The sequence below is a fragment of the Anomaloglossus baeobatrachus genome, chromosome 1, assembly GCF_048569485.1.
Source record: "Anomaloglossus baeobatrachus isolate aAnoBae1 chromosome 1, aAnoBae1.hap1, whole genome shotgun sequence".
NCBI lineage: Eukaryota > Metazoa > Chordata > Amphibia > Anura > Aromobatidae > Anomaloglossus > Anomaloglossus baeobatrachus.
Genome location: NC_134353.1, coordinates 310918285 through 311062463, shown reverse-complemented (window position 1 = coordinate 311062463; position 144179 = coordinate 310918285). Strand labels below are relative to the sequence as shown.

General features: G+C 47.1%; 1 protein-coding gene across 2 annotated transcripts; it reads right to left on the bottom strand.

Moving 5' to 3' along the window:
* Positions 1-45614: 45614 nt before the first annotated feature.
* Positions 45615-114178, bottom strand: COX18 (cytochrome c oxidase assembly factor COX18). Of its 2 annotated transcripts, none has more exons than XM_075337159.1 (7): positions 114028-114178; positions 78008-78482; positions 77060-77160; positions 67943-68109; positions 49684-49805; positions 47659-47766; positions 45615-45841 (listed from the first exon to the last, which is right to left on the bottom strand). In XM_075337159.1, the coding sequence occupies exons 1-7, from the start codon at positions 114033-114035 to the stop codon at positions 45668-45670; spliced, it is 1155 nt and encodes a 384-aa protein (XP_075193274.1). In that variant the 5' UTR covers positions 114036-114178; the 3' UTR covers positions 45615-45667. The 2 variants fall into 2 exon arrangements, with proteins under 2 accessions (XP_075193274.1, XP_075193283.1); XM_075337168.1 differs by having other exon boundaries at positions 114070-114178.
* Positions 114179-144179: the final 30001 nt, after the last annotated feature.

The following is a 144179-nucleotide window of genomic DNA, read 5'->3' as shown; positions in this document are numbered from 1 at the left end:
TATTCCCACTAACACTAGGGCAGTGAATATCACATCCATTGGACAGAGCAGGTACACTATTCCCTTTCAACACTCACTGATGTATGGGATCTATGACAACCAACAAGGACAACAGCACAGAAGTAAAGCGCAGGAGAGCAGACACACGGAGAGGCAGAGAAACACAGAGAAACAAACAAACAAGGCACAGAAAACATCAGCTGGCAAGGCTCTCTCAGAGTTCAGTGGAAACCCGCCAATAACCCAGTTTCTACTCACAGTGTACCATTTTGCGCGTTGAGGAGAGGGGAGATCAGATGTGGGGAGCATAAAGAGAAGAATAAGGTTCAACTCTTACCTGGCCAGGTGTTTCTGGTCCCCACGTCTGGTCCACTCCTCCTCTGAATGGCAAGATAGTCCACTGCGTCCTGGGATTAGAAACACGGGTCCCTGTTCGGGCGCCAGATAATGTTAGGTTGACCTAACGGTCACAGCTGTTGCCAGCGATGTCCGAATGCAGAGAAGGTACCGGTGACCCCCCCTCTGCTACTCCGTCTCAATGAAAACAAGCGAACGCCGTTATACACATAAGACTGGAGATGTGCGGCTCCGAATAGAAAGTGTATTGGTATTGTTTACATTACAAAGTTATACAAAGTTGATTAGGGCGTAACTATGCAACATACATATTCATTAAAGGCGTGAATTACATATTCCCAGCAAGAGAAATTAATATAATGACTTATACTCCAATAACAAGATGTTTTTCAGTCGTCTCTAAGTCAAAACATTCTGCGTCCTTGAAGTTGGTCTCACAGTTTATTACGCAAATAAGTCTGGTTTGGTCTTGCCAGGGAGAATGAATTTCTATTATTTTTCTAAGTCAGTGGAAAAGGTTAACTCTTTCCTCACATCAGCCTGTGGCACTGCTGAGGTGTTATGGAAACCCAGGTTGTTTTGATAGCAGCTCTCAGCTTGTCTGCATTGTTGGGTCTGGTGATTCTCATCTTCCTCTTGACAATACCCCATAAATTCTCTATGGGGTTTAGGTCAAGCAAGTTTGCTGGCCAATCAAGCACAGTGGTTATTAAACCAGATATTGGTACTTTTGGCAGTGTGGACAGGTGCCCAGTCCTGATGGACAACGATATTTCCATCTCCAAAAAGCTTGTTGGCAGAGAGAAGAATGCAGAGCCCTAAAATTTCCTGGTAGACGGCTGCACTCACTTTGGTCTTGATAAAACACCGTGGACATACACCAGCAGATGACATGGCTCCCCAAACCATCAAAATGAAAAATTTACTTTCATCTGAAAACAACACCTTGGACCACTGAGCAACAGTCTAGTTCTTTTTTTCACTGGCCCAGGTAAGACGTTTCTGGCATTGTCTATTGCTCATGAGTGGCTTGACACAAGGAATGTGACACTTGTAGCCCATATCCTGGATATATCTGTGTGGGGTGGCTCTTGAAGCACTGACTTCAGCAGCAGTCCACTTCTTGTGAATGTCCCCCAAATTTTTTAATGGTCTTTTCTTAACAATCCTTTCAAAGTTGCGGTTAGCCCGGTTGCTTGTGCACTTTTTTCTACCATACTTTTATCTTCCACTCAACTCTCCATTAATATGCTTGGATACAGCACTCTGTGAACAACAGCTTCTTTAGCAATGACCTTTTGTGGCTTAAACTCTTTGTGGAGTGTGTCAATGGCTGCCTTCTGGACATCTGTCAAGTCAGCAGTCCTTTTCATGATTGTGTAGCCTACTGAAACAGACTACGGGACCATTTTAAACACTTAGAAAGCCTTTGCAGGTGTTTTGTGGTAATTATTCTAATTTTCTGAGATAATGACTTTTGGGTTTTCATTGGCTGAAAGCCATAATCATCAACATTAACAGAAATAAACACTTGGAATAGATCACTCTGTTTGTAATGACTCTATATAATATATGTGTTTCACTTTTTGTAGTAAATAACTGAAATAAATTAACTTTTTGATGATATTCTAATTTTTTGAGAAGCACTTGTACATGTTCATTCCTTTGTTTTCTTATACTCATTTTTAGATCCTTTATGTGTTTTAGGAAAAAACAAAGCTAAACAGAGAAAAAAGGTAATTTGGACATAACTTCGCACAAAAATCCCAAAATAGTCAGGAAAATTGTAGTCACTTTTACCAAAATTGTGGGTAAACAACTTTGTTTCAAGCATGTTATGTTTTTTCAAACTCAAATGTGGCAAGTAACAGATAGGGGCAATATGAAAACCACACCTGAAAATAAAAAGGGGAGATGTTGACTCAATGTTTGCATTGTGTGACTATGTGTTCCATACTATGCATGGAAGACAGAAAAAAGATAAGAGAATTGTCTGAGGACCTGAAAACCAAAATGTTGAAAAATATCAACAATCTCAAGGTTACAAGTCCATTTTAAGGATCTTGATGTTCCTTTGTCCACAGTATACAACATAATCAAGAGGTTTAAAACTATGGCAAAATAGCAAATCTTCCTGGACGTGGACAGGAGAGAAACATTGATGAAAGGATGGTGGATAAGCAGCCCCAATCAAGTTCCAACGAAATTCCAGCTGTCCTGCAGGCTTAGGGTACATTAGTGTCAGTGCAAACTATCCGTCAATATTTGAATTAAATAAAAATGCTGTGGCAGGAGATCCAGGTGGGCCCCACTATTGACACAAAGACATAAAAAAGCTGGATAGCAGTTTACCAAAGTGTACATGGTTGAGCGCAAATCCTTCTGGGAAAGCATCTTGTAGACATATGAGAAAAAGATAGAGCTTTTTTGGTAAAAGACATCATTCTACTTCTATATGGAAAATGGAATGACACTTTCAAAGAAAAATATGGTGGAGTTTAAAAGATGTTTTGCAGATGTTTTGTTGCCTCCGGCAGTGTGTGCCTTGACTGTATGCGAGGTATCATGAATTCTGAAGATTACCAAAGGATTTTGGTTGCAATGGTTTACACAATGTCAGAAAGCTGGGTTTCCATCCTAGGTCATGGGTCTTGCAGGAGGACAATGACTCCAAACATACTTCAAGATGCACCCAGAAAAAGATGGAAACAAAGTTCTGGAGAGTTCTGAAATGGCCAACAAAGAGTCCGAATCTAAATCCCATTGACCATCTGTGGGGAGATCTTAAAATCTGTGCTCCAAAAGTCAAATTGTGCACCTTCTGGCACAGCTCTGACGTGTGGCCAAACAGTAGTTTCTGATAACATACAGGTGATGATCATATTGAGGAGAAAATGTGCAATAAATTATGGGGTCTAGTTTTACCTTTTTAACTTTTGTGTAAATAACAAATTTGCATCTAATTACAAAATTACATTTTTATCAGTGAAATGTTAAATTTCCATGTCCATTCATTATAAAATTCTGTCAGGCACCTGTGTGTACAAAATACTCACTACACTTCTAGATGAATACCCTAACTAGTGAAACTTCCAATACGTGGTCAGTTTTGGGGGGTTTCTGTTGTTTGGAACCCCAGGAGCTCAGCTAATGGAGCCCACAATCTATTCAAATGTAATCTGCTTTCTAAAAGCCAAGTAGTGCTTTTTCCCCATCAGATCCATGCCGTGTGCTCAAATAGTAGTGTACAACCACATGGGGGTGTGACACCCTGGGCAAGCCAGGGGTCACAGGTCATAACACCACCACACCCTACACCCCGGATAGGTACACCAAAGCTACACCAAAAATCCTTGTTGCCTTCCTCCAGGGGCTGATGTCCACACCAGGGGGTGGGCCAGGCGGTTGGCTCCGCCCACCAAGGAGTTCACAGCCCTGGAGGCGGGAAAACCAGGCAGATGAGTTAAGCTAGGGAAGTGAAGGAGTGAAGAGATCAGTTTAGTGAGAGTTGGAAGTGAAGTGGTAAAGGAGCAAGAGAGAGGAGTAAAAGTGGAAGAGAAAGTGACACTTGAGGAAGCCTGAAGTTGGTCCGGGTGTGTGCCCCGGAATGGGACAGCAAGGTCAGCAGACGGCGGTGACCGTCTGCAGGAGAGGCTGCTCGGAGGTTGCCGAAAGGACCGTGGACGGGTGGTGGCCCTGCGGTACCGGAACGGTATACAAAGAGAAGCCAGCACCATTTGCAGGGGCCTTTCGGATCCTGGCAAGGCTAGGAGTCGCCGTGAATTTGCCAAATCCGTCAGTGAAGGGGACCTCTGGGTCTCCCAACAACCAAGTCCCGATTGAAGGCAACAGTCCAACCGTTAGAGAGAGACACCGCCACCGCCAAGGCACCAGTTTCTCAGGGCCAGCGCCTGCGGGCAAAGAGGGGCTCCTCCGGCCCATATCCAAGCCGGGGAGCGGGTTACCGGTGGGAACCCATCGCTACCAACATAGACTTAGGTGCAGGAAAAGGGACCGTCACCGTCAACTACCGGGGAAAAGCAACAGCAGCCGTCTGTGGGAACCGTCTTTCCAGCCGTGTGTTTTACCGAGAACTGTGTCCCCGTCTCAGGCTGAGTGAGTACCACAGTGCCGTGAGGCACAGCGCTGCCCCCGCGTCCCTGCACCCCACCAGGCCCCGCACCTGGCCTGCCATCCCTCATCCCCCGCCCCATCACTGGGCCCCGGGACAACCAACCCCTACCCACGGAGGGGAGAACTAACAACTCTGCTGCTCCCTGTCACCGCTCCCGGGATCCCCATACAGAGCAGCGGTGGTGTCCACACAATCACCACAACCGTGGGTGGCGTCACGGACAATAAACAATCCCAAAAACCAATCCCCTGTCACTCACGGGCGAGGAGCGCCGCTCGAGTCCCCGTGATCCGGCCCATCGCTTGAGCCACCGAGCAGTAGCAGGCCGCAGCAGCAGCGGCAGCCGGACTTGAGCAGTGGGAGAGCGCAGCGTCCCCTCCTCCGCCCGCGACGACTTGGCGTCACGAACAGGATCTTACCGCTCTGCCGTTGGGTAGAGGTGCGCCTTGTTACCGCCGGAGGTGTCCGGCCAGAAAATTTCAGAAGCCGCCATCTTTGGCGCGAAGAGTTCCCACTCGAGCGTCTCCTCGAGTAGTGGAGGCGCAAAGGCCAAAATCCCGCCCCGATAGAGGAGGGGCCGGAAAGAGGCTAAGGGGGACGAAATGGCGACTGGTCGCATGTAGCCGCGGCTATAAAAGCAGAGACGCCAGGACACTGCAGCGATACTGGGTTCCTGGAAGGCTCGATTGTGAAGATGCACAGTCCGACCGCCAACGAGGACGCTCCCGCACCCGGCACGGCGATGTGGCTGAGAGACCGGACTGCCCCGTTGAATAACCATCTGCAAGCCCATATGCAGCTCCTCCTAGAGGAGTGGGAGACCGACATGGCGGACGTAGTGGCTGCTATGCGGAGACGCGAGGTGAAAGAGGATTTGGAGGAGCGGGTAAGAGACCCACGCCCCTGTATTCCCGAGGGATCGGCCGCTGAGGCTGAGGAGCCCGACCTGCATCCGCTTACCCTGCCTCTCTCCCCGCTACCCGTGTTAGCTGCTGCCGCTTCACCATTAGGCCCGCTACCTGCCCAACCGGTAGCGATACCCTGCCAATCCGCCCCAGTGGACCAACCGGCTGCAGACGCCCAAGACGTCCCTGAATTACTCCCGGGGGAACCGCTAGGACTGCGGCCCCTTAACAAAAATGTGCCAGAAGTCCCGGCAGTGATTGTGCCAGGCCCCGAGCCCGGGACCGTAGCGTGGATGAAGGCCCGGGTGATTGCGTTCCACCAACGCCAACAGGATCAGATCTTCCGGATGATGGAGCAGTGGACCAACGAGGTGGAGATGCTGATTGCAACTGCCCCGATGTACGGGAGGGGAACGGATGTAACAGAGTCGACTGGTGACCCATGTCCCTATGTCCTACCAGGACCGGCCGCTGCGGCTGAGGGGCCCAGCCTAGTTTCGACCTATGCATCATCCTTGCCGTTACTTATGGGGCGCCTCAGTGTAGACTCGCCTGACCTGCTGCCCCGTGCTACTGCGGAAGGATCTGATGTGCTGGATACTGGAGGCCAGGAGGCTGCGGCAGCTGGTGGCAACCCGCCTGACGCAGGAATAATTGATGATGACTCCAGCCGCGGGCCCACTGCTGAGTTTGAGGGGGCAAGTGAGCGTCCCCGCTATGAAGGAGACCCAGTGGTTTTCTACACCCCGCGCACCGGTGGAAATGGATACCGGGCACCCCTGTCACAGCAGGCATGTCAGTGCATGTTTGATATGCTGGTGGTGGAGGATGGATCCGCCTCAACTGAAGAATCAGAGTGATGGCAGCGGAGCACCGCTGCACCGTCCCCGTTGGGACCACCAATGTGTGTTAAAAGTTTTGAAAGTTCTGAGAAAATGATAAGTGATCCACCGATGAGCAAGTAACCTGATTGTCTGCAACCGTGATTGGAACCGGCCGTTGCCGGCACCGTTGTCCCCGTGGGGACCGTTTGAAAAGTTTTGCATAGGAACTCCTATGAACAGGCCCGAGAACTTGCATGGCAACCACAAACGTTAGTGGCTTGTAAATAAAATATGTTTGTTGCAGCTAACCGTTACCGCCTCCGGAGAGGCAGGTTGGAGGGAGGGCCCGCAGTGGAGCAGGCTGGGGCCCAGCCACCACCGGAACCGGTGGCTACCCTCTGGAGGGGAAGGACAGATCCCGCTCGGGTAACTGGTTCAGGACTGGGGTCAAGGGGTGCTGCCTGTTTCTTAGAGGCAGCATCAGGGCTAGGTTACTTGGGTGGGAGAGAGCGGCAGCAGCAACCGTTAAAATGTTACCGTAACGTTTAAGAAAAGTGCCTCCCGCTGTGGGATGAAGTTATTATACTTGTCTTGTGTTTTTTTTATCTTTTCAGAAAAATAAAACCGGTGTTGGACGGGCAGCCCGCGGACGGTCTACATTTTGCTAAGGGGGAATGTGACGCCCTGGGCAAGCCAGGGGTCACAGGTCATAACACCACCACACCCTACACCCCGGATAGGTACACCAAAGCTACACCAAAAATCCTTGTTGCCTTCCTCCAGGGGCTGATGTCCACACCAGGGGGTGGGCCAGGCGGTTGGCTCCGCCCACCGAGGAGTTCACAGCCCTGGAGGCGGGAAAACCAGGCAGATGAGTTAAGCTAGGGAAGTGAAGGAGTGAAGAGATCAGTTTAGTGAGAGTTGGAAGTGAAGTGGTAAAGGAGCAAGAGAGAGGAGTAAAAGTGGAAGAGAAAGTGACACTTGAGGAAGCCTGAAGTTGGTCCGGGTGTGTGCCCCGGACTGAGACAGCAAGGTCAGCAGACGGTGGTGACCGTCTGCAGGAGAGGCTGCTCGGAGGTTGCCGAAAGGACCGTGGACGGGTGGTGGCCCGGCGGTACCGGAACGGTATACAAAGAGAAGCCAGAACCATTTGCAGGGGCCTTTCGGATCCTGGCAAGGCTAGGAGTCGCCGTGAATTTGCCAAATCCGTCAGTGAAGGGGACCTCTGGGTCTCCCAACAACCAAGTCCCAATTGAAGGCAACAGTCCAACCGTTAGAGAGAGACACCGCCACCACCAAGGCTCCAGTTTCTCAGGGCCAGCGCCTGCGGGCAAAGAGGGGCTCCTCCGGCCCATATCCAAGCCGGGGAGCGGGTTACCGGTGGGAACCCATCGCTACCAACATAGACTTAGGTGCAGGAAAAGGGACCGTCACCGTCAACTACCGGGGAAAAGCAACAGCAGCCGTCCGTGGGAACCGTCTTTCCAGCCGTGTGTTTTACCAAGAACTGCTTCCTCGTCTCAGGCTGAGTGAGTACCACAGTGCCGTGAGGCACAGCGCTGCCCCTGCGTCCCTGCACCCCACCAGGCCCCGCACCTGGCCTGCCATCCCTCATCCCCCGCCCCATCACTGGGCCCCGGGACAACCAACCCCTACCCACGGAGGGGAGAACTAACAACTCTGCTGCTCCCTGTCACCGCTCCCGGGATCCCCATACAGAGCAGCGTTGGTGTCCACACAATCACCACAACCGTGGGTGGCGTCACGGACAATAAACAATCCCAAAAACCAATCCCCTTTCACTCACGGGCGAGGAGCGCCGCTCGATTCCCCGGGATCCGGCCCATTGCTTGAGCCACCGAGCAGCAGCAGGCCGCAGCAGCAGCGGCAGCCGGACCCGAGCAGTGGGAGAGCGCAGCGTCCCCTCCTCCACCCGCGACAGGGGGTTCTGCCAAGTTTAGTAAAAATAGTAGTTTAAAAATTCTCAATATACCATAAAATGAATTTATTGAGAGGTTTAGTTTCCAAAAGTGGGTCATTTGTAGGGGGTTCTGCTGTTTTGGAATGTCAGGAGCAAATGTGACATGGCATTCACAATCTATTCTAGACAAATTAACATACCAAAAATCAAATAATGCTCATTTCTTCCAGAGCTCTGCCATGTGCCCAAACAGCAGTTTTTGACCACATATGGGTTATCATCGCGTTTGGGAGAAACTTCCTACTAATTTTTTGGGGTCCATTTTCCCATAATATCATAGTTACATAGTTACTTAGGTTGAAAAAAGACCTAGGTCCATCTAGTTCAACCTTCCTCCACCAGTTCTACATTTAGTCGCTAAGTCATTTATAACCAACAATGTTTTGTGTACTGAGGAAATCATCCAGCCCTTTTTTAAAAGCTGTTATAGTATCTGCCATTACTACCTCTTGTGGTAGGGCATTCCACAGTCTGACTGCTCTAACTGTAAAGAACCCTTTCCTATTTAGCTGTTGGAATCGCTTTTCTTCCACTCGCAGTGAGTGCCCCCTGGTCCTTAGTACTGTCTTTGGAAGAAATAAGTCATGTGCCAGTCCTTTATATTGACCACACATGTATTTATACATATAAATGAGATCTCCTCTGAGACATCTTTTTTCTAAGCTAAACATATCTAACTTTTTCAACCTGTCATCATATGGGAGGCCTTCCATTCCTTGTAATAGTCTAGTTGCCCGCCTTTGAACTGACTCTAACTTCTGAATGTCCTTTTTAAAATGTGGAGCCCAAAACTGGATCCCGTATTCCAGATGTGGCCTTATATCCATTGTCAAAATTACAAATTTTGGGCTAAAATCAAATTTTAGCAGGAAAAAAAACTAAATATTTATTTTTACATCAACATTTTAAAAATCATTTATGGATTCAACATGCTCAACACACCACTAGATTAATGCCCTGATGGGTATAGTTTCCAACATGGGGTCACTTGTGGGGCTTTCTGCTGCTTTGTACCTCAGTGGCTCTGCAAATGAGACATGGTGTCTACAATCTATTCCAGCAAAATTTTCATTTCAAATATTAAATGTCGCTTCTTCCTTTCTGAGCCCTGTCGCATATCCAAACAGAATGTTTGACTACATGTGAGGTATTGCCACACTCATAAGAAAGTGGGTAACAAATTGTAGGGTCCACTTTTTCATGTTACCTCTTGCAAAAAAGTTAGGGGCTTATGCACCATTTTTTGTGAAAAAAATCTGCTGACATCATTTTATCAAACTCTCTGTAGTATCTGTGGGTTCAACATGTTCACTATACCCCTGCATAAAATCCTTGAGGGGGTGTGGGTTCCAAAATGGGGTTATTTGTGGGGGAGGGGGGGTGTTCTACTACTTAGGCATTTTATGAGCCCTGCAAATGCGACATGGTGCCTATTTCAACCAAATTTATGTTCCAAAATAAAAACAGTGATCCTTCCCAACCGAGCTCTACAGTTTACCCAGGTGTCTAACCATATGTGGGGTATCAGCAGGTCAAAATTAGCTCTGTCACTAAGGGTTAAAGGGAGCATGTCATTACTGTTCAAACAATTATTCAGTGCATCTGTAACATGTCCGTGCAGCTTCCCACCTCCTTGATTTCCATCTGTCTCCTCCATTTTCTCCTCCATCTCCTCCATAAAGAAGAGGATTGCTGAGACAGATGTAAAACAAGTAGAAAGAAGGTGCACTGCACTTTTTGGCCATACCAGATGTTCACTGAGCGCCTGTGCTTGGTTTGAACAGTCACTTTATGCCAAAAAAACTCCCTTTAAAATGTTGGTATATATAAACTGTAAATATCTATAATAGTCCTGTAATAATAAAACTAAAAATATATTATAACACATTATCAGAGAATTGAAGCAGTTCCCATAATTTCTATTCTTTGTACAAAGCCAGTTGTTGCCAGTCGTCAAAGTGATTTCCAAATTTCGCAGGTGTTCTTGCTCTGTTTCCTGTTATCTGTGTTCTCGGTAACATAAACTGGACAGATGCCATGAACTTAGAAATTTCAATGGCCTACACAAACCCAAAACATGAATGTTTGATTCCTCTTATATTTGAACTTAATTTATTAGATTAACTAATAAAATACAGATTGTCAAAATAGTGCAGTACACTAAGCATAGAAAACAAAGCAATAATAGTCTGAAACATAGTAAATGTAAAAGTAAAACTCAATTGTTGTAGTCTAACTGAAACCTTGCTTTGTATTCTAAATATCAAGTATAGTTCACTTATACATGTCAGAAATGTCTGCTGGATAAAAAGCAATATGGCCCTTTGCTAAGTGAGAACCAATAGGGATGCAAAAGAAGCAGTTACACCTGATTTCTAAATACCAATGTTCTGCCTCTATTTAAGGCCTCTTTCACACGTCCGTGAAAATCCCGCACGTGTTTCACGGACGTGTCAAAGGTGCGTATTGCCCTCGGTGAGCCGTGTGTATGGCACTCATGTGTCCTCCGTGTGTTATCCGTGATAATACACGGAGAATGGGAACTTTCTACTCACCTGTCCCTGGCGTCGCTGTCCGTGGTGCTATCTTCGGCCTCTGATCCTGCCGACTCCCTGCTGCTGCTGCTTCCGGCTGCAGTGAAGTGAATATGCAATGAGCATAATGAGCGGCGGTCTGAAGCAAGTGACAGTAGCGGCAGAGACAGCAGGGCTGGAGAAGGTGAGTAAGGTTTTTTTTTTTCTCGTAGACACATGCGTTTTCTCCGGTGCGTGTCACATGGAACACATCCGTGTGGTTCGTTTGTGTTATGTGTGACCCATTTGGGTTCCGTGTGACACCCGTAATGCCTGAGAAAACGGACATGTCTACGTGTGGAGCACACGGGCACACGTATGCTCCACACGTACACAAGGTCCATGGCAGAATACGCACGTGAATGCAGACCCATTGATTTTAATGGGTCTACATGTGCCCGTGTCTCCGGTACGTGAGAAAACTGACTAAACACGTACCGGAGGCACGGACGTGTGAAAGAGGCCTAAAGGGAATCTCTCATCATGAAAATTTAGCCCAATCTGCAAGTATCATTTTATAGAGCAGAGGAATCTGAGTAGATTGATATATAGTTTTGTGAGAATAGACTCAGTATAACCTGTGATTTAGTCATTTAACACTAGAATTACTGGACTCGTGACACCTATATAGAAATACATGGTGAAAAGTAGTCAAAATGACTACCTCAGTAGTTCTAGTGTTAAACGTTTGCTCTTTCTGGGATCAGAGAGGTCCTATCAGCGATTGACAGCTTTCATTGTATAAGTGTGCATACAATAGCTGTCAGTTAAGTTTTCTTGAACTGTCTACTGTGTAATTCTGTATTCCATCCACCATCCCTAAGCAGAAATCCATATCTGTTTAAGGGCGCCACTACTCAAAGCGTATGACTCGGATAAGTGCAATGTGAGAATCTTGCATTGCACTTGGACCAATGTTAAGGCCGCTTTATACGCTATGATTTATCTGACGATCTCATTAGCGATGTGACATGCCCAGATCGTAGTAACGATTTGCCGAGATCGCTCATAGGTCATTTATTAGCGGTCACACGTACACATCTCACAAACGACGCAACATCGATCAGCAATTTATTGTTTGACCAAGGCGATCGTGTGGATGTTGTTCGTCGTTGACAGGGAGTCAAACGTACCAATATGTCTGCTGCGTTCCAAACAATGAACAATATTTTGAAAGTGAACGACGTGTCAACGATCAACGATTTTCAACCCTATTTGCGATCGTTCGGAGGAATCGCTCGTAGGTGTCACACGCAACGACGTCGCTAACAATGCCGAATGTGCGTCACAGAATTCGTAACCCCGACGACATATCGTCAGATAAATCGTAGCGTCTAAAGGCCGCTTTATTCAGTGAGGGAGAGCAGATGGTCAGCTTTTTTCTCATCCAGATTCTGGATGAGTGAAAAGTCACAGCATGCTGCGATTGTCAGCATGAGACGTGTCACTTGCACCCATACAAGTCTATGGGTGCAAGTGAACCATCGGACTGTACTCGGATGCTATCAAGTGCAGTGTGATAACCACATCAGCTGACAATGGAGGAGATGGGGAGATTAATTACTGTCACTCATCCGAAGCTCTCGCCCTCTACTTCACAGCTGTGATCCGATCGGGGGATCAGATCACAGTTGAATGACACTCTGCTCATGCTGGTGTAGCACCTCAGGGGGTCGGGGGAAAATGCTCATCACCGGGCCGGTGAGGGTGGCCCTGCCTGGTTTCGTGACCCTGAGGTGTACACGGAGGGAGAGGGGGAATAAGGATGATGGTGGAGGTTGATTTTTTTACGCCACCTGCGGTATGCGGCCAGGGAATTAGCCGCCGCTGCTGTCGCTGTCCTCTGGGGCGGATGGTAGTAGCAGCTGAGGAGTTTCTGCTCCCCACAGGTGGATCGAGCCCCGGGAACGATGATGAGGGGTGTAGTGGTGGAGGGCGCCGAGGTGCACGGTGGTGGCGCCGGGAATGATAGGTGGACACAGTCTCTGCGTGTTCCAGGTGTTTTACTCACAGTTATGCCGCTTGCCCGGGAAGTACCGGTCACCAGTTGTGATGGGCCCCCTCGAACCCGGATCCTTTAGAGGTCAGAGCCAGTGCAATTGTCGATGGGCCCATACCCCTTGTGCTTGGTGTTGGATCCCTGTGGACTGAAGCTCTTGGAGACCCCTGGTTCTTGAAAAGTCTGTTCTCCCTGCCCGTATGCAGGTGCCGTGAGTCCGCTGTGGGGCCTGCCTTGGAACACGACTCTGGATCCTATTTGGCACTGTGCTCCGGGAACTGCAGGGGCCGGAGGGACGTGCAATCCCCCAAGTCTGCAGATTTTGGTGGACAACTTGGAGTATAATCCACCCTGGGATTCTGCACCCTGTTCAGCGCTGATCCCAAGGGAGCAATAAAGCTCTCCCCTCGGCGACCGTATTGACTCCTGCGTCCCACCATAGCTACTGGTAAAACCTGACTGCAATCTTCCTCTTCTACTGGAGAACTCTCTAACTGTTTTAGATTTGTGTTGACTCCTAACTTCCCCAGGGCCTTTATAACTTGGGGCCTCGCACTCCTCCAGTGCGGGTTATACTCTTCACTTGGAGAGGTTGCTTGCTCAGGAGTGCATGTGCCTTCAGACTACTATTGCTGTATATTCTGAAGATTCCCTCTCAAGATAAGTTGTTGTTTTTCCTTTTTTCCCTTTGTGTTGGTTATTTTTGTGTTTGTTTTTCCCTCTGTGGATTGGTGGGTGGTGGGATTTAGTCCTAGGGTCTGGCTAGGAGACAGGGGCACATTAGCAGGCCACCCCTCCTAACCCTTATAGGTACCTGTGGTGTGAGGGCTAGCACAGTACCCCCCAGTGTCAGTGTCAGAGCAGGAGCATCTGCTTTCCCCCCTTTTTGTTTTTCAGCCTCCCTTACTCCCAGGAGTCCACTTTCAGGGTGTCTCTCCCCATACCCAGCGGCGTATGTTGTGTTTTAACACCTTCATGACTGGATTAACACCTTCATGATTGGAGGAATATATACAGTACGTCCTACAAAGGGAGCACTTCCAGACCTTGGATGTATATATACAGTTGAAACCAGAAGTTTACATACATTATCCAAAAAGACACATCTGCATGTTTTTCTCACTATCTGACATGAAATCAGAATAAACCTTTCCCATTTTAGGTCAATTAGGAACCAAAATTATTTATATTTGCCAAGTGCCAGAATAATGAGAGAGAATGATTTAAGGCATTTTAACTACTTTTTGCAAAGTCAAATGTTTACATACGCCAAGAATACTATGCCTGTAAACACTATGGGACAGCCCAAATGATGATGTCATGTCTTTGGAAGCTTTCTATAGATTTATTGGCAACATCTAAGTTAATTAGAGACACACCTGTTGATGTATTTTAATGCACACCTGAAACACACTGCTTCTTTGTGTAGCATTATGGGAAAGTCAAAATAAATCAGTCAAGATTTCAGGAAGAAAATTGTGGACTTGCACAATTCTGGTTCATCCTTGGATGCAATTTCCAGATACCTGAAGATGTCTCGTTCATCTGTACAAACAATTATTCGAAAGTACAATGATACAAAGATGGGAATGTCCAGCCATTATACCGCTCAGGAAGGAGATGGGTTATGTGTACCAGACATGAACTTGCTTTTGTCAGACATGTGCATAACAACCCAAGAACAAAAGCGAAAGACCTTGTGAAGATTCTGGCAGAAGATGGTAAGATTGTGTCATTAGCCACTATGAAACGAATACTGTATTAACACAGGCTGACAGGCAACACCAGGAAGAAGCCATTACACCAAAAGAAACATAAAAAAGCCAGATTAATGTTTGCAAATGTGCTGTGACAAGGCAACCGGTTATATTGTGAGTGACAGGTATGTACCACGGAAGTGGTGTGATCCTGGGAGTTATTTCTGGTACTTGTAGTGCCACAGACATTTTCTATAGTTTTAAATGGCCCAGGATTACGGATGGCTAAGAGATGAGTGGGACTGGCCATCCTCATACCGCTGCCTATGGGTGTGTCTGACACAGGTCTTAATTAGCTTGTTTGGCACATGGAGTGAGAGTGTGTGGAGCAGTGTATGAACACTGCATGAGGAACAGCTTCTGAGGGAAGAGAGGCTGTTTACCTCAGAGAGGTCTGAAACCTCTGGAAGGAACCCGTCTGAAGGAGCAAAGGGCTGGCTTCACACGTGAGTGAGTGGATGCTGAGAGAGCTCCACTCAGATCAAGGGTATCTGAACTGAACGGCAGTACCGTGAGTTTAACGGACTTGAAATCCGTCTGTATTTGTGAATTTGTTTGGAGAAGCGGTTTATGGTGTTTTTTAATAAACCGTTTGGATTTTTAAGACTGTGTTCCTGTGTTATCTTGGAAACGCAGCCAAGTGTGTGTCCCCCATCATGTGATCAGGCAATCGCTTACAATTGGTGCTAGATAGCGGGCAGCAGTCCAGGACACCAGGGGGAGTAACGATGACTCCAGTAAAGACATTGACTCTAATAAAGCGACAAACGAGTACAGTGAGGTACAGATGAGCGAGAAGGGTAAAACCTACTCCCGACACAGAAGACGTAATAAGCGCCAAGAGGTAGCACAAGGTATACCGTCTGAGGGGGCAGAAAAGGCTGGGTTCCTTGTTGAGGAAGGCTCATTGCTAGTGACAACCGCTAGTGTAGAGTCAGACAGCGAGGTCCTGAAAAAGAAAGAGGAATCAGAGACTGAACTGACACACTGTGACGACAAAGATTAGCAAGGTGAAATCACAGAAAAGGAGCCAACTCAGGAAGTAGTAGTGGTGTACCCTACATTTCCAAGCATGAAGCTGATGGTCTGTCAAGTGAGAGTGTTATAGGAAATGAACTCCTGGTGAGTGTTAGTTGAGGAAAAATCCACAACGGTCATGGTGAGCAGACTGGTGAACTACATAGTGCTGAAGGGTGTGACACCCTGGCAGGAAAAGAAAAGGCTGAAGGTGACACTACAGAGACTCAAGAGGAAGTCGAAGGTAATGCAGTGAAGACTCAAGAGACAGCTGGTGCTGCAGAAGTGACAAAGGCCTCTGCGGAGGTGCAGTCTGGACCAGAGGTCTCCTCTGGAGCTGATATGATAGAAAAGGCCTGGCTCAACTGAAGGGGAAGAGATTGAGGTGCTCGGAAAATATAAGTCCAGTAAATGCAAGAATCCGGCACACAAATAAAGTTGATTCCAGAGATGATATTTCGTTTCAAAATATTTTTTTAATTATTATTCTTTTCTTGTGGGGATATCAAAGAAAGAAATGCAAAAATAAGTCCAACGTATCGACCAAAACCATCGGTCTTTTTCAAGGACTGTGAGATATATAACGATATAAAAGAACAGAAAATTACATGAAGTAAATACAATAAGCATTATTCAGTCACAATGAGAACTGTTTTCATACAAAAAACAAAAGTAAATCACTCAATAGTGAGAGGAAAAACTGGGATTACAATAAGTTTTTCCCACAAGAAGTCACAATAATTATGAAAATGAACACATTATTTCATTTCAGAAAATACTTGTACATCATAGCTGTAGTAAGGAAAAAAAAGAATGATAATACGGAGTTTACTGGGTATCAAAAAAACGAACCTCTATGACTTGATACCGAAGCTGTGCTATAGAATGATGATATGTGATAAAATGGTATGGAATGGGGAGTAGAGTCTGCTTACAGCGAATGGTGGATTTGTGCTTACTAATGCGGTCTCGGATATGTTGGGTGGTCTCTCCAACATATCCGAGACCGCAGGGACACTTAATCAGGTATATGACAAAACTTGAGTCGCACGTAAAAAAGTCCTGCATAGGGAAAGTCTTTCCAGAGAGAGGATGGGTGAAAGAATCGCCACGTGTCAGGTTATTGCATTGCAGGCATCGGAGACATGGGAAGTTACCCTTTTTGGATGTTGCAAGAAAAGTTTGTCGTGGGAGGATCTTCCCTGGACCCACATCGGCCCGTACTAGGCTGTCCCTTAACTTTTTTGGCCTTTTGTTACAAAACAAGGGGGGTTTGGAGAATTCTTGAATAGAAGGGTAGGCCATTTCTAGTAGGGGCCAATGTTTAAGGATAGTACTTCTAATGAGAGGTGAGAAAGGGTGATAGGTGTTCACACAGGTAACCCTTGGGGTAACATCCTGACTCTTTTCTGGGTCATGGGCCATACAGTTATTGGCTATATCGATTGGGTATCCTCTGGCAATGAATTTTTAACCCATATTGTGTTGTCTTTTCTTGCGTTGTTTTGGATCTGACACAATTCTATGTACTCGTGTGTGCTGTGAAATTGGTAGTGACCTTTTAGTATGTGGAGGATGACAACTTGAGTAATGTAGGAGGTTGTTTTTGTCTATGGGCTTGACGTATAAGTCTGTGCTGATATGGCCATCAGGGGACACAATTACCATTGTATCTAGAAAGTTAATATTCTCTTTATTGTGATGCATTGTGAAAGTCAATCCAGGTCTGATAGTACTGAGATCATGAAAAAATTGATTAAAAGAGTCCAGATCCCCTCCCCAAAGAATAAAAACATCGTCTATATATCTTTTCCATGTGATAATGTTTTTAACCCATAACGGATGGCAAAAGACGTGTGTCTCTTCAAAATGGGCCATGTATGCATTAGCATAAAGTGGTGCTAAGTTGGACCCCATAGCTGTGCCCCGTTTTTGAAGAAAAAACTGATCTTGAAACAGAAAAAAATTATTTTCTAATACTAACTGTAGTAGATCAATACATAGGGATTTCTGTGTTGGAGAGTATGAGCTATATTTGTCCAGAAGCCAATTTGTCGCTAGGAGCCCATCATGGTGTTCTATACTAGTATATAGACTATTCAGATCAATCGTTGCCAGAAGTGTACCAGGTGGAATTGTACCCAATTCATGTAGATGGGTCAAGAAATCAGATGTGTCTTTAATGACAGCTGGAATCTGTGGAATAAGGGGAGTAAAAATCTTTTCCACAGTGATGGCTAGGGGTGATAGGATCAAATCGGTCGATGCGACAATTGGACGGCCAGGAGGTGTGTTTAGGCTTTTGTGAATTTTCGGTAGTATATAAAATACCGGAATGATGGGGTGGGATTTGACCAAGAACTCTGCTAACTTACTATCAATTGTTTGTTGTTTTAGATGAAAATCGACTTTTTCTCTGATTAATGTCCCAATACGAGATGAGGGATCTCTTGGGATGGGTTGGTAAGTGGATGTGTCTCCCAGTTGTCTGTGGATCTCAGACATGTAGTATGTTTTGTCCATTACTATGACCGCCCCACCTATATCCGCTGGTTTAATAACAATGTTGGGGTTGTTTTTCATATTTTGTAAGGCCCTATTCTCCTCTATAGTCATATTATGTTTAACCTTGAGATCACCCTGTTCGATGGATTTCAATGTGTTAAGTACCTCACCGGAAACAAGGGAAATATATGTCTCGATGGGATGATAGAATTTGGGTGGGTTGAAAGAACTTGGAACTCTTAAACTAAGGTCTTGTAGGGAAAAAGAGACACCCTGTGTGGTAGATGTTTGGGAGGATGAGATGTTCTCTTTGTTTAGGAAGTGTGCCTTGAGTCTCAAGATCCTAAAAAAGCGTTGTAGCTCCTGATCTAATAGAAATCTATCAAACCTGGGTGTCGGACAAAACGATAAACCTTTCTGTAACACATTAATTTCTAGTGGTGACAGATTACATGATGATATATTATATACCAGACTCATCGTACCAATACTACCAACACCAACACCAATACCAACTGTCGCATATAATGTATGCGGCAATCCTGGGCGGCTGCTGGCTGATATTGTTAGGCTGGGGGGCTCCCCATAAGGCTAGTTTCACACTTGCGTTCAGCGCCTTCCGTCACTATGGAGAATAGCGCAGTCCGTTAATGGACCGTGCTATTCTCCATAGAGTTGTATGGACGACGCACTGTAACGCAAGTGTCTGCGTTGCATCCGCTGGACGACGCAGCGGCGTTATTTTGACGCTGCGTCTAGCGGATTGAACGCAGCATGTAACGTTTTTTGGAGCGTTAAAATAGCGCACCATGACGGATTCCATTGGAATCCACCACGGTGTCTAATGATTGTCTATGGTGGCGGTTTCCGCCGCTATGCGCTAAGCGGCGGAATCCGCTGACGGATTTCGTCACGTTCTACTGCACATGCTCAGCATGTCCAGCAGAACGATCGAAATCGTTTAAAATCACTCCTGGTCTCTGTCCCCCCTCTCCCCTCCTCTCTCATACTCACCGATCACCGGCGCGGCGCTGCACGGCGTCCCCACTGCTGCGGCGGCTTTTCCTCTTTTGAAAAAGCCGGCCGCCCATTATTCAATCTCGTATTCCCTGCTTTCCCCGCCCACCGGCGCCTATGATTGGTTGCAGCCAGACCCGCCCCCACGCTGACTGACAGCTGTCTCACTGCAACCAATCACAGCCGCCGGTGGGCGGGTCTATACTGTGCAGTGAAATAAATAAATAATTAAAAAAAACGGCGTGCGGTCCCCCCCAATTTTAATACCAGCCAGCCAGATAAAGCCATACGGCTGAAGGCTGGTATTCTCAGGCTGGGGAGCCCCACATTATGGGGAGCCCCCCAGCCTAACAATATCAGCCAGCAGCCGCCCAGAATAGTCGCATCCATTAGATGCGACAGTTCTGGGACTGTACCCGGCTCTTCCCGATTTGCCCTGGTGCGTTGGCAAATCGGGGTAATAAGGAGTTATTGGCAGCCCATAGCTGCCAATAAGTCCTAGATTAACCATGTCAGGCGTCTCCACGAGATACCCTCCATGATTAATCTGTAAGTTAAAGAAAATAAACACACACACCCGAAAAAATCCTTTATTTGAAATAAAAGACAAAAAAACCACCCTCTTTTACCACTTTATTAAAATCCCCAAATACCCCTCCAGGTCCGACGTAATCCAGAGGTCCCGCAACACATCCAGCTCTGCTACATGAAGCTGACAGGAGCGGCAGTAGAACGCCGCTCCTGTGAGCTCCACGCAGCAGCTGAAGTGAATGGCGCTGTCAGTGGGGACGTCACTGAGATAATGCCGGTGTGTGTGTGCGGTGATGATGGGTGCGGTAGTGTCGGGATGTGTGCAGGAATGATGAGGGCTGTAGTGTCGGGCTGTGTGCGGGGGGCTGTGTGCGGTGATGTCGGGCTGTGTGCGGGGGTGTCGGGCTGTGTGCGGGGGTGTCGGGCTGTGTGCGGGGGTGTCGGGCTGTGTGCGGGGATGTCGGGCTGTGTGCGGGGATGTGTTCGGGGGTGTCGGGCTGTGTGCGGTGATGTCGGGCTGTGTGCGGGGATGTCGGGCTGTGTGCGGGGATGTGTGCGGGGGTGTCGGGCTGTGTGCGGGGCTGTGTGCGGTGATGTCGGGCTGTGTGCGGTGATGTCGGGCTGTGTGCGGGGGTGTCGGGCTGTGTGCGGGGGTGTCGGGCTGTGTGCGGGGATGTCGGGCTGTGTGCGGGGATGATGGGTGCTCTCTCTCTCGGCCCAAAGAAAACTTAACGCAATGCGTTATTTCACTGGAATCCGTGGCCTTTATTATCACACTTTTTTCAAGGCATCCGTCACATGCGTTACACAACGCAATGTGACGGATGCCGTTCAACACAAGTGGGAAACTAGCCTAACGTGGGGCTCCCCATCCTGAGAATACCAGCCTTCAGCCGTATGGCTTTATCTGGCTGGTATTAAAATTGGGGGGGACCGCACGCCGTTTTTTTAAATTATTTATTTATTTATTTTACTGCACAGTATAGACACGCCCACTGGCTGCTGTGATTGGGTGCAGTGAGACAGCTGTCACTCAGCGTGGGGGGCGTGTCTGACTGCAACCAATCACAGGCGTCTGTGGGTGGGGAAAGCAGGGAATATAAGACTGATTAATGAGCGGCTGGCATATTCAAAGTAATTGTTGCCGCGTATTCTCTGCACAGCTGTTCCTCGCCGCGCTGGTGATCGGGGAGCGGTATGAGCCGGAGGAAGAAAAAAACCGAGCGCCAATGTAAGTATGACTGAGAACAGCAGAAAAAAGGTAAGTATACTGAATTTAATTTAAAAAAAAAAAATAAAATAAGATCGCTAGTGTAAAAACGCACATGCACGAAACGTGCTGAACACAGAGATACTCGTGTGCGGTCCGTGTAGGCATGGACGCATAGACTAAAGCGGGTCCGTGCCTGCGTGCTGCCGGCCAAAAGCGGACATGTCGTCCGGGTAGAAAAGCGCACACACGTACTTACCACACGGACACACGTTCCGTGTGATTTTACGTGTGTGTGCCATCTACCATTGAATAACATGGGTCTCCGTGTGTACGTGTCTCCGGTACGTGCAAATACGTACCGCACACGTACAAATTAAACGGATGTGTGTTGCGGGTCTGAAGGAGCAGAGGGTTGGCTTCACACGTGAGTGAGTGGATGCTGAGAGAGCTCCACTCAGATCAAGGGTATCTGAACTGAGCTGGAGTAACGTGAGTTTAACGGACTTGAAATCCGTCTGTATTTGTGATTTTGTTTGGAGCAGCGGTTTATGGTTTTTTTTTAATAAACCGTTTGGATTTTTAAGACTGTGTTCCTGTGTTACCTCGGAAACACAGCTAAGTGAGTGTCCCCCATCACGTGAGCAGGCAATCGCTTACAGTGCACAGGAACCAAGACCTTAATTTTTGGAGACATGTCCTGTGGTCTGACAAAACTAAAATGGAATAGTTTGGCCATAATGATCATTGTTACATTTGGAGGAAAAAGGGAGAAGCTTTGAAGCATAACAACACCGTTCCAACTGTGAAACATGGGGCTGGCAGCAGTATGCTGTGGGGTTGTTTTGCTGCAGGAGGGACTGGTGCGCTTTACAAAATAGATGGCATCATGAGGAAAGATGATTATGTGGCAATACTCAAGCAACATCTCAAGACATCAGCCAGGAACTTAAAGCTTGGGCGGAAATGCGTCTTTCAATTGGACAATGACACAAAGCATACTGCCAAACTAGTTACAAATTGTCTTACGGATAACAAAGTCAATGTTTTGGAGTGGTCATCACAAAACCCTGAACTTAATCCTATTGAATATTTATGGGCAAAGCTGAAAAGGCAGGTGCAAGCAAGGTAATCTACAAACATGGCTCAGTTACACCATTTCTGTCAGGAGGAATGGGCAAAAATTCCTACCAACTATTGTGAGAAGCTTGTGGATGGATATTGAAAACATTTGACCCAAGTCATACAGTGTAAGGGCAATGGTACCAAATACTAATGAAATGTATGTAAACTTTTGACTTTGTAGAAAGTAATAAACATGCCTTAAAACATTCTCACTCTCTCTCATTATTCTGGCATTTGGCAAATCTAAATAATTTTGGTTCCTAATTGACCTAAAACGGGAAAGGTTTATTCTGATTTTATATCAGATAGTGAGAAAAACATGCAGATATGTCTTTTTAGAAAGTATATGTAAACTTCTGGTTTCAACTATATATTTAGAAGCTATGTGGTGGCTCACACTGTATATAGAGGGGCCTTGTGGGGGCTCATACTGGATTTAGAGAGGCAATGAAAATTCCAGCTCACCATGCAGCACATACGGTATGTGGACGGATCCCCGGACAGTGCTCGTGGCAAAAAAGTTGGCATAAACGTCCAGAGAAAGTAGGAAGATTGTCTGGCAACGTTGCTTCCAAGGTAAAAAAAAAAATCCAATTTATTTTTGATAAATATAAGAACAAAGCATGACAAGGAAAAAATGATAAAATCTAGGGATGATCGAATACCCTATTATTTGCTTTGCCGAATATCTGGCGAATACCTTGCCGCTATTCGAGTATTCGCGAATATTCGACCCCAATGTAAGTCTATGGGAAACCAGAATAATTTCACGTCGGACCTAACGGTGACCTGTGGTGACTGAGCAAAAGGCTGAAATGGATGGGAAAAGACTGAAACAGTATGGGCACAGCCTGTAGAAGGTACCTCACTGCATTTCTGGTGTCTTTGAATAACGAGGTCAGAGCAGCATGCGGCGTTTATGTAGTCACCAGAACAGCTCTCAAACCAAAGTAAAAGAGGGGAAATTGAGAAGAAACAGTTTATAGTGCCTATTCACTGTACTAAAATGTCATATCAAGCCCCGACCTAAAAAAAAAACCACTTTAGCATATGTTCACACGTTTCGTTTTTTACATTTTTCCTTCTTTTTCGATTAGAAAGGGCTGTAACTTATACATTATATTGGTGTCTGTCTCGCACTTCCTTTTTTGGGACATATTTGACAGCACTTTAAAAGGTCAGCTACAATGTGCCCGTTGGGATGTTGACCTTGCCCTCCTCCTCCACCAGCACCCCTGTCTCCAGTGGCCCTCTACTCAAATGTAGAAAGGGCCACTGGCTGTCCTCAAATCTCAGACTTCTTAGGGCTCTCAGGTGGGCCCTGTAACATACATTGGGGGACGATGTCAGTCATTTGTAGTTTTCTATGTCCCCTATATGTTAAGTGGGAAAGTTGGAATATGTACTCCATAACACTTTACAGTGCTATTTCCAATGTGGCCATTTGGGTGTTGGCTTTGCCTTGCCTTGCCTTGCCCTTGTCCTTGTCCTTGTCCTTGTCCTCCTCCTCCTCCACCAACACCACCAGCTCCAGTGGCCCTGTATTCAAATGTAGAAAGGGCCACTGGCTGTCCTCAACTCTCAGACTTCTTAGGGCTCTCAGGTGGGCCCTGTAACATACATTGGGGAGGGATGGCAGTCATTTGTAGTTTTCTGCGTCCCCTATATTATTTGTGTGAAAGTTGGAATACGTACTCCATAACACTTTACAGTGCTATTGCCAATGTGGCCATTTGGGTGTTGGCCTTGCCCTCCTCCTCCTCCTCCACCCCCTCCACCAACACTACCGACTAAGTGGCCCTCTATTCAAATTCTATGCAAATGATTCAGTAATATATGTTTTATGGACAAATGAACGCCACGCTTGGACATCGAAGCTGATGTCGTTGATGATAATTGCATCTGACCAAAAGCAGGTTGGGAGCAGGAGGCATCATTGCTTGCTTCCTAAACCGCAGTTTGTGATGCATGCAGCACCGTGGACGTGGCAGTTGTTTCACTGTGAAACTCAGGCTTTATTCCACTAGCTAACACCGAGGATTTAAAAAAATTCAGTTTCCCCAGGGAGGAATGGTTCAAACACCATGTAGCACAGCATCAGAAGGTACTCCCAATAGTTTTTTTTTGTTTTTTTTTTTTAATATTGGTAGGATAAGCAACAGGGCATAACATGCCAAGGAGTTTAATAAACGCACACACTATAAAGAAAAAGACATGGATCGCACATCCCAAAAAATACAATGATCTAAAGCCGTTAGGCAAAAAATTAAATAGAATGTGGGTCTAAAGGGTGCTTTACACGCTGCAACATCGCTAATGATATATCGTCGGGGTCACGTCGTTAGTGACACACAACCGGCGCCGTTAGCGACATCGCAGCGTGTGACACCAAGGAGCGACGATCAACGAGCGCAAAAACTTAAAAAATCGTTGATCGTTGACACGTCGCTCCTTTTCATAATATCGTTGGTGGTGCATGCCGCTGGCTGTTCGTCGTTCCTGCGGCATCACACATCGCTATGTGTGACACCGCAGGAACGACGAACATCTCCTTACCTGCGTCCACCGGCAATGAGGAAGGAAGGAGGTAGGCGGCATGTTCCGGCCGCTCATCTCTGCCCCTCCTCTGCTATTGGACGGCTGCCGTGTGACGTCGCTGTGACGCCGCACGAACCTCGCCCTTAGAAAGGAGGCGGATCGCCGGCCAGAGTGACGTTGCAGGGAAGGTAAGTCCGTGTGACGGGTGTAAGCAATGTTGTGTGCCACTGGCAGCGATTTGCCCATGACGCACAACCGACGGGGACGGGTACCCTTGCTAGCAATATCGGTACTGATATCGCAGCGTGTAAAGTACCCTTTTGTTACTATTCTGATCAGACTGTATTAAGCCAACTGACCCGTCACGGCGAACTTCTTGAGTGGGTCCCTATTCTAAGCCTTATAGTGTGGCACTGTGCACTAACCACCGCTGCAGTGACAAAGCGCCAGCAGGGCAGGTGACCTGGTGCCTCACAGCACCCATGCTGCAAGGCGAAGCCCCCATGGTTCCAGGCCCCACCGCCCCACTGACACGAAACCACCACAACAGCAGCCACCACACAGTACCAGCACACAGTGAGAGGAGCTGTGCACTCACCTCTCACTGGCTCCCAAATGTGAACTGGGAGCAAAAAAAGACTGACCCCTCTTGCAGTCTCCTGCTCATTAAAATCACCTGTGCCAAATGGGGGAATGCAGATCCAAGCAAAAAGCAGAGGGTGATAGAATGTTGTATAACACACTATAAAGAAAAAGACATGGATCGCACATCCCAAAAAATACAATGATCTAAAGCCGTTAAGCAAAAAATTAAAAACTGACATGAAACCACCACAACAGTGGCCACCACACAGTACCAGCACAGTGGTCGCTGTTGTGGTGGTACATAGGCCCTCACCATCTTACTTAAGTGTTCCCTCCTTGTCATAGTTCCCCAAACCGGTATCTGGTTCGTAGTTGACAGTTTGTGGAAAATGGACCAGTTTTGGCACATTAGTCCCCCGCCTGTGTTGCTCCTACTATGCGTAGCCCTCTCTTGTAATCCTGTTGCGTGAGATGACACGCTACCTCTGACGCCAGCATGATCTGAGGGTAATCGTTTCATCAACTGCTCCACTACAGCCCTCTTGAATGTTTCCGTAGTACAATCCTTATTTGCCCCCACTAGTAGTGAAGCAAATTTGTCTTTGTAGCGTGGGTCAAGGAAGGTACATACAGTCATATGAAAAAGTTTGGGCACCCCTATTAATGTTAACCTTTTGTCTTTAGAACAATTTGGGTTTTTGCAACAGCTATTTCAGTTTCATATATCTAATAACTGATGGACTCAGTAATATTTCTGGATTGAAATGAGGTTTATTGTACTAACAGAAAATGTGCAATCCGCATTTAAACAAAATTTGACCGGTGCAAAAGTATGGGCACCTCAACATAAAAGTGACATTAATATTTTGTAGGTCCTCCTTTTGCAAAAATAACAGCCTCTAGTCACTTCCTGTAGCTTTTAATGAGTTCCTGGATGAAGGTATTTTTGACCATTCCTGTTTACAAAACAATTCCAGTTCAGTTAAGTTTGATGGTCGCCGAGCATGGACATCACGCTTCCAATCATCCCACAGATTTTCAATGATATTCAGGTCTGGGGACTGGGATGGCCATTCCAGAACATTGTAATTGTTCCTCTGCATGAATGCCTGAGTAGATTTGGAACGATGTTTTGGATCATTCTCTTGCTGAAATATCCATCCCCTGCGTAACTTCAACTTCGTCACTGATTCTCGCACATTATTGTCAAGAATCTGCTTATACTAAGTTGAATCCATGCGACCCTCAGCTTTAACAAGATTCCCGGTGCCGGCATTGGCCACACAGCCCCAAAGCATGATGGAACCTCCACCAAATTTTACTGTGGGTAGCAAGTGCTTTTCTTGGAATGCCGTATTTTTTGCCTCCAAACATAACGCCTTTTTGTATGACCAAACAACTCAATCTTTGTTTTATCAGTCCACAGGACCTTCTTCCAAAATGTAACTGGCTTGTCCAAATGTGCTTTTGCATACCTCAGGCGTCTCTGTTTGTGGCGTGCTTGCAGAAACGGCTTCTTTCACATCACTCTCCCATACAGTTTCTCCTTGTGCAAAGTGCGCTGTATTGTTGACCGATGCACATTGACACCATCTGCAGCAAGATGATGCTGAAGGTCTTTGGAGGTGGTCTGTGGATTGTCCTTGACTGTTCTCACCATTCTTCTTCTCTGCCTTTCTGATATTTTTCTTGGCCTGCCACTTCTGGGCTTAACAAGAACTGTACCTGTGTTCTTCCATTTCCTTACTATGTTCCTCACAGTGGAAACTGACAGTTTAAATCTCTGAGACAACTTTTTGTATCCTTCCCCTGAACAACTATGTTGAATAATATTTGTTTTCAGATCACTTGAGAGTTGTTTTGAGGAGCCCATGATGCCACTCTTCATAGGAGATTCAAATAGGAGAACAACTTGCAAGTGGCCACCTTAAAAACCTTTTCTCATAATTGGATACACCTGCCTATGAAGTTCAAAGCTCAATGAGGTTACAAAACCAATTTAGTGCTTTAGTAAGTCAGTAAAAAGTAGTTAGGAGTGTTCAAATCAAGAAATTGATAAGGGTGCCCATACTTTTGCACCGGTCAAATTTTGTTTAAATACGGATTGCACATTTTCTGTTAGTACAATAGACCTCATTTCAATCCAGAAATATATTACTGAGTCCATCAGTTATTAGATATATGAAACTGAAATAGCTGTTGCGAAAACCCAAATTGTTATAAAGAAAAAAGGTTAAGATTAATAGGGGTGCCCAAACTTTTTCATATGACTGTAACCAGTATTTGTTGTCTGCCAAAATGTGGACTAGCCGACAGTGATGAGAAAGGCAGTGTGACATGAACTGTGACATGTGTCCCAGACTCCGAACTGGAAACCTTTGTGTGTCACTGCTAAGAATACATTCTGTCTCCCTAAACCTCCTCTTCTCCTCAGTCTCTCTCCTCCTCCTCCTCAGGCCATCCATGCTGGACAGCCCCTAAGCTTGGGTTGTCAATCCCTTGGTTACCAACTTCAAAGCATTCCTCTTCTTCATCATCCTCCTCATCCTCATGATGCTAACCAAAGGTGGCCTAAGCCTGTTGGCGGAGGTTGTGCGGATAACTAGCAACCATTGTGAAGTCTGGATCCACAGACAACTCGGGTGCATTAACACTTTGGTCAGTCAGACCATCCAGAGAGTGTTTCAATAAACAAATCCGTGGAATAGTAATGCTGATAAGAGCATCATCACTGCTCACAATGTTGGTACAGTAATCAAAATTCTCTAGGACCTGAAAAATGTCTGCAATCCACACCCACTCTGCAGTACTTATGTCTGGCAGCTGCGTAAGACGGGCATGTTCCAGCTGGAATTGGGATACTGCCCTTGCTGCTCATGGATCCTGGCCAACATATGATAGGTTGAATTCCATCTCGTAGGGAGGTCTCATATTAGTCTGTGACAAGGCAAGTGTAAACGCTGCTGCAGCACTGCCAGGCCAGCAAAAGAGGGAGATGACTTGCGGAAATGGGCGCTAATACGTCCTACCTTGGTAAGTAGGTCTGGTATCCCAGGGTATTTCTTCAGAGAGTGCTGAACTGCTAAATTTACAACGTGGGCCATACAAGGAACATGTACAAGCTTTCCAAGCTTTAAAGCCGCCACCAGATTACGACCATTATCGCACACTACCATCCCTGGACAGAGGTTCAACGGCGCAAGTCACTCATCTGTCTGCTCAGTTATTGCTTTCAAAAGTTCAGGTGCCGTGTGCGATTTCTCACCGATACAGATGAGTTTCAGTAGAGTGTTGCCGGTTAGCCGAGGCAGTGCTGATGATGTCGACGGTTGCACACTGGCGGATGTTGAGGATGATGCACCGGAGCCAGATGAAGAGCAGGAGCAGGGAGTTGTTGTTGTGTAGGAGGCTACTGAAACTGTGATTGAAGTGGGACCCGCTATTCTGGGTGTGGGAATTATATGGGATGTTGCCGGCTCAGACTCTGTACCAGCCGCCACCAGATTCACCCAGTGTGACATTAGTGAGATGTAGCATCCCTATCCACTTCCGCTTGTCCACGTGTCGGTGGTTAAGTGGACCTTCCCTGTTATGGCATTGGTGAGAGCCCATTTGATGTTTACCGACTTGTGATTGTGGAGCGCGGGGACGGTACAACATGAAAAATAGTGGTGGCTAGGCACAAAGTACCGATGTTCTAACACCGCCAGTAGGTTGCGGAAAGCCTCTGTTCCCACAAGCCAATACGCAACATCTCAAGGTCTATCAATCATGCAATGTGTGCAGTTATGGTTTCTGCCCTCAGGTGCATAACGGGGTATTTTCACTTGTTTTTGAAGGTCTGTGGTATGGACAACTGAACTGAACGCTGGGACACCGAAGCGGATGTGGTTGTTGATGATTGAGTTTGGCCAACATCAGGTTGGGAGAAGGAGGCATCAGCGCCACCTTCTTGCACACCAGTTTGGGAAGCAGGCAGCCCAGGGGAAGTGGCAGAGTTTTTAGTCTGGAAATCGTGTTTTTCACCTAAAGCTGTCAACCACCTAGTGGTGTGCTTGGCTAATATATGGTTTCTCATGCTGGAGGTGCCCAAGCTGGAAGTATTTCTGCCTCTGCTAAGCTTGGTCTGACAGATTTGACAAATGGCAACCGTTTGGTCCGAAGGACTCTTGGAAAAAAACTCCCACACAATCGCCCCACGGACCCTTGGACTCTGAGATGGCACAGGTGGTGCACGGACCCTTGGACTCTGAGATGGCACAGGTGGTGCACGGACCCTTGGACTCTGAGATGGCACAGGTAGTGCACGGACCCTTGGACTCTGAGATGCCACAGGTTGTGATGTCATGTGCACAGTTGATAGGGTTTCGACCACTGTCAGAGGTCAATCTCTTACAGCCTTTTTGCGGACTATGGGCACATGCTCTTCTGCACTGCTGCTCTTGCAATCCATGCCACCCGTCCATGTTGGATCAGTCACCTCATCTTTGACCAGGTCGTCTTCAAATTCCTGAAGGTCAACATCTTTAGTAATGGAGGTTTCAGGCTGACCTGAGGGTAACTGTGTCTCATCATCCTCTAAAACCTCCACCTGATTGCCCAGAATGTCTCGGCCAACAACATGGCTTTCTTCTGGCCTTGGGTGCTCAAAGATCTGTGCATCACTGCACACCACGGCCTCACCTGCGTTGGTGGTGTTGCGTGGTGAGAGGCAAGAAAGGTCAAAGAGTCCTGTAAACAGTTCCTCAGAGTAACCTGCTTTGGGGTCATATATTTCCTTAGAATACTGATGTTGTGAGGAAGGAGGACCTGACTGAGGATTCGATGGGCCAGCCTCTGGGCTGCTCAATAATCCTACAAAAGACCTCCATAATTCCAAATTTCAGTATTAAACATATTAAACTATATCAGTTGTTATATCATACCTGCACCTCCTGACGAAGCGGTAGCGAAATGCGTCGAGGTGCAGGGTGGTGTGTATGAGTGCGGGGTCTGCAGTGGCTCTTGGGTAGGTTATGCAACCTGTACCGGTCCTGGATGCCTGGCTTTCTTTTTATGCATGATGAACACTGGCTACCTGAGGGTTTGCCAGTGAGTATTGCTGCATGTCAGTGCGGTATTTTGAGTCAAAGAGTGGTCATACTGACTGTGTGGTTAGGTGCATATATGCATACCATTTTTAATGGGCTATTTATATTGATGCACCTTATTAACAATTGATTTTTCTGTGACCTACATACCCATATTCTGATGTGTTTAATCATGAAGATTTATAATGATTATCATGTATGTACTCATGTTTTTCTCAGACTCTAAATTTTAAACACACTCCCTGCAAGATTGCGGTTTTTATCTATGCACGGTTCTGTACCTTACCCTGTCCTTGTTGCATTCTCGCAATATTTTGTGAAAATTTGTATGAAATAATAAATAATTTTCTAAACAACTGATATAGTTTAATATATTGTAGGATTATGCTGTTGTTTTTTGGTGACTCTTCATAGAATAGTTGGTAATATGGACCAAATTATTCATATGCTTTTGTGCTCTGGGCTGCTCAAGTCTGTCTGTGTGGACCCTTGGGATTTGCTACTCGACAAGTAACTGGAGGTATTTTCTGCTAGCCAACTCATTACCTGTTCGCACTGTTCAGGGCACAAGAGTGAGTTCTTACGTGGACAAGAAAATTGGGATAGGAAGGCAGAGGTAGATAAAGCAGGAACCTTTTTCTTTGGCTCGGTCACACTGCTTGGGCAACCACCACTGTCACTACCACCTCGTCCACATCCCTTTCCGCCTTTTTTTCCGGTTTGATTATTTGAAGGTGAATACTGTAACGTGACCTTTTGTGCAATCAGTGGAACAACACTGATGCCGGGTTGTTAAACGTCTGTTAATAGTTCCCCACGATAGCTGTTTCTGTAATTCTAAAAACCGCAAGGTACCTTTATTGGACAAAGTACCACTTGGAGGAGTCGACAAAGATGTTGTGAATGTCTTTTAGCCCTAAAAGAAAACAGGGTTTGACAACACTTTTATTTTAGTATTGGTTTTTGGCCCTCTGACTGTATTTTAGTAAGAGCAGGACACTATGTAGGTTCTGTAAGATAGTAAGACACCACCACCAGGATGCTAGTTTGGTACTATGAAGGTATTTTGCTTCAGGCAGAAGTAGAGCCACTGACACAGAGTATTAATTAAAATTTGGTAACACTGACACTGTGTTTTAGTAAGAGCAAGCCACTAAGTTCTGTAAGATATGAAGCCCCTAAATGTATGCTAGGTTGCTGGTAGGAAGGTACTGGCCTTGAGGCAGAAGTAGTGCCACTGAAACAGAGTATTAATAAAAATTTGGTAACACTGAGACTGTGTTTTAATAAGAGCAAGCCACTATCTAAGTTCTGTAAGATATGAAGCCCCCAAATATATGCTAGGTTGCTGATAGGAAGGCACTTTGTGTTAGTTGCAGCAGGCCTCTATGTAAGTTCTGTAAGATATGAAACCATCACCAGGATGCTATATATTATGGTATTTGGCTTCAGGCAGAACTACAGACTGTGACAGCAATTTGATTTATTTTTTTAAAATTTACACTATTTTTTTTCGCAGTAGAGTACTAAGGAGTTTATGTACGCTATGAAGCAAACACAAGGCCGCAACTGAGCTGGTACCGTATTTCCCCGATAGTAAGACACCCCCGATAGTAAGACGTAGTGTGGGTTTTAGGGGGGTCGGCTAATGTAAGACGTACCCCGAAAGTAAGACATAGTAAACTGTACGTTGGAAAAATAAAAGCCATAGTACCGGTACCTTTTGCTGCATTAACAGCGGGATGTGGCCGGTTAGAGCGGGATGCGGACGGTTAGAGCGGTATGCGGACGGATCTGGAGCGGAATGACCGGAGGGATGTGGAGGCCGTGGGAGACGCAGTAATGTTGTCCGTGGTCCATCAGGACAACGGACAACATACAAAAACACGCAGCCTCAGTTCCCTCATGTGCAGCCGCTGGTGGCCCCTATGATTGGCCCAGCGGCTCCTGCATGAGGAAGAAGAAGCCACACCTCTACCCAGCACCGCAGAGGAATTGATCCGATCGCCATTACGGTACCAAGTAAGCAATTCACAAAATGCACCATGTAAAGTTTCCTTAACTTGCAGTACACTTACGGTGCAATCGCCGTAAGTCCCCATACGGTACATTGCATGGAGACTTGCTGCGATTGCTGTGGGATACTGTATGGGGCTGTTACCCTAATTTTATAGTTAAAACAAAAATCGACATTTTTTTTCCAATATACAGTCAGGGCCAGAAATATTTGGACAGTGATACAAGTTTTGATATTTTAGCTGTTTATAAAAACATGTTCAGAAATACAATTATATATATAATATGGGCTGAAAGTGCACACTCCCAGCTGCAATATGAGAGTTTTCACATCCAAATCGGAGAAAGGGTTTAGGAATCATAGCTCTGTAATGCATAGCCTCCTCTTTTTCAAGGGACCAAAAGTAATTGGACAAGGGACTCTAAGGGCTGCAATTAACTCTGAAGGCGTCTCCCTCGTTAACCTGTAATCAATGAAGTAGTTAAAAGGTCTGGGGTTGATTACAGGTGTGTGGTTTTGCATTTGGAAGCTGTTGCTGTGACCAGACAACATGCGGTCTAAGGAACTCTCAATTGAGGTGAAGCAGAACATCCTGAGGCTGAAAAAAAAGAAAAAATCCATCAGAGAGATAGCAGACATGCTTGGAGTAGCAAAATCAACAGTCGGGTACATTCTGAGAAAAAAGGAATTGACTGGTGAGCTTGGGAACTCAAAAAGGCCTGGGCGTCCACGGATGACAACAGTGGTGGATGATCGCCGCATACTTTCTTTGGTGAAGAAGAACCCGTTCACAACATCAACTGAAGTCCAGAACACTCTCAGTGAAGTAGGTGTATCTGTCTCTAAGTCAACAGTAAAGAGAAGACTCCATGAAAGTAAATACAAAGGGTTCACATCTAGATGCAAACCATTCATCAATTCCAAAAATAGACAGGCCAGAGTTAAATTTGCTGAAAAACACCTCATGAAGCCAGCTCAGTTCTGGAAAAGTATTCTATGGACAGATGAGACAAAGATCAACCTGTACCAGAATGATGGGAAGAAAAAAGTTTGGAGAAGAAAGGGAACGGCACATGATCCAAGGCACACCACATCCTCTGTAAAACATGGTGGAGGCAACGTGATGGCATGGGCATGCATGGCTTTCAATGGCACTGGGTCACTTGTGTTTATTGATGACATAACAGCAGACAAGAGTAGCCGGATGAATTCTGAAGTGTACTGGGATATACTTTCAGCCCAGATTCAGCCAAATGCCGCAAAGTTGATCGGACGGCGCTTCATAGTACAGATGGACAATGACCCCAAGCATACAGCCAAAGCTACCCAGGAGTTCATGAGTGCTAAAAAGTGGAACATTCTGCAATGGCCAAGTGAATCACCAGATCTTAACCCAATTGAGCATGCATTTCACTTGCTCAAATCCAGACTTAAGACGGAAAGACCCACAAACAAGCAAGACCTGAAGGCTGCGGCTGTAAAGGCCTGGCAAAGCATTAAGAAGGAGGAAACCCAGCGTTTGGTGATGTCCATGGGTTCCAGACTTAAGGCAGTGATTGCCTCCAAAGGATTCGCAACAAAATATTGAAAATAAAAATATTTTGTTTGGGTTTGGTTTATTTGTCCAATTACTTTTGACCTCCTAAAATGTGGAGTGTTTGTAAAGAAATGTGTACAATTCCTACAATTTCTATCATATATTTTTGTTCCAACCTTCAAATTGAACGTTACAATCTGCACTTGAATTCTGTTGTAGAGGTTTCATTTCAAATCCAATGTGGTGGCATGCAAAGCCCAACTCGCGAAAATTGTGTCACTGTCCAAATATTTCTGGACCTAACTGTAAGACATACCCCGAAAGTAAGACATAGTAGGACTTTTGGGGGTAAAAATAATGTATGACACTGTCTTTCTTTCGGGGAAACAAGGTATGAATTGAGATGGTGGCTGACAGCCACTACACTACACTTGAACCCGTTGTTTTGACAATTTTGTTACCTTTTTTGGCAAGTTGTAATACCTATACCTTGTAGAACAGACACAAGGGATGTAGTAGTGCTGAGATTGTTGATTATTAGTAACAGATGTCAGGACAGCTTTAAATGTCTCCCTGCCTGTGAATAAGCTCTACCTATATCACACACTGCAGTAACAGACCGTATGCAGCACTAATAAGAGGATTTTTTTTTTGGGGTGGTTTAAAATAGGAACGGCTCTCACCTAACTAAACAATGCACTAACACTGACTCTATAGCTATTTCTAAGATTTACACAGCTACTAGCAGCTAATGCACACTATCTTCAGCCAGTAAAAGGACTATTTTGGATTTTGCAGCAGGAATGCTATATCAAACAAAGCACTGCACTGTCCCTATACCTGGTTCTACGATTTACACAGCTGCTAGCAGCTAATGCAAAATATCTTCAGCCCTTAGAAGGGCTAGTATTAGTTGGCTGGAGAAACGCTCTCCTGCACACAGTACAGTGTATCTACACCACCAGCTAAAGAATGAATAAAATGCCAGTGCACAAAATGGCGGCAGCCTTATATAGCCCCTATGATGCTGTGCGGCAAAGCCAATCACAGTAACACCACAACAAAGATGGCTGCAGCGTTAAGCGGGCTTTACACGAGACGACTGATCGTGCGATGCATCGTCGGGGTCACGGTTTTCGTGATGCACATCCGACATCGTACACGACGTCGTCTCGTGTAACAGCTCCTAGCGACACAGTATCTCTCACAAATCGTGAGTCATGTACTTGTCGCTAGGTTTCATAAAGTTGTTTAATTAAAATGGCGGCGGTTGTTCATTGTTTCCGTGGCATCACACGTTGCTCCGTGTGACACCACGGGAACGATTAACAGCAGCTTTACCTGCCTCCCACGGCACCCGACGGCTTAATGGAAGGAAGGAGGTGGGCGGGATGTTTACATCCCGCTAATCTCCGCCCCTCCGCTTCTATTGGCCGGCTGCCGTGTGACGTCGCTGTGACGCCGAACGTCCCTCCCACTCCTGGAAGTGGACGTTCGTCGCCCACAGCGAGGTCGTCCGGAAGGTAAGTATGAGTTAAATGAGTTTGTGCGCCACGGGCAACTAATTGCCCGCGACGCAAAAACGACGAAGGCGGGTACGATCGATCTTGCTATCGCACAATCGGTCGTCTCGTGTAAAGCAGGCTTTACTGTGAGGGCAAGCAACATCAGATATGTTCATTGGCTGGAAAAAGGCGCCAGGAAAGCAGAAATGAAAATGAAAGTATCAAAGCGAATACCATATTAGCCGTCAGATAGCGAATGCCTCGAATGCCCCATTATTCGCCAGATACAGAATAGTGGCGAGTACATTCGCTCATCCCTATTAAAATCCACTAGGGATATACAAAAGGCGCGTTGAGCCCGAACAAGAAGTCTTAATCATTATGCATTCCCTATACGAGTGCACACATTAAATACAACTGACATGGAAATGACGTATAGGCAAGCTCCCTCATAACTATCAAATTCACCTGATCAGAAAATACAAAGAATATTACATAAATGTAAATATGAAAAACAGACACATTCAGAAAATCAAGAAAACAGATCAGTAAATATAATACATATTCAACTTGATGTTCAAATCCCCCAGAGATCTAGATTCCAATTCAAAAATCCACTTTGTATTTGAGGGAACGTAATCTATCTCCACCTCATTTGGGAGCCTTTGATTTTTCCAATGCGATGACCTTTAACATGCTGACATCACCTGATTGGATCTGTAGACAATGTTGAGCGGCTCCTGAAAGGCTACAGGTGGTCTTATTCTGAACGTCATAGATGTTCTCCGAAATTCTCCTAGTTAAGGGCCTAGAAGTACATCCTATATAATAATGTAAATTACAACCAGAACAGTAAATCATATAAATAATGTACAGTGTATGTCGAACTGCAATTAAAAAACAAATTAATTCTGAGTTCTGAAAGTTATCGCTGATGAAAATGTTTTAGTATTAGTCATTCAGTGACAAAGACCAAATGTTTTTTGGGCACATTTATGACAACCTACAGTTGAGAGCCAAGTCACAGCTGACTCAATCACTTTTTTACTAGAACCTTTATTGTTATGATCACTTGGGGATATAACATTACATAACCAATGGTAGTGGCTCTTTTTGATATAAACTGAACTTCATTTTTAGAAAGCATGTCCCTGAGTATAGGATCAGCGTGCAACACAGGAAAATATTTTTTTTACTATACTCACAATATGATAATATTAGTTACTAAAACGTGTAGTGAAATTTAAATTAGATTTTTTAAGGGTGTTTGACCTAGAGGTACCCCTTGATTGTTTTAAATATTGTTTTCTAGTTTTACGGGCAGCATTAGCTTTTGCCCTAGACAAAGTAGCTTCAGAGTAACCTCAGTTACGAAAATGCCTGCCAATTATTGTGCACTCTTTACCAAACAGATGCTCACTGGTGCAGCAGCATTTAGCCCTTACATATTCGCCAACAGGCAAATTATGGATAACGTGGCCAGGTTGACAACTAGATACATAAAGAGACACATTTCCTGCAGATAGGCTATATGGGGAACATGCTGCATATAGAGGGGCTGTGTGTGGGGCTCATGCTGTATGTAGGGGCAGTTTGGTGGCTTATATTGTATATAAGGGGCTGTGTGTGGGCTCATCCTGTATATAGGAGGGCTGTGTGTAGGCTTATCTTGTCTGTAGGGAGCTATGTGAATGCTCATGCTGTATATAGGGGGGACCTGAGTGAGAGGGCTCAGGGCTCATCCTGTAAGTAGGGAGCTATGTGAGGGCTCATCTTGTATATAAGGGGGTTGTGTGTGGGCTCATCTAGTATGCAAGGAGCTATGTGGATTGTATGCTGTATATAGGGGCTATGTGAGGGCTCATCCTGTATATAGGGGGGCTGTGTGTGGGCTCATCCTGTATGTAGGGAGCTATGTGAAGGCTCATACTGTATATAGGGGTGTGTGTGTGTGTGTGTGTGTGTACTCATCCTGTATGTAGGGAACTATGTGAGGAGACTCATGCTGTATATATGGGGGCTGTGTGAGAGTTCATACTGTGTATAGGAGTATGTCAGCATATTTAATTCTGCTCAATATTATGTGATACAATTAGCATATGAATAATTACAGTATGTATATTAATATTGAGCAGAATTAATTCCAGCCTATTAGTTCGGCCCTCCATATCAGTCATGGTCTCTCATCTGGCCCCTTGAGAAAATGAATTGCCCGCGCCTGGTCTAGATAATACATGCACTTGTTGGGCAACTGGATGAACTTGGCAGTGAAAAAAATGAGTCTAGTCTGTAAATTTTCAAGAACATATACAAAGCTGCCTTACATGATGTTGCTGAGACTTTTAATGGAAGGTAGTTTATAGTTCTAAAATTCTGGATTAACCACACTTAAATACTTGGAGAATTAAATGTCATGACCTCTGAACTGTCCTATCAGTAAGCAGTCACCAGACAAGCTATTTGGATCCAATATACACCTCTAAAGTACCTAATTCCAGGCCAACCAGACGACATGGTTTTTAATTCTTGTGCATTGTATTAGTAGACGTTAATGGCTGGAAATGCAGTGGATCTGATATTAGTACTGGATTACCTTTTAACACTTGTCAAAGTTTCATGAGGTCCTGTCTTTGAAAGGCAAAATCAACAGAGATTCTAATCTTTTAAAGATCAGCAATTTGAATACTCGTATTCACATCAAAGACGTCAAACAACAATGTGGAAATGTAACACTCATTACAAAGAAGCAGTGATTAGGGTTTAAGGTAGATGAAAGTCTTTGGTTAGAAAATAGGGATTTTCATTTTACTGAAACTTGACCCGATTGCTGGCAGTTACAACAAAGAGATTGAACTGTATCTCCGATATTTAGCTGAAAGAGACTCACTTTCTGTAACACACTGCAAGGTCTGATGCTCTTAATTAGCTGCGTTGCAAGTTATGGAGACTTAGCGGAAGGTATTACATTTTTCTTAGACCTTTTCTAAGTATTTTACAAGGAAGTAATTATGAAAACGATTGAACTTTATCCACGGTGTAGAAATTTGGAATTATGTTGGAGCTGTTAATTTAGAGCTGTGCAGTTATATTACCTTTAATCAGCATATATATATATACACAGTATATGTAGCTGAAATATAGATGTTGCTTATGCTTGGTATAAAAGTAACTAAACAGACATATTGACAGGGAGTTTAGATTGTGAAATGGAAACAGTGATGATGAAGTCTCTAGAGCGCTGCGGTATATGATGGCGCTATATAAGCAAGTAAAATAAATATCTAAGCTTAGCATACCTATTTCACTACCACTATTAGTAACTGTAGATTTACACCACATGTGGTCGCTCAGTTAGTGGGACCATTTTGTATGGTCCAAAAGTGTGCAGTTATACAGTATATAACAAAAGTGAGTACACCTATGAGTGAGGCACAATATAAAGTAGTCAGTGTACAGCTTGTAGAATGGTGTAAATTTGGTGTGTCCTCTAAACAACTCAACACAGCCATTAATGTCTAAACCATTGAGAACAAAAATGAGTACTCCCCTAGTGAAAATTGACAAATTCTGCCCAAAGTGTCAATATTTTGTTTGTCTACCATTATTTTGAAGCCCTGCCTTAACTCTCTTGGGCATGGAGTTCACTGTAGCGTCACAAGTTGCCACTGGAATCCTCTTTCAATCCTCCATTACATCATGGAGCAGGTGGATGTTAGAGACCTTGCGCTCATCCAGCTTCCGCTTGAGGATGCCCACAGATGCACGATAGACTTTAGGTGTAACACTTTTACATTCAGTTTCTTTAACAAGGAAGTGGTCGTCTTGGAGGTGTTTGGGATAGTTATCATGTTGGTATACTGCCTTGAGGCCCAGTTTCCAAAATGATGGGATCATGCTCTTCTTCAGAATATCACAGTAAATGTTGGCATTCATGGTTCCCTCAATGAACTGTAGCTCCCCATAACCGGCAGAATTCATGCAGCCCCAAGCCATGACACTCATACTGCTATGCTTGGCTGTAGGCAAGTCACACTTGTCTATATACTCCTCACCTGGTTGCCGCCACACATGCTTGACTCCACCTGAACCAAATAAGTTTTTTTTGGTCTCATTAGATGACAGAACATGATTCCAGTAATCCATGTCCTTAGTCTTGCTTGTGCATCATCTTTAGAATAAGCTTTCTTCTGGAACAACAGCCATGTAGACCAATTTGATAGTGTGAGCACTGCCAGGCTGACTTCCCACCCCTTCATCCTCTGCAGCAATGCTGGCAGCACTCATAAATCAATTTTGAAAAGAAAATCTCTGGAACCTCTGAATATGATGCAGAGCACGTGCGCTCAACTTCTTTGGTTGATCATAGCAAGGCATGTTGAGAGGGGAATCTGTCTTGTTAATCCACTGTATGCTCTTGGCCACGATGCTGCAACTCAATTTCAGGGTGTTGACAATCTTCTTATAGCCTAGGACATTTTTATGTAGTGAAACTTTTTTTTCAAATCCTAAGGGAATTCTTTGCCATGAGGTGCTATATTGAGCTTCCAGTGACCAGTACGAGATTTCATGTGAGTGATGAAACCAAATTTAGCACAAGTGGTCTCCTTTCATACTTGAGATCTTGTAACACTAATAAGTCACAGGACACTATTTTCATTTAGGGGTGTGTCAATTTATTTAGAGGGCACCCCAAATATACACTTATACAAGCTGTATACTGAGTACTTTACATTGTATCAAAGTGTCATATCTTCATTGTTGTCACATAGAAAGATAAAATATTGACAAAAATGTGAGGGGTCTACTCACTTTATTTATATACTGTATGTTTACACAGTTGCAGAAGCCTGCCAATGAATAACATTAATAAAAACCATATACAGTTTAGTATATGAAGATATATTTTGCAAACATCAAACTTTATCCATAGAATAACTGACAAGGGGACAAGACAGAAAACGGTCGATAGAAGCCCACAGTTTTATTTCACAATTATGATGCTAATTTACAATCCTAGCCAAATGAGAGGTATGGTAGCCTGAATACATTCTAAAGGTGGCTTTACACACTGCAACATCGCAAACGACATCGCTGTAACGTCACCGGTTTTGTGACGTAATAGCGACCTCCCCAGCGACATTGCAGTGTGTGAAACACATCAGCGACCTGGCCCCTGCTGTGAAGTTGCTGATCGCTACAAATCGTTCAGGACCATTCTTTGGTCCTTTGTTTCCCGCTGTGCAGCAAAGTCTCAGTGTGTAAAGGGGACTTAAAACACTGGAAATGAGTGATGTGTCACAATATCTGTCAATCACTATTCTCTGTCAGTCGGTCTCTCCCTCTCGGTCTCTATTCTCTCTCTGTCGGTCCGTCACTATCTCTGTCCCTCTCTCACAGTCTGTCGGTCATTTTCCCCTCCTCTCTCATACTCACCGATCCCCGGCGCGGCGCTGCACGGCATTCACACTGCTGCGGCGGCTTTTCCTCTTTTGAAAAAGCCAGCCGCTCATTAAACAATTTCGTATTGCCTACTTTCCCCGCCCACAGGCGCCTATGATTGGTTGCAGTGAGACACGCCCCCACGCTGAGTGACAGGTGTCTCACTGCACCCAATCACAGCAGCCGGTGGGCGGGTCTATACTGTGCAGTGAAATAATTAAATAATTTTAAAAAACGGTGTGCGGTCCCCCCCAATTTTAATACCAGCCAGATACAGCCATACGGCTGAAGGCTGGTATTCTCAGGATGGGGAGCTCCACGTTATGGGGAGCCCCCCAGCCTAACAATATCAGTCAGCAGCCGCCCAGAATTGCCGCATACATTATATGCGACAGTACCCGGCTCTTCCCGATTTGCCCTGGTGCGTTGGCAAATCGGGGTAATAAGGAGTTATTGGCAGCCCATAGCTGACAAGTCCTAGATTAATCATGTCAGGCGTCTCCCCGAGAAACCTTCCATGATTAATCTGTAAATTACAGTAAATAAACACACACACCCGAAAAAATCCTTTATTAGAAATTAAAAACACAAACACATTCCCTCATCACCAATTTAATAAGCCCCAAAAAGCCCTCCTTGTCCGGCGTAATCCACGGACCTCCAGCGTCGCTTCCAGCTCAGCTGCATGAAGGTGACAGGAGCAGCAGAAGACACCGCCGCTCCTGTCACCTCCACGCAGCTAATGAAGACAGCCGCGCGATCGGCTGAGCTGTCACTGAGGTTACCCGCTGTCACTGGATCCAGCGGTGGATGCAGCGGTGGCCGCGGGTAACCTCAGTGACAGCTCAGCTGATCGCGCTACTCACCGCCGCTCCGGTCAGCTCCACGCAGCAACTGAGGTGAGTAGCGCAATCAGCTGAGCTGTCACTGAGGTTACCCGCGGCCACCGCTGCATCCACCGCTGGATCCAGGTAACCTCAGTGACAGCTCAGCTGATCGCGCTATTGCCTTCATTAGCTGCGTGGAGATGGCAGGAGCGGCGGTGTCTTCTGCTGCTCCTGTCACCTCCATGCAGCAGAGCTGGATGCGACGCTGGAGGTCCGTGGATTACGCCGGACAAGGAGGGCTTTTTGGGGCTGATTAAATTGGTGATGAGGGAATGTGTTTGTGTTTTTTATTTCTAATAAATGATTTTTTCAGTTGTGTGTGTTTATTTACTGTAATTTACAGATTAATCATGGAAGGTATCTCGGGGAGACGCCTGCCATGATTAATCTAGGACTTATTGGCAGCTATGGGCTGCCAATAACTCCTTATTACCCCGATTTGCCAACGCACCAGGGCAAATCGGGAAGAGCCGGGTACAGTCCCAGAACTGTCGCATATAATGTATGCAGCAATTCTGGGCGGCTGCTGACTGATATTGTTAGGCTGGTGGGCTCCCTATAACATGGGGCTCCCCATCCTGAGAATACCAGCCTTCAGCCGTATGGCTTTATCTGGCTAGTATTAAAATTGGGGGGACCGCACGCCGTTTTTTTTTATTATTTAATTATTTATTTCACTGCACAGTATAGACCCGCCCACCGGCTGCTGTGATTGGGTGCAGTGAGACACCTGTCACTCAGCGTGGGGGCGTGTCTCACTGCAACCAATCATAGGCGCCTGTGGGCGGGGAAAGTAGGGAATACGAAATTGTTTAATGAGCGGCCGGCTTTTTCAAAATAGTAAAAGCCACCGCAGCAGTGTGAATGCCGTGCAGCGCCGCACCGGGGATTGGGGATCGGTGAGTATGAGAGAGGAGGGGAAAATGACCGACAGACTGTGAGAGAGGGACAGAGATAGTGACGGACCGACAGAGAGAGAATAGAGACCGAGAGGGAGAGACCGACTGACAGAGAATAGTGATTGACAGATATTGTGACACATCACTCGTTTCCAGTGTTTGACTAGCTAGGTCGTTCTGCAGGTCCGGATCGCTGTTGCGTCGTTGGCCAGGTTTGCCTGTTTGACAGCTCACCAGAGACTCACCAGAGACTTTGTAGCGATCCCGGCCAGGTTGGGATCGCTGGTGGGATCGCTGAAAGTCTCAGTGTGTAAAGGGGCCTTAAGTCTGTAAAGGACTAATTCTAGGCTAGTTCTTATTCCATATGAATTGTTGACCACTGAAGAGAGCTTGCTGAAGAAATGTCTAAGAATTTGGATCGGCATGAATTTCAATAGCTAAAGTATCCAAGGAAGGATAGTAATCTTGATTGTAGAACACCATTCTCTGGGGAAACTAAAATTACCAATACATTGCTTTCCTTTATTCCCCTTGTACTACAGCAATCTGACTGATGAAACTCTGGTGTTTATGAAAGGAACATTATTTTGTGGAATCCACTACAACTAAATCTTCTGTTGTTCTCTTGGAGTGCCGGATTCCTTTGTCTTTACATTATCCATGGAGTGGTATCAACACACAGTGACGTATATCCATGTACCGTCCAAATTTTTTCTTGCACCCATTGACTTGCATTGGCGAGTCTCAGTCGCTTTTGTGACCATATGCAGCACGCTGCGATTTTTCTCTCAGGCTGAACACAGTTGAATAACTGAGGGCAAGACTATTTTTTTTTCACATTCTACTCAGCGTACATATATGCAGATGTGAGCGAACCCTAAAACAAATTGATGTTTGATATTCTGCAGACACAGCATCAGCTGTCAGCAGGTCCTGTGGCTGCAGGAATGCTTAAGTTAAAGTGTAGCAACCACACAGCTCCATACAGTGTGTAGTGACCGTTCACACTAAAGTGAATGGAAACTGAGCAGCTGTACTTGCGAACAACCAATCCGAGGAGATTTTAAAAAAAAAAAAAAAAAATAGTACTGTCCCTGCGCTTATACACTATAAAGCTAAGATGCCTAGTACATTTATATTATCTTAAGAACAGTTTTAATTCAGTTATACAGTAGCTGCTCCTCACCTCTCCCATTTGGGATGTTACGTCACACATCATTGTGCAGCAATTCAAGAACACCAGGTGTGACGTCCCAGGAGCTTCATGCTGTATCAGTCTCCTGATGCTTCCACAGTCTAAAAAGATCGGGTATAGCCATGCCTCCTGCTCTCTGTATAGAACATATCTGGAGACTGATACAGCATGTAGCTTCTGGGATGTCATGCCCCCTCTTCTTAGACTGCGAAAGCATCCACAGTCTGATACAGCACGGATTTTCTGGGACGTCACACCCCCTTGTTCTTGAACTATGAAAGAAGCTACAATAAGACTAATACTCACAGCTTGGAGCTGCACAATGATGTGCTATGTAAAGTTCCATACGGGAGGGGTGAGAGGTGAAAAGTAGCTACTGTATAACTGAATTAAAAGTGTTCTAAAGATAATAGAATTGTACTAGGCATCTCAGCTTTAGGCCCCTTTCACACGTCAGTGATTCTGGTACGTTTGTGCTTTTTTTTAAACGTACCAGAATCACTGACATACGCAGACTCATTCTAATGAATGGGTCTGCTCACACGACAGTGATTTGTCACTGCACGTGTCTCCGTGCAGCGTACCCGCGTGTGCGTGATTGCTGCACGGAGACATGTCCATTTTTTTCTGGCATCACTGATGTTCCACGGACCACGCAGTGGTGTGGTCCGTGAAACACGTGCCAGAAAAAAACGTGCTTTTAAAATAATAAACATTTTAACTCACCCGGCGTCCAGCGATGTCCTCTGCAGCCCGTTCTCCCTACTCCTTCTGTGCCGGCTGATTACGGTCGTGCATATTCATTAAGCGCGACACAGCCGACCCGGAAGCAGCTCCTGCAGGGGTCACCGCCGGCCGGATGCTGCGTCACGGGAGGATTCAGCACCACGGACAGCGGGAGCGGGCACAGGTGAGTGAATCTCTAAGTGCAATCACGGGCCACGGAGAACAGAGCCCGGATTGCACTTAGACAACCCACGTGTGCCGTGATTTTCGGCACACGCAGGGACATGTGCGTGTTTTACACGCCAGTGGAAAACGTCTGTGTTTTTCACTGACGTGTGAAACGGGCCTTATAGTGTACTAGCTGTAGTACCTGGCAATGCCCGGAATAGTAACGGTCTCTCTCCCACGCTCTCAGCCTCTGTCAGTCTACATCTCTTTCCCTGTCTGTCTCTTTCCCTGTCTGCCTCTCTCTCTGTCTGGCTTTTTCCCTGTCTGTCTCTCTGTCTGTATGTCTCTTTCTCTCTATCCGTCTCTCCACCAACATAATATTACTAGAGCTATTACTATTAGAGCTCCCATTAATGATCTGTAGCTCTGAGCTCCATTGACTTTAATGTAAGCAGGTTTTTTGGTGAATAACTAAAGCGTGGGGTTAAATTTTCCCCTCAAAACATAGTCTACAACGATCACAGAGTGAAATAAGGTTGCTGTGCAAAATTTTGTGACTGTAAATGCGATAGTCGGATTCGTTTAGCGAACACACACAACTTTATATATTAGATGAGTGCAGGGACAGTACAATATATATATATATATATTTTTTTTTGTTAACACCCTGGAGTACTCATTTAATGATGTATCCTAATTAAAGGTTATCAATATCATAGTCTTGGACGACCTCTTTAGGCCATGTACACACTGAGTGTTTGTGAGTTTTTTACCTCAGTATGCGTAAGGCAAATCCAGGAGTGGGGGAAAAATGCAGAAGTGATGCCCGTGTTCCTATTATACTTTTCCTCTTGTTTTGGCTTACAAATACTGAAGTAAAATACTCACCAAATACTAAACGTGTGCACGTGGTCTAAATAGGATTGAGTGATGTGCAGCATTGTTATTTAACTATTCATCCTTTAATTGATCATTATATGACACTATAAATTCTAAAATAAAATGTTACAAATGCAGATTGGATGTGGAGTATTATGCATCATCAATTAATAAAATAACATAGCAATAAAATAAAAGATGAAACTTACACAATTTTTAAAAGGAATATATTTTAATGAACTGCTGTAGATGACATTACATAAACGTTACTTCCTTTGGATGTATTTTGCTACAAATGCGGCCAGAAGATCTTTATAAGGAGTGTCAGAATCTGACTTTGTCTGTGGAATCCGTAGGAGACGGCGAACGGCCGGAGAACGCAGGAGTAGATTGTGGACCAGACCCACAGAACTGGATGAAACCCAATAGAGTGCCATACTCTACAAAAGAAAAGAAAAAATACAATAAAATGCTAGAAAGATTCCAATGTGCCATATACAATAGACTTATAGAAGTCTTTCAAGACTTAAGCGGGCTTTACACGCTACGATATTGCTAGCGACATCGTACGCAAAAGCACCAGCCCCCATCGTGCATGCGATTTCGTGTGATCGCTGCCGCAGCGAACAGTATCGCTACGGCAGCGTCACACGCACTTACCTGGTCTTCGTCGTTGCTGTGACTGCCAAACAATCCCTCCCTCAAGGTGGAGGGACGTTCAGCATCACTAAGCGGCCGGCAAATCAAAGCGGAGGGGCGGAGATGAGCGGGACGTAACATCCCGCCCACCTCCTTCCTTCCGCATTGCGGCCGGCGGCTGTAAGGAGACGTTCCTCGCTCCTGCGGTGTCACACACAGCAATGTGTGATGCCGCAGGAGCGACGAAGAACATCGATAATCAACCATTACCGATTTTTGGTTTTGGAACGACCTCTCCATGGTGAACGATTTTCACCATTTTTGAGGTCGCTTAAGGTCGCTGGTGTCACACGCTGCGATATTGTTAATGAAGCCGGATGTGCGTCACTAACAACGTGACCCCGACGATAAAACATTAACGATATCGTAGCATGTAAAGGCCCCTTTACGTTTTCATCTTCTAGATGGTCAAATGATCTATTCTTCTTAGAAGAGATCTTTCAGCCACGAATTCTTTCTTTGGTAAAACTTCAGAAAAAGATCATTAATCTTTTGCTACGTGGCACTGAACATGTATCGACAGCCTGAATGACTACTGCACAGTAATTCACAACTTTGTAAAAAAAATATTTTGTGTTGCCATTTTCTGTGACCTGTAACTTTATTTTTCTGACTATGGAGATGTAGAAGGCTTGTTTTTTTTGCTGTCAAGCTGATGTTTTTATAGATACCTTTTTGGAATACATACAATATTGTAGTCAACGTGCAGAGAACAAAAATTGTAATTGGGCACTTTCCTGTTTTCTACTTTTATGCGTTTCATGTACAGTTTAAATGATTTTGCAGTCCGAAAATTTATGTACACATCTTCATTTTTATTTTTGTATACTTTTGTGAAATGGAGGGCTGGGGGGGGTAATTTACACTTTGATTTTTTTTTTCTAGAATATTGTTTTACATTTTTTTCACTTTTACTTTATTTTTCAGTGCCCTTATGAGATTTGAGCTGAAGATTGATTGCTTATATTATATACTACATTGCATTGAGGTATAGAGTAAATATGACATTCTCCACAGATTGGAGTTCATAGGAAGACCACAATGGCAAAGACAGAGGCCTTTCATAGGCCCATGACTGATGGTAACCCATAGGCACGTGGTGGTTGCATCACGGGATGGGAGGGAAGGCGTGAGACCATCTGTGCAATGGCAAGCCATACATTTAAATAATGCTATTGGTGATTAACAGTGGCATTCTAATGGGTAAACAGCAGCAATCGGAGCTACAAGCAAACGCCAGCAGTATAGACACAGCTATCACCTGCCAGGTATGGTGAGGGCTCAGTCTTCTTCATATGATCACAAAGGCTTTAACATATAGTGATTTGATCAATAGGTCATTTTCTACTGACACACTTTCTTTAATAGAAGAAATATAATAAAAACACATCTTAACATAATGGGCGTTCACTATATCTATTCACATTAGAAGGGTATAAAAAGTCAAATAGAAAAAAAAACACTTAAATGATGTGATGATGTCACATTGCTTCACAAACAGTCTTCCATTAAGATGTTAATAAATATAAACACATGGGCATGAAAGTGCATTACTTACAGAGGGAACACTGGCAGCGATAGGAATCATTAGAATGGAAATTCCCCGAACAACGTTGGTTAAGTATTTCTGAAATCTAGACATCTCCACTGTCCGCAAGGCAAACATCTGTTTAGAAGTGAGAAAATGGAGCATTTAGAAATGTCACAGGGACTTATTTTGAAACTATTATCATGCATTATAAATTGGCATCATCTGTATAGCTTTTAATGGCTATGAGCCTGGAGCTAGAAATATGGCCGCGTACCACAGAAAATCAATGCAAAAAGGTATACATTAAATAGAAAATGTCCAATGGAAACTCACAAGCCTCTGTCATCTATTTCGAAGACTTAGGCCAAGTTCATACAAACTTTTAGACTTTTCATGGCAGGAAGCTAAGGCCTAGGGAATGAGAAATGCTCCCTAAGTATAAAGTCCCTCTATGTACAGATTGTAGTATAGGGAACAATACAGACCCCTCACACAGCAGCAGCTCTCAAGATGCTAGCATGAATTAGAAGAACGTGAAGGGATTGTCCACTACACAATCACAGGGTTTTCTTCAGATTTATATAAAAACATTTATACTCACCTCCAGGGCCTATGCCGTTCCAGCAGTAACAGCACTTTCTTTCCTGGGACTCGTGACATTGTTTCGTAACCCTACCTCTGCGCCCAGTCAACATAGGGTCCACTCACCCCACCTTTGGACGAATCGAATATTTGGTACATCAGAAGGTGGGGCGCGTGGACCCAGTGTTATTTGAGCGCAGAGCTTGGGTGACATAACAATGTCACAAGTCCCAGGAGCGCAAGTGCCGAGAGCACTGGAACGGCACCGGAGGTGAGTATAAGTGTTTATATTTTAGCGCAGGCAAACACTCTGACAAAGAGTTGTAAAGGTATAGGACAACCCCTTTAAGCTGAAGCTCTCATCTACAATCAGTGTTTCCATAGTTTGTTCCTGTAATTGCAGCTCAGCTTCACTGCTTGGACTGAGAATGAGGTGCAGTACCAAAAACCACCGACAGACAAAAGTGGTGCAATTTCTGGGAAAAAGAAAAGTTGTTTTTTTTTTTTCCCTTTTGAATTTTTAATCACGTAAAAAAGTACAGACGACATACAATACTTTAGGCAGGTGTGGCAAAAATGCTGTAAGTAAGAATGCTTTAAAAAAGTTCATTTTAAACAATTAACCAAATGCAAAGTGAATGAACTGAAGGGAAATGTAAATGTTATCAATATTTGGTGGGATCCCCTTTGCCTTCAAAACAGTATCAAAGTGTCAATTCCTCTTGGTACACTTGCATGAAGCTTTTGAAGGAACTTGGCAGAAATGTTGTCAAACATCTTGGAAAACTATGTTGGCCTGAACAAATCATTCTTTCTCCTCATGTAATCCCAGACAGGCTCAATGATGCTGAAATCAGGGGTCTATGGGGACAATATCATCCCTTCCAGGTGTCAATACTCTTTTTTACTCTGAAGGAAGCCATATCATAATAAAATTGGCTGTACGTTTGAAGTCGTTGTCCTTTTGCACTTAGAGCCAATCAAACGATTCCTAGAAGGTATTATATGATGAATAAGTATCTGCCTGTATTTCTAAGTATCTATAGCATCACTGAAGTGTCTGAGATAACATGAAGATTTGTCCAAGACTACTGTAGTTTGTTCTCAAAGATGTTAAGAGCAACCTTTCTGCCGAGTTCCTTCGAAAACTGTGTGCAAGCCTACCTAAAAGAACTGATGCTTTGAGGCTGTTTTGAAGCCAAAAGGTGGTCACAAACATTTTTTTTTTATTTAGGCTTCTCTTTTGTTCGTTCACTTTGCATTTTTTTAATTGATCATTGAAATTTCCATATTTGAAACCATGTTTTCTACATTTGCCCAAAAACATTACTGTACTGTATACGAGTATTACTAATATATTGTATTTCTATGGTTACAAAATCTTCTACAAAAAGTAAAATAGTGTGCAAAAAGTAGCCATTTCTCCAAAATGAGAAACTATAGGAAAAAGGTGTGTTTTGTCTTGTATACCTCTACTAGGAGCAAGTTGATGGAGCCCAGAAGTACTGGAAGGATCCAAGTGGAATCTGGCATTGTGAGGTCTGGGAACCACAGCGCTCCTCCATTCTGTAGCTGCGAGTGAACCAACTCATCTGGAAAGAACAAGGGAGGATTCGATGAAATCAGCCATGAGCAAAATGAACATGGAGTACAAGGAGAGTTTTGGTAAGATTAAGTCATGTGTGACTGTCAATATAGACACCGTTGAAAAAGGTAGTTCCAAATTGAGCCAGAATCTTATTGGAAACAGAGATTGGAGAACCCCCAATCTCAACATAGTTGTGGATTTCATTAGGAGAAAGTTAAGACATTTAAGCCGTATTTTGTTCATTAGGAGTCACAGCCACAAGAGGGAGAACTACACTAAGATAGGAAGAGTGTATAATCGTGCAGAAACGCAGGGAAGCCATAAGAGAAAGTAAAACGCCACCTAGTGGCTGCAATGCCAATTACAGTACAATAAACTGCAAAGTACTGAATAATCTTGATGTCTAACATGTTAACTTGTCTGCATACAAGTGCAGGAGAATAGGTAAGAACTATTATTTTGGTTATTACAAGTGTCCTCCACCACCGCACCCAACTTATACACTATTTGTGCATCTGATATTGTAAACTTATCACATCATATACCATGCTATGTAAAGAGAACAGAGAAATGACTACTTTAGACTTAATTTTAGCGTGGATTTACAATATGTAAGTGTAATAGGTGTATTCAAAAGAGTAAAAATATCAAACGTTTTTACTATTTTTGCAGGCTTTTTTAACCCAATAACTAAAAATTGATTAAAGAATAAAAGTATACTGGTCAAAATAAGAATTTAGCAAAATGAGACCAAATTCATCAATCACTTAACTCCTATGTTTACAGGGCTAGGGTCACATGTGTTTTTTCATGCAGTGACTTTTAAAAATTCACAACAAAAATATCTCAGCTTTGCATGGAAATCTTCGGACTGCACTTGGATGACATGATGACCCAGAGGATGCAGAAGATGGAGAAACTTTGATTTTCTCATGAGAAAATAAGATTAATAATCTTTATTTGTATAGCGCCTACATATTCCGCAGAGCTTTACAATTCAGGAGGCTCATATACAAGCAAGTAACGGTTATAGAAAATACAATAATTAGAGGGAAAAAAGACAATCTACAATGAGATGGGGGGGGGGGAGGTACAAGTGCTTATTTCCAATGACAATCCAGCCATCACAAAGAAATGGGGGATAGATAATGGCTTCCTGGACCAGTTGGCCAGGACCTTGAGATGCATTTGTGTGCCATGGAATTTGACACGGGGTTATATTCTGAGAAGTTGTGGAGGGACTATGTGAATTTAGTTCGGCTAGGGAGTGTGATAGGCCGCCCTAAAAAGATGCGTTTTTAGGGTGCGTCTGAAGCTGAGTAAGTTGTGATGCATCCTAACTTCTTGGGGTAGAGCGTTCCAGAAGATTGGAGGATAACACTAAGCTGATGCTCTGATCAAAATCTGAATAGAGTGTCATTAGCATGATCAGTCTGATTCTCTTACATGACAATCTATGGTTGTGTGACAGCAGCCTCATGCAGATACTGAGAATTAGGGCAGTGGCAGAGAGCGTACTTTTGGTCCAAGTGCATTCAGACGAAACAGTGGATTTTGCTTGGACTAATGTTAGTCTGTGGGGCCAAGCAGATATGAGAGATGTCGGAGAGTTTCTGTCCCAAAAAAAAAAAAAAATCACTACATGTCCAAGTTTGATCCAATATCCAGATCACACCCAGACATGCAAATCAGTGAGTGTATGGAAATCATCAGACTGCACTGGGATGACATCTGAACGCAGTCTAATATCAGCACACTGCCACAAAAGAAGATGGTGAAATTTTATTATCGGTCTTCTCCTCCCAGTATATTTCAACGCACTCATCCAAAAGAATCAGAGCACGCTCATTTGCATAATAATCCCGATCCTCCGAGAAGAGAAAATCTATAGTCATCTGCCCCTACCCTTACATCAAGTATAGAAGACAGGAGACGCGATACCATATTGTGCAGTGTATGGAAACAGAATGAGGCTGGAGTCACATGAGCGTATGAAAAAACAGTCTCACTCTCATCCAGGAGAGTAGGACGATTTTTTCTCACTTGTCATCCATGTGCCTCCATATGCAATCTATTTTTTTTCTCAGAAAGTATTATACATTTAGAATCATTTACAGTGTTCTATGATACAAATTGTAATGTATTCATATAAACAACCATCACTAGGATGGTCCGTGTGACATCTGTTTTTTTCATCACACCCAATGACTTGTATTGGCGAGTCTTGCACAATTTCGGCATCCACTCGCAGCATGTTGTAACGTTTTTCTCATCCAGAATCTGGATGAGAAAAAAAACATGACCCATCTGCTCCAACTCATTGACTAACATTGGTCGAGATTTTCTCGCATTGCACTCGTCCGATTAATACGTTCATGTGACCGAGGCCTAATACAGACTTAGAATTACATCCATTATACAAGACAGGAAAAGTGGTACTGTGCAGTGTATATATACAAAATAATATAGGTAGTGAGAATTACACGCCGTATACAAGAAAAGTGATACTGTGCAGTGTGTATACAGTTGAAACCAGAAGTTTACATACACTACCTAAAAAGATACATAGGCATGTGTTTCTCACTATCTGATAGGAAATCAGAATAAACCTTTCCCGTTTTAGGTCAATTAGGAACAAAAATTATTTATATTTGCCAAATGCCAGAATAATGAGAGAGAATGTTTTAAGGAATTTTTATTACTTTCTGCAAAGCCAAAAGTTTACATACATTTCATTAGTATTTGGTACCATTGCCCTTAAACTGTATGACTTGGGTCAAATGTTTTGGATATCCTTCCACAAGCTTCTCACAATAGTTGGTAGGAATTTGGGCCCATTCCACCTGACAGAACTGGTGTAACTGAGCCATGTTTGTAGGTCACCTTGCTCGCACCTGCCTTCTCAGCTTTGCCCATAAATTTAAAAGTATTGAGATCAGGGCTTTATGATGGTCACTCCAAAACATTGACTTTGTTATTCTTAAGCCACTTTGTAACCAGTTTGTCAGTATGCTTCGGGTCATTGTCCATTTGGAAGACCCATTTCCGACCAATCTTTAAGTTCCTGGCTGATGTCTTGAGATGTTGCTTCAGTATTGCCACAATCTTCTTTCCTCATGATGCCATCTATTTTGTGAAGTGCACCAGTCCCTCCTGCAGCAAAACAACCTCACAACATGATGCTGCCAGTCACCACCGTGTTTCACAGTTGGGATGGTGTGGTTAGGCTTCAAAGCGTCTCCCTTTCTCCTCCAAACGAAATGATGGTCACTATGGCCAAACAGTTCAGTTTTAGTTTCGGCAGACCACAGGACATGTCTCCAAAAATTAAGGTTCGAATACTCCACCCCAACATGACCAGCGCTGATGACGCCATCAGAGTTACTATCCCACTTCTATGCCTGCTTGGAAAAACACTTCAGGCAATGATGGTTAAAGTGGTGGTACAGAATGAAGAGGAGGAGGAACAGGGACCATTGACACCATTTTCAGGCCAGTCGTCCATACATGGCTGAAAGCTTGGGTTCTTGTACTAACAGCAAATATTTCAAAAGACTGACCTGCACATCCTACAAGTGTGTATAGGTGCCAGCTGAAAAAAACCTAGCAAATACAAAATGGATACAGCCGCACACTAAATGCCATCAATGTATAAGGGAACTCTGGTACTGCATTACTGCTATATGAAAAAATGAGATTTTTAGTTTATGAATTGGCCAATGCATGTAAGCCCGGAAATATTGAGATTTACCTTGCCGTTTGGTTTCCAGGCTTACATGCATTGGCCAATTCATAAACTAAAAATCTCATTTTTTCATATAGCAGTAATGCAGTACCAGAGTTCCCTTATACATTGATGGCATTTAGTGTGCGGCTGTATCCATTTTGTATTTGCTAGGTTTTTTTCAGCTGGCACCTATACACACTTGTAGGATGTGCAGGTCAGTCTTTTGAATTATTTGCAGTGAGTTTTTTTTCTGACTGAGCACTCCACCCTATAAACCAGGCTGTGTTCACAATCCTTATACCAGGAGTCCTAGCTGCCCAGACATGGAGGTTAGTCCAGGTAGTGGAATTTCAAGTTAGATTTTTAGTCTAGCTGCCCAGACATGGATGTTTTTAACCTAGATAGTGGCATTTTAGTTAGGGACCCGGAATATTGAGATTTACCTTGCCGTTTGGTTTCCGGGCTTACATGCATTGGCCAATTCATAAACTAAAAATCTCATTTTTTCATATAGCAGTAATGCAGTACCAGAGTTCCCTTATACATTGATGGCATTTAGTGTGCGGCTGTATCCATTTTGTACTTGTACTAACCGCAGTCAGGGACACAACTGTCCAGCCAGGGGACAGTTTTGGAGGATGAGGAAGCGTGTTCACAGCAGTTGGCACTCAAAGCAACTCATGGGCATCTCTGGAGCACAGCTGGGGTTAATAGAGAAGACACAGACCATACACGTCCCACCAAAGATAGCTTGTTTTTGTCTCTGGGTAGCTTAGCACACATAAGCAAATACATGTGCGGAGCCTGTGCAACAACGAGTTGCCCGGATTCCTACCAGTGCTGATTACTGGGCGGCCACCCTGTTGGATCCCCGCCACAAGGACAACGTAGAAACTTATTTCTGTCAATGGAGCGGGAGTGTAAAATGCAGGAATAAAAGTGCACACTGGTAGATGCACTACGGAGGGCGTTTCCAACTGACAGAGGAGACTCAGTGGAAGAACAAGGCAGAGGAGGATGACGAAGTACTGGGGCACTGGCATCACCTCGGAAGGGAGAGATAGCCTGGGCAAAATGTAGAAAATCTTCCTCAGCATGTCACAACATCCATCACTACCATCTGATATGGTCCATATTAGCAAGAGGCAGCGTTTCAATAACATGGTGGAAAAGTATATGTTCATGTACTGAATGATTGGCCTGCTGCATTTAACTTCTGGGTCTCCAAATTGGACACACAGCCTGAGCTTGCCCTTCACACTTTGGAGGTGCTGGCCTGCCCTGTGGCAAGTGTACTGTTGAAACATGTGGGTAGCACGGCGGGGGTGTCATCACAGGAAGGTGCATCCTCCTACCCACAGTCAACGTGGGCTAGCTCACATTCGTGATATGAACCAGGCGTGGATCCCACAGGACTTATCTGTATCTTTGGCTATCTAAAAAACTATACAAGCTGCACTGAACTATTGTTATAATGTATTTACCATTTCCTATGTTTTGGGGCCTTTCCAAATTAAAAAAAAAAAAAATCACCACCACAGCATTGGCTACTTTCCCTGCCTACACTGTCACATTCACCTCCTCTACTAGGACCTCCGCCTCCTGGTTCAAGATTATTAATTCTTATTTTAATTTTTATTCTCTGTTATTTTAAGTCATTTCTCTATGCACATTTTTTTGCAGGGCAATGATTCTACTCCTAGTAAGGGGTTGAAAAAGGAAGCAAAATGAGGGTAAAAAGCAGGACAATTGCCTGTAAGTGTGTCGCCCTGGGCAAGCCAGGGGACACAGATCACACACCACCACACCCCACACTCCAGGTAGGCACATCACAGCTAACCAAAAATCCTTGTTGCCTTCCTCCAGGAGTTTGATGATGCACACCAGGGGGTGGGCCAGGCGGTTGGCTCCGCCCACCGAGGAGCTCACAACTCTGGAGGCAGGAAGAAACCAGGCAGATGAGCTCAGGAGATAGCTCAGGGAGGAGCAGGAGTGAGGAGCTAAGTAGAGGAGTTAAGAAAGTGAAAGTGAAAGTAGTAAAGGAGGAAAGCAAGTGAAGTGACAGAAGAGAAGGACAGCCTGAAGGGTCCAGCTTTGTGGAGGGCCAGAACAGCAAGGTCAGCAACGGCGGTGACTGTCTGGAGGGGGACCGTTTGGAAGTTCCTGGAAGGACCCCGTTGGCTGTGTGCCCGGTGGTCTGGAGCAGTGTTCCGAAGGACAGTCAGCACCAGGGCAGGGGCCTCTCGGACCCCGGCAAGGCTAGGAGTCGCCAGATTTGCCAAATCCGTCAGTGAAGGGGACGCAGATCCCCCAACACCAAAGACCCGATAGAAGGCAACAGCCCAACCTGAAGCAGAGAGACACCGCCACCGCACCAGTTTCTCAGGGCCAGCGCCTGCGGGCAAAGTGTAGAGCTCCTCCGGCCCAGATTGTAGTCGGGGAGCGGGTAACCGGAGGGAATCCACCGCTACCACAAGTCAAACAAAGGTGCAAGGAAGAGGGACATCACCGTCACCTACCGGGAGTGCAGGTGCAGCCGTCTGTGGGACCGTCCTACCAGCCGTTTGGTTTACCGTACAAACTGTGTCCGTGTGTCAGGCTGAGTGAGTACCACAGTGCCGCAAGGCACAGCGCTGCCCCCGCGTCCCTGCGCCCATCAGGCCCCGCACCCACTTCTCCATCACCGGGCCCCGGGATCACCACCCCTACCCACGGAGGGGCAACACAACACCTGGCTGCTCCGCATCACCATCCCCGGGAGCCCCGTACAGAGCAGCAGTGGTGAAATCACCACAACCGTGGGTGGCGTCACGAACTATAACAATCCCCACACCCAACCACAAAACCCCCCTTTCACTCACGGGCGAGGAGTGTCGCTCGAGAAACCCCGGGATCCGGCCCACCGCTCGAGCCACCACTGAGCAGCTGCCGGATCCGAGCAGAAGGGGTGAGCGTGGTGTGCCGACACCCTCCTCCCCGCCCGCGACAACTTGGCGTCACGAACAGGATCTTACCGCTCTGCCGTCTGGTAGAGGTGCGCCTTGTTACCGCCGGAGGTATCCGGCAGAAAAATTTCAGAAGCCGCCATCTTTGGCGCGAAAAGTTCCCGCTCGAGCGTCTTCTCGAGCAGTAGAGGCGCGAAGGCCAAAACCCCGCCCCGAGAGAGGAGGGGCCGGAAAGAGCTAAGGGGGACGGAAACAAGATGTCTGCGTCCGACGGAGCCGCTGGAGGAGCGGTGGTCGCAGCCGCAGCGGCACCCGCGGATGGGAATGGGCCTGCCCAGGTCCCGGCCGTACCGGCGGGAGGTGCTGCGGCCCCCACGCTTGCTCAGGTCATGCCGTTTTCCTTGCCCTATGCGCCTGGAGCTGCCTGGCTACCGCGGTATGACGGGAAACCGGATGCCCTACAGGCCTTCCGGAAAAAGCTTAACCCGTTGCTAGAGCTGTACCCCCTGACTGATAAGCAACGGGCAGCGATAGTGCTAGGCCAGTTAACCGGTGCGGCGGAGCAGGAAGCGGAGACCTGGGCCGAGGGGGACCGGCTCTCTGTAGCCACCATCTTCGAGAAACTACAGACTGCCTTCGAGACCCGGACTGAAGCTGAGCTGAGGATGCAGTTCTACCAGTGCCGACAACGAGCTGGGGATAGCATTCGGGACTATGCTCTACGTCTGCAGACCGCCCTCCGCACGCTGAAGCGGGTGAATCCTATTAATGAGGCGGATAGCAACAAGATGTTAGTGGAGCAATTTGCGCAGGGGATGAGATCCCCTGAGGATCGCAAACAACTCCGGCTGTGGGCCCTGGAACACCCTGATGTGGACTTTGCTGTGTTAAAGGAGCGGGCTATCAAGGCACTACAGCCCCCAGCGGCTGAAGTTCTGGAACCCGTCCCGTGGCCCGTCGAGACAGCTCCCGTTGTGGCGGCCTCAGCCAAACCAACCTCCTTAATACCTGCAGCCCCGAGCAGCACAGTGGAAGAACTGGCAGCCCAGGTCCGTCGCATGGACGGAGACCTTGCCAAGATCCTTGCTGCGCTACAACCTCTGACCAGATCTCAGCCTCCAGCGCAGATACAGCTTGCTGACAGTCCCGAAGATGTTCCCTGGATGCAGCGGAGAAGCGCTAACAACCCACGGAGCAGACCCCCAATCTGCTACAAGTGCCGTAAGCCGGGCCATTATTACCGACAGTGCCCGTTAAACGAGCAACCCCTGGGGCCCCGGGCCAATCCTCAGGAGTAGAACACCGTGGCCCCCCGGACTGGCGAGACCGATATGTCGGGGCCCGCCCTATCATCCCCGTGGCTGTGGACGGCATACCAGTGATGGCTCTCTTGGACACTGGATCACAGGTAACGACCATACCGTACACGTTGTATCAGCAGTAATGGGCCACAGACGAGCTGGCGCCTCCAGACAATAGTATAAATTTGATTGCCGCTAATGGACTTCCATTGACCCAGGTGGGGTATAAACAAGTGGCTATGACAGTGGGACAGGCTGAACTACAACACCAGGGTATGATTGTGATCATGAATGAACCCAGTGATCATAACCCGAAAATAGTGCTGGGAACCAATGTGATGGAACACTGCATGGCTGATGTGTTGACCCTATTGCAACAGCTGGCCGCCACAGCGGCGGGGAGCCGGCAGAGGGCTGTGCAGCGTGAGATCCGTGCCCTGATGTACCGCCAGCATGTAAGCTCAACAGGAGGGGAGATTGGTGGAGTGAGAGTGATGGATGTTGCTCCATTGACTGTGCCCCCTAGGAGTGAGATGATGATCTGGTGTAGGGCAGCAGTAGGGCCTCAGGGGCGTGACTACCCTGCGATGTTGGAGCCCATGCCTTCCGAGCACTGGCCCACTGTAATGGCCGCTCGAGGGGTGGTGGATGTGAAGAAAGGGAGAGTGCCTGTGAGAGTGTTGAACTGTGGGGAGGAAGAAGTCAGGCTTCCCCGGTATGCCACCATTGCCAAGCTGCTTACCCTGGACCCTCACACTATCCATGAAGCCAGTCCATCCACACTCCCACCTACCACCAACACTCCCCCACCCCAAGGGGACACAAAGGAGTGGCACCAACAGCTACATGTAGGCACTGATGATACCCCTACACATCACAGGGCAGGGGTACACAGGGTGGTGCAGGAGTACGAACAGGTTTTCAGTAAGCACCCCCTAGACTTTGGGCGGATCAAGGGGGTCCAACACCATATTCCCACAGGTGAACATCCCCCTATCAAAGAGAGGTATAGACCTATTCCCCCTGCACATTACCAGTGTGCCAAAGATATGTTGAGGAATATGAAGGAGGCTGGGGTTATTCGGGACAGCTGTAGTCCCTGGGCCGCTCCGTTGGTACTGGTTAAGAAGAAGGATGGTACCATGCGGATGTGTGTGGACTACCGGAAGATCAACCAGATAACCCATAAAGATGCCTATCCATTACCTCGTATTGAAGAGTCTTTGGCCGCACTGAGAACTGCAAACTACTTCTCGACCCTTGACCTCACCAGCGGATACTGGCAAGTGGCCGTGGCCCCAGAGGACCGGGAGAAGACCGCCTTCACCACCCCGATGGGGCTCTGCGAATTCAATAGCATGCCGTTTGGGCTGTGCAATGCCCCCGGGACCTTCCAACGGTTGATGGAGTGCTGTCTGGGACATTTAAACTTCGAGACCGTCCTGCTGTATTTGGATGATGTGATTGTTTATTCCCAGACGTATGAAGCCCATCTGGAGCACCTGGCCGAGGTGTTCGCGTCCCTTGCCAAGTACGGGATGAAGTTGAAACCCTCAAAATTCCACCTGCTGAAACCCAGGGTGCAGTATCTAGGGCATGTGGTGAGTGCGGATGGTGTCGCCCCCGACCCTGAGAAGATCACTGCCATCCAGAGCTGGCCGAGACCAACTACCGTGAGGGAAGTAAGGCAGTTTTTGGGTCTGGTGGGGTACTATCGGCGCTTTATAAAGGGGTACACGAAGATGGCTGCCCCCATGCAAGATCTCCTCGTGGGACAGACCAAAGGGGGTAGACCCATTGGGGCCCCACTGTCGTGGGAGGACAAGCATGAGGAGTCCTTTTGCCAGTTGAAAGCGGCCTTGACCGGAGAAGAGGTCCTGGCGTACCCTGATTATGGGCGCCCGTTCATCCTCCACACGGATGCCAGTAACGTGGGGCTAGGAGCGGTCCTATCCCAGGTCCAGGATGGGAAGGAGAAGGTGATTGCCTACGCCAGCCGAAAACTCCGGCCGACCGAAAGGAACCCTGAGAACTATAGCTCCTTCAAGCTTGAGCTATTGGCGTGGGCTATCACGGAGCGGTTCCGCCACTACTTGGCGGCAGCCAAATTCACCGCGTTTACGGACAACAATCCGCTGACTCACCTGAACACGGCCAAGTTGGGCGCGCTGGAGCAGCGGTGGGTAGCCCGGCTAGCCAACTATGATTTCACCATAAAGTATCGAGCTGGTCGTGTCAACATAAATGCTGATGCACTCTCCCGGATGCCCCATTTGTCAGAAGAGGGGGGCGAGGATGACGACCTCGAGGAGATCGAGTTGCCTGCGTTTCACCAGCTGCCTACTGAGAGGGTACAAGTATGCCAGCAAAGGGTGGATCTGGACCCGCGGCCCAGTCAAGAGTGGCAGGAAGCTCAGGACCAAGCGCCGGCTGTCCGCCTGGTCAAGACTCTGGTGGAACAAGGCGCTATGGGAATAGACCCTGCCGCTCCAGCCGAAGCCCAACGCCTGTGGAAAGAACGGAAACGGCTTTACCTACACCAAGGGAGGCTGTGCCGTGAGCTGATCAACCCGAAGACCCATGAGAAAATATGCCAGGTAATTGTTCCTCAAGCTGATGTCGCTACTGTCCTGCAGGCATACCATGATGGTGCTGGCCACTTCGGGTGGAAGAAGCTGGAGATGCTGTTGAGGGAGCGGTTCTATTGGAGTGGGATGCGTGAATCGGTGGAAGCCTGGTGCCGAGAGTGTGGTCCTTGTACGCTGAGAAGAAAGGACGAAACTAGCCAGAAGGCACCGTTGCATCCCATAGTCACCCATCAGCCGCTGGAGCTGGTCGCCCTAGACCATGTCAAGCTCGCCCCTAGCCGAAGTGGGTACACCTACGCATTGACCATGGTAGACCACTACTCAAGATTTATGGTGGTAGTCCCCGTTAAGGACCTGACTGGTCGAACCGCTGCTCGAGCATTCCAGGCTTATTTTTGCCGACCCCATGGGTACCCCGAGAAGGTGCTGACTGACCAAGGCCCGGCTTTTGAAGCAGAAGTATTTCATGAATTCTGCCAGTTGTACGGCTGCAAGAAGATCCGGACCACTCCATACCACGCCCAAACCAACGGCATGTGCGAGAAAATGAACCACTTGGTCCTGGGGCTCCTCAAGACGCTACCGCTGGAAGAACGGAACATGTGGCCGGAAAAGTTGCCCGACTTGGTCGACATGTACAACAATATCCCGTCCAGCTCGACGAAGTGCACCCCCGCGTATCTGATGAGGGCTCGGCCTGGCCGCCTGCCGGTGGATCTGGAGATGGGGTTGGAGGCCCCAGAAGCGCTCCCTTCAACGGTAGAGTGGGAAAGCCGGAGGAGGGCACAGTACCGGCAAATCCAAGAGTATGTGGAGAAAAACCTCAGTCGAAGTCGAGAACAACAAGAGCACCGGTTCAATCAGAAGGCGCCCGCAGGTACTTTCCAGCCAGGAGATGTGGTGCTGAAACGGAAGAGAAAAGCCCACAAGCTGGATGATCAGTGGGAACAAGTCCCTTACGTCATACAACCCACAGAATGGGGAGATGGGAAGACCTACCAGATCAGTCGTGACCAAGGGGGCACCCTGGCCACAGTTTCCCGGGACCATCTAAAAAAATGCCCACCAGCATTGAAGGCAGAGGCTGAAGTACCGGTTCCTCCACCCGTGGAGAAGGCAGCAGAGGTAATCCACACTGTAATGGGTGACTTCCCAGCAAACTGGCCTACACAGAACGGCGCGGTGATACTTCCAGTGATACTGTTCCCACAACCCGTGGAAGAAGAAGTAGTGGAAGCGGTTAACCGTGAGCCAGAACCAGTACCAGTGCCCAGGGATGAACCTGTACCCAGCTCCCCTACACCTCCACCTGCTCCACACTATAGCAGGAAGGAGGAACCGATTGTTCCCTCTACCCCACTGTCTAGCCACACTGACACCGGGCCCCGAAGGTCCACCCGTTCCAACCTAGGTAGACCCCCACTTAGGTACAGGGAGACCGTTCTATGAGTAAAAGGGGGTCCGCAAATGTAAAAGAGTGTTGTTGTTTGTTTGAAAGTTTGCAAAAGAATGATAAGTAAAATGAAAATTACCGAGTTTTTCACCTGATTTGCAAGTGATTGAACCGGCCGGAGCCGGCACCGTTGTCCCCGTGGGGACCGTTTAAAATGCATGGGAACTATCCATGGACAAGCCCGTGAACTTGCAGGGCACCACAAACGTTAGTGGCTTGTAAATATGTTGGATACCGTTGCCGTTTCCGCACTGCCGCCTTCGGAGAGGCAGGTTGGAGGGAGGGCCCTCAGCAGAGCAGGCTGGGGCCCAGCCACCAAAGGAACCGGTGGCCACCCTCTGGAGGGGAAGGACAGATCCCGCTCGGGTAACTTGTGCTGGACTGTGGGTCAAGGGGTGCTGCCTGGGCTTTAGGGGCAGCATCAGGGCCAGGTTGCTTGGGTGGGAAAGAGCGGAAACCGTGACCGTATACCGTTGCAAGGTTTAAGTAAATGTGCCTCCCGTCTTGGGAAGAGTTATGATTCAAATGTATTCATGTTTTCCTAACCCTGTTACCCCTTTTTACAGAAAAATAAAACCGGTGTAGGACGGCAGCCCGCGGACGGTCTGCATTTTGCTAAGGGGGAATGTGTCGCCCTGGGCAAGCCAGGGGACACAGATCACACACCACCACACCCCACACTCCAGGTAGGCACATCACGGCTAACCAAAAATCCTTGTTGCCTTCCTCCAGGAGTTTGATGATGCACACCAGGGGGTGGGCCAGGCGGTTGGCTCCGCCCACCGAGGAGCTCACAACTCTGGAGGCAGGAAGGAACCAGGCAGATGAGCTCAGGAGATAGCTCAGGGAGGAGCAGGAGTGAGGAGCTAAGTAGAGGAGTTAAGAAAGTGAAAGTGAAAGTAGTAAAGGAGGAAAGCAAGTGAAGTGACAGAAGAGAAGGACAGCCTGAAGGGTCCAGCTTTGTGGAGGGCCAGAACAGCAAGGTCAGCAACGGCGGTGACTGTCTGGAGGGGGACCGTTTGGAAGTTCCTGGAAGGACCCCGTTGGCTGTGTGCCCGGTGGTCTGGAGCAGTGTTCCGAAGGACAGTCAGCACCAGGGCAGGGGCCTCTCGGACCCCGGCAAGGCTAGGAGTCGCCAGATTTGCCAAATCCGTCAGTGAAGGAGACGCAGATCCCCCAACACCAAAGACCCGATAGAAGGCAACAGCCCAACCTGAAGCAGAGATACACCGCCACCGCCACGGCACCAGTTTCTCAGGGCCAGCGCCTGCGGGCAAAGTGTAGAGCTCCTCCGGCCCAGATTGTAGTCGGGGAGCGGGTAACCGGAGGGAATCCACCGCTACCACAAGTCAAACAAAGGTGCAAGGAAGAGGGACATCACCGTCACCTACCGGGAGTGCAGGTGCAGCCGTCTGTGGGACCGTCCTACCAGCCGTTTGGTTTACCGTACAAACTGTGTCCGTGTGTCAGGCTGAGTGAGTACCACAGTGCCGCAAGGCACAGCGCTGCCCCCGTGTCCCTGCGCCCATCAGGCCCCGCACCCACTTCTCCATCACCGGGCCCCGGGATCACCACCCCTACCCACGGAGGGGCAACACAACACCTGGCTGCTCCGCATCACCATCCCCGGGAGCCCCGTACAGAGCAGCAGTGGTGAAATCACCACAACCGTGGGTGGCGTCACGAACTATAACAATCCCCACACCCAACCACAAAACCCCCTTTCACTCACGGGCGAGGAGTGTCGCTCGAGAAACCCCGGGATCCGGCCCACCGCTCGAGCCACCACTGAGCAGCTGCCGGATCCGAGCAGAAGGGGTGAGCGTGGTGTGCCGACACCCTCCTCCCCGCCCGCGACATAAGCAGAGAAAAAAAAATGACATGGGGTCACCCCCCCTATTTTTGATAACCAGCGCATGTAAAGCTGACAGCTGGGGGCTGGTATTATCAGACTGGGAAGGCCCATGGTTATTTGGCCCTTCCCAGCCTAAAAATAATAGTCTGCAGCTACCCCAAAAGTGGCGCACCCATTAGTGGCGCCTTACCCGGCTCTTCCCTATCGCCATGGTGCAGTGGCAATCAGGGTAATACTTTTGGGTTTAATGTGGACTGTGAATTGACAACTGACATCAAACCCAGGGGTTAGTAATGGATAGGTGTCTAATAGAGACACCCATTACTAACCTGGTAAGTGCACAGTTAAAACACCCACAAGAAAAAAAAAATAGTTTATTTAAATAAAGACTTCCCCACACTTCCAACTTCCCAATTTTTTAAAAAGAAATCCTCGAAATTCCGACGTAATGCAATGGATTGCAAAAGTGGCTTTGTTGAACAAACCCTTTGCACAATTTTACATAGCAACAGATGCCAGCACAATTTTCTAGAAAAACAATCAGTATTTGCATTTCTGATATCCATAAGGTTTCCTGGAAACTGGTTAGCTGAGTAATTATTTTCTTTTCTTTGCCCCGTTATATATGTAACATATCTCAAATCTGTAGCAAAAGTACAGTCTACAATGAGAACAAAGAACCAACCCATTCTTCTAATTCTTATAAAATGACACCGCCTTAAAATATGTGATAACACAGACAAACAGTCATGTAGGCTTTGTACTTTAAGGATAATTGTACATGGCGTCTTTTTATGGCAGTTAAAAACGTCTGTTTATCAAGCAAAGGATGAGTCATTGATTTTTAACATATTTTAGCATTCTTCGGTCGTTTACGTTTGTTTTTTTTCTACCGGCATCTTTTTCAATATCTTCTTATCGTCATTTTCGAGAAGTCTTTTTCTTTTTAAATCCATTAAACAATTAAAGGGGTTGTCCATTACGTGAACAACCCCTTCTCAGTCGACATATTTGCCCCTATTAAAATTAAAAAGCTTATACTCACCTCCTAAGCCAGCCTCATTCCAGCGGTGCCGACATTTGCATTCCTGGGACTCTAGGGAGGTTGGTACATCACGGTAGCCTCGAGCCCAATCACTGCCAGCTTCTCTATCCCCACCATCAGTTTGGATGTATAAGTAATCAACAAGAAGTGAGAGCTGCGGCTGTCCGCTCACTTGTTGCTGGAATGGCGTGGGCAGGAGGTGAGTATAGGCCGTTTCATTTTAACAGGTGCAAAAATGTTAAATGAGAAGGGGTTCTCCAAGTAGTGGACAATCCACTTAAAGAAAACACTAGCATTTTGTTAAGCAAAATTGATGACAAAATGCTAAAAAAAAAAAACACAAAAAACTTCAGTGTGTCTTTCTAGACTTCCTATTAACTGCGTTTGTAAAGTATTAGGTGTCTTTTTAGCGAGAAACACTAAAAGCATCCATGTTACCTTTTTTAAACACTTGGTGCCTTTGAAAGCATAGGGGCGTGGCAGCTATAAGTCCCCTTACTTTCTGGCAGCCAGACTGGCTTGCAAAGTCTCCTTAAGGAGAATAGTGTTCCCCGTGGTCCCCACATAGCTTTCTCATGAGCCAGATCAGACACCCCATACTTTGCACTGACGAGGGGCAAGCACCCCGAAACACCGTGTCTGCAAATTGGGATTCTGATCTGGCATATATCCTAAGTCATATTGCAAAGGATTGTTAAAAATCCACTTGTGACTTTTAGGATCGCTACTTCCAATAGGTGGCGCTGCGCTAGAGTTTGTCTCCTATACTGGAGAGACAATTTGAAAGCATCAAGCAGTTAAAAACGTTCCTAAGCTTGAGCATATGAACATCAAGTTGTTTTCCATACAAATGGTTAGGATTATTTTTTTGACTGCATTGTTGCCTCTTTTTCCGCCATTTTTTAGCAGCACGCACAAAACAAACAGCGAAAAAAAAAATACGCAGTGTGAACACACTCTAAGGCCCCTGTCATGTGTCCGTTTAAAAAAAAAAGTCTGCACGTGTGGCACATTCCATGTGGCCATCTGTGTATCAAGCCCTCGTATCAGTAATGGAGAGGTGTCTATCAGACACCTCCATTACTAATCAAGTAAGCAAACAGAAAAAAAAACACACAAAAAAATAAAATACTTTCCAAACCTTCCTTTTGTTTACTATCTTACAAAAAAAAACACCTAACAATCCATGTAGCTCCAACATTGTCCTAGGAACCCATCGTAGTCCAAAAAAGGGTCTCTGAAAAACCCCACAAACATACAGAGAAACAAAAGAAGACGCTTACCTTCATTCACCACTTTATTCAAAGGAAAAAAATTCTCAGCTGGTCCAAAGTAGTTCTAGAATTCCAACAAAGTCTATAAAGCATCGTTCTGACACTCCATAGACTTTGCTTATAGGCTGCGTGATACCTGGCGCCCTCTGAGGAGTGGTGACATCAGTAGCATTATCAGAAGCACTGGGTATCACGCACAGTGCAGCATGAAAGGGAGTGACCTGGTGAGTCTGATGAGCGGTAATGTTACTGATGTTACTAATCATCAGAAGCGCCGTGTTTCACACAGCGCAGTGTGACCCAGAATTACCTGTAAGCCAAGTCTATGGAGTGTCAGAACAATGTTTCATAGACTTTGTTCGTTGGAATCCCTGGACTACATTAGACCAGCTGGGAATTTATTTTTGTTTTGAATAAAGGAAAAATGTCTTGTTTTATTTTTCTGTGTTTGTATGTGTGTGTTTTTTTTTCCAGATATCCTTTGTTGTACTACAACTGATTTGGTGGACCAGGACAGATTCACGGAGGTGCACGTTTGTCTTTTTTTATAAAGTGGTAAACAACGGAAAGTTTCTGAGTTTTTTGTTTTTTTTACGGATTACTGGGGTAGTAACAGGATTTCTGTTAGAAATATTTTATACATCTCTTTAATTCATTTATTGCACATTTTCCCATTTTTATGCAGGATGCAGCCAGGTCCCTTTAGTGTTGGTTGGGTAAATTGGGGTGTCTGTCCTGTGTGGTGCACTTATATGGTGCTGGGCAGCCCACCTAATCTAATAGTATGGGTGTCATCAATAGGTTGTAAGTCAGACACTGTGCATCAAACGTACCTGTGTGATTAGCGCTGCTGTGAATGTCAGTTATGCTTTTGCTGCTGTGAGGCTCCCTCTTGTGACCAGGAATGGTTTGGACAGAGACTAGGTGTGTTGAGCAATGGGCGTTTTCATTGCTAACTCTCTGCTTATTTAAATCCTGGTCTGCTAGCAGGCTATGCCAGATGTCAGTTGTTCTTTGTTCACCAGCCTGCTTCATCCTGCTCCAGACCACATCTACCCCAGATAAGTGCTTGGCTCTTTATTTGGTTCTTTTTGCTCTTATCTGAGTTTGTCATTTACTGTGGTTATTGTCAGTTTATTTGCATGCAGGGATCTTCCCTCTCAGTTGCTTAGCTGGGAAGCTCCCTGCAGCTATGTTTGGAGTATTGCTCCTATAAGTCCATGTGTTTGTTGCTTCTTGAATTTGTAATGGTTCCTGCTTTCTGTTCATTGGTATGACAAGAACGCCTGGTATAGGACAGAGCTCAGATCTAGCGATCTGAGGGCTTTTTGTACTATCAGGTTTTTGGATTTTTGTAGGGTTTTTCTCTGGCCACCATCAGTCCCTTTCCTATCCTGTCCTATTTAGTCAGTAGGGCCTCACCTTTTGCTAATCCTATCATCTATCTGTGTATTGTGTTTTCCTATATCACCACAGACTTTGAATGTGGGGGGCTTGCTATTCTTTATCTATTTTCTGAGGCAGAGAGTTATTCATCTTTCCTTCCTTTAGGATAGCTAGTTCTCCGGCTGGGTTCGCGGTGCACAGGATGTTAGTTCACCCCTCGGCTACTTCTAGTGTTGATGGTTAGTAAGGGAATGGCGGCCAGATTAGTTGCCAATGCTCTTGTCACCTTTTACCAATGATTTATGGTGGTCTTCCATGGTTCTGGATCATAACATGGCGCCCTTTGCAAGCTTTATCTGTGTGCATGTCTAATACCAGACAACTACCCCCTCCATGAATTGATAAGTTGTGAATGGTTGTCTTTTGCACCTGTCTTGCTCTCGCTTTTATCTTGGGGGTCTGCTGCATCATGATAGTGCATTAGTATTCTGACCAGGTGTTGGTAAGGTTATGTCTTTTTGTGTGATATTTTTGTACATTTAAGTCTAAGACAGATGATGATTTTACCTGTACTTGAACCACTTAAATTAAAGCTGAAGTTCCTTAGAGCCAGAGAAATAAAGATCCACATAGGTATTTGGATCCACATGATCAGGCTAGCCTTGAATGGATGACAATTATCTCGTACGTAGAGCTGTGTTATTAACCTTTTCATGTTTTTACGGAAATGAAATCTGTATGGAAAAAGAGGAGCAAAAATACAAATTCGTAACCTTTAAAAGGGGTTTTCCCCCAAACATAGTTCATATAATAAAATAGGTCTTGGGCTAATGACTGTGTCTGACCGTACAGGGACATGGTCTGATCACAGCACAACTCCTGGCCAGGGAAGGATGCAAAACAGAGTATAAATACATTACAACACAGGATCGCAAATAATTCTGTGAGGTAAAACATTTTTTTAAAAACATATAGGAAACTTTTTTACCTCACAAAAAAGAATTATCTATGATTTTATGCTGTAATGTCTGACTACTCTGTTTTGCTTCTATCCCTGCCCAAGAGCTGTGGTATGATCAGACCATGTCCCTGTATAATGGTCAGACACAGCCATTACACAGTACATAGCAGGGACACATATATAAGATTATTTCAGCACAGGCACATTTTTTTAAACACATTCAATTGTGGAACTTATAATTATTCCAAGATCTATTGATTAAAATGAGCTTTAAAATTACTTGTTAGTGGGAAGACATATTTATGACTTTATTGCAAGAGAATATTGTGTCAATAATGACCTATTGTTTTACACAGGGTTGTGTGTTATACAGAGCTATTGGGGCTATTTTAGACACCTACCTACTGTTCTTTTAGAAAGAACTTTTAGCAGGCTCCTTATCAGAGGCAGGACTTCAATCCACCAATCACAGTAGGTATTGTCACAACTGACCTTCCTTCCGCTCCCCTCACAATGACCATTGCACCAGCTCATTAAATACATCAATACAGGTTCTGACCTTTTTGGCCATGTACATGTGGCTTCCTAAAATTACAGGAAGGTAGTGTATAAAATAGCCCCAGTTGACAGTGTGAGCATTGTAAAAATAAAGGTAAAAGTAGCCAAAGTCAATAATGACACTGTATAAAATAACAAAAAATTATACTTAAAATATACAAATAAAGTCGCTTAGTGAAATGATTATATATATACTCATACCTCCCAACCGTCCCGGATACAGCGGGACTGTACCGGATTTCAGTGGGTGTCCCGGTGTCACGATCGTGAGGCTTTTGTCCCGTGGCTCCGCTTACCCGCTCTCTTCTTGTCTGACTTTCTCCCCCTCCTAATGCACATGAGCAGAGCCGAGCGCTGCTTCACTGTCCTGGCTCTGTGTGCTGCCGCTGTTATTAGTGGGCGGCAGCAGCACTTTCCTGGCTGCCGGCGCTTTAAATCGGCACCTGCAGCTCAGCGTGCACTGCTCTCAGCTGGGCTGCTTGTGTACGGAAGGAAGTGCATCTGTGGGAGGAGCTACTAAGCAACATGCTGAGCTCTGTCCACAGATGAAGAGACTGGAGGAAGAGGAGCTGCAACACCAAGGAACGCTGTATGTGACCTCCCCACCTACCCAAAGCTGTATGCCCCAACCCCCTCCTCACCAGAGCTATATGCCTCCAGTCACCCCCCTCACCACATCTGTATGGCCCCCTCACCAAATTTGTATGCCCCCCAGCCCCCCCACCAGATCTATATGACCCCCAGCACCCCCCAGCTCTGTATGCCCCCCAGGCCCCCCCACCAGATCTATATGCCCCCCAGCACCCCCCAGCTCTGTATGCCTCCAGCCCCCCCACCAGATCTATATGCCCCCCAGCACCCCCCAGCTCTGTATGCCTCCAGCCCCCTCCCCCAGATATGTATCCCCCAGCCCCCCCTCAACAGATCTGTATGCCCCAGCAGCCCTCTCCTCACCACTATATGCCTCCAGCCACCCCCCCCCCTCACCAGATCTGTATGCCTCCCATGCCCCACACCAGATTTGTATACCCCCCAGCCCCCACACCAGATTTGTATGCCCCTTAGCCCCCACACCAGATTTGTATGCCTCCAGCTCCCTCCCACCAGATATGTATTTCAACCCTCCCTCACCTCACCAGAGCTATATGCCTCCAGCCACCCCCCCACCAGATCTGTGTGCCCCCCAGCCCCCACACCAGATTTGTATGCCCCCATCCCCCCCATCAGAGCTGTATGTGCCCCCAGAGCTGTATAAGCCCCAACACCAGAGCTATATGCCCCTTAGTAATATCTATGCTACCAGTAATTTGTATGACCCACAGTAAAGTGTATTTCCCCCAGTAACTAGTATGTGCCATTCTAAAGGAACTTGCAGATTGCCACAAAGATGTCTTGGTGTACATCAAGTCCTGGTATTCAGTCTATTTCTTTGTAGATAAACTCTTTGGAATCTGTCCCTGATCCATACGCACTGTAATGGTTTCCCTTAGTAACGTGTATGCCCCTCAGTGAAAAACACAGACGTTCTTCACTGATGTGTTAAACACACATATGTCCCTTCATAGTCCGTTATTCACGGCACACAGTGGTTGTCCATGTGCAATCCATGATACGTGATCCGTACTCCGTGATTGCACATGGACATATACTCACCTGCCCCCGCTCCTGCTCTCCGTGGTGCTGAAGAGTCCCGCGATTCAGCATCCAGCCACCGCTCTCTCACCTCTGCAGCTACTTCCGGGCCGGCTCTGGCTGCATAAATGAATATGCATGCCATAATGTGCCGGTCAGGAAGAAGCAGAGAGCAGCTGCCGAACTCCGCATCGCTGGAGGTGAGTTGAAAAAGCTTTTTATTTTAAATGTCCGTGTTTTTCTGGTACGTGTTTCACGGATCACACCACAGTGTGGTCCGTGGGACATCAGTGATGCCAGAAAAAAACGGACATGTTTCTGTGCGGCAATCACGGATACGCATTTATGCCGCACGGAGACCCGGTCAGTGAAAAATCACTGATGTGTGTGCAGACCCATTGATTATAATGGGTCTGCATAGGTCAGTGATTCTGGTATGTATAAAAACTAGCACATACATACCAGAATCACTGACATCTGAAACAGGCCTAATATGTATGCCCTTCAAGTACTGTCTATGCCCCAAGACCCTCCTGTGCTGTATATACTGTAGCCCCCAGCCACTCCTGAGATGTGTATATACTGTAGCCCCCAGCCCCTCCTGTGCTGTATATACTGTAGCCCCCAGCCCCTCCTGTGCTGTATATACTGTGGCCCCCAGCCCCTCCTGTGATGTGTATATACTGAAGCCCCCAGCCCCTCCTGTGATGTGTATATACTGTAGCCCCCAGCCCCTCCTGTGATGTGTATATACTGTAGCCCCCAGCCCCTCCTGTGATGTGTATATACTGTAGCCCCCAGCCCCTCCTGTGATGTGTATATACTGTAGCCCCCAGCCCCTCCTGTGATGTGTATATACTGTAGCCCCCAGCTCCTCCTGTGATGTGTATATACTGTAGCCCCCAGCCCCTCCTGTGATGTGTATATACTGTAGCCCCCAGCCCCTCCTGTGATATATACTGTAGCCCCCAGCCCCTCCTGTGATATATACTATATATATATATATTATACATACATACATACATACATACATACATACATACATACACACACACATACGTACACAGTATGTACCAATATGTGCGTATGCCTGTGCCCACGATCAGGACTCACTGTGTCCTGGAGGCAGCGGGTCATGACCTGCGGGGCTGCACGTCTCCTCCGCAGGAGAACGCAGCTGCCTGTGCCCATGATCAGGACTCGCTGTGTCCTGGAGGCATCGGGTCCTGACCTGCGGGGCTGAACATCTCCTCCGCAGGAGACCACAGCTGCCTGTGCCCACGATCAGGACTCACTGTGTCCTGGAGGCATCGGGTCCTGACCTGCATGGCTGCACGTCGCCTCCGCAGGAGAACGCAGCTGCCTGTGCCCATGATCAGGACTCGCTGTGTCCTGGAGGCATCGGGTCCTGACCTGGAGGGCTGCACGTCTCCTCCGCAGGAGACCACAGCTGCCTGTGCCCACGATCAGGACTCACTGTGTCCTGGAGGCATCGGGTCCTGACCTGGAGGGCTGCACGTCTCCTCCGCAGGAGACCACAGCTGCCTGTGCCCACGATCAGGACTCACTGTGTCCTGGAGGCATCGGGTCCTGACCTGCGGGGCTGCACGTCTCCTCCGCAGGAGAACGCAGCTGCCTGTGCCCATGATCAGGACTCGCTGTGTCCTGGAGGCATCAGGTCCTGACCTGGAGGGCAGCACGTCTCCTCCGCAGGAGACCACAGCTGCCTGTGCCCACGATCAGGACTCACTGTGTCCTGGAGGCATTGGGTCCTGACCTGCGGGGCTGCAAGTCTCAGCTGCCTGTGCCCACGATCAGGGTTCAGTGCGCTGTGGTCTCCTGCTGTGTTCTCCCTATGGAGGACGCATGCAACTGCAAACAATTGACATGCTGCAGTCTGAAAAGACGCTCCGCAGGTCAGTGTTTGCTGCAGAAAAAACAAGCACAGTGGGCACGGGATTTCTAGAAATCCCTCCACTGTGCTTGTACTGTACAATGCAGCGTTTTAGACACAGCAAAAACACGCTACATCCAAAATGCTGCAAATAGTGATCGTGGCCACGCAGCCTTAAACAATGTGATCAGCAGTGCTGAAAAGGATTGGATGTGGGCGTGATAAATTGCAAAATGGGTGTGGTTAAGGGGCGTGTCTTAAAATTGCCACAGTGCCCTACACGTGCCGCATACTTTGTCCCTCTTTCTCATCTTTAAATGTTGGGAGGTATGTATATAGTGTGTGTGTGTGTGTCTGTAATAATTTATATATATATATATATATATATATATATATATATATATATATATATATATATATATATATATATATATATATATATATATAAATACACATATACACACACACACATACACACTAATTTAGAAATTGTTAAAGACAAAAGAGGGAAAGTAGAGAAGGGGGAAAAAACCCCACAACAAATGCAGTCTTTTTTCTGGGATGTTTTTTGAATGTTATATACTTTTTTTAATGCTTTTAATTTTAGTATGTGGAATCATAAGAAAATGAGGACCCTTAACGTGGATTGCAATCTTGCGTATTTTGGTCACAATTTAAACCAACACCTCATGCCTTTTTTAACCTCTTTTAATACTTTTTTGTTGCACATCTGTTGCAAGGTGAAGCTGGGTCTTTTAGTGTTGGCTGTATGAATTTGGTAAATAGACAATCCGACAATCACTTTATTTAAAACTCATTGTTCTAACCTCAAAACCCACTCCTTACCGTCGGCTAGATGGCTCCTCTGTCTAAAGGCTGCTTTACACCTTACAATTTCGCATACGATATCGTATGCGATGTGACCCGCCCCCATCGTATGTGTGGCACGTTCAATTTGTTGACCGTGTCGCACAAACTATTATTTCCCGTCACACATACTTACCTTCCATACGACCTCGATGTGGGCGACGAACATCCACTTCCTGGAGTGGGAGGGACGTTCGGCGTCACCGCGACGTCACGCGGCAGCTGGCCAATAGAAGCGGAGGGGCGGAGATGAGCGGGACGTAAACATCCCGCCCACCTCCTACCTTCCGCATTGCAGGCGGGAGCCGCGGGACCCAGATAAGCTGTAGTTCATCACTCCCGGGGTGTGCTGCCTCGGGAACATTGAACAACCCGACGTTCAATTTTTAGTAATTGAACGACGTGCATGCGATCAACGTTTTAACGTTCAATCGCACGGAGGTTTCACACGCTACAATGTAATTAACGATGCCGGATGTGCGTCACTTACGACGTGACCCCGCCGACACATTGTTAGATAAATTGTAGCGTGTAAAGCCCGCTTAACTCACTGTCCTCTGCCTGTTGTCGAGTGTGATCAGTCTAGCAGCAGAGGCATGGAGACAGTTTACAGGAATCAGAGGCAGGACTATCTTCTGTCTGCCAAACTTCATTCAGGCATAATAGCGGAAGCAATGCATGCTGGTAAATCAGAGAACAAGTCTATGCAACTATAGGACTGGTGTAATGCTATTCTAACTTGTGGCGGATGAGGGAGGCAAGGATAAGAGTTTCTACAAGATGGGTGAATGGACTGGTACTCTATGTATTAAAATAACGGTTAAAAATGTAAATCATTCAGACAGGAAACATAAATATCAAACTCAACGTTACCCTGTGCTGTTCATTGTAAAACAACCCGTAATGTGGTGTGTGCGAGATTCAGCCAAGCAGATCATAAGGTTAATGGGTACCTGTCATCGGGTCAAAAGTGGCCAAGTTTTGCTCTTATTTCATTTCCACTGTTCACCTGAATGAGCAGAGTTGCTTCTCTTTTCTAATTCCCCCTACGGTTCCTGAGCGGTGGGCCTTTTCATGTAGTGCTACATTTATGGACTTTATAGGCATGGCTCACACAACTCCCTGGAACAATTCTTTAGGCTGCTCTGCGTTATTACCCTGCAAAAAATCAACTCCTTAGTAAAGGCCATAAAAATTAGCATTAAGGTCCCCATTTCTGGAAATATATAATAGATTCATAAAAAAAATAACCCAAAGAAACAAAAATACTCAGGGAAGCAGCGAAAATAAAAGCAAAAATTGGTCTCTTTTGAACTAGTGACAGGTCAAGCCTTCATATGGATATATTGATCGGAAAATAGAAGTTATGGCTCTTGAAAGAAGGGGAGAAAAAAAATGCCAGGTGTTAACACCTGGCATTTTTTTTCTCCCCTTCTTCCAAGAGCCATAACTTTTATTTTCCGATCAATATATCCATATGAAGGCTTGTTTTTTTGAGGGACGAGTTGTACATTTAAATGACATTCTGCCCCTCAGGGTACTGGCAAAAAAGTGAAATTGTAAAAAAAAAGTGCAATTCCATAATTGTTGTTTGTTTTTTTTTTTTTTTTTTTATTTACCATGTTCACTATATGATAAAGCTGAGTTGGCTGTATGATTTCCCAGGTCAGTAAGAGTACACAGATACCAAATGTGTAGTTTTTTTTTTTTCTTTAAGTGGTGAAAAAAAAAAATCTGAAGTTTGTTGAAAAGAAGAATTGCGCTTTTGTCGCCATTTTCCGAGACCCGTAGTGTTCTCATTTTTCGGGATCTGGGGCTCAGAGAAAGCTTATTTTTTGTATCCTGAGCCGACATATGTAATTATACCATTTTTGGGTAGATACAATGTTTTAATCGCCTCTTATTGCAATACTGCGGCAACCAAAAAAAAAAACCCTTAAAAGGGAACCTGTCACCACTTTTTTGGCGTATAAGCTGCGGCCACCACCACTGGGCTCTTATATACAGCATTCTAATATTCTAGGGCAAATCAAAGTATTGTAGTGCACCTTCGCAGGACCGGCGAGTGTGTATGACGCAGATGCGTCATGTACACAGACTTCAGAAAGAGGACGAAGATGGCTGAAAGAGGAGGCGCCAGCACCGGACAACGGAGATGCTTATTAGGCCGACCGCACGACTGTTAGGTATTATAAAGTGTTTTTTATGTTCTACACAGCGGCCTGTGATCTTATATACAGCATGTTAGAATGCAAGAGGCGGGTGGTGGTAGCCACAGCTTATACGCCAAAAAAGTGGTGACAGGTTCCCTTTAATTTTGGATTTTTTTTCTCATTACACTCTTTACTGATCAGATTAATTTATTTTATATTTTGACAGATCGGGGATTTCTGAATGTGGTGATACCAAATATGCGTATTTTTTATTTCAATGGGGCAAATTGGGGGGGTGATTTGAACAGGTGTTTGTTTTCATATTTTATAAAAAAAATATTTTTTTACAATATTTATTGTTTTTTACTGGTCCCCTTAGGGGACTTGAAGCTGGTATACTCAGATCACTTCTGCAGTACAGAGAGATGGTTCAGCACTACTCTGTACAGTACACATGCTGATCTATCAGCCAGTGTTCACAGGAAGTATGTCATGACAGTAACAGGGATCATCAGATTACCCCCTGGCTGTCAGAATAACCCATCGGAATCCTGTGATCATGTCACGGAGCCGCCAATGGGGTTGGCACGCGTTAAATCCTGCTCTGACTAGTTAACAGGGGACATGTTATGCTAACAGCCACGGGCAGATCTCTGTCCGATCCACCAGCGCTAATTAGCTGCAGATGTCTGATCAGATCAGCCGACATGTGCAGGAAAACAAGCGCAAGCCCACATTAAATGGACATACACGACCTATGATGTACCGGTACGTCATAAGTCTTGAAGGGGTTATACAGTGGAAAAGCAAAGCTTTTTACAAATTTATAACTTGGTTTAAGAGCAATGCTTTGCAAGAAGAGCAAATACTCACCGTGCACACTTCTGGTTCTGTCCTTTCACCACGCTCTGACCCACTCTGGAGGTAACTTTCTGTCCATATGTACTGTATACTGTATACCATTGTACAGTACAGTATATACTATATAGCATCTCTATAAATTTGCATTTGTGGATACAGAACTGTACTTTACTTCTGCTAATCAGTACATCACATTACTTATACTGTACCTCTCGCACACCAACAATTTTATTGTAAGCTAAAGTGCAGTTTAATTTGTTTTTTTACTGTACTGCACAGTATTTTGTATTAGTGTACTGTAATAATTTTATATGAATACATGACATTATTTTGTATTACTGTAATAAGTTTGTATGATTACAGCAAATATTTTTGGGTTTGGAACGAATTGTCTGTTTCAATTATTTCCTATGGGAAAATTTGCTTTGATATAAGAGCAACTTGGTTTAAGAGCAAACTCCCGGAACCAATTATGCTCGTAATCCATGGTTCCACTGTACTTTCTTTTTGATATTTTAGATTTGGTAGACATTTGAATTTGCCAGCAGATCAGTGGGGGGGCCAGGTCCTAGACCCTCATTGATCACACTGCAGAACCCAGAGAACTTGGTAGCTCAGCTGACAGGAGTGAACAATTCCTGCCTGAGCACAAACACAGTATGGAAAGCATGGGCGTCATAGCCTAATTATCGTGGTGGACAATATAACTGCAGTTACAGAATGTCAGGTAACAGATTATTGGAAAAAAAAAAACTTACTTTGCCACTTTGTCACTCCAGCCCTGCTGCTTCCCATACACAGCCACTTCATACCGGAGCTCCTTTGCTAAATTTTGTATTTCTGGCTGTAATTTTTCCACCTAGCTGAAGATAAAACAGAGGTCAGTGTTAGACCGGAGTCACACTAGCGTGAGTCCGCATCGCATCACCCAGCACGGCGTGCCACTCCCTGAACAGGAACGTCTCATCTGCATAGACATACATGCAGCCGACTTGCTCTTGACAGGGGAGTGCGCGGCCGTGCCGGGTGATGCAATGTGAGACTTGAGCTCCGTGACTCCGGTCTTATTAGGACTTGTAGATTAGTGGTGCACTCGCCACTGTCACCACTACAAACACTCCCCGGCAGTGACTCCAGTCCTCACACATAGAAAATGAAAAATCTACTGATTAAACATCTACATGTTGGTAACCTACAAAGAAAAATGGGGGCTGTGCAACTTTTCAAGTTTTGATCTTTTCCATTATCCGCTGGATGGGGGATAATGTTCTGATCACTGATGGAACAGGGATAACTTCCAGATCAATGGGGGAAAAGGGGATAAAATCCCAATGACCGGGGATCCGTCTGTTTGGACCCCCACAAATCTGAGAAACAGGGCTCTGAAGAGCTATGTATTAATGGAGTGGTGGTCAATCATGGGTACTTCTGCCCTATTCACTTTAACGGGAGTCCTAAAGACCAACAATCTACGGCGGTCCCATTAAAAGTGAATCAATTAGAATTGCGAATGATCTACCACCTGTCTGGTCACATGTAACTATAGAAGCCTTGTTTGGTGGGAGTCCCCACAGTCAGACCCCATAATATTGGAAAGATAGCCCTTATCCCATAGATAAATATAATTTTCTGTAAAATGAATGTACTTGAATGACTAGACACTTATCTTGTAAAATGAAGGAAATATGATGCAGTAGAACACGCACCTTGCCTAGAATGTGCATCTGGTATACTGACAGAGGGAGGGTGACAGCCGTCCTCAGAACTATCGTGGTGCACATTATGTTCACCCACCATGGTAGCCCGGTGACTTCTTGGAGAGACATTAATACTTTCTCAGCCAAATGAACAGGAGCAGAGTCGGCCATTTTTGTAAATACCCCATAATCACTGTTGACATGCCCCGTAGAAGCAGTCGCAGTAGCAGCTGTAGAGGTAATAGTCCTGTGATGGGGTGTCGCACACAAAAGACTCTTGGCTTTACCAGAAACACATCTGTCGCTGTGCGGTAAGATTTGCACGGGATGTTTTAGTCCTTGCTGATGTTTTTTGATATCGGTGGCTCCAAAGCATCGAGCCTGTTGGCATCTTTTTGGTAACAACACCTTCAAAAAATGAAGTTCAGTGGTTCTGGTCCAAATTGTCAAGGTCTTTGTGTATTTAAAATACATTGCTCCAAGCCTAAAAATAAAAATACACAGTTTAATAAACGTCATTCGCAGAATTATCTAAATTAACGGTTTACAAGGCAAGAAATTTCTTCTTACAAGGTAATTCGACATTAAAGAGGTTACCCAGCACCAAAAATGCCAAAGTGTAGCAAACCTTTAGTGGAGTATTTTGTGTAGGCCTTATTTCTGTACGTCAGTGGGTGTCCAGGTCCTGAGACCCTCCCTCCCTACTGACTGATGAAAAGACTACTCAGAATTGAGCAGCTCAGGAGGGAGAAATGCTTAGCTCTTGCCCGAGTATCTACAGAGTCACATATGGGCTCAATAAAAAGTCAATGGTTCTGATTCATCAAAGCAAAACTTTGAAAATAGCAACATTTTGGTGCAATTTCAAGCTGTGACAAAGTGGGTTGAGCTGGGGGCGGTACAATCACCGCTCGTCAAATTCACGATGAGCGGCGGCATTCCTTTCTCCAATTAGTGAACCATAAGCGTCTGACCCCAGCATGCCTCTTCATAAAGACCACTGTGAAAAACGCCGGTCTCAATGAATTGGACCCTCTGGGTCACGTCAGACAGGAGCTGACAACTCTCTTTCCATAGCTCTGCATTTCTAAGCGATCGAGTGAAGGGGTCTCAAAACATGGAAACCCATCAATCTGCGAGGAATATAAGGTTCTATACAACAGAAAATAAGGCTCTAAAGTTTTATTACACCATAGATAAAATTTCCTCTTCAAGCATTTTCCTAATTTACACTATGCGCCCATGTAGCAGATCTGTGCAAAGATTTTCTGCACACAATACTGCATGTTTTGGTAGGAAAAACGCAGCAGAAAAAAATGCACGTTTTAGATCGCGTTTTATTCCATGCGTTTTTCGTTTTTTAAAGTCATGGCGATCGCAGGGGTTCCTGCGCTGTACCCCCGTGATCACCGCTGAAAGCTGAGGTTACAGCTTAGACCCGGCTCTCACTGCCAGGAGCGTTGTCCTTGCTGTTCCTGGTAGTTTAACCTCTTAAATGCTGCTATCAATAGTGATCACACCACTCAGGAGGCAGGGAGACTAAGCGCTTACCTCTCCCTGGCGATTGGGTCCCTGTAATGCAATCACAGGGTCCCCGATCGCTGCCATAGCAACCCTGGGTTGTCACAATGATGACCCCGGGATCCTTTGCTAAGGATCGTCTCACAGACCATGCCGGATGCATGGTTTATGAGGCAAAGTGTCAGTGCTGTGAGTGCATTCATATGTCTTGCACTGAGCAGAAGCTTCCATTGGACTACTCTGTCATAAAGGCCCACCTGGTGGAGGGCTGCAGTGATAGTTGACTTTGTGAAACTTTCTCCCATCTCCCTACTGCATCTCTTGAGCTCAGCCACAGTGATCTTGGGGTTCTTCTTTACCTCTCTCACCAAGGCTCTTCTACGACGATTGCTCAGTTTGGCTGGATGGCCAGGTCCATAAAGAGTTCTGGTGGTCCCAAACTTCTTCCTTTTAAGGTTTATGGAAGCCACTGTGCTCTTAAGAACTTTGAGTACTGCAGAAATTCTTTTGTAACCTTGGCCAGATCTGAGCCTTGCCACAATTCTGTCTCTGAGCTCCTTGGGCAGTTCCTTTGAATTCATGATTCTCATTTGGTCTAACATGCACTGAGATCTAATATAGACAGGTGTGTGCCTTTACAAATCAAGTTCAATCAGTTTAGTTAAACACAGCTGGACTCCAATGAAGGAATTGCACCATGTCAAGGAGGATCACAAGGAAATGGATAGCATGTGACTTAACCCCTTCAGTCCCCGGGCACTTTCCATTTTTGCTCCCCTTCTTCCGAGAGGCGTAACTTTTTTATTTTTCCATCAATCTTGCCATATGGGGGCTTGTTTTTTGCGGGACGAGTTGTACTTTTAAATGAAACCATAAGTTTTACCATATAGTGTACTGTAAAACGGCAAAAAAATTCCAAGTGCGGAAAAATTGCAAAAAAAGTGTGATCGTACAATAGTTTGTGGGATATTTTATTCACTGTGTTCACTATATGGTAATACTGAGATATGTATGTGATGCCTCAGGTCAGTGCGAGTTTGTAGACACCAAACATGTATAGGTTTACTTGTATCTAAGGGGTTAAAAAAATTCACAAGCTTGTCCAAAAAACGTGGAGCACGTTTTGCGCCATTTTCCAAAACCCGTAGCGTTCTCATTTTTCAGTATCTGAGGCTCAGTGATGGCTTATTTTTTTGCGTCTCGACCTGAGATTTTTAACAGTACCATTTTTGCGCAGATGCTACGTTTTAATCGCTTGTTATTGCATTTTGCACAAAATTTGCGGCGAGCAAAAAACAATTTTGCCGTTTGGAATTTTTTTGCCGCTACGCCGTTTACTGATCAGATTCATTGATTTTATATTTTGATAGATCGGGCATTTTTGAACGTGGCGATACCAAATGTGTGTATTTTGTATTTTTTTTAACCCTTTAATTTTCAATGGGGTGAAAGGGGGGTGATTTGAACTTTTATTTTTTAAAACTTTTTTTTTAACTTTTTTTTTTTTATTTTACTAGTCCCCCTAGGGGGCTATAGCGATCAGCAATCCGATCGCTCTGCACTATCTGCAGATCTCAGCTACAGAGCTGAGAACTGCAGATTTGCTGCTTTACTTTCAATGCCGGCTGTATTCCGGCATTGAGAGGAAGTGAGTCATGTTAGCTACAGGCGTCATCACATGACCCTGTGCTACCATGGCAACCACCGAAAGTCACGTGATCATGTCACGTGACTTCCGGTGGGGGTGGGGTAAGTGACTGTCATGGCGGCGCCCATATACATATCGCTGCCAGATTTTGGCAGCGAAATGTAAGGGGTTAATGACCACGGGTGGAAGCGATTCCACCCGCGGCTAGCAGGCACACGTCAGCTGTTGATAACAGCTGATATGTGCGCGGATCGCGGCCGCCTGCCGGCGGCAGGGGGCGGGGCTTACCGCCACACGATCCATGACGTACCCAGTTCGTCATGGGTCGTTAAGGGGTTAAATATGAGTGTCTGAGCAAATGGTCTGAATACTTATGAATATGTGATATTTCAGTTTTTCTTGTTTAATATATTTCCAAAAATTTCTACATTTGTTTTTTTTTTTCTGTCAAGATGGGGTGCAGAGTGTACATTAATGAGAAAAAAAAAGAACTTTCTGGAATTTACCAAATGGCTACAATGAAACAGAGTGAAAAAATTTAAAAGGGGTCTGAATACTTTCCGTACCCACTGTAGATATATAGATACATAGATATAGATAGGTAACATAATAATATTAAAATAGAATTAGTTCTTACAGGTAATTCAGTTTCTAGGAAACCCTCCACAACAGCACCACAGGAGTTATCTTAACACCCTAACTGGGACAGGAAACACAAAGAGGATAAAAACCCCTTCCCACCTTCCCTCTCGTGTTTTTTTCCAGGTACACATGGTTCAAACTTTAAAATCAGTAAGAAACCATTACATTTTTGCAACAGGTAGGGAGGGAATATCCGTGCTGTCGTGGAGGGTTTCCTAGAACCTGAAATACCACTAAGAACTAATTCTATTTTCTCTAGTCACCCTCCACGACAGCACCATAGAAGTACCAACGAACATATCTTTGGGGGGGAAGGGGGGGGGGGAACAGCCTGAAGGACCTTACGGCTGAAGGCTAAGTCCTTTTTAGACAGTAAATTAAGTTTTTAGTGTTTTGTGAAAATATGGACTGATCACCAGATAGCGGCTCTGCATATCTGCTTGATGGAGGCGTCGTCCTTCTCGGCCCAAGAGACAGACACCAATTTGGTAGAATGAGCTGTGAAGTCTTCCGGAGGAGGTAGAACTTGTTTTTTGTAAGTTCCACTGAGTGCTCTAGCTGGCAATTTTTCACATGATCGGTTCTCTGAAGGTAGTGTAAACTTTCCCAGCGTACATTCAAGGAATGAAATTCCCCTTTATCATCAGATGGATTCTGACAGAAAGATGATGGTATTATATCTTAGGATCTGTGAAAATCCAATACTAGTTTCGGAATAAATGAGTGGTCCTGACGGAAGATAATTCCGTTGTTTAGGATTTTTAGGTACTGCTGTCTAGCAGTGGTCTGTAATTCACCAACTCGTCTGGCTGACGAAATTGCTACTAGGAGGGTTCTAGATCTCTTGAGGTGATAGGCCCTTAAGAACTCTATTCAAGTTCCAGGGAAGGACTAGATAAATTTGTTAGGGTCGCAACTGCTGAAGTCGTAAACCTAAGCCACCGATGGCTTGCTAGATCTTGATCGAAGTATGAGCTCTGTGCCGAGATTTGGACCTTGCAAGTTCCAGGTATAGGCCTTTGTCCAGCCATTTTGAAGGAAGTCCAGGATCTAAGCCACCTTAGGATGAAATGGGTCTGGTAATTCAGGTTCACACCAGAAGGAGAAGGTCTGCCATAGTTTCCCCAAATATGGCGTTAGTAACCGGATTTCGGCTTTTCTGTAGAGTCTCAATCCCCTTGTCCGACAGGTCTCTGTCTTTTAGAATTTTGGTTTCAGTAGCCATGCCATTAGGCTGAGATTGTGAACTCTTGGTGGAATAGAGGACCCTGATGAAGAAGGTCGAAAGTCAGAGGTAGCAGTATAGGTCTATAGCAAGCTATACTGGTACTGGTCCCGAACCAGCTTCTATTTGGCTACAATAGGGCCACCGGGATGTGGCAACCCCATGCATCCAAGTTTTTTGTAGCGTCTTTGCCAGCATTGGAATTGGTGGGTAGGCATAGGCTAAATTGAACTCCCACAAATGGGAGAGGGTCATTCACGGCAAGAAACCAATCGGTTGGATTTAGAAAGAAAACAACGGTTTACTTTTGTGTTCTGCTGTCCTGCAAGATGGACTACTACCGGGTTGCCCCATCACTACACTAAGTTCTGAAATACTTTTGAATTCAGAGCCCACTTGCCCAGGTGAACATCTTTGACTGAGAAAGACTGCCTGGATGTTTGCAGAGCCCTTCAGATGGAATGTGGAGAGAAATAGAAGGTGTTTCTCTGCTCAGCATTTTTGTAGACAACATTTTCAGGCCTGTATGACGAGTGCTTCCTTGATGACAAAGGTGTGCCACCATCGTCATGTTGAAAGAGTATAACTGTACCTGTTGTCTATGCATCATTGGAGACGCTACCTTGATTGCTTCATCCACCGCTTTAAGCTTTTAGTTCTCTGTAGTTTGAGGGCCTTAGACTGATCTCGTGCGTTCAGAGCCCCTGGAAGGATATCTGCGCCACCATGGCCACCCCTTGCTGGCTGGCACCTGTGGTTATTGTTACTGGAGAATTCTGATTCCAACAGCCCCTCCTTGGAGGTTTTTCATGGACTTCCACCTTGGGAGAGATGATTTTATTAGTCTAGATAGGAGAAGCTTCCTGTATAGAGACGTGGGCAATCGTCTCATGCTGCTAGGAACGAGCGTTCTTCTATGGAACGGAGCCAGGCTACTACTTGAATACAGGGTGTCATGGATCCTAGGACTAATATCGCTGATTTCAAAGTTACCGATCTCTGGCTGTGGAGATCCGAAAACTGGATTTGATCTCGATCTGTCTTATCATTTCTGCCAATGACATTGCTGTCTAAAGCCAGTAGGATGCCGAGGAAAATCTTCTTCCTAGATGGATTGAGATCAGAGTTTTGTTGGTTCACTATCCATCCCAGTTCCTTCAGTATCACGAGGTTCCTCTGTATATGCTGCTCGAGCATCAGGGATGAAGGAACAATTATCAGGAAGTCGTCGAGGCAGGGTGCTATACAGATATTTTGTTTGTCTGAGGAACGCTACCACCTCTGCCATCAGCTTGGTAAATGCTCAGGACGGTATGCCGAACGGAAGTGTATTGTATTGGTAATCCACTGTCTGATGTTTGTGCGCAACTTGTTCAGGGGTTTCAGGTTTATGATGAACCTGTGGGGCCATTTGGTTCTCTTAGTAGAAACAGTCGAGAGTAATACTCCCGTCCAAATTTTACCTCTGGGATTGGTGATATCACCCCCAAGTTTTGCAGGTCTTGAAGGCCTGACATGAGTAGTTTCTGCCAGCCTTGAGTAGAAGTGTGGGTGATAGCAAGGTGGTGTAGAGGAAAGAAGGTGAACGCTATCTTCATTTCGTCTTTGATGGCGTTCAGAACTCATTGGTTCCATGACACTGTTGATCATTGGGGGAAGACTCTCGATAGATGTCATCCTGCCATGCCAGAGTCATTGCTTATACTGGCGCTGGGTACGCTCTTGCATTTCCTGGGAGGAAAAGATACTTCTACCTTTTCCTCCCTTGGGATAGCTCCACCGCTATGACTTACCCTTTCCTTTATAATGAGAGGATTGGCCCTGAGAGCATGAAAAGAATTCTTGGGTTTTTGTTCCGAAATATTTTTTTTTTAGTGGTTCTGTCTAGAAGGTTGTCTAGAACTGGTCCAAAAACGTACTTTCCCTGGAAGGGGATGGAACAATTTTTAATCTTAGAAGTTGCATCCCCACTCCATAGTTTGAGTCATAGGGCTCTTCTTGCAGAGTTAGAAAGTACGGCTAATTTAGAAGCAACACGGACTGATTCAGCCGAGGCGTTCACTAAGAACACTGGCTTTCTGAAGCAGTGGAAGGGAGGTTAATACGTATTCTCTGGGGAGTGTCCTGAGAGAGGTGGTCTTCAAGTCGTTCCAGCCACAGCTATAGGGATCTTGTACACATGTGGAGGCCACATTAGTGTTCCTTAGAACTAACGAGGTTTCCCATGATTTCATGAACAGGCTTTCAATCCTCCTATCCATTAGGTCCCTGAGCTGTGAAAAAGGCCTCAAAAGGAATGCTGTCTTTTTGGCAACTCTAGAGACCTAGACATCCCCTTTAGGAAGTTTCCAAGTTCCAGCCGTATCAACTTCAAGTGGGAAAACGGTGACTAAGCTCCAAGGGAGTGCCTAGGTGTCTCTCCGGAGCCTCCCATTTCTGAAGGATCTAGTCCTGGATATTCTTATGAAAAGGGAATCCAGCTCTTTAGAGCTTTCAGGCCGCCGAACATTACCTTCTGCACTGGCTTTGTAGTCTTCTCTACCTTAACCCCCATGGTATCTCGCACAGTTGCCAGCAGCTCCTGAGAAGAAGTAACTTTCATTTTCAGGCCATCCTTCTGATTCTGACACAAAGTCATCATCCTCACCAAAGGGTCTGGGAGAGAAATATGAGTCCTCTTCCGAGGCAGAGACTGATACTTTAATGGGGTTTGGCTTCCTTTCGGGGCTGGGCCCACTGAGGGTAGGGTTTGCGAGGAGGCTAGAGAGAAATGTACCTAGCGCACTACATTTTTGTTCTGCTGATAAGGGAAGGATTTTCTTCCCTGACCACCTGATCAGTGTAGGGGTGACACAGCTTTTTACTATGGTAAGACGGGAGTTTCTTAGTGTCTCAGTGCACATGATACACTTGTGGCTAGACATTTTCTCCTTTTGGAGCCAGAATTCTTGTCTCCCAGAAAAATGGGAGAGCAGAGCCCAGAAGGCACTGACCCATGAAGGGGGGGGGGGGGCATGTACACATATACATGCGACCCGACCGTCCCCCCCCGTCACAGTATACTTACTGGATCGGGGGTAGCGCTGGGCTCTACAGCATAGAGTGGGGAAGATCACCCATTGTGCAGTCCTACCTTAGGGTGTCTTCAAGCCAGGCACTTACATGTGAGTGCGAGGCCCCAGCACCATAATCTCATATGGGTGATTCCTCCTCCTCAGACGGTCCAGGTAGGTCTCTCCATGAGGAGATGAACCCATTGGTGCTGCAGCGGGGCTGAAACAGCGCATACGTTCCAGGGTGGATTGCATATTCCCAGAAGTACGTCAGTGCGGTGTGCGCTGGTGACGTCACTTCCTGTGCGCCATCGTCACCGCACACTAGCAAGGAGGAGGTACCAGGGAGCTCAAGGAGGCCCCCGGCGTGTCGGCCATGCTCCGCTTTACCTCATGTGAGACACAGGAAGAGCAGTCAGGTCCGGAATCCAGGGCAGACGGGAGCAGTGAAGGAGGAGAGAAGCGGAAAGCTCCGACCTCAGCTGCCCGGTGGTAAGATCAATTGTTTTCCTTTCCCGCAGTACTCTAGTCACTGGCCACAGAGCACCACAGGTCCTCTTCGTGCCCGAGTAGGGACAAGAAACAACACTGGAGAGGGGAAGTGGGGAGGGGTTTTTAACCTCTTTGTGTCTCCTGTCCCAATTAGGGCGTGGAGTTAACTCCTGTGGTCCTGTCATGGAGGGTGACTAGAAAAATCTTTACTTCTATAGCGCCAACATATTCCGTAGCACTTTACAGTTCAGGAGGATCATATACAAACAAATAACAGTTATAGAAAATACAATAATTAGAGTATGAAAAAAAAAAAAAAAAAAAAAGAAGACAACCCTGCTCGTGAGAGCTTGCAATCTACAATAAGATGGGGAGGGGGTGCAAGTGCTTATTTACAATGACAATAGAGCCATCTCAAGGACATGGGGGATAGATAAGGGATACCTTAACCAGTCAGCCAGAACCTTGAGATGCATTTGGGTGCAGTGGAGTTTGACGTGGAGTTGTGTTCTGAGAAGTTGTGGAGGGACTATGTAAATTTAATTTGGCTAAGGAGTGTGATAGGCCACCCTAAAAAGATGCGTTTTTAGGGAGTGTCTGAAGCTGAGTAAGTTGTGATTCGTCCTAGCTTCTTGGGGTAGAACTTCCAGAGGATTGGTGCAGATCAGAAGTCTTGGATCCGGGACTGGGAGGTTCAGATTAGTGTGGATGTTAGTCGAAAGTTATTTGCAGAGCGTAGGGAACGGATAGGGTGATAGACAGAGAGGAGGGTGTATGGTGGTGCCGCACTGTGGAGAGCTTTGTGGGTGAGAACAAGCAATTTGAATTGGATCCTGTGATATATGGGCAGCCAGTGCAATGACTGGCACAGAGAGGAGGCATCCTAGTAGCGGTTAGCCAGGCAGGTGACCCTGACTGCTGCATTAAGGATGGACTGTAGAGAGTAGAGTCTAGTTAGGGGGAGACCAATTAATAGAAAGTTAAAGTAGTCAAGGCAGGGGTGGATCAGGGCCACGGTGAGGGTTTTTGTCATTTCCATTGTGAGAAAGGAGCGGATTCTAGAGATATTCTTGTGGTGCAAATGACAGGAGCGTGCCCTAACCAAAGTCACTAACGACCTACTAACTGCAAAATCCAAGCGACACTACTCGGTCCTCCTCCTCCTGGACCTGTCCTCTGCCGTTGACACAGTGGACCACTCCCTTCTACTACAAATTCTCTCGTCTCTGGGCATCACAGACTTGGTGCTATCTTGGATCTCCTCATACTTAACCAACCGAACTTTCAGCGTCTCCCACTCTCACACCACTTCCTCATCTCGCCCCCTGTCGGTGTCCCCCAAGGTTCAGTTCTTGGACCCCTGTTGTTCCTTATTTACACCTTCGGCCTGGGACAGCTCATAGAGTCCCACGGCTTTCAGTATCACCTCTACGCTGATGATACGCAGATCTACCTCTCTGGACCTGACATCACCTCCCTACTAACCAGAATCCCACAATGTATGTCTGCTATTTCATCCTTTTTCTCTGCTTGATTCTTAAAATTGAACATGGACAAAACAGAATTCATTGTCTTTCCTCCTCATCACTCAACTCTCCCACCTGACATATCCAACAATGTCAATGGCTGCTCACTTTTCCCAGTGCCACGTGCTCGCTGCCTGGGAGTAATCCTAGACTCTGATCTCTCTTTCAAACCACACATCCAAGCCCTCTTCACCTCCTGCTGCCTCCCACTCAAAAATATTTCCCGGATCCGTACATTCCTTTCCCAAGAAGCTGCAAAAACCCTAGAACATGCCCTTATCTCCCGCCTGGATTGTTGCAACCTCCTGCTCTGTGGCCTCCCTTCTAACAACCTCGCACCCCTACAATCTATTCTAAACTATGCTGCCCGGCTAATCCACCTGTCTCCCAGCTACTCCCCGACCTCTCCTCTCTGCCAATCCCTTCACTGGCTTCCCATTGCCCAACGACTCTAGTTCAAAACCCTAACCTTGACCTACAAAGCCAACCACAACCTGTCTCCTCCCTACATTTCTGACCTAGTCTCCTGGTACTTACCTGCACGTAACCTTCGATCTTCACAAGATCTCCTTCTCTACTTCCCTCTCATCTCCTCTTCCCACCATCGCATCCAAGATTTCTACAGTGCCTCCCCCATACTCTGGAATGCTCTGCCTCAACACAGACTCTCGCCTACCTTGACAAGCTTCAAAAGGAACCTGAAGACCCACCTCTTCCGACAAGCCTACAACCTGCCGTAAACCTCAGTCTGATACAGCGCCGCACACTCATCTCTAACCTAACCTACTGTATCCTCACCTATCCCTTGTAGACTGTGAGCCTTCACGGGCAGGGACCTCTATCCTCCTGTACCTGTCTGTGTCTAGTATTGTTTATAATTATTGTACTTGTCCCCATTATGCATACCCCTTTCACATGAAAAGCGCCATGGAATTGATGGCGCTATAATAATAAATAATAATAATAATAATAATAATAATATATAGGAGGTGAAGGAGAGATTGGTTTCAAGTATAACACCTAGACAGCGAGCCTGCTGCCTAGGAGTTATCGTGGTTCCACACACAGATAGGGAGATGTTGAGTTTAGGAAGGTTAGAAGACAAAGGGAACAGAAGTAGTTCAGTTTTGGAAAGGTTAAGTTTCAGAAAGAGAGCACACATGATGTTGCAAACTGCAGTCAAACAGTCACTGGTGTTCTGTAGTACAGCGGGGGTGAGGTCACGGGATGAAGTGTATAGTTGTGTGTCATCAGCATAAAGATAGTACTGGAAGCCAAATCTACTGATGGTCTGTCCAATTGGGGCAGTGTAGAGAGAGAAAAGAAGAGGGCCGAGGACTTAACCTTGAGGGACCCCAATTGTGAGAGGAAGAGAAGTTGTGGAGCCAGCAAATGATACGCTGAATGAGCAGCCAGAAAGATACGAAGAGAACTAGGAGAGCACAGTGTCCTTTAGGCCGATTAAATGAAGCATGGAGAGAAGGAGATGGTGGTCAACAGTGTTGAAGGCTGCAGAGAGGTCAAGAAGAATAAGCAGAGAGTGGTCATCATTACGTTTTGCTGTCAGTAGGTCATTGGTCACTTTGACGAGGGCAGTTTCTGTTGAGTGTAGGGGGCGGAAGCCAGACTGTAATGGATCTAGAAGAGAGTGAGAGAAGAGGTAGCGGGTGAGGCGGGAATAGACCAGGCACTCCAAAAGTTTGGAAATGAAGGGGAGATTGGAGACTGGTCTGTAGTTGTTTGCGCAAGATGGGTCAAGAGTAGGTTATTTTTAATAATGGAGTAATGATAGAGTGTTTAAGGGAGGAGGGGAAGATACCATAAGAGAGAGATTGAAGATTTTAGTTAGGTAAGTAGTAATGACCGGAGAGAGGGATTGGAGTAGGTGTGAGGGAAAGGGATCAGAAGGGCAAGTGGTAGGACGAGAAGAGGAGGAGAGGAGCCTGGAGACTTCTTCCTCTATGACTGGGTTAAATGTGGAGACTGAACCGGACAGGACGTGGGGAGGGATAGGAATCACGATGCTTAGTGGCTAGGAGCTGATCTCTTGGCGGAGGTTTTCTATTTTCTCTGTGAAATACCAGGCCAGATCATCAGCATGAAGGTCTGTGATGGGGGTCTGTGCTTTGGGACTGAGGAGGGAATGAAAGGTGTCAAAGAGCTTTTTTGGATTGTTGTATAGTGAGGAGATCAGGGTGGTGAAGTAGGTCTGTTTGGCGAGGTGAAGGGCAGCGTTGTAGGTTCTTAACATGAATTTGTAGTGGATGAAGTTTTCTGGTGTGCGGGTTTTCCTCCATAGGCGTTTGGCACTCCTAGAGCATCGCTGGAGAAATAGAGTTTGCGATGTGAGCCAGGGCTGTTTTTACTCTGTGTTTGGTCTTTCTGAAGGTGAGGGGTGCTACTTGGTCTAGGACAGTGATGGCGAACGTATGGCATGCGTGCCAGACTGGGCACGCAGAGCCCTTTGTGCTGGCACGCGCGCTGTCACCACACTGAGCCACTTTGAACTGCCGATGTGATCGCGCCGGCAGTTCAAAGTGGTGTTTAGCAGAGGAGACATTTCTCCTCCCTCTGACACACCTACTCTCCTGGGCCGCAGGCCTGTTGCCTAAGAGACGGAGGAGCGTCAGTAGGCGGCGCCGGCATCTTGTGGCCGCGCGGTGGAGTGGCTGCTAGAAGGGGAGTTGTTTTTTTTTTTTTTATTTTTAAGCTGTGTGCAGCTCTGCCAAGGTGTGGGGGGACAGTGATCGCACGGGGCAAACATGGGAGCACGGGGCAAACAAACAGAGCATGGGGAAAACAAACAGAGCACGGGGCAAACATAGCTGCAAAGATGGAGAGAAACATGCAAGGATGGGGGGAAACATGACTGCAATGATGGGGGGGGGAAACATGACTGCAAGGATGGGGGGGGGAAACATACAAGGATGGGGTACATTTTGCAGGAAGGGGAACATGCCAGGAAGGGGTACATTTACCAGTATGGGGGATACATTTACCAGAATGGGGGGAACATGAACATGCCAGGATGAGGAAAAATGCCAGGATGGGGAACATTTAGCAGGAAGGGTGACATTTATCAGGATGGGGTACATTTACCAGGAAAGGGGACATTTACCAGGATAAGGGAACATGCCTGGATGAGGTACATTTACCAGGAAGGGGTCATTTAACAGCATGGGGGAACATGCCAGGATGGGATACATTTACAATGATGGGGTGCATTTACCAGGAATGGGGTGCATTTACCAGGATGGGGAATATGCTGGGATGGGGTACATTTACTAGGATGGGGCCATGACGTGGACAAATATACCAGAATGTAGGAAATATATGTAAGGATGGGGGACATGTTTACCAGGAAGTGGCCCAGGAAGGGGGACAGAACTGCAGAATGAAAGGGGAGGGGAGCAACTCGTACGTCTTTATGGGATTTCAAGATGTTCAGACTTTGAAATGTAGATGTGGATTACAGGGTGACACCTGATTGCATTCCATGCTAAAATCTCGGTCTAATATGCTGTAATTTTTTCCAGAAAGATCAATCCAATTACTGTGTCTAGAAAGGGCAGGGGCTCAGCTTCAATGTGTGGTAAGCACGAGCGTGATGGCCCTGCTGAAGAGAAGACTGCAAAGGTAAGGTTACAATCAATTATTTATATAATAGGATTGGTTGGCACTTCGGAAAAAAAATGGATTTAGGGCTACAGTTTGGGCACTCGGCCTGTAAAAGGTTCGCCATGACTGGTCTAGGATACTTCTGAGTGTGTCATTGTAGTGGTTTACAACCAGACCAGGACAGGAGAGTGAGGAGATAAGGGACAGTGATGAGTGTAGAGAGTCTGTAAATGTCTGAGAGTCCATGCCCTGTAGGTTTCTGAATGTGTGATAGGTGGGAGTGTGCTGGGGTGGGCGAGGGTTTGTGAGCTTGAAGGAGAGGATGTTGTGGTCAGAAAGGGGAAGAGATAAGTTATCAAAGTGAGAGATTGAGCAGAGGTGGACAAAGACCAGGTCAAGGCTGTTACCGTCTTCATGTGTCTCAATATAGATAAGTAAGATAGATAGATAGGTATTGCACAGTATACAGGGTAGACACACATCTTATACATAACACATACAGACGCACAGTGGGTCTGTAGTAGCAGCTTCTATGGCCGGAGCAGTGCAGGCGCTCATCCCCCCTCTCTCTGGTGAAGACGGGAGAAGACAAGACCGAGCAGAGAAGAGGGGAGGGCGCCCTCTGCTGGATCCTGGGCACCGTAGGAGCAACAAGTGAAAGTGAATTCCTGCTCTCTGCGGCGCACCCTCTGCTGTCTGTCTGCCGACGCCCTGTGCGCCCGCCATTTGCACATAGATAGATGGATAGGTAAAGCCAGCCATGCTTCTATCTATTTCTGTTATCTATAAATCTATTGTATCTATCTATCCATTATATTTAGGATGGAGTAATGTCCTTCAGACTGGCTTTGCACACCAACCCCCATCTTGCTATTAGCCTCATGTGTTTTTAACTTCCAGGGTCACTCACTGATCTTCTGTAGGTTTTTTAATAGCCCAGTCAGACGCAGTGTAAAGTAAGAGTAGACTGCTGTCAGTCCTCTCTTTTTTTTTTTATAGATATCTATTATCTAACTACCGTATTTTTCGGACTATAAGACGCACTTTTTTCCCCCCAAATGTTGGAGGAACGTTGGGGGTGCAGGATGGGGGTATATAGCAGGATGAGGCCATATAGCAGCATGAGGGCATATTCCAGGATGGCAGTATATAGCAGGATGGCGGTATATAGCAGGATGGGGGTATATAGCAGGATGGGGGTATATAGCAGGATGGGGGTATATAGCAGGATGGGGGTATATAGCAGGATGGGGCCATGTAGCAGGATGGCAGTATACAGCAAGATGGGGGTATACAGCAGGATGGGTCCATACAGCAGGATGGTGGTATATAGCAGGATGGGGGTATATAGCAGGATGGGGGTATATAGCAGGATGGGAGTATATAGCAGGATCGGGGTATATAGCAGGATAAGGGCATATACCAGGATGGGGTACCTTAGCAGAGAATTTGGGGACATTACCCCCATAACAGTGTCAGCAGCAGATCCTTGCCCCACAACAGTGTGTCATGACCACATTTTTTGCTTAAAATTTTATTTTCCTCCTCTAAAACCAGGATGCGTCTTATGGTCCGGTGCGTCTTATAGTCCGAAAGAAGGGAATTTTGTTTACTTACCGTAAATTCCTTTTCTTCTAGCTCCAATTGGGAGACCCAGACAATTGGGTGTATAGCTTCTGCCTCCGGAGGCCACACAAAGTATTACACTTAAAAGTGTAAAGCCCCTCCCCTTCTGCCTATACACCCCCCGTGCATCACGGGTTCCTCAGTTTTAGTGCAAAAGCAAGAAGGAGGAAAGCAAATAAATTGGTTTAAAGTAACTTCAATCCGAAGAAATTTCGGAGAACTGAAACCATTCAACATGAACAACATGTGTACACGAAAAAACAACAGCCCGAAGGGAACAGGGCGGGTGCTGGGTCTCCCAATTGGAGCTAGAAGAAAAGGAATTTACGGTAAGTAAACAAAATTCCCTTCTTCTTTGTCGCTCCATTGGGAGACCCAGACAATTGGGACGTCCAAAAGCTGTCCCTGGGTGGGTAAAATAATACCTCGTAATAGAGCCGTAAAACGGCCCGTTCCTACAGGTGGGCAACCGCCGCCTGAAGGACTCGTCTACCTAGGCTGGCATCCGCCGAAGCATAGGTATGCACCTGATAGTGTTTGGTGAAAGTGTGCAGGCTCGACCAGGTAGCCGCCTGGCACACCTGCTGAGCCGTAGCCTGGTGCCGTAAAGCCCAGGACGCACCCACGGCTCTGGTAGAATGGGCCTTTAGCCCTGAGGGAACCGGAAGTCCAGAAGAACGGTAGGCTTCGAGTATTGGTTCCTTGATCCACCGAGCCAGGGTGGATTTGGAAGCCTGTGACCCCTTACGCTGACCAGCGACAAGGACAAAGAGTGCATCCGAGCGGCGCAGGGGCGCCGTACGGGAAATGTAGATTCTGAGTGCTCTCACCAGATCTAACAAATGCAAATCCCTTTCACATTGATGAACTGGATGAGGACAAAAAGAAGGCAAGGAGATATCCTGATTGAGATGAAAGGTGGATACTACCTTAGGAAGGAATTCCGGAACCGGGCGCAGCACCACCTTGTCCTGGTGAAACACCAGGAAAGGAGCCTTGCATGACAACGCTGCTAGCTCAGACACTCTCCGAAGTGATGTGACTGCTACTAGGAAGACCACCTTCTGCGAAAGGCGAGAAAGAGAAATATCCTTCAAAGGCTCAAAAGGTGCCTTCTGAAGGGCCATCAGAACCCTGTTCAGATCCCAGGGTTCTAACGGCCGCCTGTAAGGAGGAACAATGTGACAAACCCCTTGCAGGAACGTGCGTACCTGAGAAAGCCTGGCAAGACGCTTCTGAAAGAACACAGAGAGCGCTGAGACTTGTCCCTTAAGGGAGCCGAGCGACAAACCTTTTTCCAATCCTGATTGAAGAAAGGAAAGAAAAGTGGGCAATGCAAATGGCCAGGGAGAAAATCCCTGATCAGAGCACCAAGATAGGAATATCTTCCACGTCCTGTGGTAGATCTTGGCAGACGTTGGTTTCCTGGCCTGTCTCATAGTGGCAATGACCTCTTGAGATAACCCTGAAGACGCTAGGATCCAGGACTCAATGGCCACACAGTCAGGTTGAGGGCCGCAGAATTCAGATGGAAAAACGGCCCTTGCGACAGCAAGTCTGGTCGGTCTGGTAGTGCCCACGGTTGGCCCACCGTGAGATGCCACAGATCCGGGTACCACGACCTCCTCGGCCAGTCTGGAGCGACGAGAATGGTGCGGCGGCAGACTGACCTGATCTTGCGTATCACTCTGGGCAACAGTGCCAGAGGTGGAAACACATAAGGGAGTTGAAACTGCGACCAATCCTGAACTAAGGCGTCTGCCGCCAAAGCTCTGTGATCGTGAGATCGTGCCATGAATGCCGTGACCTTGTTGTTGTGCCGGGACGCCATTAGGTCGACGTCCGGCATCCCCCAGCGGCAACAGATCTCCTGAAACACGTCCGGGTGAAGAGACCATTCCCCTGCGTCCATGCCCTGGCGACTGAGAAAGTCTGCTTCCCAGTTTTCTACACGCGGGATGTGAACTGCGGATATGGTGGAGGCCGTGGCTTCCACCCACATCAAAATCCGCCGGACTTCCTGGAAGGCCTGACGACTGCGTGTGCCGCCTTGGTGGTTGATGTAAGCCACCGCTGTGGAGTTGTCCGATTGAATTCGGATCTGCTTGCCTTCCAGCCACTGCTGGAAGGCTTTTAGGGCAAGATACACTGCCCTGATCTCCAGAACATTGATCTGAAGGGAGGACTCCTGCTGAGTCCACGTACCCTGAGCCCTGTGGTGGAGAAAGACTGCTCCCCACCCTGACAGACTCGCGTCCGTCGTGACCACCGCCCAGGATGGGGGTAGGAAGGATTTCCCCTTCGACAATGAAGTGGGAAGAAGCCACCACCGAAGGGAAGCTTTGGCTGCCTGAGAGAGGGAGACGTTCCTGTCGAGGGACGTCGACTTCCTGTCCCATTTGCGGAGAATGTCCCATTGAAGTGGGCGCAGATGAAACTGCGCAAAAGGAACTGCCTCCATTGCTGCCACCATCTTCCCTAGGAAGTGCATGAGGCGCCTCAGGGGGTGTGACTGACCTTGAAGGAGAGATTGCACCCCTGTCTGTAGTGAACGCTGTTTGTTCAGCGGAAGCTTCACTATCGCTGAGAGAGTATGAAACTCCATGCCAAGATATGTCAGTGATTGGGCCGGTGTCAGATTTGACTTTGGAAAATTGATGATCCACCCGAAACTCTGGAGAGTCTCCAGAGTAGCGTTGAGGCTGTGTTGGCATGCCTCTTGAGAGGGTGCCTTGACCAGCAGATCGTCTAAGTAAGGGATCACCGAGTGACCCTGAGAGTGGAGGACCGCAACTACTGTAGCCATGACCTTGGTGAAAACCCGTGGGGCTGTCGCCAGGCCGAACGGCAGTGCCGCGAACTGAAGGTGTTCGTCTGCTATGGCGAAGCGCAGGAAGCGCTGATGCTCTGGAGCAATCGGTACGTGGAGATAAGCATCTTTGATATCGATCGATGCAAGGAAGTCTCCTTGGGACATTGAGGCGATGACGGAGCGGAGGGATTCCATCCGGAACCGCCTGGTCTTTACGTGTTTGTTGAGCAGTTTTAGGTCCAGGACAGGACGGAAAGAACCGTCCTTCTTTGGAACCACAAACAGGTTGGAGTAAAAACCGTGACCCTGTTGCTGAAGAGGAACCGGGACCACTACTCCTTCCGCCTTCAGAGTGCCCACCGCCTGCAGAAGAGCATCGGCTCGCTCGGGAGGCGGAGATGTTCTGAAGAATCGAGTCGGAGGACGAGAGCTGAACTCTATCTTGTAACCGTGAGACAGAATGTCTCTCACCCAACGGTCTTTTACCTGTGGCAGCCAGGTGTCGCAAAAGCGGGAGAGCCTGCCACCGACCGAGGATGCGGTGTGAGGAGGCCGAAAGTCATGAGGAAGCCGCCTTGGTAGCGGCACCTCCGGCGGTCTTTTTAGGACGTGACTTAGACCGCCATGAATCGGAGTTCCTCTGATCCTTCTGAGGCCTTTTGGACGAGGAGAATTGGGACCTGCCCACGCCCTGAAAGGACAGAAACCTCGACTGTCCCCTCCTCTGTTGGGGTATGTTTGGTTTGGCCTGGGGTAAGGATGTATCCTTTCCCTTGGATTGTTTGATGATTTCATCCAATCGCTCACCAAACAAACGGTCGCCAGAAAATGGCAAACTGGTTAAGCACTTTTTGGAAGCCGAATCTGCCTTCCATTCCCGTAGCCACAAGGCCCTGCGTATTGCCACCGAATTGTCGGCTGCAACCGCCGTACGGCTCGCAGAGTCCAGGACAGCATTAATAGCGTAGGACGCAAATGCCGACGTCTGAGAGGTTATGGACGCCACTTGCGGCGCAGACGTACGTGTGATTGCGTCAATTTGCGCTTGACCCGCTGAGATAGCTTGGAGTGCCCATACGGCTGCGAATGCTGGAGCAAAAGACGCGCCGATAGCTTCCTAGATGGATTTCAACCAGAGCTCCATCTGTCTGTCAGTGGCATCCTTGAGTGAAGCCCCATCTTCCACTGCAACTATGGATCTAGCCGCCAGTCTGGAGATTGGAGGATCCACCTTGGGACACTGAGCCCAGCCCTTGACCACGTCAGGGGGGGAAGGGATAACGTGTATCCTTAAGGCGCTTGGAAAAACGCTTATCTGGACAAGCTCGGTGTTTCTGGACTGCCTCTCTGAAGTCAGAGTGGTCCAGAAACACACTCGTACGCTTGGGAAACCTGAAACGGAATTTCTCCTGCTGAGAAACTGACTCCTCCACTGGAGGAACTGAGGGAGAAATATCCAACATTTGATTGATGGACGCGATAAGATCATTCACTATGGCGTCCCCATCAGGTGTATCTAGGTTGAGAGCGGCCTCAGGATCAGAATCCTGATCAGCTACCTCCGCTTCATCATACAGAGAGTCCTCCCGCTGAGACCCTGAACAATGTGATGATGTCGAGGGAATTTCCCAGCGAGCTCGCTTAGGTGGTCTGGGGCTGCGGTCCGTGTCAGAGACCTCACCCTGGGATCTATGAGACACCCCGGGAGGACATTGTTGCTCCAACTGAGGGGGACCAGGGTGCAATGATTCCACAGTGCCCATGGTCTGAGATACCGGTCTGGACTGCAAGGCTTCTAATATCTTAGCCATAGTCTCAGAAAGTCTATCAGTAAAAACTGCAAACTCCGTCCCCGTCACCTGGACAGTGTTAGCAGGTGGTTCCCCCTGGGCCACCCTTAGCAGAGGCTCCGGCTGAGTAAGTGCCACAGGGGCCGAGCATTGCACACAATGAGGGTCAGTGGAACCTGCCGGTAGTATAGCCGTACATGCGGCGCAGGCAGCATAGTAAGCCTGTGCTTTGGCACCCTTGCTTCTTGTGGACGACATGCTGTTGTCTCCTCTGAGCAATCCAGGAGGGTATATAGCCAAAAATCAACCGTGCACCATACAGTGTAAAGTATAGCCTATAAGCATATAATCTATATGTACACTTCTGCACTAGTGGGGCCAGCACCTCAGGTGCTGCTTACCGCCCGCTCAAAGCGGTTGTGTGATCACCAGAATCCCTGCCTGGGTCTCCCAGAGCTTGTCTCCCCTCTCCAGCGTCAGAAGAGCTGACAGGAATGGCTGCCGGCGTCCTGAGGAGAGGAGGGGGCCGTGGGCGTGCCCTAGAAAGTGCGGGAATCTGGTGCCCCACTGTGCACAGTGAGGGGGGTGGAGTATGCAAAGCACGTTCCAGCCCTCAGCGCTGACGTCCTGTACAGCGTCTCGCCCTTCCCCTGACTGGCAGGCCTGGGGGCGGGAAAGAGTGAGACTAGGCCGCAAAAGCCGGGGACTCAAGTTATAAGCGCGGCCGGCGTATAAGCGCGGTCGGCGCGGTAGTCCCCGGCGTACTAACACTCCCAGGCGCGCTGCAGTGTGAAATGGCAGCGCGCGGTCAGCGCGGTAGTCCCCAGTAAACTAACACACCCAGCCACGCTGCAGTGTGTGATGGCACAAGCGCGGTCAGCGCTGCGGTCCCCGGTGCACTAACACACCCAGCAATGCTGGAGTGTTTCTGTGAGCGGTCCCCACGGGGACACAGAGTACCTCAAAGTAGCAGGGCCTTGTCCCTGACGATACTCGGCTCCTTGTCCAGCAGAGACCCCAGGGGCTGTGGATGGAGCACGGTCTCAGTGCCTGGAGACCGATTAGGATCCCACTTCACCCAGAGCCCTAAAGGGATGGGGAAGGAAAACAGCATGTGGGCTCCAGCCTCCGTACCCGCAATGGATACCTCAACCTTAACAACACCGCCGACAAGAGTGGGGTGAGAAGGGAGCATGCTGGGGACCCTGTTATGGGCCCTCTTTTCTTCCATCCGACATAGTCAGCAGCTGCTGCTGACTAAGCAGTGGAGCTATGCGTGGATGTCTGCCTCCTTCGCACAAAGCATGAAAACTGAGGAGCCCGTGATGCACGGGGGGGTGTATAGGCAGAGGGGAGGGGTTTACACTTTTAAGTGTAATACTTTGTGTGGCCTCCGGAGGCAGAAGCTATACACCCAATTGTCTGGGTCTCCCAATGGAGCGACAAAGAAAATACGGTATAATCATATCTATCAATTATATCTTTGTATCTGTATTCTATTTCTTTCTCTCCCCCTATATATTTTTTTTCTAGCTACCCATACCATATCTACATATCTTTCATATAAATGTAAATTAATATCTAGTATCTATCATCTACTGTATTTTTCGTTTTATAAGACGCACTGGATTATAAGATGCACCCCAAATTTAGAGATAAAAAAAAGGGTAAAAAAAAAATTAAAAATGGGTTCAGTCTTACACTCCGGTGTTGTCTTACCGAAGGGGGGCAGCAGCGGTGGTAGAGCGAGGTCACAGGAAGCATAGGTTGTGCTAGCAGCGGTGGCAGGTTCATGGTCTCGGCGGCGCGTCAGTGGTCTCGGCGGCGCGTCAGTGGTCTCGGCGGCGCGTCAGTGGTATCGGCGGCGCGTCAGTGGTCTCGGCGGCGCGTCAGTGGTCTCGGCGGCGCGTCAGTGGTCTCGGCGGCAGCAACGGGTCAGTGGTGGAGCAGGCCGGTGCGGTGAGTACCCCAGTCTGTCCGCAGTCCCGATTCAAATGATAGCACCCAGAGTGGCGCGTGCGCAGATTCCCAGAGCGGCATTTGCGCAGATGGAGCTCTCATCCAAGACCTCCATCTCTGCACGCACTGACTCCCGGCGCCATCATTTGAAACCGGGACTGCAGACAGACTGGAACACTCATCACACAGCCACCACAGTCCGCACAGCCACACGCTCGCCCACATAGAGTGGCAGCCAGCAGGCTGCCCATCCGCACAGAGAGGCAGCCGGGACACAGCCAGACAGGCACCCGGCCACCGGCACCGACAGGCACCCGACCGCCCGCACGCAGCGACACGCACCTGGCCACCAGCACGCACCCGCACAGAGCTGTACAGACAGGCCCTCCCCCCGGTAAGCCATACAGTGGAACCTGGGTTTACGAGTAACCCGGTTTGTGAGCATTTCGCTATACGAGCAAAGCTTGCTGTAAATTTGTAACTCAGTTTACGAGCAAGCTTTGCAGTACGAGCAAAATACTCACTGCACACACTTCCGGTTCCGTACTTTAACCGCGCTCTGACCCGCTCTTGCAGTCCGCACAGACACAAACACGCACAAACACACAAGCACGCACAAACACAGTGTGTATGCGTGCGTGTTTATGTGTTTGTGCGTGTGTGGAATGGCACAATAGGGGACCAGGATGGGACATTGAACAATTTGTGGAACGAATTGTCTGAGCTTGCATTATTTCCTATGGGAAATTTTGCTTTGCTAGACGAGTAACTTGGTTTACAAGCACACTCCCAGAACGGAATATGCTCGTAAACCAAGGTTCCACTGTATTTGGATTTTAAGATGCACCCCTCATTTTCCTCCCAAATTTTTGGGAGGAAAAGTGCGTCTTATAATCCAAAAAAATACAGTATCTATCAATCGGACTATTATCTATCTATCTATCTATCGTTTCAAATTTAGTGAATCCTGCAGAATATTCCATATTTCTGCATAAATTTGACCTAATACTAGAGATGAATATCACACAAGTTTTAACCCCTTCCTGACCTTGGACGTACTGGTACGTCCAAGGCTGTGTCCCTGCATTTGGTGTGGGCTCACACGCTGAGCCTGCAACTTTCCCTGCACATGTCGGCTTATCTGATCAGTCCTCATGTGCCTCTAACAGCTGCGGGCAGATTGGATATCCTCCTGTTAAGTAGTTAAATCCCGCGATCAATCTCTGACCGCGGGATTTAATATGCTCAGACAGGGAACACATCATTCCCTGCACCTGTCACATGACGTGATCGCGGGGCGTCGATGGGTTGCGATGACAGCTGGGGGTCAGCTGACGACCTGTGCATGCCGTGAAGAATCTTCTTGTGAACGTCGGCTGAAAGCGACATTCATAGGAGACTGATTTCTGCTGTACAGGGCAGGGCCGATGCTGAACCTGTTCTGTACAGCACAAGTGATCGGACATTTGCAGCTTCAAGTCCCCTAACGGGACTATTAATAACGGTATAAAGTGAGAAAATTTTTTTTTAAAAAATATGAGAAAAAAACCCCAACATAACCGTTCAGATCACCTTACTTTTGCTCCATTAACACTAAAACAAAACATAAAATACACAGATTTTGTATTGCTGCACTCAGAAATGTGCGATCTATCAACATATAAAATAAATTAATCCGATCTGTGATCAGCATAACGAAAAAAGAAAATCCAAATGCCAAAATTATGAGTTTTTTTGGCCACCGCTACATTATAATAAAATGAGCAACAACCAGGACAGTTAAAGCAGACTTATATAAGGTAAAAGGCAACAACTTCAGGAACATATTGAAACAGCAGAAAAAAAAAAAAGTCTTTAAATTTGCCTTATATTACATCATATCCCATGGCCCAAGAACCAGTGTAAATGCCACTGCTGGGAATATATCCCTGTCCATTGGACTAGATGCCTGGGCAATGTGCCTATGTTCATATACTTGAATGTTACTCTATCACTCACTGTGAACCTGTTTATTGCAATGGCATTTACACTGGCCTTGCTGGGAACACATCCCTGTTCACCGGACGATGTGTGTGGGTAACATGCTTATTGTCATTTACTAAAGTGTTATTCTGTCACTGACTGTGAATTTATCTTCTGTATAGGCACTTACACTGGCTCTGCTGGGAATATATTCCTGTTCATTTATCTGTAATGTGCCTAGAGTTCTTGATTAGGTGAACCTGCGTTTTGTAAAAGGCACTTACACTGGCCCTGCTGGGAGTACACCCCTTGTGTGCACCTAATTTGATCCATGCAGCCCCACATGAGGTTCTTTATTCGCTCTTATATGTCATTTAACCTTCTTACTTGTCACAATTTTTATATCCCATGTAATATTTATATGCTTGACCCAACCAATTAAAGTTTTTCTATGTGCAACGATCACTTGGAGGACTCTGAGACAGACTGGTTCAAGGTTCTCTGGTCTGATGAGACCAAGATCGAGATCTTTGGTGCCAACCACACACGTGACGTTTGGAGACTGGATGGCACTGCATACGACCCCAAGAATACCATCCCTACAGTCAAGCATGGTGGTGGCAGCATCATGCTGTGGGGCTGTTTCTCAGCCAAGGGGCCTGGCCATCTGGTCCGCATCCATGGGAAGATGGATAGCACAGCCTACCTGGAGATTTTGGCCAAGAACCTCCGCTCCTCCATCAAGGATCTTAAGATGGGTCGTCATTTCATCTTCCAAAAAGACAACGACCCAAAGCACACAGCCAAGAAAACCAAGGCCTGGTTCAAGAGGGAAAAAAATCAAGGTGTTGCAGTGGCCTAGTCAGTCTCCTGACCTTAACCCAATTGAAAACTTGTGGAAGGAGCTCAAGATTAAAGTCCACATGAGACACCCAAAGAACCTAGATAACTTGGAGAAGATCTGCATGGAGGAGTGGGCCGAGATAACTCCAGAGACCTGTGCCGGCCTGATCAGGTCTTATAAAAGACGATTATTAGCTGTAATTGCAAACAAGAGTTATTCCACAAAATATTAAACCTAGGGGTTGAATAATAATTGACCCACACTTTTATGTTGAGAATTTATTAAAATTTAACTGAGCAACATAACTTGTTGGTTTGTAAGATTTATGTATCTGTTAATAAATCCTGCTCTTGTTTGAAGTTTGCAGGCTCTAACTTATTTGCATCTTATCAAACCTGCTAAATCTGCAGGGGGTTGAATACTACTTCTAGGCACTGTACATGTTTGGTATCTATTATATAGTATAATGCACACCCCATAGTCCTCCATATGTTATAGTGCACCCCCATGGTCCTCTGTATATTATAGTACACCCATATTGTACTCCATATAATATAATGCACCCATTGTCCTCCACATATTATAATGCACCCTGTATATTATAATGCACCCCCATAGTCCTCCATATATTATATTGCACTTCCCATAGTCCTCCATATATTATAATGCACCTCCCATAGTCCTCCATATATTATAATGCACCTCCCATAGTCCTCCATATATAATGTACCCCCATAACCCTCCATGTAGTATAATGTACCCCCATAGTCCTCCATATATTATAATGCACCTCCCATAGTCCTCCATACATTATAATGCACCTCCCATAGTCCTCCATACATTATAATGCACCTCCCATAGTCCTCCATACATTATAATGCACCTCCCATAGTCCTCCATACATTATAATGCACCTCCCATAGTCCTCCATACATTATAATGCACCTCCCATAGTCCTCCATACATTATAATGCACCTCCCATAGTCCTCCATACATTATAATGCACCTCCCATAGTCCTGCATATATTATAATGTATCCCCATAGCCCTCCATGTAGAATAATGTACCCCCATAGTCCTCCATATATTATAATGCACCTCCATATATTATAATGCACCCCCATAGTCCTCCATACATTATAATGCACCTCCCATAGTCCTCCATATATTATAATGCACCTCCATAGTCCTCCATATATTATAATGCACCTTCCATAGTCTTTCATACATTACAATGCACCTCCATAGTCCTCCATACATTATAATGCACCTCCCATAGTCCTCCATATATTATAATGTACTTCCCATAGTCCTCCATACATTATAATGCACCTCCCATAGTCCTCCATACATTATAATGCACCTCCCATAGTCCTCCATACATTATAATGCACCTCCCATAGTCCTCCATACATTATAATGCACCTCCCATAGTCCTCCATACATTATAATGCACCTCCCATAGTCCTCCATACATTATAATGCACCTCCCATAGTCCTCCATACATTATAATGCACCTCCCATAGTCCTCCATACATTATAATGCACCTCCCATAGTCCTCCATACATTATAATGCACCTCCCATAGTCCTCCATACATTATAATGCACCTCCCATAGTCCTCCATACATTATAATGCACCTTCCATAGTCTTTCATACATTACAATGCACCTCCATACATTATAATGCACCTCCATAGTCCTCCATATATTATAATGCACCTTCATAGTCCTCCATATATTATAATGCACCTCCATAGTCCTCCATATATAACGCACCTCCATAGTCCTCCATATATTATAATGCACCTCCATAGTCCTCCATATATTATAATGCACCTCCCATAGTCCTCCATACATTATAATGCACCTACCATAGTCCTCCATACATTATAATGTACCCCAATAGCCCTCCATGTAGTATAATGTACCCCCATAGTCGTTCATATATTATAATGCACCTCCATAGTCCTTCATATATTATAATGCACCTTCCATAGTCCTCCATATATTATAATGCACCTTCCGTAGTCCTCCATACATTATAATGCACCTTCCATAGTCCTCCATATATTATAATGCACCTTCCGTAGTCCTCCATATATTATAATGCACCTTCCATAGTCTTTCATACATTATAATGCACCTCCCATTTTCCTCCATATATTATAATGTACCCCATAGCCCTCCATGTAGTACAATGAACCCCTCCATAGTTCACCATTGTATTCAATGATTAAAAAAAAAAAAACCAAAACACAACTTTAAAGGAATTTGACACAATAATCGAATCTGGTGATCCACTTATAGGACACATACACCATCTCTACAACAGGTAAATGTTGTATTAGTATTAGGCAGTTATGATGACATTACAGGGCGCATGACATCGAAATGACATCACAATAGGTATAGAATGTACAATGTTCTGCACTGGAGCTATCTCGTGCCATTAGGACCTGACAGCCGGAAGGGGATGAGTGCAGGCAGGTGGCTCTTTACTCATTGGGGGGATGGCAGCTAAAACTTATTGTAATCAGCTGTTATTGATGTGGGAAGTAGTAGCCCCTACAGGACACATGCAGTATTACGGCCCCTATAATAGGAGGGCGACTATTTAATAGAGGTTTGTGGGGTCTTCCTGAATATGAGCTGCTAATTACAATGGCTCCCCACTATGGAGCCCACCCTCCACGACATCCATGAGTATGTACATATGTACACACATATCAATATACAGTATACACACAGATATAATACAGACTTGGTGGGGAAAACTCCATGTGGCTCCATTTTTGGATTGTTGATTCAGTGGATGACCTGGGAGTTGCCGTTTACTATGGTCAGGAGCGGCATTTTGAGTTTTCCTTTAATGCACTAGATATTATGGATTAAAATAGAAGTGTCCCTTTAAATCTGCGTCTAATGATTTTAAAAGGAGGCATGGGTTTTTATTAAATTAACTCTTCCTTGATGTTGTAAACTTGATTCAAAACAGCAGTGACCGTTCTGATGACATCACAGGCCACATGACATCACCAACATTCCGTGACATCACAATTACAACAGAATGTACAAAGTTCTAAACCAGAATCATTTGTGTTTTTAGATCCTGACGGCACGAAGGTGACAAGTCCACGTAAATACATAGCTGGGGAGCTGGAGGGGAGAGATGCTAAATTCATTCATGAATTTGGCCAAACTGGTTGGGCGGCTGGGACCCGGCAGGGGCGAACGGCTCGGGCGGCTGGGACCCGGCAGGGGCGAACGGCTCGGGCGGCTGGGACCCGGCAGGGGCGAACGGCTCGGGCGGCTGGGACCCGGCAGGGGCGAACGGCTCGGGCGGCTGGGACCCGGCAGGGGCGAACGGCTCGGGCGGCTGGGACCCGAAAGGGGCGAACGGCTCGGGCGGCTGGGACCCGAAAGGGGCAAAGTGGTTGGGCGGCTGTGACCGGGCAGGGGCAAAGTGGTTGGGCGGCTGGGACCCGGCAGGGGCCACCGGGGTGGGCGGCTGGGACCCGGCAGGGGTCACCGGCGTGAGCGGCTGGGACCCGGCAGGGGTAAAGCGGGCGGGCGGCTGGGACCCGGCAGGGGCAAAGCGGACGGGCGGGCGGCTGGGACCCGGCAGGGCCCAACTGGTTGGGCGGCTGGGACCCGGCAGGGCCCAACTGGTTGGGCGGCTGGGACCCGGCAGGGCCAAACTGGTTGGGCGGCTGGGACCCGGCAGGGCCAAACTGGTCGGGCGGCTGGGACCCGGCAGGGCCAAACTGGTCGGGCGGCTGGGACCCGGCAGGGCCAAACTGGTCGGGCGGCTGGGACCCGGCAGGGCCAAACTGGTCGGGCGGCTGGGACCCGGCAGGGCCAAACTGGTTGGGCGGCTGGGACCCGGCAGGGCCAAACTGGTTGGGCGGCTGGGACCCGGCAGGGCCAAACTGGTTGGGCGGCTGGGACCCGGCAGGGCCAAACTGGTCGGGCGGCTGGGACCCGGCAGGGCCAAACTGGTCGGGCGGCTGGGACCCGGCAGGGCCAAACTGGTCGGGCGGCTGGGACCCGGCAGGGCCAAACTGGTTGGGCGGCTGGGACCCGGCAGGGCCAAACTGGTTGGGCGGCTGGGACCCGGCAGGGCCAAACTGGTTGGGCGGCTGGGACCCGGCAGGGCCAAACTGGTTGGGCGGCTGGGACCCGGCAGGGCCAAACTGGTTGGGCGGCTGGAACCCGGCAGGGCCAAACTGGTTGGGCGGATGGGACCCGGCAGGGCCAAACTGGTTGGGCGACTAGGACTCATACAATTGAAAGTGTGATCCTCGGCAGGGGACCTTCGGGGAGGTGGGGGCTGGGCACCGGGCTACACTGACTCATGGGCCCCATAACGGTGGCTTGGTCTGCCGCCATTGGCAGTACGCCACTGGGTGAGGAGTTATGCATTACCACCTCCAAAGCAGGTGGAATCATGCATTATGAGGAGATATTAGACTGCACAGGGCTCCTATCATGTTCTGGCACAAAGGTCTCTCCTGCTTATGTCCCCCCCCTGATGTACAGTTATACAGCAATATGCAGCAGGACAGACGAGATCCAGAGAAATATCCGATCGCCAAAAATGGGGTCAGGAAGGAATTTTTTTCCCCCCCTGAGGTGGAACTCTCCGGGGGGTTTCTTCGCCTTCCTCTGGATCTTTGGGTCCGGTGGCTTTCATCAGGTCTACAATGTCCACAGCAAGCTCTGTGGCCTCCATTGTGGCCGGACTTGAGAGTCACCGTGACCCTTGTGTAATTTATTAAAGGGCCAGTAATAATTTTCATTACAATGTTGCTTATTGCTACTCCAATAAAATAAGAAAAAAATGAAAGATAATATATTGTGTTGTGTGGTTTATTTGTCTGCACTTCACCCTCCACAGTGACAATAGCTCGATACGCCAGAACTAGAACCAGACATGGCTGCTAATCTGACATCTAATAAAAAGTCTCTTACCTGCAGGGTGTTTAATCCTGGGGCCCCATAGCAGAAATTCTAATTCCCCCCCCAAGAGAAGAGAAAAAACAACAATATAATATATATTACATACACACACACACACAACTAGTCACAGAAGAGCATGTCTCACAACTTTAGAGCCCTTACAAAGTAATTTTCATCCTATTGAAGCCCTTAGATTCTCCTTTTATTGGCCCATATAAAGTATGATTCCAACAGAAGTGCCCCACAAACACTATATGATACACCCACAGTAAATTCCTTTACACGCCCAGTATAATGACCTTACTGTACTCCCCTCATCTATCCGGCAAAGTATGCTGACCCCAACCCAGTATAATCCCCAACTGTAACCCCCAAACAGCCCTCCAAATGGGCTTCCATACAGTATAATGGCCCCCAACACAGTGTCACGGAACGAGTGTGTTCACACCAACTGAGGTCTGAAGCACAACGTAAAACCACCACAGACAAAGGGGTGTGACTACAAAGTAGGTGCAGCTGACCTCAACTGCAGGAGAGCTGCAAACAGAAAAACTGGCATTAATTACTTCAGTGCCAAAGAAAATGAAATTACATCTAAATGCAGAGCCTTGGATAGAGATAAGGGGCTCCAGACCTCAAGCTGACACTAGTCTCCAAAAACAAGGAGACAAACGTGCCAGTACTCCCCCTTTAAACGAGATGCTTCCGGACTCTCATGATTGGTAACATTGTTCACCTAAAATGTGAACAGGTCCCTCCTAGCAGGCGGAAACACACACCTCCGGAGCAAGAATATGTGGACTACGCCATGGGTTTTAAGTGCTGGGGGAAGCTCCATTCGCAGGTTAATATTTGGCTCGGTATGGGTGAACTCTCCCTGGCTGAGCGAAGCGGAGATAAAAGCCTGAATGGGAATGGATCTGGTCAATGCACAACACGTTAGACCTAGAGTCTGAGCAAAGCAAAAATCCACCAAATTGGCACCAGCTCTGCTGTCCACCAGCATACAGTCCCTGACAGAAGTTCTGTCACTTATCCATGTTATGTAAATAAAAGCTTATAACCTGACTTTAAATTCATCCATTGGTTTCATAAATTACTCTTTTGAAAGCTGAAACCCTCCCAAATTTGGTTTAGGTTATGAAAATAAAGTTGCTGCAAAGCTGAAATATCGATCATTTAATGAACACAGAAAGGTCAGATTTTGTCAAGACAAAAGTTTTGTCGCCCACAGAAAGTAATGTGAAATTCAAACAAATAATTAACTTTGGGAGGGTTTCAGTTTTCAAAAGAGTAATTTATAAAACCAATGGATGAATTTAAAGTCAGGTTATAAGCTTTTATTTACATAACATGGATAAGCGACAGAACTTCTATCAGGGACTGTAGAGATCGTCTCGGTCTTCCCACCAATAGCCACCTCTGCTGTGAAGGTGAACTAAGATGTGTAGGTGAAGGAGATGTACACAGCCCAGTTGTTTCCCTCCATCCGACCAGGAGGATGCGACTTTTTGCCAGATGGAATTGGTTAAGGTTTTATTAGACACGTCCCGATATAGTGCCCCTTATCCCCACAGAAAAAGCAGGACCCAGACCCATGACAAACCGTAAGCGACTCAGTCTGCGGGGAGGCTCCCACAACTGCATAGGTTCGGCGCCTTGCACCAGTGGGAGCTCCTCCCTGGGGTAAATGACAGGGGACAGGGTCTTAGAAGGACTCTCCCTGAGGCATCGATCCACTCTAATAGCAATTGCCATGGCGGCCTACAGCGATTCCACAACGTTATATTGCACCAGAGAGTTCCTAAGCCTACCTGACAACCCCTGGCAGAAATGACTCCTAAGAGCAGAGTCATTCCACAGGGTGTCAGTGGACCACTTCTGGAACTCTGTGCAATACTCTTCCACTGGCCGCACCCCCTGCCGGAGTATTCGGAGTTTTGACTCTGCGAATGTGACGCCATCAAGGTCGCAGTACACAAGGACCAAAGCCACAAAAAACGTATTCACTGACCGGAATGATAGAGTCGGTCGGCAGAGAAAAGGCCCAGGACTAGGGATCTCCCCGCAACAGAGACAACAATCCCCACTCGCTGGTTCTCACTCCCCGAAGAATGACGGCGGAGTTTAAAGTATAGTTTACAGGCTTCCCTGAAGGTGGTAAATTTATCCCTCCCATCAGAAAACTTATCCGGGAGGACTATATTAGGTTCTGGCTGCGCCAGGGAAAGCGCAGACACTGAAAACCCAGTGATCTGTTGCAGCTGCTGCACAACCTCAGACCGCATGTATGAAAACTTCTGAAACAGGGTCTGCAACAGCTCTGCAAATGCTGCAGCCTGACCAACCGAGGTCTGAAGCCCAACAAAAAACACCACAGCCAAGGGTGAAGCACAATACACTGGTGGGCTTTGGCACTAATGAGAAGGTAGATGGACACCTCCTAACCTCACATGAGTTGTCCCTACTCTCCTAACCAGTCCCTATACAGTCTCTGCAATTGTCGCCAAGCAGCACACTAGGTCCCTGAGAAGCCCTATAGAGGCCCTGACTAGTGGGAGGCAGGTGAAGTTCACTAGATCCACCACTGCACTAAAGAGTCAAGAGGATATAAGAAACAAGGGGTAAAGAACCAAAAAATGAGAGGATATGACTTCTAGACAATCTCTTGCAGCTAGCTTCCTCCGAGGGGGCTTTCATACAAATGGTTTGTATAGTCAGCAAAGCTTGCTGGGATACCTGGCTATTTAAGCACAAGGGGGTGTGTCTACAAAGCAGGTGCAGCTGACCTCAACTGCAGAGGAAAAAGAAAGGGAGCCAGGATCAGATGTCCAATAAATGCAATTAATTTTATTCAGAACAGGTTCAAATAGATCAGCACCACTGTGTAAATGTTAAAAACATACAAAAGTACCCGTGCATGATCATCAAATACAAAAAATATATTGATAATATAACAATAGTCACATATAAATAACAGCTCAAAGGATGCTGTATAAATGACAATGCCCAAAGAAAAAAAGATATATAGAGGAGCAAGGAAAATACCATGGTCACAATAGCAAATCAATGGGCAATGTAAACATAAACCAAGACCAATGTTACAATCCAGTCAGAACTTATCAGCCAAGCTAACCACAGTGAGGGAAGATGTATTAGCCCTTAGCTCCAGGTATACATCTTACGTTGCATGGTTATTTTTCTCCGCAGTCTTGCTCCTATATGTGTGTACACTGACCATCACATTAGTTACGAGCAGACGTTGTGCCCGAGTGAATGCATAATTTCTGTACATTTTCGTTTTATCTTTCACTAAGGCCCGTTTCACACATCCGGCATTTCGCCGGATTGCCGAATCCGTCACACTCCAGTACAGTGTAAATACTGTACAATGGCATCGCGGCAAGCTCCGGTCACATAACAGCATGTGACTGGAGGTTGCCGCGATGCCATTGTACTGTATTACACTGTACTGGAGTGTGCCGGATGCGGAGAAATGAGGTCAGCCAGGCACTCAGACTGCCTGACGCGTGTTTCGGCTACGCCTTTTTCAGGTGGCAAGGCTAAGGTAGGAAGCATATGTTTTTAAATCAAAATGCAGTGACTCATATTGTGACGCATGTGTCACCATAACAACCTGCGAAGCCCGCTGGCCACCGCATCATGTCCGGACAGTGCCGATCAAACCACATGATTAGAACAGCGTCCACTCATATAGACACAGCAGAGCGGAGGAGAAATGACTGATAATTAATGACATAGTTACATACAAGTACATAAAACAATTCATGCTCAATGTAATATACATAAAGATCGCATACATAAAAATAGTCAAAGACCACGATATAATCAATGAATAGCATAGATACATTTCATAAATATAAACACATATAAAGTAAATAAACAACGCAATTTACAAATATAATCCCTAACTTGACAAATTTAAAGAAATCCTATACATTTGCATAAATCAAACGATAAGTCACAAATAGACAAAACTGTAAACATATAAAGGAGACTGGACAGTTCTTGAGGCTGCGGCGTGTCTGCTCAACTGGGAGCGGGGATACAGCAGGAGAGTGATAAAACGAGCATATCATTGGGCTAAACATTCCAAACAGCAGGGGCCTCCAGGCAGCCCCCTACGCACAGCAGGGGCCTCCAGGCAGCCCCCTACGCACAGCAGGGGCCTCCAGGCAGCCCCCTACGCACAGCAGGGGCCTCCAGGCAGCCCCCTACGCACAGCAGGGGCCTCCAGGCAGCCTCCTACGCACAGCAGGGGCCTCCAGGCAGCCTCCTACGCACAGCAGGGGCCTCCAGGCAGCCTCCTACGCACAGCAGGGGCCTCCAGGCAGCCTCCTACGCACAGCAGGGGCCTCCAGGCAGCCCCCTACGCACAGCAGGGGCCTCCAGGCAGCCCCCTACGCACAGCAGGGGCCTCCAGGCAGCCCCCTACGCACAGCAGGGGCCTCCAGGCAGCCCCCTACGCACAGCAGGGGCCTCCAGGCAGCCCCCTACGCACAGCAGGGGCCTCCAGGCAGCCCCCTACGCACAGCAGGGGCCTCCAGGCAGCCCCCTACGCACAGCAGGGGCCTCCAGGCAGCCCCCTACGCACAGCAGGGGCCTCCAGGCAGCCCCCTACGCACAGCAGGGGCCTCCAGGCAGCCCCCTACGCACAGCAGGGGCCTCCAGGCAGCCCCCTACGCACAGCAGGGGCCTCCAGGCAGCCCCCTACGCACAGCAGGGGCCTCCAGGCAGCCCCCTACGCACAGCAGGGGCCTCCAGGCAGCCCCCTACGCACAGCAGGGGCCTCCAGGCAGCCCCCTACGCACAGCAGGGGCCTCCACGCAGCCTCCTACGCACAGCAGGGGCCTCCACGCAGCCTCCTACGCACAGCAGGGGCCTCCACGCAGCCTCCTACGCACAGCAGGGGCCTCCACGCAGCCTCCTACGCACAGCAGGGGCCTCCACGCAGCCTCCTACGCACAGCAGGGGCCTCCACGCAGCCTCCTACGCACAGCAGGGGCCTCCACGCAGCCTCCTACGCACAGCAGGGGCCTCCACGCAGTCTCCTATGCACAACAGGGACCTCCACACAGCCTCCTACGCACAGCAGGGGCCCCCACACAGCCTCCATCACACAGTAGGGTGTTACCACACAGCCTCCTACACACAGCAGGGTGTTACCACAAAACCTCCTACGCACAGCAGGGTGTTACCACACAACCTCCTACGCACAGCAGGGTGTTACCACACAACCTCCTACGCACAGCAGGGGCCCCCACACAGTCTCCATCACACAGTAGGGGCCCCCACACAGACTCCTATGCACAGTAGGGGCCTCAATACAGCCTCCTACACACACCAGGTATTCCACCCAGCCTCCTACACACAGCAGACAGTACACAGAGCACAGAGGAAGGGAGGGCGTCCCCTGCTGTATCCTGGGCACCGCAGGAGCAGACAGTACACAGAGCACAAAGGAGGGGAGGGCACCCCTTTTCTGGATCCTGGGCACCACAGGAGCAGCAAGTGAAAGTGAATTCTAACTCCCTGCGGCGCCCCCTTTGTTGTCTGCCAGCCGGCGCCCTGTGCGACCGCACATAGGTAAAGCCGGCCATGAGCGGATCGGCTGCATGTATTTTCATGCAGCTGAGGCGCTGCTGTCAGGAGATTGTGCACCGTGCCGTGTCGAATGATACCTATGCGAGACTCGCACGAGTCACACGCAAGTGGAATCATACCCAGACAGTGAGTTTAGCGGAGGCATTGGTTGTGTGTTACACTGATCACAGATTCCAGAGACAGCCTGACCTGGCACAGATTTTATGCTTTCTCTGCAAAGTCCATTGTTAAACAGATCTGCACAATAAAAAGATTAATGCACAGAAACCCCAAACTAGCTAGCGAAGAGCTGATATGTGTGATCACTGGGGTTCCCAAGTCCTCATTCCAATGGCTGACTGCAGAGGAGGGTCACACATGCACACAGAACTGATGGCGATAGTGGAGCACTGTACTTGGCCACGTCCTATAGTAGTGGTACTGGTGTGTGTGTGTGTGTGTGTGTAATATATATATATATATATATATATATATATATATATATACACACACACTATCGGGAGGTCGGCTGATAGATATATTGTTTATGGTAGCACCTCTTTTAACCACATAAGGACCAAATGCAATCATTCAATGAGGCTTGGTCCTGGGCTTTAGGTCCCTGTATTGTTAGGGTTAAGGCTCCTGCAGTCTCTCTGCAGCAATGTGATGCCACTTCTCTTCCCTCATCCCCCACTGGCCTCTGCACATGCCCAATATCAGACTACTAACTGTATGACTGACCCCTCCATAGGAGCGAAGTCCGGACCCGCAGTCGTCACTTACTGGAAATCCGTCCATTCAGACCCCCACGGCTGCAATACCGCAGTACAGCCAGCAGATGGCGAGGACTAGCCGAATGCAGACATACCGAGCTGACCTTCTAACTCTATGATCACTGGAGGTTCTCCGCTCTAGCAGACGTCATCGTGCGACTTCCGTATTGCTCGGGGCGCGCATTAGTGACGTCACCACGCAACATCCTCTAATGGCGGCGCCCATGTTATCGGACTGTGAGCCCTGGCTTTGTGCGGCTGCTCACTTACCTATGCTATGGCTGTGGTGTGGGTAACGAGCAATCGTCCGGTCACATCACCGCAATGTGGGAATACCATATCCTCCTGAGCCAGGCCTTGTGGGATGATAATATGGCCGGGTCTAGTACACAGCAGAAAACACTGGAAGGTGTATATGTAATATACTGTGAGGCAGGGTTATGTGCACCAGGCTGGAGCGCAGGGCTATAGGGCTATGCGCAGTGGGCAGCAGCGCGGGACTATGCGCAGCGGACAGGAGCACGGGGCTAGGCGCAGCGGGCAGCAGCCCCGGGCTATGCGCAGCGGGCAGGAGCGCCGGGCTATGCGCAGCGGACAAGAGCACGGGGCTATGCGCAGCGGGCAGGAGCACCGGGCTATGCGCAGCGGGCAGGAGCGCGGGACTATGCGCAGCGGGAAGCAGCGCGGGACTATGTGCAGCGGGCTGCAGCCCCGGGTATGCGCAGCGGGCAGAAGCGCCAGACTATGCGCAGCGGACAAGAGCACGGGGCTATGCGCAGCAGGCAGGAACGCGGGGCTATGTGCACGAGGCAGGAGCACGGGGCTATGCGCAGCAGGCAGGAGCACGGGGCTATGCGCAGCAGGCAGGAGCACGGGGCTATGCGCAGCGGGCTGCAGCCCCAGGCTATGCGCAGCGGGCAGGAGCGCGGGGCTATGCGCAGCAGGCAGGAACGCGGGGCTATGTGCACGAGGCAGGAGCACGGGGCTATGCGCAGCAGGCAGGAGCACGGGGCTATGCGCAGCAGGCAGGAGCACGGGGCTATGCGCAGCGGGCTGCAGCCCCAGGCTATGCGCAGCGGGCAGGAGCGCGGGGCTATGCGCAGCAGGCAGGAGCGCGGGGCAATGTGCACCAGGCAGAAGCGGTTCTGTGCACCAGGCAGAGTACATGGGCTGTAGCCATTTTTTTTCTTCTTGAAGGCTGTGGACTACATTGCACTTTTGTTTGCCTAAATTCAATTTACTGATCATTAACCAGTTGATGTCCGGGCCCTGTGCTCTTTCCTGACCAGACACATTTTCACGTTTCTTTGTAGATACACTTTTAACAACACTAAAAAAAATTTGTCATATTTTTAACAACACATGGGGCTTAATATATTTCTATATACATTGTACGCACAGTGCCCCCTCACCTCTATAAGACCTGAAAAGTCATTTGTGGGGCATTTTAACATATTAATACGTTCTTTATTACTGATTTCAGTACAAGGATCATTCAGCCTCCTGCCTGCATAATAGAAAGAGCTTACTGGGTTTCATAGTACCCAGCAGCTCCTGTACTCCTCCCTACTAGTGATGAGCGAGCATGCTCGCCACTGTCCGGTTCTCAATTGAGCACCAGGATGCTCATGTACTCGCTGTGCTCGACCGAGTATTGCAGGTGCTCTGATGCGTCGTCTGTGAAACAACGACCACAAAGACCTCTTCACTGCATGATGTGTGCAGGCGCCCCAGGGAGAGACATTCACAGTGTCTGAATAGCTCTCACTGGGGTTGAAACATTTTCAGATGTAGTGTACCAAAAGAAAAAAAACAACCTGGAAATGCTTGGTTTATGGCTGGCTGTATGTAGGCCTAGGGAGTAGTGATGGGCGAACCCCCCCGATGTTTGGTTTTCAGGAGCCTTGCCCGAACGTTTTGTAAAGTTCGCGTTCAGGTTCTGATATAAAGTGAACTTGCGTCCGAACCCCAAACTTGGACTTTACAGTTATGTGATCGGGCAGGGGGCTGTAAAATAAAGAATATAGTTAATAATAAACATTGTCATATTTACAGATCCCTCAACGCGTCCTGCAGGCTGTCTTCCGCCGCTTCTCCTTCTGAATCCAATCATCACTGTGCCGCCCGGTAACCAAAGGACCTTCCGTGACGTCATAGCATGTGACCAGTCAAATATGAATGTTGTATTATCTCATTGGCTACAGACTGGTCACATGGCTATGACGTCATGCTAAATCCTGTCAGTGCATCTCGCTGGTATGTGGTGCTCGGACAAGAATCTCAGTACTCTGTATACTCGGCGATTTCCGTGTACCGGCGAGATGCTCTGGCACATGGTCGGCTCCCTGTCCCTGCATGTCGGCGCTCTTTACAGAGTCAGCCCACATGCATGGATTGGCTGCCACAGCTGGTGATGAATAGCGGCGCCGGGAATCAAGTGATTGGAGATTACCGTTGCTATAGTAACCCGCCCGTCAGGTTACTATGGCAACAGTGGCAGCGGTGACGTCACCGCTTACCAACCCGTAGATTGAGGCTAGAGAGGTAAAACAAGGAACCCGTATGTTATGGTTATTTCTATGTTAGTTTATTATTGTTTCCGATGTACAACTTGAAAACGCCAACATGTTTAGTGTTGCGACAGAAAAAAGATTTAAAATGGATGAGAATTGTTAAAAAGCTAACAGAGAATGTTTTCATTTCTGTAAATATTTTGTTGACAACTCATCAAATAAAATGTTTAAAAAAAACAAAACAAAAAAAAAGACGTTTGAAGCTACAATAGTCATTTACCACATTAATAATGTATAGTGTATTTTTGTTTGTTAGCTTCCTTGACGAAAAAAAAAAAGTGGTTTTCTTTAAAAAAGAAGGAAATATCAAAGTGACCCTAAACTTTTGAACGGTAGTGTACATTTTTGCAGACTGCAGTCCACCCTTAGGTCTCTGTCAGCAGTGGGGTACTCCTGGGTCTCCTGCCATAACGTATCATTTGACTCAAATGTAGACAGATAGTTTGTAATGACACTGATGAACCCTGAGCCTGCAGGACCGATTAAGGCTATGTGCACACAGTGCGTTTTTCGGGTGCGTTTTTGGCCTCAAAACTGCATGACTTTGCTTCCCCAGCAAAGTCTATGAGTTTTCATTTTTGCTGTCCGCACACAACTTTTTTTTAAGCTGCCTTTTTGAGCTTAAAAAAAAAAAAAAAAATGGACATGTCAATTTTTTCCTGCGTTCCCCCCCCATGCAATGCATTGAAAAAACGCAGAAAAACGCAGCCAAACATTTCTTTGGCACTTGATTGGCACTGCTTATCTCGACTATCCTGTGTTGCCTTTCATCAATGTTTCTCTGCTGTCCAAATCCAGAGAGATTATCTACAGTGCCATGGGTTTTTATCTTCTTGATTATGTTGTGTTCTGTGGACAAATGAACATTGAGATCTCTGGAAATAGACCTTGGGATTGTTAACATTTTTCAACAATTTTGGTTCTCAGACAGTTCTCTTTGCTTCTTTCTGTTCTCTATCCTAGTAGTGGCACACACAGACACACAATGCAAAGATTGAGTCAACTTCTCCCCTTTTATGTGGTTTCAGATCTGATTTTCATATTGTCCACACCTGTTACTTGCTAGAGGTGACATTGTTTCAAGAATATGATGTTTGTTCAAAGTTCTTTACCCACAATTTTGGAAAGGTGTCAGTTTCGTCCCGCCAATTTTTGGTGTTTTTTGTAAATTGATGTCCAATTTGACTTTTTCCCCTTGTTTTTCCAGTGAACATAAAAGGAAATAAACGTGTATGATAAAACACGTGTAATTCCAATAATTTTCTGGGAGAAGTACTTCATTTTCTGGAACAATGTCAAGGGTGCCAAGTCACTTTTTTGCCACAACTATATAGGGCACCACTGCGTTCTGGAGAAATTGTGCAATTAATATTGGGGTCTAGTTACACCTTTTACCTCATGTGTAACTGAACAATTTGCAGCTACCCCCCCACAAATGTTATTTGTACGCCTCAATATTATAACATTGTGAGGCACCTGTTGGTTGAAAATAGTCACTACACCCCCTAGATGTTTAGCAGTGACTTTTCCTATATGGGGTGACCTGTCTGTTTTCTGCAGATCTGGCACCTTAGAGACTTGGCTATTGGAGCCTACAATCTATAACGGAATCTGTGTTCTAGATACAAAGTCACACTTCTTTCCATTCGATCCACGCCACGTGCTCAAACGGTAGTGTACAGCCACATATGGGGTCTACCACGTTCAGTAAAAATTGCATAACAAATTGTCCTGAACATTTTCTCTGGTTATCCTTTGTGTTAATTAAAACTTTGTGGCCAAAATAAAATTTAAGCAAAAAAAGTGTAGTTTGCAGGTTAAACATGCTACTACACCAATAGATTAATTCTTTATGGGCTTTATGTTGGCAAATGGGGTAACGTGGGTGTTGCATTTTTGGTAAAATGCAAATGGCTCTGAAAATGCATCATGGTGTCCAAATTTGTGTTCCAAAAATAAAATAACACGGTTTGGCTTCTCAGTTTTGCCCTGTGTCCAAACTTTAGTTTTTGACCACATATGGAGTAGCGCTGTTAGTGTAATAAATTATGGGTGTCTGTTTTCTCTTATTATCCACTGTCAAAACCATTTTAGCAGGAAAAAACCCTGCCATTTTCAAATTCACATTTTTCATAATGGGTTAGTGAATAAAGGATCCTTACTTTTTCCTTATTTTCTTCTGGATTTATTTATGTGTGTAAGGTTTCATTGTCTATGTATGATAGCATACACTTAAAAACTATAGTCATACAGTTGCCATTAAAGGGTTTATGACAAGTTTGGAAGTTATCCGCTATTAGGGAAAGCGTTCCTGATCATAGGGGGCCCGATTACTGGGACCTCCACCAATCCTAAGAGATTACAACTCAAAACTGTCCTCTTAGCAACCACATTAGGCCCTATTCACATTATTGTGGGTTTAGCATGTAAGCTGAAAAAATGTCCAAACACACAATTAATTATTAGGCCTCATTCAGACGTGTACACATACCCATTGATGTCAGTGTCTTTTTGCAGACTGAACGAGCCACAAAAAAAAAATCAAGGGACGTTATTTTTTTTTCTTTTTTTTTCTTTTTACTAGAGTCATGGATCAAAATTATCAGTACAAGTCTGAAAATCACAGCTAGCACATAGCTGGCATCAGTGTACAATCTGTGTGCTGTCTGTGATTAACATTGTAGTGGATAGGAAAAGCTTGTAATGTATTTTTCATACCTGAAAAACACTGATGAAACACTAAGTGGTAATATGAAACATAGTAGGTGTAATAATAATATCAACAAATAGCTCCAGTTAGAAATGCAGTAGAAGATATAGCCATGTCGCATACCTCATGTGCAGGCCATTTCAGCTTAGGTATCCATGGTTATGAACACGAGCAACTGTCACTATGAATGGATGGATGTAACTATGGATATCTTCCGGATCATTGCTGAGTCGTTGGTGAAATCGTACGTGAGGTATCACACACACCGACTTTAGGAACGAGCATGCGATCTTGTAAATCGTCGGGACCCTGTCACACAACGGGGACGCAACTACACGCCACTCATCTAGGTCGTTAATGAAATCGTTAGCTAGGTGTCAAACATACAGATCCATCCTGGTCAGCAGGACTCCAACAAGCCAAAAATGGCCCAGGCTGTTCAGCATCGACCAACGATTTCACAGCAGGGGGCGGATCGTTGGTAGATGTCAAACACGACGAGATCGCTAGTGAAGTCGTTGTTGCGTCACAGAAACTGACGTAGCAACGATCTCGTTACGTGTGAAGTGTCCTTTAGACAATAGGTTTTGGAAAGGTGTTTCCTATCCAGCAACACGTCCAGAGAAGAAAGCCAGGGGAGGGAGGGGGAGTATATAAGTAATTGGGGAGGGGTCTTACCTCCCTTTGACTCCGGACGGCAACAGATTGTAAACCCAGGACCAGTGAACCAGCAGCAGCATGGCGGACCTCCAGGAGCTTAATAGGCTGATCAGAGCGACGATGGCGGTGCAAGGGGCCCAGGCAGTGCCGTCCCACGTCAAGGCTGCCTGGGTTTCCCCGTTGGCACCTGCCCCTCGCTCCCCCTCTAGCCGCGGGCGGCGTTCTAGGCCCCCGCTCAGGTACTCTCCGGGCGCAGGGGGGCGAGGAGGCCCAGCGAGAGCCCCCCACGGTACCCTCCGCAGCGGGGTGGGCGGCAGCAGCTACCAGCGTATGCCCCGGCCACCGGGAGGAATCTCCGGCGAGGCCGCGGCGGCCAAGAAACCGGCGTGGCCAGCCCGGGACCTTCTTCCGATGTCGGGCCTCGGGCTGGAGTACAGAGCCCAGCGGCGTCTCCCAGCTGGGAGCGAGCCCGGCGATGGACTGAGGCCAGCGGTGGCCTGGATGGAGGCGGGTCCAGCCTGGGGCCTACTTCCGGTCCCAGGCCTCAGGCTCAATTTGGCAGGCCAGCGGCAGCCCGGGATTCGGGGCGTGCCCAGTGTGGACTGGAGGCACGGAGAGAGGGCGTGTCCAGCCTAGGGCCTGCTCTGGGTGACGGGCCCCCGGCGGTGGGGCACGTCTCGGCGGCGGCTTCTGCACGGGAGCGTGCCCGGCTTTTGAAGGAGGCCAGCAGTACCCTGTTGACGGCGGGGGGGCCGGGCGCAGGCAGCCAGTGGGTGGACCGGTGTGGGCAGGCATCACCCGGATACCCGTGGGGCTGCAGGGAGCAGGAGGGACGGCAGGAGCCCTGAGTTGACTGCCAGGTCTCTCAAGTCATCAGCACTGTGCCCGGCAGCAGCGGTCTCCCTCGTGCGGGGGAGGACCCAGCGGGAGGCCCCGGTCGGAGGCCCTGGAGGGCAGGAAGCGACGGCGGGGTGCCCCCTAAGGCCGGGGGGAGGGTCCTCCAGAAAGAGGACTTGGTCAGCAGCAGTTCAGGGGACAGGACGGTCTCGTGGGCTGTCGCCGCACAGAAAGCAGAGGATGTTGTCTGCCAGCGCCCACGCGGCAGCCCAGGAGGGTGGCCGTGGTGGAGGGGACGCATCGGCTGCGTCCTCTGGAGCTGGGACGGTGGAGGACGGCTACAGTGAGGAAGAAGAGGGAGCCCTCAGGTCGGCGGACGAATCGGAGGAACAGATGGCGGAGAACGTCACAGTACCGGTTTCCCTTTCTGCGTCACGGCCGGGTGAGCTAGCCGTGGATTCGGCATTGCTTGCGGCGCAGGGTGCTGGTGTTGGGGAGGTGGCTGCGGGCACGGCAGCGCCAGAGGGGTCAGCTTTGCTTAGTCAGTTGCTGGGGCTTTTGCACGGTTTAGCGCGAGCGCCGGCGGCCTGGACGGGGTCGGCGGTGGATGGCGCAGCGTTGGTCAGCAGCGAGAAGGTGCCGGTAGGGGCGGGAGCAGTTAGCGGAGTAGTGGAGTCCGTGGGTGAGAAAGCAGTAGAGAAGGAAAAGGAGGATGAGGTGGTGCAGCTGGATGATAGGGCTAAGAGCGAGGTGTACGTGTGCTTTGAGGGGCCGCTGGGGGCGCACCTCAAAAAAGAGGTGAGGGAAACGATTTGGAAACGGGAGTATGTGGAGATATTTTCCTTACTGCCCCTGGAAAAATTTAACCTAGACAAGGTGAAGCCGAGCGATTCCAAGAAGGAAAAGGAGGAGGAAGAAAAGCGCCGTTATAGGCTCATTCCGCGTTCTTTTTCTAATTGGCTGCAGGCGTTCGCAATTTTGGCAAGCGTGATAGGGGAAAAGGAGCCGGAGCACTGCTCGGCTCTGTTCGGTTATATGGATGCAATCGGGGAGGCGTATCGCACGTATGGGGGCTTGGCATGGTTGCGATATGATGAGCAGTTTAGGCAGAGGAAGGCGTTGTGGCCAGGCATGCGGTGGGATCATAAGGACATTTCCTTATTGATGCGTTTAATGGTGGCCCCGAACCAGCCCTTTCGTGGCGGCGCTGGGGGAACGGGAGCTGGTGAACATAGAGGTGATGGCGCTGTTTTTAAATAGGTATCCGAATGGGGGAGCAGCATCGCTTTTGCGGTCTGGTTTTTTTTTTTCAGTAAATAATTTTATTAAGTTTAAGGCAAAGTGAACAAAGTATCGCTCATACCATATATAAGATGTAAATGTACATCGGTTAAGGTTAATTCAAACATGTGGATCAGGCAAATAGCACTGTATTGTGAATACTTTTACCAAGATAGGAATGGTAAAATAAGAAAAGAAAACAGAAAAAACAGAGAAAGCAAATCAATTCAGATTATACCGTGTCATGGTACGACTTCTCAAAACAGTATTATGGAAACTATTTTAACTATAAAGACTGAGTGGAGATCAGAAAGAGAGAAAAAGGAAGAAAGAGATAGGTATAGGAAAGAGAAGAGGGTATGGGGGGGGGGGGGAATAGATAGATAGATAGGAGTAAGTCGGGCGTCCAGAGAGCTCATACGCACAAATATACGAATCTTCATAAAGATTACAAATATCAGTTAAAGGAACCTGGGGGATAAACGACCACAGTATAGCCCCTTATCTGTGCCAAGACGAATATTCCGGAGTCTCTCGGAAAATGAGCCAGGAAGTCCACGTGCCAGCATGTGCATCCCATTTGTCACTGTCATCTGCCATCAGGGATTCCATACGCTCCAATCTATTTATCTCCTCCAAAAATTCCCTCATAGAGGGGGTGGTAGTTGTCTTCCAATGTCTTGGAATAATCATACGAGCAGCGATGAGAAAAAAACGCAAGATACCTCTTTTGGTCACAGAGAGAGATCCAGGAATTAGGGACAGTAAGGCTATTTGAGGAGTGGGGATTACTCGAATACCCAACAGTTGAAAGTACACTTCAAAAATTGAATCCCAGAATGGCCTTATCAAGGAGCAATCCCACCATATATGTTTCATAGTACCAATTTCGACTCCGCATCTCCAGCAGGTATCTGGTACTGTGGGGAAGATCTTATGCAGTACGTCAGGGCATCTGTACCAGCGTGTAAGAATTTTAAAATTTTTCTCCTGTGCACTACAAGAAATGGACATTTTATGAGAGAGTGTAAAGATTTTGAGATGATCTTGTTCCGACAACGTAATCTGGAGCTCTCTTTGCCAGGCCTCCAGATACGTTGGGGTCCCTTTATACTGGGCTGTACATAAGAGGTTGTAGATCAATGCGATGGCATGTTGCGGCACGGCTTTTAATGAAATTAGGGTCTCAAAGTGTGTAGGATAATAGAGCGTTTCCCGGGAATTTCTTTTTTAGAAATGTGGTCAATTGAGTATATTCCAGCCAGGATAATCTCCTCTCCGGGCATGACTCCTGCAAAGCCCCAAAAGACACCGTTCCAGATAATTTCCTAGCCACCTGTCCCAGTGTAGCTCCGTCTGCGGAGTCCCAACATAAGAAGGTAGATCTCTTCAACGCAGGGGGAAAGTCTAAATTATTAAAAAGTGGGCTCATACTCCCCGGTCTGTGGGATAAGTTTAATGTCTCCAGATGTCTGTCCCAGAAAAGCATGAGCGCCTGAGTCAGAGGTTGAAACCCCGAGACCGCCGGTCTCTGTTGAAGGGGGGCCCATAGAAGCTGTGCCAAAGGGAACGGGGAGAGATGGGACTCAACGCCCACCCATTGTTTATTGAGATTGTTAAATCTCCAATCTAAGACCCTCGTGAGGAGGACACTGGTAATATTTTTCGAAGTCAGGTAAACCAGCGCCTCCCCTGGATTTGGGTCTCACCAGTGTGGCGTATCGAATCCGCGGTCTCCCCGTCCCCCAGACAAATCTGCTACACGCCCTCTGGAGCTGTCTAAAATACTGTTTAGCAACTTTTACCAGGACTGTTTGGAATAAATAAAGAAACCTCGGGAGTATGTCCATCTTGAGGGCATTGATCCGGCCAAACCAGGAAAGTCGGCCCCGGTTATATTTATTAAGATCTGCAAGAGTTCTAGTAAGCAGTGGGGAGTAATTAGCCTTAAACAACTCATCCGGATTGGCCGAAACAAATATCCCAAAATACTTGATAGATTGGGTCTCCCACTTAAATGGGAAGGTGGATTTTAGTCTATTGACTTGTGTGGTAGGAAGAGTAATATTAAGGGCCTCTGTCTTTGAGTAGTTTACTTTGAAGTTAGAAACCATGCCAAAGCGTTGAAATTCCTGGATGAGAACTGGAAAGGCGATTTCCGGGTTTGTTAGATATAGAAGGAGGTCATCAGCGTATAAGGCAAGTTTATAATATTTCTGACCTATATCAAAGCCCTTTATATCGGGGGAGTTTCGAAGGGATATAGCCAAATGCTCCATGGCTATCACATATAGAAGGGGTGAAAGAGGGCACCCCGTCCAGTGCCATTAGATATTTGCAGGGGAGAAGATAGAGTATTATTGGCTCGAACTCGTGCCGAGAGCTTATGATACAGGGCAGAGATTCTCTCCAACATAGTTTGACCGATTCCCAGCATTCTGAGGGATGAGTGTAGGAAGGTCCAGTTAAGACGATCAAATGCCTTCTCGGCATCGATCGATAGAAGGCAGGCTGGAGTACCTTGTCTGTACATGTGGGAGGTCAAAAGTAGAGTTTTAATAGTGTTATCGCGCGCCTCTCTACCCCGGACAAACCCTGTTTGGTCAGTATGGATTGAGGCAGGCAACAGCGGGGACAACCGGTTAGCTATTAGTTTGGCGAAGATCTTGATATCTACCCCTATAAGAGAGATAGGGCGGTAGTTGGAGCATAGCGATGGGTCCTTCCCAGGCTTGGGAATCACCGTTATGGTAGCCGCAAGAGTTTGTGCGGCAAAGGGGCAAGCTTAGGATATAGCTTTAAAGGTCCTGGTCAGGAAGGGCGTCAGTTCCAAGGCGAATTTCTTATAGAAATTGGCCAGGAAGCCATCCGGACCAGGACTCCTACCATTGGCTAGACCCCTAATAACCTCAGTGACCTCCTGTTCGCTAAAAGGGTCATCTAGCATGAGAGAGTCCACATGGTTCAGTGGGAGGAGAGGGGTACCATCGACATACTCGTCCACTTTCGCGTGGAAATTTGTTGGGGACATGTCCGCCACTGGGCCACCTAGGTTGTACAACCCGTCATAATAGTCTCGGAATACATCTGCAAATACATCTGCAATTTCATGAGGTTTATATGCTGAATGGCCAGATGGTGATTTAATGGTGGGGATAAATGTAGAGGGCAGGCAAGGATTAAGAAACCTAGCCAGAGCTCTGCCTGGCTTGTTAGAGAATTCGTACATAAATCTCCTACCTCTGTCTCGGTGACGGGCAGACGCTGCATCCAAGAGGGACCCCAGATCTAGTCTAGCCTTGAGCAAGTCTGTTAAAATCTGAGGGTCATGGGTCCGTTTATGGGCCTGTTCTAGGTGTTGGATGGAAGTCAGTAATCTATCTATTTTGCAAGCTCTATCCCTCTTGAGTCTGGTTCCCTGTTGAATAAAAGTCCCCCGGATCATCCCCTTCAGGGCCTCCCATTGGAGCGGTAAGGGTGTTGGGTCATTGGCGTGAAATTCGAAGAAGTCCGTGATGGTCTTCCTGATGGCTGACTGACATATCTGATCTTTTAATAAGTGTGGGTTCAATGACCATACCCACTCCCCAGGGCGCAAGTCTGTCAAGAGGAAAGAAAGTGACACCGAAGCATGATCGGACCACACCATAGGGTCTATAGTACAGGCCGGGTCATGTGAGAGTAGGTGGTGGCTAATGAAAAAAAGGTCTATTCTACTGTACATATCATGGACAGGAGAATAGAAAGTGTAGTCCCGTGTTTTAGGGTGTAGGGTACGCCAGATGTCAATAAGCCTCAAGTCCAGTAATTTACTCCTAAGACCCCGCAGTTTAACTGCAGGAACAGAGGACCTACCCGAGGAGGAGTCAACAGCTCGATCAAGGATAAGATTGAAATCTCCTCCAAGAATCAAGGAGCCTTCAGCGAAGTCAGAGAGGGTGTTCAGGTACTTTTGACAAGTCCTGGCCGGGTCCTGGTTGGGGAGATAGAAATTGGCAATGGTAAATAATTTGGTACAGATCTTAAGTTTGATAAAAATAAATCGCCCCTCTGGGTCGGACTTAACTGCTAAGACCTGGGCTGGGAGAGATTTATGTAGAGCGATGCTAACTCCCTTGGATTTTGCAACTGAATTGGTACTATGAAACCAGGAATTATAATACCTATGCTTAAATGTGGGAGTGTGGTCCGTTTTAAAATGAGTCTCCTGAAGCAATAGAATATGGATTCTTTTTTTATGCATGTTATAAAGGATCTTGGATCTCTTCTCTGGTACATTAAATCCTCTAACATTTAACGAGCATAGGTTGAGGTTCGCCATCTTAGAAGCTCTATCTTCTGGGCACCCGAGAGAAGAGTAGGGAGATGGAGAGGGAGAAGAAAGAAACTGAGATTACAGGAAAGAGAGGAGAGAAAGTACTAGAACGAAAAAAAACCCAGAATAATAAAGACTAGTATCAAAACCTGTCTTTACTTAGGCTCCTGAGTCCTAGCTCATAAGGCAATCAAAACTGAGAGAATTCTCGTAACCAGTGTTCTAGGAACACACCCTAATGTGGGAGGTGACTGAAAACTATGTCGCCTGAAGGACGGCTGCTACACCACCTAACTAGTTAATACCGAAAAGGGGTAGAAGAAAAGGAAACCACAGATGGTCAGTCACCCGACCAAAATGAAAGTAACATATATAACAGCTAACAGCTCAAGTTCAATATAATTAATCACAGCAACAAGGTGAGGAATGCAGCAAGAGAGATAAACTCCCGTCTCCTGGCTCACAACTCGTGAGGCTTTTAGGAGAAGCATAGATACCCATGGGGGTTCAGGCGTCCCAACTCAGCATTGGAGCATGCCGGGAGGGGAGGCAGAGAATCCCAACATTATTAGAATTAGTGATGCCCGGGGGAGGGGGGGGGGAGGGGGGAGAGGAAAGGAGGGGGAGAAAAAACCCCCCAAAAAAACAAAAAAAAAAAACAGACGGACAAAGGGCAATATTGGTTAGGCATCAGAGTAGGCCATAACAGCCCTCATTCCTCCTTCAATCTACATGTATAACCCAGTAGTCCCGAGAGTTCAGGTCTCCGCCGATGAGGATCTCGGCGACTTCTGGGATCTTGGTCGCTGAGTACGGTGTTAATCAGGTGGGAAGGGACCTCCACGACGGACCATTCTCTGGGGTGGAGGTGTAGTATACGGCCAGTCCAGCAATTTTATCCCAGGGAGATCCAGAGCCGAAAGAAAATCTGGCAGGTCAGCAGGAGACCTCAAGATGATCAGGTTGGGACCTTTCCTGACTTGTAGTTGAAAAGGATAGCCCCAGGAATAAGCAATATTGTTGTTACGTAGAACCTCCAGTAGGGGTCTCAGGGCTCTCCTTTTTGCAAGTGTTGATCGGGAAAGATCCGCTAGAAGTTGTATGGGAGTTCCTTTAAAATCCAGGGTACCTTTATCTCTTGCTTTTCTCATAATATTCTGCTTGACCTGGAAGAAGTGTACCCTGCAAATAATGTCCCTTGACCTCTCTGGGTCCGGGTTTCTAGGCCCCAGTACACGGTGTGCTCTGTCCATCTCAATGCGTGTTTCAAGGGTACGTTCCAGCAAGGCGTTAAACATCCTCTGCAGTGTAGAGGTCAGATCCTGAGGCCCGACTGACTCCGGCAAACCACGAATGCGCACATTATTTCGCCTGTTGCGGTTTTCAGCATCTTCAATCATGTCAAACAAGAGGTGGATCTGTTGAGCCTGCTGATCTATAAGCTGTTGTTGTGAGCTTTGCTGAGAGTATAAATCCTGGGTGGACGATTCAAGGGCCCGCACGGAGTTAGTCAGTGATGACATATCCTCCTTCAAGGAGCGAATTTCAGTTTTACACACAGCCTCCAGGCGGGCAATGTATCCTTCCATATCCATTTTGGTTGGCATAGCATTGATTTGAAGCCTTAAAGCTGATATTTCTGAGCCTTGGTCTTCCCCATAGTGTTGCAAGGGAGTAGCTGTGTTCTCCCCTCCATGGCAGGGGAGGGCGAGCAAGCTCTGCTCCATAGCCTCTCCTGAGCCGGCTGCTGGGGTATTTGAGTGCTGTGGGCCAGGGAACGACCGCAGGGTACCTGGTGAGTTGGAGCAGCCAGGAAGAGAGGCAGGAGATCCTCTGCTCTGTGAAGCCCCAGGGGGAGAAGCGCGCCCTGCAGCCAACTTCCCACTGCTCACCCCTCCCCCATCAGTCACCACAGGCCGGTCTCCAGTGCCTCCTCTAGGAGCCATCCATCCAGGAGCCTGCGATGCCGGGTCAGTCTGCAGCCCCTCTCCGGGTTGCTGTGCAGAGCGGGCGGGGGAAGCAGGAGAACACTCAGGCTGTGACAGCCGGGTCGCAGCAGCACGTGTCCCGGTCGCCATTACAGGCCTGGGAGGACGCTGGGCCTCAGTCAGGTATGGCACAATACCTTGCCCCCCACGGCTGGGAGTCCCTCTGGAAGGCGTCTGCGACCGGAGACCTGCTTTCCCTCTCATCTGACCCCGGTGCTCGCTCTTGATAGCTGGTGGGTGGTGGTGTTTGCAGCCGTTACTGAGGAGCTCCTACAGTGTGTGTCTTGCCGGCTCCATGTCCAGGCCACGCCCCCCTCGGTCTGGTTTTTTGTATGGTTTTCGGATTCTGTCAGCGGTTGAGGCATTGCCTCCGGATTGTCGTAATTTACGGTCGGTGAGGGATCACCCTATGGTTGTGGGTGAGGAGTTGGGTAAAGAGGTTGAGCTGGGAAGGATGGGGGGCCCATTTGAGAGCCCGCCGTGCAGTAATCTGGTGGTGTCCCCGCTGGGGGTGGTGTTATGATCCGGAACCATGGAAGACCACCACAAATCATTGGCAAAAGGTGACAAGAGCATTGGCAACTAATCTGGCCGCCATCCCCTTACTCACCATCACAACTAGAAGTAGCCGAGGGGTGAACTAACATCCTGTGCACCGCGAACCCAGCCGGAGAACTAACTATCCTAAAGGTAGGAAAGATGAATAACTCTCTGCCTCAGAAAATAGACAAGAAAAGCAAGCCCACCCACATTCAAAGACTGCGGTGATATAGGAAAAACACAATACACAGGTAGATGACAGGATTAGCAAAAGGTGAGGCCCCCGCTGACTAAAATAGGAAAGGACAGGAAAGGGACTGATGGTGACCAGAGAAAAACCCTGCAAAATACCAACTTCCTGATAGTACAAAAAGGCCCTCAGATCGCTCGATCTGAACTCCGTCCTATACCAGGTGCCTTTGTCATACCAATGAACAGAAAACAAGAATTATAACAAATTCAACAAGCCACAAACACATGGACCCAAAGGAGCTATACTCCACACAGAACTGCAGGGAGTTCCTCAACAATCCACTGAGGAAGAAAATCCCTGGAAGGAAATAAACTGAAACCAACCACAACAAATGACAAACCCAGATAAGCAAAAGAACCAGACAATAAATAAAGAGCAAGCACTTATCTGGAGTAGATGTGGTGTAAAGCAGGATTAAGCAGGCTGGAGATACAAAGAACAACTGACATCCGGCCACAGCCTGCAATCAGACCAGGATTTAAATAAGCAGAGAGTTAGCAAAGGAAACACCCACTGCACAACACACCTGGTCCAAGTCCAAACCATTCCTGGCCACCAGAGGGAGCCTCCTAGCAGCCAAAACATAACTAACATTCACAACAGTACCCCCCCCTTGAGGAGGGGTCACCGAACCCTCACCCACGCAACCGGGTCGCTCGGGATGAGCATGATGGAAGGCGCGAACCAACCTGTCCGCATGAATGTCAGAAGCCACAACCCGAGTTATCCTCCTGCCCATAACCCTTCCATTTCACAAGGTACTGAAGCTGACACCTACTGCGACGGTAATCCAGAATTTTTTCAACCTCATACTCCAGATCCCCTTGTACCAAAACAGGGTCAGGAGGCGCTGCTGCAGGAAACTGCTGGCTCCACATGTTTCTTCAACAAGGACTTATGGAAGACATTGTGAATCTTAAATGACGCAGGCAGAGTCAAACGGAAAGATACAGGGTTAATAATCTCCGAAATCTTATAAGGTCCAATAAATCTGGGCTTAAATTTAGGAGATGGAACTCTCATAGGAATATTTTTAAAGGACAACCACACCATGTCCCCTACTTTAAACCGGGGACCAACAGTCCGACGCCGGTTGGCAAACTTTTGGGCAGTTTCTTGGGACTGAAACAATTTATCCACTACCTGCCCCCAAATCTGCTGCATTCTATTGACCACCGAATCCACCCCTGGACAGTCAGATGCCTCAAGCTGCCCTGAGAGGAACCTAGGGTGATACCCAAAATTGCAGAAAAAGGGGGACACCAATGTGGTAGAGCTAGCTCTATTGTTAAGGGCAAATTCAGCCAAAGGCAAAAACGAAACCCAGTCATTCTGATCCGCAGAAACAAAACACCGTAAATAGGTCTCCAGGGTCTGGTTAGCCCTTTCAGTCTGACCGTTGGTCTGAGGATGAAACGCCGAGGAGAAAGACAGCTGAACACCCAATTTGGAGCAAAAAATCCTCCAAAACCTGGATACAAACTGCACTCCTCTGTCAGAAACAATGTTTTCGGGAATACCATGCAAACGAACAACATGTTGGAAAAACAAAGGCACCAACTCTGATGAAGACGGCAACTTAGATAGGGGAACCAAGTGGACCATCTTGGAGAATCTGTCACAGATCACCCAAATCACAGTCATTTTCTGAGAGACGGGAAGCTCTGAAATAAAATCCATAGAGATGTGCGTCCAAGGTTTCTTAGGTACAGGCAAAGGCAATAATAGCCCACTAGAACGTGAACAACAGGGCTTGGACCTAGAACAAACTCCACACGACTGCACAAAACGACGGACATCTCGGGACAGGGAAGGCCACCAAAAAGAGCGTCTCACAAGATCCCGAGTACCAAAAATGCCAGGATGACCACCAAAACAGAGCAATGAACCTCAGAGACAACTCGGTCTCTCCATTGGTCTGGGACAAACAGTTTCCCTGTAGGACATCTCTCAGGTTTATCCCCCTGAAATTCCGCCAGTGCCAATCGCAGATCAGGCGAAAAAGCCAAGAAAACTACACCATCATTCAGGATAGTAGACGGTTCGACAACCTCCAAAGAGTCAGCGCAGAAACTCCTGGAAAGGGCATCGGCCTTAACATTCTTGGTGCCCGGCAAAAAAGAGACCACAAAATTAAACCGGGTAAAAAACAAAGCCCACCTGGCCTGCCGAGGATTCAACCTCTTGGCCGATTCCAGATAGATGAGATTCTTGTGGTCCGTAAGCACCACAACTTGATGCCTAGCCCCCTCCAACCAATGCCTCCACTCTTCAAATGCCCACTTCATAGCCAATAATTCCCGGTTCCCCACATCATAATTCCGTTCAGAAGGAGCAAACTTCCGAGAGAAAAAGGCACAGGGCTTAAGTTTACCCGAAGTAGCGTCTCGTTGAGACAGAATAGCACCTGCTCCGATCTCTGAGGCATCGATCTCAACTTGAAATGGGCGAGACAGATCAGGTTGCTGCAGAACTGGGGCAGAAGTGAATCGCCTTTTAAGCTCCTGGAAGGCCACAATAGCCTCAGGGGTCCAATGCTCCGCATCAGCTCCCTTCTTTGTCAAATCCGTCAGAGGTTTGACAATGGCAGAAAAATTGGCTATAAATTTACGGTAAAAATTAGCAAACCCCAAAAACCGCTGCAGGGATTTTAGAGAAGTCGGTTGCACCCAGTCGTAAATAGCCTGAACCTTAACCGGGTCCATTTCGATAGCGGAGGGAGACAGGATAAAGCCCAAAAAGGAAATCCTTTGCACCCCAAAGAGGCACTTTGACCCCTTAACGTACAGTGCATTATCCTTAAGTATCTGAAAAACATCCCGTACTTGCCCAACATGAGAGTCCCAATCATCAGAAAAAATCAAGATGTCATCCAAATACACAATCAAAAATTTACCAATAAGGTCCCGAAAAATATCATTCATGAAGGCCTGGAAGACGGAGGGTGCATTAGTGAGCCCAAAAGGCATCACTAGGTACTCAAAATGCCCCTCAGGAGTATTAAAAGTCGTCTTCCATTCATCACCCTCCTTAATATGGATGAGATTATACGCACCCTTGAGATCCAGTTTCGTAATCCATTTGGCACTCTTCACTCTAGAGAACAGATCAGACATCAGAGGCAAAGGGTACTGATATTTGACCGTAATTTTATTAAGAAGACGGTAATCAATACAAGGCCTCAACGAACCATCTTTCTTAGCAACAAAGAAGAAGCCGGCACCCAAAGGAGAAGATGACGGCCAAATGTGCCCCTTCTCCAATGATTCCCTGATGTATGACCGCATGACATCATGTTTGGGCACAGACAAGTTGAAAATCCGCCCCTTGGGAAATTTACAACCAGGCACCAACTCAATGGCACAGTCACAGTCCCGGTGTGGGGGCAGAGAATCAGATTCCTGGTCGTTAAATACATCACGGAAATCAGACAAGAAGGCCGGAACATCAACTGCCGGAGCAGACGTGGATGACACGGAAAGGTCCTGATGCAAACCTTGACAACCCCAACTAGCTACCGACAAGGATCTCCAGTCAAGAACCAGATTATGGGTCTGCAACCACGGAAATCCCAGTACCAAGGTATCCTGTAGATTATGCAATACTAAAAATGTACAAGTTTCCTGATGCGCTGGTGCAACTCTCATAGGCACCTGGGTCCAAAATTGGGGTTTACTTTCTGCCAAAGGGGTAGCATCAATGCCCCTTAAAGGAATAGGAGTTTGCAAAGGAACCATGGGGAAACCACAATCCCTAGCAAACCCAAAATCCATCAAATTGAGTGCTGCCCCTGAGTCCACAAAGGCAAATGCAGAAAAAGAAGACAATGAGCAAATCAATGTGACAGACAAAAGAAACTTTGGTTGCAAAGAACCCACAGTAACAGAAGTAGCCAATCTCCTTTCACGTTTAGGGCAGACAGAGATGTTATGAGAAGCGTCTCCACAATAGAAGCACAGTCTATTCTTCCGTCTGAACCCCTGCCGACTAGCATTAGAAAGGACCCTATCACACTCCATAGGCTCCAAAGGCTGGTCCACAGGCACAAAACCAGCACGTATCTTCCTGCGCTCACGTAAACGCCTATCAATCTGAATGGCCAAGGTCATAGAGGCATCAAGACCAGAAGGGACGGGAAATCCTACCATTACATCCTTCACAGCATCAGCAATACCCTTGCGAAAAAGAGCCGCAAGCGCATCATCATTCCATTTGGTAAGGACCGCCCACTTTCGAAATTTCTGACAGAATGTTTCTGCATAATCCAAACCCTGAGTTAAGGACAACAAGACCTTTTCTGCTTGGTCCACAATATTGGGTTCGTCATATAATAATCCCAAGGCCTGAAAAAAGGAGTCCACATTATTCAGAATCGGATCATCAGACGCTAAATAGAAGGCCCAGTCCTCAGGGTCACCACGCAGCAAGGAGATAACAATCTTAAACCGCTGTACGGGATTCCCTGAGGACTTAGGGCGCAGGTCAAAAAATAATTTACAATTATATTTGAAGCTCAAAAATCTCGCCCTATCTCCCGAAAAAAATTCAGGAACAGGAATCTTAGGCTCTGCAAGGGGAGTCTGTGCAATATAAGACGAACCTTAGCATCAAGATGAGCAACACGCTCACCCAATTCATCCATGCTAGAAAAAGAAATCTTCCACAGAACCCAAAGAAGAAGAGGAAAAACACCAAAAAAAAATAATATTTTCTCAGCACAGACAAGTTGAAAATCTCTTTTTTTTTTCTTTTTTTTTTTTTCCTTCTTAAGAGTACCCTTTAAATTTGTAGGCCGGATGTACTGTTATGATCCGGAACCATGGAAGACAAATCATTTGCAAAAGGTGACAAGAGCATTGGCAACTAATCTGGCCGCCATCCCCTTACTAACCATCAGAACTAGAAGTAGCCGAGGGGTGAACTAACATTCTGTGCACCGCGAACCCAGCCGAAGAACTAACTATCCTAAAGGTAGGAAAGATGAATAACTCTCTGCCTCAGAAAATAGACAAGAATAGCAAGCCCCCCATATTCAAAGACTGCGGTGATATAGGAAAAACACAATACACAGGTAGATGACAGGATTAGCAAAAGGTGAGGCCCCCGCTGACTAAAATAGGAAAGGACAGGAAAGGGGCTGATGGTGACCAGAGAAAAATCCTGCAAAATACCAACTTCCTGATAGTACAAAAAGGCCCTCAGATCGCTCGATCTGAACTCAGTCCTATACCAGGTGCCCTTGTCATACCAATGAACAGAAAACAAGAATTATAACAAATTCAACAAGCCACAACCACATGGACCCAAAGGAGCTATACTCCACACAGAACTGCAGGGAGTTCCTCAACAATCCACTGAAGGAGAAAATCCCTGGAAGGAAATAAACTGAAACCAACCACAACAAATGACAAACCCAGATAAGCAAAAGAACCAGACAATAAATAAAGAGCAAGCACTTATCTGGAGTAGATGTGGTGTAAAGCAGGATTAAGCAGGCTGGAGATACAGAGAACAACTGACATCCGGCCACAGCCTGCAATCAGACCAGGACTTAAATAAGCAGAGAGTTAGCAAAGGAAACACCCACTGCACAACACACCTGGTCCAAGTCCAAACCATTCCTGGCCACCAGAGGGAGCCACCCAGCAGCCAAAACATAACTAACATTCACAACAGGGTGGTGCCAAAGAAGGAGCCGAACAAATTTAGGCTAATTCATCATCTCTCATTTTCGGAGGGGTCGTCTGTGAATGATGGCATTGCGCCGGAATTGTCGGCGGTGTATTACGTCTCGTTTGACAAAGCGCTGGATTTGGTACGGGCGGCGGGACGTGGTGCATTGATGGCAAAGGCGGATGTAGAATCAGCGTTTCGTTTGTTGCCGCTGCATCCGGAGAGTCAGCACCTTCTGGGTTGCTGGTGGAATGGGAAGTTTTATGTTGATCGTTATTTGCCCATGGGCTGTTCGATTTCTTGTTCGTATTTTGAAGCTTTTAGTTCCTTTATTGAGTGGGTGGTGCGGGACGTGTCTGGCTTGTCCTCTATTATCCACTATTTGGATGATTTTCTGTGTGTTGGTCCAGCGGGTTCCATGGTTTGCGCTGGTTTGTTGTTCGCCTTGCAGAGAGTGGCGGATCGTTTTGGGATCCCTTTGTCGCAAGAAAAAACGGATGGGCCGGTGCCGGTTATGCGGTTCCTGGGGATTGAAATCGACTCTCTGGCTATGGAATGTAGGTTGCCGGAGGACAAGATTGTGGATTTGCGGAGCACGGTTGCGGCAATGCTGGCAGCGAAAAAAAGTGCGTCTTAAGGTGGTACAGTCTTTGCTCGGGAAGTTGAATTTTGCATGCAGGATTATGCCACTGGGGCGTGTTTTCGCCAGGAGGATCATGACAGCTACTGCAGGCGTGCGGTCCTCGGGGCATTTTGTGCGGATCACGCGGGAGATCAAGGAAGATTTGTTGGTTTGGGATGTCTTCTTGCGGCGTTTTGACGGCCGAGCTTTGTGGTTGAAGAAGGTGGTGCCCAATGGGGCGCTAGAGCTGTACATGGATGCGGCCGGGTCGGCAGGTTTTGGCGCCATTTTTCAAGGCCATTGGTGCCTAGGGAGGTGGCCTGAGGACTGGCGGCAGGGTGGCCTGGTAAAAAATTTAGCTCTGTTGGAGTTGTTTCCAATTGTGGTGGCGGTGGAGTTGTGGGGGTCACAGTTTTCGGGACGGAAAGTGTGCTTTCATTGCGACAATCAGGCGGTCGTGCATGCGATAAACAGTTTGTCAGCAAAGTCGGGGCCTGTAGTGGCATATTTGTGGTATTTGGTGCTCAAGTGTTTGCTGTTGAATATTCATGTAGTTGCAAAACATTGAAAACATGTGCCAGGGGTTGACAACGGGGTGGCTGACGCTTTATCTCATTTCCAGTTCTGCAGGTTTCGGGAGTTGATGCCAGGGGCGGACGAGATCGGAGCGGTGTGTCCAGAGGACTTGTGGAGCCTGGTGAGGCAGTGATTGAGGGTCTGATAAGGAATTCGGTGACTGAGGTTACTTGGTGCCGTTATGCTAAGGTTTAGGTTGAGTGACAGGCAGTACTGGGAGCGATGTTTGGTAACGGGCAAGTGGATTATTTGTTGGCGCTCTTGGCATTGGTGAGTGAGGATTTTAGGGCCGGGAGGTCAGCATCAGCAGTGGAACTTAGGGTGGCGTCCGTGGCCTTTTGGTTAAAGGTTAGGGGTGAGCAAGACGTTTCACGGGATTTCCGTGTGTGGCAGGCCTTGAAAGGTTTTTGTAAAGGGGTAAGGGTGCGGGACACTAGGCGGCCCATTTCGTTGGGCTTGTTACGGCGATTGGTGGATGGTTTGCGGGTTGTGTCTCAGCGTATGAGACTGTGCTTTTGTGTTAGCTTTTTTCGGGGCTTTTCGGATAGGGGAATTGGTGAGCCCGTCTAGGGTGAGTGGAGTGGAGTGTCGGCTTCGGCGGTCCAAAACGGACCAGATGGGTCAAGGCAGGTTGGTAGTGTTGTATGCGGTGCAAGGGGATGAGTTGTGCCCGGTGCAGGTGGTAAGTTTTGTGGACTGCGGGTGCAGGTGGTAAATTTTGTGGACTGCGGGGCGGTCTTCCGGACCCGCTGTTACGTCACGAGGACGGGGCTTGGTTGTCTCGTTACCAGTTTGTAGCAGTGCTGAGGAGTTGTTTTGCGCTGGGCGGGGGAGCGCCCAGAGGATTACGGGTCCTATTCCTTCAGGATCTGGGCGGCTACGGAGGCTTCTCGTTGGGGTCTTGGAGATGACATGGTGAGACGGATTGGTCGGTGGGAGTCCTCTCGTTTTCGTGGTTATGTGCGCCCACAGTTGTTATCTCGTTGATGGCTCTGGTTAGAGTTTGTTTGTTCTGCCGTTGGGTTGTTGTTCCTTGGTGCAAGTTGGAATGGTGGTGTTTTGTTATTAAAGTTGTTTCTTTTATTGTAGGAGTGTGTCTGATCTGGATTTTGGGGCACTCTTTCGTTTTTTGTGGGGCCCGTCGGGCCGACGCTCGCCCGAATGGTCGGCAGTTGGGTGTGGACAGATCGCTGGCGTCGGTCAAGTGGATCGGAGTGCGTGGCATGGAATGGAGCAGGGTCGTGCCGGAGTTCGAATATTATTGCAGGATGGACAGACCTCCGAACGTGTTAGCTTTACATGTGGGGGGGAATGACCTGGGTTCACGGGCATCGCGCGATCTGATCAGGGACATTAAGATGGACCTCTTGCGTTTATGGACAAGGTATCTGGGTTTGATAGTGGTGTGGTCGGATATTGTGGCCAGATTATGGTGGAGGGGGGCTCGGTCGCTTGAGAAGCTTAATCGCGCCTGGGCACAAGTGAACAGGGTGGTTGCACGTTTCGTGCGGAGAAACGGCGGTATTGTGGTGAGGCATGTGGACCTGGAGTTGCCGAAGTGGCAGTTTAGGAGGAGTGATGGGGTTCACCTTAATAATATTGGTTCCGATTTATGGGCCCTGGGTTTGCGTGATGGTGTGGAGTAAGCCTTGGGTGTGTGGCGGGTCCAGGCCACGTAAGGTGTCACGTGTCCTGTCCTGTGGCGGGGGTAGGTCTGGTCCAGAAGCGGTTGTAAGGGATTGGTAGCTGGACCGAGAGGCACTGTTTTGGTATGGTGTCTCCGGGTTCCGGGAAATTGCAGGCACGGGGTTCTGCAAAGTTTGGGGGTATTAATCCTTGGGGTGATTAATACCTCATTTCTGGGTCGGAGTGTTGCGGCCAGGGATATTGGTGTAGGAAGTGGTTCCTGGACCGGGCCTACATAGGGTTTCATGTACCGTTTATTATTGTTACCTATTATTGTGTGTTTGGAGTTGCCCGTTGGACGGCGCCCCCTTGTGTTAGTATGTTAATAATAGGTAATAAAGGCTGCTGTGACCCATTTGTTTAACCAAGTCGCATGCAGTCGGTGTTATTTTTAAGTTAAGTTTGAGGTATACTAACCATCACGACCGGAGAATCCTTCCTCAGTGGTCAAGAAAGCCATGGACCCCAATTGGGGGGAGGGGCGACATGACCAGAGGGAAGGGAGGGAGTGAAGGGATTAATAAAGGTAAAATAAGGGCATTATGGGAAAATATAGGGGATTGGTGGAAAAGGGTCCCTGTAGGGGAGGGGGGGTATATAAGTAATTGGGGAGGGGTCTTACCTCCCTTTAACTCCGGACGGCGACAGATTCCCGCCCACCCTCCCTCTGTGGTTTGTGAGTTTGTTTTTAGCTATGTTAAATATTAAAAAAAAAAAACTACTGTTGAAAGGGACGTATATTTTGTCGCAGCAGCGGGGGTAGGTCTGGTCCAGAAGCGGTTGTAAGGGACTGGTAGCTGGACTAAGAGGCACTGTCTTGGTATGGTGTCTCCGGGTTCCAGGAAATTGCAGGCACGGGGTTCTGAAAAGTTTGGGGGTATTAATCCGTGGGGTGATTAATACCTCATCTCTGGGTCGGAGTGTTGCGGCCAGGGATATTGGTGTAGGAAGTGGTTTCTGGACCGGGCCTACATAGGGTTTCATGTACCGTTTATTATTATGTGTTACCTATTATTGTGTGTTTGGGGTCGCCCGTTGGACAGCGCCCCCTTGTGTTAGTATGTTAATAATAGGTAATAAAGGCTGCTGTGGCCAGTTTGTTTAACCAAGTCGCATGCAGTCGGTGTGTTATTTTTAGGTTAAGTTTGGGGTATACTAACCATCACGACCGGAGAATCCTTCCTCAGTGGTCATGGTTTGATTAAAATTTCATTTTATTTTAGAAAAAAACATAAAACTAACATGACGTTAGATGGACATCCAGAGCAGATAAAAAAAAACGTCTTACGCGTTTCAAGCCAGTGTGGCTCTTAATCTTAGACATATGCTGTTTGAATAAGACACAATATGTATAGAAAATACCTGATCACTCCCTTGAACATCATATCCTGTTTGGACACACACAGGTTGTACTAATCACTCTCTCAGAGTAGCAGCAGAAAAACATTATGATCCATAGGTCTCTGCAAGTCATTTAACCCATCATAAGCCATTGAACATAGCAAATCCTTATATAGAGATAAAATCTTTTCAATCATGAAATCATCAATTAATTTTCTTACTAGAGGAGCAAAAAATGACATAACATATTACTTTTCACAATATTCCAAATATAAATATCGTAAAAAAATAAAAATTAATAAATGAAAAAATTCAATAGACTTGTAGCTAATGCAATTAGTATATATACATAAGGTCGCTTCTAATATTCAAACCCATTGGCATGTAGGAATTGTATGTTAAAGTGAACCTGTCATCAGAAATTTAGCTATAAACCTAAAAGTTTCCCCCTCTGCAGCTCCTGGGCTGCATTCTAGAAAGCTTCCTATAGTTTTTGTGGCCCCTTTTATTCCAAAATAAATACTTTATAAACTTGTACCTTTTCGTATGCAAATTTCTTAAATCTTCCATGGGGGCGGGCTGCCTGATGTACGTTGCTGTCCTCCTGCCGATTTACGCCGCCCCCGAACGCTGAATTTCAAACCTCAGGACGTCGCCCCTGGGTGCCCGTGGTCCCGCGCATGCGCTGTGCTACTGTAGCGGTGCCGTGCACTGCGTGCACGTGTGACCGCTAGTGACGCTTTGCGCGGGCACGAGGTTATGGGCGGCGCTGTGAGTGTCATCAGCAAGTGCCGCCCATAACCTCGTGACCACACTTTCGCCTATTCCTCCAGCGTTCTGCGCAAACGCTCACTGGCCAGATGACCGGACATCATCTCCTTCCCATCCTGCTCAGCAGCAGGAAATAGATGGGAGGAGCGGACGGAGCAGTCGGTGCCCGCGCAAAGCGTCACCAGCGGTCACACGTGCACGCAGTGCACGGCACCGCTACAGTAGCACAGCGCATGCGCGGGACCACGGGCACCCAGGGGCGGCGTCCTGAGGTTTGAAATTCAGCATTAGGGGGCGGCGTAAATCGGCAGGAGGACAGCAACGTACATCAGGCAGCCCGCCCCCATGGAAGATTTAAGAAATTTGTATACGAAAAGGTACAAGTTTATAAAGTATTTATTTTGGAATAAAAGGGGCCACAAAAACTATAGGAAGCTTCCTAGAATGCAGCCCAGGAGCTGCAGAGGGGGAAACTTTTAGGTTTATAGCTAAATTTCTGATGACAGGTTCCCTTTAAAATCCATTTGGCCTCTTTATCTCGCAGCATGTGAATGCGATCTCCCTCTCTTCTAGGGAGTGGAATTTGTTCTATGGCATTCACCCGAAAAAAACTAACATCACCACTGTGGTCATATAAAAAAATGCCTCGATGCTCCTGACAAACTCCTGGAGGTAGGATTTAGGATGTCATACAAATGCTCCCCTATGCGTTTCCTCAAAGTGCGGCTCGTGCAACCTAGATATTGTTTCTGGCATTTTTCACATGTTATAACATAGACACAATAATCCGTGCCACAGTTAATAAAAAAATTGATCCTGTGGCGCTTTCCCATGATGGAGTTAACGCTCTTTTTGGCATTATACATATAGGCGCAAATACCACATTGTTTTTTGCTGCACTTGAAGGAACCACATGTGGGTAACCAATTCTCTCCATCAATATGCACGGGCTTCCTCAGATATAAGTCACTAGGGGAAATCAAACCACCGATCGTAGGTGCACGTCTAGATATATAGCGGCAACCTACATCCAAAATATTTTTGAGGGTTTCATCCACATGTAAAATGGGTAAATATTTACTAACGTATTTTTGCGTGATTTTATGTAAGCTGCCACTATATTGAGTAGAAAAGACTAGAGCACTATTCTGATCCGTTTTTTCCATGGAATTTTTTTGTCTCAAATAATCTGTTCTAGATTTTGAATCCACTTTCCTTTTTGCCTTGTCAACCAAAATGTTCTTGTAACCTCAACTGTGCAGTCTGTTATCAATGCATTCGCATTCTTTAGTGTAAGCCGCCTCTGTGCTGCATGACCTTTTCGCTCTAATGTATTCCCCAATAGGAATATTGCTCACTATATTTTTGGGGTGATTGCTGGTAGCATGGAGGAGAGAGTTTCCTGCCACAGCTTCTCTATAGAGTTCCGAATTAACCTGTCCATTCACAGAGTCACCAGTGAGGGTTAAATCCAGAAAATAGACTTCCCCTCATTGCTGGAAACAAATTTTAACCCCTTAACGACCCATGACGTACTGGGTACGTCATGGATCGTGTGCCGGTAAGCCCCGCCCCCTGCCGCCGGCAGGCGGCGGCGATCCACGCACATATCAGCTGTTATCAACAGCTGACATGTGTGCCTGCTAGCCGCGGGTGGAATAGCTTCCACCCGCGGCCATTAACCCCTTACATTTCGCTGCCAAAATCTTGGCAGTGATATGTATATGGGCGCCGCCATGACAGTCACTTACCCCGCCCCCACCGGACGTCACGTGACATGATCACGTGACTTTCGGCGGTTGCCATGGTAGCACAGGGTCATGTGATGACGCCTGTAGCTAACATGACTCACTTCCTCTCAATGCCGGAATATAGCCGGCATTGAAAGTGAAGCAGCAAATCTGCAGTTCTCAGCTCTGTAGCTGAGATCTGCAGATAGTACAGAGCGATTGGATTGCTGATCGCTATAGCCCCCTTGGGGGACTAGTAAAATAAAAAAAAAAAGTTAAAAAAATTTTTTAAAAATTAAAAAATAATAAAAAAACCTAAAAGTTCAAATCACCCTCCTTTCACCCCATTGAAAATTAAAGGGTTAAAAAAATAAAAAATACACACATATTTGGTATCGCCACGTTCAGAAATGCCCGATCTATCAAAATATAAAATCAATGAATCTGATCAGTAAACGGCGTAGCGGCAAAAAAATTCCAAACGCCAAAATTACGTTTTTTGGTCGCCGCAAATTTTGCGCAAAATGCAATAACAGGCGATCAAAACGTAGCATCTGCGCAAAAATGGTACTGTTAAAAACGTCAGGTCGAGACGCAAAAAATAAGCCATCACTGAGCCTCAGATCCTGAAAAATGAGAATGCTACGGGTTTTGGAAAATGGCGCAAAACGTGCGCCACGTTTTTTGGACAAGCTTGTGAATTTTTTTTAAACCCCTTAGATACAAGTAAACTTATACATGTTTGGTGTCTACAAACTCGCACCGACCTGAGGCATCACATAGATACCTCAGTTTTACCATATAGTGAACACAGTGAATAAAATATCCCAAAAACTATTGTACGATCACACTTTTTTGCAATTTTTCCGCACTTGGAATTTTTTTGCCGTTTTCCAGTACACTATATGGTAAAACTTATGGTTTCATTTAAAAATACAACTCGTCCCGCAAAAAACAAGCCCTCATATGGCAAGATTGATGGAAAAATAAAAAAGTTACGCCTCTCGGAAGAAGGGGAGCAAAAAACAAAAACGAAAAAATGGAAAGTGCCCGGGGGCTGAAGGGGTTAAATTAAAGTTATTGGATTTGATGTATTTGAAAAATTCTGGTATGGTCGCTTCACTTCCACGCCATATTATCAAAATATCATCTATGAAACGACCATACCAGAAAATATGAGACAAAAAAGGATTCCAGGAGTTAGAAATAAATTGTATTTCCCACCAATTCATGTAAATATTGGCTAATGAGGGTGAAAATCTCGCTCCCACGCTACAGCCACAAATTTGAATATAGTGCTGCTTTAGAAAAACAAAATACTGTATTTTTCGCTTTATAAGACGCACTTTTGTTCCCCCAAATTTTGGGGGAAAGTAGGGGGTGCGTCTTATAATCCGAATATACGGGGGGGGTGTATATATATATACTGCAGGGTCCGCTCTGGAGCAGTTCTGAGGGCTGGTGAAGCTGCGGGAGGGAGCCTTTGATCTCCTGCTCCCGTTCATATAATATGCACTGCCGCTGTCCATCATCGTGGTGGTGAAACCGCACCACGGCGATGGGCTGGGGGAGCGGCGCATATTATATCTGCCTGCGCCCTCCTTTGATGACACATGCCCCCCCGATATGGCCCCCATGCTGCTGCCCATAGTAAAATAAAAGACTCTTTACTCACCTTCTCCAGCGCTGATCTCCCGGTGTCTCTGCTGCTGTCTGTGATCAGGCACGGAGAGATGATATCACTCTGCTGTGCCAATCACATGACCGGCGCCGAGAACCAGGAAGTGGAGGAGGAGCAGCAGCACGGAGGGAGACACGAGGAGGGACAGCGTTGAGAAGGTAAGGAAAGAGTGTTTTACTTTACTAAAAGCAGCAGCCTTGGAGCGATATCTAACACAGGGTGATGTGTGCAAGCCACAGGGGGCCGTGTGCAGCAATAGTGGGCTGTGTGCCAGCCACAGGGGGCCGTGTGCAGCAATAGTGGGCCGTGTGCCAGCCACAGGGGGCCGTGTGCAGCAATAGTGGGCCATGTGCCAGCCACAGGGGGACGTGTGCCAGCCACAGGGGGCCGTGTGCAGCAATAGTGGGCCGTGTGCAGCAATAGGGGGCCGTATGCCAGCCACAGGGGGCTGTGTGCAGCAATAGGGGGCCGTGTGCCAGCCACAGTGGGCCGTGTGCCAGCCACAGGGGGCCGTGTGCAGCAATAGTGGGCCGTGTGCCAGCCACAGGGGGCCTGTGCAGCAATAGTGGGCCGTGTGCCAGCCACAGGGGGCCGTGTGCAGCAATAGTGGGCCGTGTGCCAGCCAGAGGGGGCCGTGTGCCAGCACCAGGGAACGTGTGCCAGCACAAGGGGGCTATATTCAATATAAGGTGGCCATATCCAGATTAAGGGGGCTAATTTTAGAATGCGGGGGCTATGAGGGACATATACCCTATATGATTTGTTAGACAGACACTGGCATTATAAGACGGACCCCATTTATTAAAAGAATTCTCTATTCCTTCACCAAATTTGGGGTTGCGTCTTATAATCAGGTGCCTCTTATAAAGCGAAAAATACGGTA

Excerpts from the sequence above, each read along its gene's own strand:
- COX18 (XM_075337159.1), bottom strand. Across the intron at positions 49,806-67,942 it reads TTTAAGTGGTTCAAGTACAG|ATGAGTTGGTTCACTCGCAG; the intron begins GTAAAATCATCA and ends TGTTCTTTCCAG. Across the intron at positions 45,842-47,658 it reads TCGCTGCCAGTGTTCCCTCT|AGTATGGCACTCTATTGGGT; the intron begins GTAAGTAATGCA and ends TTTCTTTTGTAG.